The sequence below is a fragment of the Diplotaxodon limnothrissa genome, linkage group LG20 (genome assembly GCF_057381915.1).
Source record: "Diplotaxodon limnothrissa isolate DT_005_m linkage group LG20, D_limnothrissa_male_GT1.1, whole genome shotgun sequence".
In the NCBI taxonomy this organism is placed as follows: domain Eukaryota; kingdom Metazoa; phylum Chordata; class Actinopteri; order Cichliformes; family Cichlidae; genus Diplotaxodon; species Diplotaxodon limnothrissa.
Genome location: NC_140615.1, coordinates 31669291 through 31813469, shown reverse-complemented (window position 1 = coordinate 31813469; position 144179 = coordinate 31669291). Strand labels below are relative to the sequence as shown.

Genomic DNA, 144179 nt, shown 5'->3' with positions numbered 1-144179 from the left:
TACTTTTATATTACTTTTTTTTTTACAGTGTACAACGAAATAAATGTTACATCCACTCCAAGTGTCACGATCTAAATCTAAGACTACCTTAAATATTAATTTTGTTTAGCATTATTTGAGCATCGGTATCATGAATATACCATAATTTCAATAAATTTAATCTCTGTGATGAAGACATGACATGTGGGATAGGTGGCTGGCAAAATTAGAGCATGTCGAAAGTTTTTTTTTTCTTAAATTTAACCACATTCACTGAACACTGAAATGACACTAATGTTCACATGTTCTATATAATAGTTTAGACAGATCACACAGCTTTATGTCCAGAAGGAGTTTTTCTAAATCCCTGACGGGCCTGGATCGCAGAGGGTCTCGGGGTCAGTGGACACCCTCTTTTCAATTTGTTGCTTCGCTGCCCATTTAGCCTGTAGCAATTTTCTTTATGGCTCTAATTCCCCTTTTTCTCACCTAACTAAACTTAACAGTGCACACCCACTCGCTGTGACCCTTGTGGTCACACAGAGTCCTCATCTCCTGGCTCATCTGTCGATCCTGAGATCAGCTGTGATCAGACGGCCAAGATGTCCCGAATCTGCTGAGAACAAATCAAACCTCTACAAGCACTTGCATAAGCAAGATGCTGCCATCTTTTATACACAGTCTATGATGCTGGCACAAAGCTAGCCATGAACGAGTGTTTGAAAACCTCAGAAAGACTTCCTATATGTTTGTCATGGTCGTTGTAATATTTGTTGTTTTTCTTATGTTACTTTTGCATTTTTCCATGTCATCCTGCACTCTGGGTTCACCGATCAGTGTTAGTCATTTTATTCTGGTTACTTCCTGTTGTAGGTTTTCTTTCTTTCGTCTTCCTTGTTTCTCTGCCCCTTAATTGTTCCAGTCTGTGTTTTGTTCTACTATCAGCTCTTTGTGTAAGTATATGTAGCCTTTCTTCTTTGTGAGACCATCTGTTTACCTCTCAGGTCCATCTTTCCCTGCACCTGTGCTTCCTATCTCATGCATCGACCTTCTTAGTTTGTGTTGTCGTTTTTTTGTTTTGTTTTATTTTTACTTTTTGCTTCCTAAGTCATCATTTGGGTCCTCCCATGCTCTAATCTTGACAATGTCCTTTTTAAGAGGGATTCAAGCAGTTATGTGTGCAGATTAAAATGTTGGTGTTTTATTCTTTTCTGGCAATCACACAGCTGCTGTGAAGTAACGAAAATTGATATAACGAGTAAAATAATGCATTGCATTTAAAAAAAGTAAAGAATATGTGTAATGCATGACTTTTTTGAGTAATGACCCGATTTCTTTGGTGTCATGTGTGCAGCCTCCTGCAGCTTCTTCACCTAAATAATTTCCAGTAGTGCAAACACATCTGAAGCTGACTATTTCCTGCTGTGTGCTACATGACAGAACAACTATATCACGTCCCAAACGTTCACTTATGAAAGCATCTTATGTTTGTGTGTCAGTCTTGTGTCTCTTTGTCTTTTTACCTATGCAGACGATATCCATGAAACCGTACATGCCGTAGCAGATTTGGAAGAGCAGGTCCTGACGTTGCCACTTGGCTGAGGGGCTGAGGGAGGACCAGATGAGCCAGGAAATACTGGCGATGAGGAACAGGGAACCCAGAATAATGGCTGCTATCTGCACCTTCTCAATGACGGTCAGAGAGATGGCCTGCCACTGAGGGAGAAAACACTTTAAATCAGTGGTGGGGGAAAAAAATCAGGTCATTTACAGGAACAAAAGTACCAGAGGAACAGTGTAAACATACTCCTGCACTCAGAATAAAGGCTATGGCTTTTATAACTATATGATTAACTAAATGTCAAACCTAGGTGTGAACAAAAATGATGTGAAAACATAAAAAAACCCCGATTAAAACCCACACAGAAAGTAAACTAAAACTAGCCAAAGCTAAACCCAATACAGAGACTAACTGAAGTTAGATGGCCGCTCCTCCCTGAGCCTGGTTCTGCAGGAGGTTTCTTCCTGTTAAAACAGAGTTTTTCCTTCCCACTGTCGCTAAAGCAGGTCTGTTGGGGTTTTCTTTGTATTATTGTAGAGTCTTTACATGACGATATAAAGTTCCTTGTTTTGATTTGGTGCTATATAAATAAAAGTGAATTGAACTGAATTTATATCTCTGACTCTAATAGAATAGATTTACATGATTCAAAGATCAAAATAATCCCTGTTAATCCCCCCAAATCACATTGTGTCCGAAACAGAATATGATTTATTCCCTTCCTTTCCCGTTAAGCAAACCTGCCTGTGATTGGCTGCCCCTCACAAACAAAAGGTTTGAACATTAGATGGGTGTCATGTGTGTGCTCGCAGCAGAACTGTGGAAATATGCCAACAGACCCCATTATCTGAAAAACTAATATTCACCATAGTAACAGTATATATATATTTATACAGGAATAAGGAAAAACTAAGTCAACAGGTTTTAATTAGATGTAAAACTAAATAAATAAATGAATAAAAACTATAAGGACTCGTTTAAGTTCGTCATCTATGAATTTATAAGCATTTATTTTTGTCTTCACTCCCTCTAAGTTTTACTTCACGTGTTTGCTGTCATTTTTTCACAAGTTCGGCTTTTTCTACAATCCAGAATTCTCCTTTTTCTCTTTCTGTGGTTCATCGTGTTTGTCTTCCCCTATGGCTTTTTTACTCATTTTATCGACCTTTGCTTTTCCTTTCCAAGTCTTATTTGCCCTTTTTTGCGACCGCTGCTAAGTTATTAAAGAGTTTAACTATTTTAATTTTGCCTCCTGTGTCCTGCGTTTAGGTCCTTTTCTTCGTGTGCACTTTAAATTCACGGGTTATAAGATTAACAGATTCAATAGATAGTAGAGGTTAATAAATTTAATAAAGATCACCCTCACACTAATTTAGAGTCTTGACTGGTGTGTTTATATTCCTTCTGTGGCTATACACTTTTAATAAAATAATAGTTTGCCTCCTTTTTGAAATTATATGTCCCATGGCTCCTGCAGAAGTACTTACTGCTGTTATAAGGGCTCAAAAGCGAAGAAATTATAGCTTTAAAGCTTATCTGTTAAATGGGTTGCTGGATATAAGACCTAAATGGAGGACACCAAGTATTAGGTCACAAAAAGGAAATAAAATAATAAAAGAGGAAGAAGAAGAAGAAGAAAGAACCCAGAAGACTAAACTCAACTGAGATGCAAAGAAACAAAGAAAGGACAACTCAACAGGAAGAGAGGGGAAACCAGGACCACCCACACACACACACACACACACACACACACACACACACACACACACACACACACACACACACACACACACACACACACACACACGACAAAACACAAGTGGAAACAATAAAGACAGGGCAGACCATCACAAAGGAGAAAAGCCACAGACACAGGAAGTAAATGCACAGGAGACACCCGAGGAAAAGCAATTACCAAAGCATAACAAAACAGGAAGCGGAAACAATAAAGACAAGGGAAGAAGATCAGAGGAAGACAAAAACAAGGAAACACTGGGGAAACCAAGAAAGCACGAACATGAAAAGAACGAGCAGAGGGACCAAAACAAAAAAACACAGAGCCTTAGCGTTATCACACGATTTCCCCTGTAATCTGTTTACAAAGCAGTTTAAGTCTATTAAGTCTTGTGAAGCTGAAAGTGCGACATTCCTAACATCGGAGTGTCAGAGTAAAGCAGCACAGCGTGGACATGCAAGAGTACCTGCAAGTTGTGCATACTTAGTCACACTGCACCAATCTTCTACATTACATCTCACCAGAGAGAGAAAAATCCTCACATTTGACAAGTTAACACACACACCAACACACACATGGCATCTTTTCAATAGGTTTTAGAGCGATTGGCTGCCTCTGAAAAGGAGGGCAGACGGACAGTGACGCAGAGGGAAAATGTGTCAGCACAATATGGCAAACAGTCCTCACACCACAGCGACGGCTGAGAGATTTGTTCAGGCAAAAGAGTGTTGGGTCTGCTGCAGCAGCGTTTGTATATTTTATTATGAAAGGTTAGCTGACAGCAGCAGCTCCTCTTTCCACGTCAGTAAATCTTCCTGCCTCCATCGCCCATGTGTTTTAGGAGCTAGCACCTCAGAGAGGAGAGAGCATTTTGTCATCATTTCCATATTCACACGCCATCATCGTCTTGTTTATGTGGCTGTTTATCCAATACTTTGAATCTTAGTCAAAAAGCACGTTGGACAGAGCCACGCTGTGCTGGTTTGTTTGTGCAGTCACTGTGAGTCATCTGGACAGACTCACTATCAGTGTTTTAGATCAAATTGTGCAACAGTAATAATCACAGCAAGAGGTGTGAGGCTTTGTTTTTTTCCCCAGACTTCACCGTGTTTGTGCTGCAGACTCCCCTCGTGTTTACCTGCAGTGGGTTCTTGGTGCTGATGGCAAGGACCTGGTACTTGAAGTAGCAGAGCTCGCAGCTCCAGGAGCCTCTCTCGCTGATCCAGCGGATGAGGCAGGGTTGATGGGTGCAGCGCACAGAGCCGTCACAGCGGCAGGGGCTCAACAGCTCGCCCTGCAGGACACGAAGAAATAAATACATCAAAATGTTTTCTCATCTTATTCAGCACAGCTGTGTACCTATTAAAGCTATTTGAGATTATATAGAGCAAAGACGTGGAGGTGAAGCTTGGGGGAGGAGTTAAAAACAAGAAAAAAATACATTTAAAGCCAAACAAACTGCAGTGCAGCTTTGGTGCAATGAAGATTATCCAAAACTGCAAAGTGAAGAGACTTCCTTTGCCAATAACCGTAACTTTCCTCATTAATTTGCAACATTCTGCTCCTTTCTGGCTCCATACTTAAATTCTGGACTAGTGTAGCTTTGCATGATTCACTGTTCAAAGTAATCCTTATTTGTCTTACACTGGGCTTCAGCGCAGGCCCTCAGTTCACCTCGCCTCTGTCAGTGCGCCCCAGGGCAGCTGTGGCTACAATGTAGCTTGCCAGGGACTAAGTAAAGCGCTATACAAATACAGGCCATTTACCATTTACCATCTGTTTAAAACAAGCTGTGTTAGCTCCTCCTTTAAGCCAGCTTTCTTCTGACTGGCTGATCCTGCTAAACAAAAGCTTTAAACACAAAGTGGGCGGGGCTTCCATGTCTGTGATGACTCTCTTTGACATCATAGAGAGCCAAGAGTAGAAAAAACAGTCTAAAGTCTGATCTGTTTAATATGAGGATCCACCATCAAAACTATATATGCTTATAATACAGAAAAAGGACAACCATTAGAGTTCCACTTGGAATTGTTTTCCTTATAAATGCACAAGTTACACTCAAATAAATAAATAAATAAATAAATAAATAAAATTGTCTCTTAACTTCCTTACTTTAATCTCAGGGTTGCCCAGTTTTTATGAATTCATAAATTCATGACTTCAAAGTTGGAAACCTTCACAGTGAGTTGTTTGGATAATATGCTTTGAATATTTTTATTTTTATCTACAACAGATAAACTATAAATAAATGTAAATTTTCTACACTTAAAACATTTAAGCACATTAATATTAACAGTGCTCTCTAGAATACATGTATGCCACAAACACTGTATAAAGTATTTCTTATCGTTTATTTTAGAAACGTGCACGTTAGAAGTGAAACTGAAAAACAAATAGCAAACAATTACTCATCCTTTCAATCAAATATTCAAATATTCCGGTCACACAGCGAGCGCTACAGATTGCTGGAGCCCACACAAAACAGTCTGGACTTTAAAAAAATAATAATTCTAATGTTTGTGGTTATTGTTTGGACGGAGGAGGATTTCGCACATTGACTCATATGTTGTGGTGCAGAAGAGATGATTGGTATGTCGTCAACAATATTAAATATAAAAGTTCAAACAAAGAAAATGGCAACAAAGAAACACTTTTTTCAAACTTGCTTTGCTGTGATTTTGGAAAAGCTGAGTGACATTTCAACTCAAGTTGAAGTTTTTATATAGTTATAAATAGATAAACATTTAAATTACATAAAGAGACTGTATTTGAACAGGTCCACAGTATAATTAAGGAAAAAATGTACCATTCTCTCTGAATTGTTGATCGTCACTCCTAAAGTTGTACATTACCTGTTTTAGCTTTGTGTTTATGAATGAATTAATACATTTCAATGAATATATATATATATATATATATATATATATACACATATATAACATTTAAAGTGCCAACAAGGTTTTATGTGTGTGTAGTTGGATGAACTGTTCATGTGTAAGTTAAAAACACCAAACCATCAGTTTGTGATTATTATTCATCCCATCAGCTAATTTTTAGTTTGTTTGAAGGGAAAATTAAAATCTTGATAGAGTGACATGAATCATCTCCGTATAAAATGAAAACGTGTCTTTATGACTCATGTCACACATGAAAGCCGAGGACGGTTTTAGCTTTCTATATCAGGGTGGGCTTTTAGGAATAACAGTCAGGAAACAAAGAAGCCCAGAGCTACGTAGGCCACATGCTAGAAACCCCCCCTCCACACACAAACACTTCACTGAACTAATCTATTCAACACAAATTAACCGTTTGTCCCAATCGATACACAAGTCGGATGAGGTTACATGGTTGTGTGATGTTTTTATAAGGATTTGGAGTGATTGTGTCCAGTCTGAACCATCTGTGCGGTGGAGGGTCTGCCACCTTCAAACAAGCCAACAAGAACAAGACTGTGGATGCAAGTGGTGGAAATGAGTTTCCTCTGAAGGGTGTCTGGGCTAAGCCTTAGAGACAGAGTGAGGATCTCGGCCATTTGGGAGGGACTCATTGTTGAGCTGCTACTCCTTCACATCAAAAGGAGCCAGCTGAGATGGTTTGGGCATCTGATTAGGATGCCTCTTGGGCACCTCCCAGGCGAGGTGTTTTGTGCCTCGGGGCAGACCCAGGACATGATGGAGAGATTATATCTCTCGGCTGGTTTGGGAATGCCTGACTGTCCTCTTGGAAGAGCTGGAGGTGGTGGTTGCAGGGGGGGAGGTCGGGGCATCTCTGCTCAGACAGCTGCCCTGCAACTCAGAACCGTATAAGCAGCAGAAAATGGATGAATGAATGATTTTTCTATGTAAGGAACTCATTAGCAATGCAAAGTCCAAAGAACATAAACAGTACAGAAGATCTGAAAAGTGATGCAACCAGAGAATGTAAACAGCACTCTTTGACATTGGTGCAACATATTAAATTCACATAAATTGTCTTTTCAAACAGGTCAGGATAACTCACTCCTCTTAAGCTGAGGTTACATAATTTATTTTTTTATTTTTTTTTGACGATGACTTTGCCTGAAGTCTGACCAGCCACCACAAGCGACAGTGACGCCAGTTCAAGGTCTAAACATGTACTCACTGCTATTATTCCACCAGAACCATTTCTCATGTTTTAACAGCATGACCCAACATTTAACTGCCAGTTTGGTCAACAGTGATGCAAAAAATAAACGTTATCTGTTTAGATAAACAAATTTCATTATTAAGAGGAGCAAAGTACAGTCATTTATTTTCTTCTTTTTAAATATAGTAAATATAAAATAAATGAAAAAGGTGAATCATGCAAAGCTCCCTTACTGGAGATCAAGAATGAAAATATGAATTTGGAAATGTGCAAAATAGTTTCTCTTTTATAAATAAGAGCAAGCAGTTCCTTGGCTTCTGTAGTTCAGGAGTGTTAATAGTCATTCTTAAGATTAAGTTGTTATTTTCTGAAACTGTAGATTATTTCGTTGAAAAAACTCAAACTGTGTGTTGGTCTCAGGTGTAGGCAGGATGTGAAACAACCAGTAGAAACGTTAAGTGAAACTAAAATGAAAAAATGTGATCTTGTTAAGCGAACAGAAATTTTCTGGAGTGATTATGCTGATATTTAAAATATCTGCTGAAAATGCTGAAAATTCTGGGGTGTGAGGTTCTTTTTGGGAGAGAAAAGTTTAAGGATGTCCTAGATTGATATCAAACACCCCTAGTGAGACATTACCACAGTTTCTAAATAGTTCTGACACATTGATGAGATCTTGAGAGGATACATCTTTCTAGCCTTTAAGCTTTGCACTTAAGGCCACATATGGGGAACTACTTCTCCACAAGGTCTCAGTTAAAATTGTTATTTCAACACGTTTTCATTACAGGCGTTCTTCGGCACCAATGCCTCAGGTTTAGGCACTAAAATGTACTTGTTAGATTTATGGAAAATTGTGTTATTTAGATATAAATGTTCCTCTACACAGCTTTAACCCTGCACATGAACTGTCGAAAGGCATTTGTCAGGTTAACTAGTACATGCCCAAGCTACAGTTTGTTACGCCTGTTTGTGCAGTTGGTTGTGAAATTAAGATCTTAACATGGTTGCATGAGGGGGTGTAGGTTCATAAAGGCAAAAAACAGGTCATTCTAGCCTGCAGCTAGGCAGCTGGCTGGCTGATTGCATCATAATTTATCATGTATGCTGTAACTGAAGGTTTTTGAAAATAAAATATACGTTACTGTAATGGAATGAAACTATTCTTTTATAAAGTGCTAAATAAATGCTCAAAACAGATCATTTTAGCCTGTGGATAGGTGGTTGCCAGGCAACCTCATGGTGTCAAAATCAAGATCAGGAGAAGTTTTAGGGACATAAGCTGGATGCCCAAATCCTGGTTTTGTGGGAGGAGCAACCAACTAACCAACCAACTAACCAAGAAAATACACAGACGACCAGTCCCCGCCTCTTACTCACTGACGGCTACGATAGGCTCCACCCTAACCTGAATTTTAGATGGGTGTTTTGCGCAACCAGCAGTCCAAACCTCAACATATTTTTAAAAAATTGTTGAAAGAGAACTCACGTTTTTTTTTTTTTTTTGATTTTTTCAAATCTGGAATCTGTTAGATTTTTTTCCAAACACATTTCCTTAAAATATGTTAGCACCATCTTCCTGGAAAACAAGGTGATCAAAAAGGTTTGGCGACTTTTTTGTAGGGGATGTTTGTCTAACCAGAAGTCAGTCCTTACAGTTATTTCTTTTCAGCTGTGCGTTATTTGTTGTTGCATTTATTGAATTGAGTTTGTCTCTGTTTGTCCTTTTTTCCCTTTTTGAGAATGCATATCGCTGTTTGTTGAACATAAGGAGCAGTATGTTGCTTTTCTTTTCATCCCAGTGTTTTTATTTTTGGTTTTGTAGCCATTGTGTAAAATAAAAAAATATGTGATTTAAAAATGGACTTAGTTACACCATACCATTTCTTTTCTCTCTGCTGTGCACATTTTCATTTATGCCCACCACAAAAGCAAGATTTCAGCGTGTAATGAAACAACTTACTTATGAAGCAAGAAATTCACTGAGCGCTCAGCTTTTTCTCTTTTTCCTCTAAATTAAAAGGGGACCTTAATAAACTCTCCTTCCCTTTCATGCAAATTAAATGTTGTGTTTCAGCAGGGGGATTTGAAATAAAGCCTCCTGGTGAGTGAAAGCAGACTTCCTCCAAAGCCACAGTTTATTTCAAACCATTGGAAGGCTGAAATAAAATAAAATAATAATAATAATAATTCCCCCCAAAAGTCACACTCTTCTCCTGTCAGCAAAAATAAAACTGACACTTTTCTGCCCATCCCTTCACCTCCTAATGATATTCATAGAGTCCATAAGATGCAGGCTTGAGTGGCTTATGGACCAACTGTCTCTTCAGCACCGCAGCAGCACCTGAAGCCTGTTGGCATGCTCACCACATTAAGGATGAGCGCGTTCAGGCTGTCACCACCGTTCATCATCAAACATCCATTTTGTCAGGCAACTCAGCATTCAATGGCACGTTTTCATGTAGCCCGTGTGCCTCGACTGAAGGAAAGGCAGCAGAGATGGAGATGGTGAGGGGGGAGTATCACTGTGAATCATTAGTAAATCAATGAATGGGCACAGCTTGATCCGGGGCCCAGTTGGTGAAGGGCCATGTTAGCACTCTGCAACAGCAGCGGGGAGCGGTGAGGCTTCAAGGGCAGCCAGGTGAAGGAGAGAGGAGCCACTGAAGCCTGATGCCGATTCACAAAATCTCTGAGTTTAACCTCACAACAAACTACACCTCAGAGTGAACACAAACAAAGCCGGAAAACACCAAACACACCAACAGTCAGATCGATGGACCGAAATATAAGACATGGGCTCATCTACTCTTGGCTCTGTATGACAGAATATCAGAGCGCAGATAGTTCTAAAGGTAAACAACAAAAAACACCTAAGCTAAAAAAGCGCTAAAACCTTTCAAAATTAACTGAAACTCTCGATGGCATGTGAAGAAACATCAACTGTGGCGCTTTGGCCAAGAATGGAGCGATATCAACTGAAGCTGAGGTAATGCTGGGCTGTACTCTAACTTAATACCACCTTGTACCACTAGATGGTGGAGTGTCCAATCTGTTGCAAGTCCAACATGACACACCCCAACATTACCATCGCATTCAGATGGCTCATTATCACAGCCCGAAGATCAGAGTAGCTACTTTTAGGCCCTCTCAGAAAGACTGGCCAGAGTGGGAAGTGATATTCCCAGTTGGGAAGTGGAAAAGTGTTGGCTCACTTCCGAAGAAGTCAAAACAAGATGTTTTTTTCAACAAAGTTTTCTGTACGGTAGTAAAAACCAGCACAATCACGCACTTATGCCTTCAACCCAGCTGTGGCAACAGCAGTACAACACTTGAGGTCACACAAATCAAGACATGCAAGACCAACACAAATGGCAGCTTGCAACAGTGGATGTGGCTTCAATTTGCTGTCAGTAGTGTCATACGGTGCTGTTTGCGAGGTATAATATGGCCTTTTAACAGGAACTGAACCAACAATCTTTAAATTGCCAAGGAAATATATAAACCACTACTCTAAGAAGCCATCAACCACCAGAATTTCAGACAAGACAAAAGCTGTCTGGTGTAAAACAATGATACTGAAACTTGCTGGTAAATTGCTGCCACCTTGTGGAGAAAGTTTGCATTGAATCCTAAAGAGGGTTTTTGCAAAAATAGCCTTTATTGCAGTCAAAATTCTGGCTATTTATACAGAAGCTGTTCAAATCTTCTGTTAACGAACCAATCAAAAGAAAGCTGGCCTAAAGAGGGAGGAGCTAAAACTGATTGTATAAGACAGAGGATTAACTGAGTCACCAAGACCCAACATAAGATAAACAAGGATTATTTTCAACTGTGAATCATGCACAAGCTACTTTAGCCTAATACGGAGCTGGAAATTAATATAATAAGCATCCTTCAAGCTAACAGTTTTATCTCCTGATTAAATACGACTACATTCAGAGGGTGGGTGGGGCTCCACATTTTGTTAAGGAACATCAATAACTCCTATTAAAACCAAAGTGAGAGATATCAAATGGAATTTAATGTGTTAACTAGTACAGTTTTGACTTATATGTAAATTTTGTCTTTCTCTTACTTCAAAGCTTAGTGCGTCACTAAGCTAAGCTAAAGCAAGCTAATCATTCATGGTAGGCTATCACTGATTTTACTGAGTGCAACTATCTCCTAATTTTTTATTTGATGAGTTGTTTGGACAGGATTGTGTATCTGTATCAAGTTAAAACTGAAATCAATTAATATTTTCATTTAAAAAATTGAATTACAATTAAACGTTTTGAGCTGAAATGTGCCCTTGGCTGAAGGTTCAAACACTTAACACAGGTCGAAAACATGACCTGAGACCCAAGAGAACACAAACAAGATAGATGATATTTCAGCCACATGTACAAACACTACGAGTGAGACGCTACACTGCAAAACAGAGCCTCATAACATTTTGAATTATGAGATCACAACTAAGTGAGAATCCATCTTTCTTGGCTTCAGGCTTTACACTTACAGACAAACTACAACAGGTTTGGCCCAGTGAGTACTGGTCAGTAAGGCCCAGTAGAAATGTCTTTTCAATGTATTCTCATCCCAGGTATCCTTTGGCATCAGTGCCTGAAAGTTTAGACAGTGAAATTTACCTGGATTGATTTTTTTCCCCCTAAAAATCAAACTCAAACTTTAAACCCTACAAACTGAAAAAAAGAAGTTAGATCATGTTGATATAAAATCCTTGGATTTAAAACTGGAGGCAAAGCTGTAACACCCTATGAGACACCACAGTGGTAACATTTGATGTCTTGCAACATACTTCTGCATTTTCAGCTCTTTCATGTTAACGACTGTTCACGGGAACTGGTAGGAAGCACAAAAAACAAAAAACAGTCGGGTATTGATGAGGAATTTGAATTTCTGGCACCTAGATGACAGAATTTGTGTTTTTTTTCTCTGGAAAAAATTATTTTTTCTAAAATAATTTCACTCACTAACCTAATAAAGTAGTATTTAGTCATTTTTTCTTTCTTTTTTGTGCTGCCCATAAAGAAGGTTCATTTTTGTGTGTAAACTTAATAAAAATCTTTCATTTCCAAACGGTGACTCAGAAACATGAATCTGTTCACAGACTTGGCAGAGTACTACCTGTTTCATCACTACAGGTTTTATGCACCAGAGAGCTGCGCTTATACAAATAACACTTCATTTTTTTTTATTTCTGTTCGTCTGCACTCTGTCGTTTCCCCATCTGGCTCGTTTGACCTTCCCACTTATAATAAAAGTGTCCCGCTGCATAAAGATTGAGTTCGGCAGATGAGCCACATGCCACTCATAAACTTTAAAATAACTTGGCTGCTGACATTATAAAGATAACACAGAGAAGGTCAGAAATATACAAGGAGCTAAATAAAAGAAAAACAATATGAAAGCAAACATTTGTAAAATGTCAAAGCCGTCGTTGAGTCTCTGTGTGTCTGCGCTACGAGGCCGGACGGAGAAAGTTAATGTCATGATCAACTAGAGCAAACTAAAAACAAAGACCTTTAAAAGCTCTGATTATCATTTCAGACCTTTCCCTCAGGGATGTTTTAGCAGAAACTGTGATACAGGTAATGATCGCAACTTTTGCCTAAAGGAGAAAGTGACTCATTTTATGAGGCCCCTCAAACACTGAAGAATCAGAAACCATACTTTTTAATCAAAGGCTGGTGTTGTTTGCATTCACCTGAAGTGTCACCTGAATTCAGCCCAAAATCAGGTTCAACACTCAAACTCGCTTGATGTTCGCAAATATTGCCAAGGCTCAGAGGACATAGATGAGTGAATTTAGTTTGGAGAAACCAAAGTGAGTCTAATAATGAATGAACACATAACTGATTTTAAGGGGAATAAACAACTGCATGTAAAAACAAAAACATCCAAATAAAATCACTATAATTGGTTCCAGGGTCATCACAGATAATGTCACTAATAATAGGCTGTTAAGGTTGTTTAATGAGATATGTTTTTACATTAATAGTTTTGTACTGAACACCCTGTTTTATTTGGAAAAGCCTGCTTTCTATTTGAAGGATATTTTTGCTTTTGTGAGTCAGCCCCCTGCACCTGAAGGCAGCACACAGTGTAAAAAACACCGAACGAGACATAAAAGGTCACATCTGGACCAGCAGGATGAACTCGCACCAAAATAAATAAACAGAACATGTAGTGATAGACTATGCTTGAGCACACAAAGACGCCGACTCTAAAGCACTGCCATGTGCTGTCATAGTCAAAAGAACCAAGGCACTAACACCTGTCTGTGGCACTGAATCCGTGACATAAATAATTAGAAATGGATCCCAAAATATGTTGTTTCTTTTTAAAAATACAAAGCTCGGTATTATTTCAAACACGTAGGCGCTGCAGTTTTACGTAAAACTTACGTCAACAGTAAGAAATAATCAGTTTCTTAGGGACTATTTCAGTAGTGGATTAATACAAATTAGGTGCTCTAGCGAGTATTTAGGACAGGAGGTGTGTGTGGCACTGATTCAGAATAAACTGTGTGTTCATGGTAATAAGGGAACATGTCACCCACTATAACAGTGTGGCTCATGAACTCCTTCACTGAAAATTTGCCAGATTTATGTTTTTAAAGGATCAAACGTGACAACCTGTCCACACCTGATATGAAAAGCGCCATATCTCACGATTCAAACAGCTTAAACCGCTTTAAGATGACGACACCAGAGCAGCTATCGCTTCTTATTTTGTTGCGAGAATGTGCACCCAATAAAACGGCACTTTATTGCGTTTTCTGTCATCTGTAAAAGAAAAAGACACGCTGAATCGTATCGTGCTGCGCAACAGCCTCCAACAAATAAATAGTTTAAGAAAAATTCATTTTAAGGGGTAAAAAGGTCATTTACCACCAAAATTTTACATTTAAATGTTTCCCCTCTGTTAGTGCTGTTTGTGCATCTCTTTTATTTTGGTGGGACTTGCTCAGTTTTGCAGATGCTGGTGTAGATGTCTATTCTTTTTTATTGTAATGAAGCTACTGGCTCTTGGCTTGTGGTGCTCAAAGTGCTGCTACTATTACTAATAATGCTACTACAACTAATAATAATAAAAACGGGAAAACGCAGCACTAATGTCTTTTTCCAGAAAGCACAACCCCGTTACTCAAAACAGTCCACAAACCTACTATTTTCCGTCTGCTGAACTAGATACCTGTCTTTTTTCAATATAATGGAACTAAATGGCACTCGCATTGTGCTGCTCAAAGCATGGAAAATGAAAAAATTACAAAATAAAAATGAAAAACTCAGCTGTAATGTCTCTAAGGTTCCCGGTATTAAAAAACAAAAATCCACAAACCTCGTTCTGTTCGGTTTTATGTATGTTTCTACAGATCTACACCCACCAAGCAGACTGAATCTTCCATCTACCTGCGACGAGAGGGTCGTGCATGTGCGGGACAGGATATAAATATTAATGGCGGCCCCCCTCACCTTAGCCAGCTGTCCACTTCCTCTGGTATGTAGAAAATAGTTCAGACGAGCAGTGACAGCAAATAAAATGCCCATAAATGTAAATAAATGACAGCAAAGAACTGAATTAAATGGCAAGACTACAAATTATTGCCAAAAAGAGGTGTAAGCTTAAGCTTTAGCATATTACACCTCCCTGTTTTTACACAGCATATTCTAAACTACACTTAACTAGGATGTTTTTTTAAAAGAGGCACAGAAGCACAGATTTTCAAATACATGTTTTTAGCCCTTGAGCATCACAAGGCCAGTGCCATTTAATACATTTATAATAAAGACTAAGGCAGATATCTCTACAGCTGATATCTCCAAAACTGGGCAACCTACACCAAAATAAATGAGATGGATAAACATCACTGAAGGCCAGAGGGGACATGTGTACATTTAATTTGGGGCATGAACTGTTCTTTTAAAGTGCAACCTAGATTTAGATTAATGTGGCAATCCATCCATCCATCCATTCATCCATCCACCCAGAACATCCATCCATCCATTCATCCATCCACCCAGAACATCCATCCATCCATCCATCCATCCATCCATCCATCCACCCAGAACTAAGACATTAATCTGTCATTGACTTTAAGGTGGATAATGCTCAATTATAGCTCCATAAGCATTACGTTTAGGGTAGCTTTGCATGATTCACAGTTCAGAATAATCCTTATTTATCTCATACTGGACCTCAGTACAGCCTCTTCCCTCGTAGCCCACAGTGGGCAGGCCACAGAAGACCCATGCTGTGGGCCCTGTGTGGGTACACCCACTCTGGGTCTGTGTGGGGTAAGTGTGGGTTTAACTCTGCCTGCACAACCACCCAGTTCACCCACTGTGGGCCCCACACAAGCATGTTTCCTGGGACGTGATGTCTTTAAGGTCCTCTTCCTTTAAGCCAGCCTTCTTCTGATTGACTGCCCAAGTTCAGGTTCATATTAGCAATATTGCTCACATCACAGAGAGTGAAAAGTAGAAACAAACTGTGTGAATTGAGTATAAGCAGCCGCATACGCCTGATGGAAAATGAGGAAATGTGTGATAGTTTATTTATAATATTAACCTCGACCACAGCCTTTCTCTTCCAAAAACCAGGTCATCTTTGTGCCTAAACGTAACCGAACCACAACAGCGGACAGATTACCTCCTGCCAAAGTAGGAGTCAGATGAGACGTGTGTCTGGAGAGCATTTTTGGACTTCATTTGTCATTAACTTTGAACATTTATGATTTTAATGAGCAACAGCGGCGCTCTAGAGTGCAAAACATTTAAGAAAAACAGACAATGATTTTAATTCAGATGAGCTGATTGTTTTTGTTTTCATGGGATTTGTTAACACTAATACTTAGCTAGATTTACCCTCATAACAACAAGAGGGCCAACAAACATAAAGGCAGCCTGCTACACACACAAATACACCCACACAAACACACACTCCTCCTGCTCGGATGAGCTGTCATGCATTTGTACCTCGAGGCCACTTCACAGAGCACGAAGGTGTTAATTTGGTGTGTCACTTCATGACTAAGAAAATGGTCTTCCTCCTCAGCTGCAACCTTTAGACAAAAAAATTTAGGTGTGGAAGTACCCCCTCACCCCCACCACGAGCTCCTGACTGAGTGTGCCTGTGGAAACACGCCGCCGAGCACTACCAGAGTAAAGGGCAGGCCGGGGTGATTACCAACACCCATCTCCACCACCTCCTCTTACACCAACAAGCCAGTAACTCCCTGCAAGCCCTTTTGCGACGACTTTTGTGAATCCAGACTGCGTTAAGTGGAATCAGTGGCTGAGCGACTGTACCGCGGCGCCCGCTGACGCCTTTGACAGACAGTTAATAAGGATTCGTGCTCAATGCAACCCACAGAGGAAGGTGATTATGTCTGTAGGTAATTGGCCCGCTGACAGCGACATGATCCCCGGCCCCTGTTGTGACCTGCTTGAATAATGAAATAACAATGAAATGGCAAACGTGAGCTTCCCCCCCACACACGCCTTGGACCCATGGAGGTATGAGGCACTTTCCCTTTGAGTAGAAAGCTGAGTGCTGTGGAGGCAAAATAAAAGCAAATATGAGCATGAGGAGCTGATGTAGTAGTGTAGTTCAGGGTTTTCCCTCAGTGCTTTGTTTGCTTGCTCTTTGTCTGGAGCTAAAAGAGGCAGCTCAGAGCCATGCTGCACGATGAGTCACCTTGCCGGAGAGCCCAGAGCCCAAAACATGAACCTTTTATTAAAGGAAGATGTTTGAGTGGGCAAGACAACAACCTGGGGTCGATCCCTGTCTGTAACATCAAATTGCCTTGTATCCAAAACAAGGCTGAAGTGATTTATACTCAGTCCTGTGGCTCTCACAATACAAACTCTCAGGCAGATGTCATAAATTAGCACATGGGCTGTAATAACACTATACGCCTATCTTAGGGAAGTGACTAAATGGTAATATCCATCTGTGCTCCTAAAGGATTTACAGGGTTTCTAATTATCTCAGGCTTCGGGACTACCTGCTGATCCAGCCGGCACAGGTTTCCACACATCTGGTGAGACCAACAATTGGCCACAGACCAAAGCTACGCACTACTTATTGTTTTGTTTGGGCTCAAGAACTGGAAAGTAGGAGGAGAAAAATAGAAGCAATAATAGAAAACGTGTGACAAATTCATCACAGCCGACATCATTGTCTGACCAGGAACTGTGATCATCACACGATCAATAGTTGATCATCGTGTTCTGTGACACATGCGGACGGGGGACAGTTGATTTACATTTACAAAATGATTGTGACTCATGCATATTCAGTGCCTCTCACTCTGTTTGTCATCCTGCAGGCCTAACTGGCTAACTTTCTTTGTTGCTATGCTGGCCGGATTTCAGATGTGTGGGAACTGCTGCCTTTCTGATTAGCTTACTTATGAAAACAGTGTTATTTAGATAACCAGATCACTGAGCAATCATCTTCCCCCCCCCCCCCTTGTTTTGGGGGGGGGGGGGGGGGGGGGGGGGGAAGATGATTGCATGCCCACAGGTGAGAAGAAGGACAATAGTCGCCTCTAATTTGAAGCTGGGAGGACTGACAGCGTGCTTGGATGCACAGACTGTAAAAATGTCTTGAGGCGAATTTGGGATTTTTAGGCTATAAAAATAAAACTTAAAAAAAAAAAAGATTTGGCCTCATCTTAGATTATCTTTTTCCAAAGGATGTATCGGAGGGGAAGGTGGGTGGGAGAGATACAAATGTAGGACAGGATGGTAATATATATATATATATATATACAAATACCAAAATGGCAGATTACACTTGATAAAAAAGGAGCAACTTCCTAAATCCCCTCCTGATCTGGAACAATTCATGCATGGTGAAATAGCTCTCCACAGCCCCACAAAGGCTCATTCACAGCAGTGTGAAATGTGAAACAAACACGCTGCCTGCCCGCCCGCCGTCCACGTAGGACGTGGCATCAGCATCAGGAACCTCACTCTGTTTTTTTTTTTTTTTTTTTTTTTTGCTACCTGCTCTGGGCCTTGGAAGCAGATCCGGCACTGGGGGGTCCGCAGGCTGCTGGCGGTGCTGGCCAGGGACACGGCGTCCAGGCCCACTTGCAGCTTGGGCTCCTTCTCCTCAAACGCCAGGCTCCGGGGCCGCGGGTCGCTGCCGTAGTACTCCTCCTCGTCGTCCCGGGAATGGCAGTCGACGAAAGGCGGCCAGCCGCAGCCGCCCATCCCCAGACCTCGCATAGTGGTGTTGGTGTTGGTGTTGGTGTTGGACCGTCTATCTGTGTCTGAGCTGGACTGTCTTGAATCGGATCGCATAAACACCAGGACTTTCAGTTCATTAAAAAACATGCGGATTCGATACTTGAACATGTTTGGCCACATAAAGAATCCGAAATAAATAAATTAAGTGTTTTTATCTCCCCTCCTCTCCCTCTGTTATTGTTATTATTATTACTATTATTATTCATACATCCGATATGTTCATGGCTACTGTAGTATGTTCTACGATGCCACAACTGCTAATTGGAAAATCCAGAGAGGAGATAAAGGCTCTCGCCCCACTGATGGCATGTGTGTCTAAGCCAATGCGGATGAAAGATTTTCCCTTTCAGCTGGCCGACACACTCTTTCAATATTCATTACTCAAACAACTCAGCAAACGCCGTCTATCTGCGTCTTCCACCGCACCCCAGAAAACATTACAACTTGCACGGGTTTTGATTTCCACGGTCCATTTTCCTGCGCTCTCAAATACACCGTTTGTTATTGTTGTTGTTGTTTCGCTTTGTTTGGTTTTGTTTTCCACACGCACCGAGGCTCGCGGCAAAGAAAGAAAGAACGAAAGAAAGAAAGAAAGAAAAAAACAGCCTACATGTTTTTTGCTACCCGAAGCAGAAGACCGCGAGAGAGTGGACGAGTGGAGGAGAGAGCAACACAGAGCCAGGAAATAGAAGATGGGATGTAAAATACAACGACATGCCATCCACACAGCCACATCTGAGACTCTTGTCAAGAATCATAATCCAATAAAAATAGAAAAGAAGAAAAATTAGGGTGCGGAAGATGAAATGGAAGTTTGATCTGGATGTGATTATAATGTCTTTTTTTGTCCCTCTCACTGTAGCATCCCAAGCGTCAGATCATGGTCCCCCCTTTTTTCTCCCTTTTCTCTCTATTTCATCTCCTTTTTGTAAAACCCCGGCTTGATCCACGAAGAATCCGTGCCATTCACCCCGACAATCCACGTCGACATCAAAAACACAATCCTGTGCATTTGCATTTCTTCTTTCCGTCTCTCTTTCCCCTCTCTCTCTCAGCAGCCTAGCTGGAAACACGGCAGCACAAAAACACCCGAAAGCCCCGTGCTTCCCATCTTCGCTCGATGTCCATCAGCATTTCATTGCAAGCCGAGAACACGGGAGGCAACGCTGAAATGCCAGAGAGAGGCAGAATAATAAAGGCACCCTGCGATTTTTCTAATTAGAGAGAGACGGGGAAGACGCGTAAAGATGTCTTCGTTTCCGACAGCAATTACACGGCAGTAATGGCATTGATTATTGGATCAGATAGATGGTGGTGATGATACTGCTGGCGCTGATTTTCCTCCTCGAAATGGTCGGCTTGGAGATTGAACCAACGCAGCAGCTACTTCCGGAACAGGGAGAGAGGCGGAAAAAAATAAAAGACTGTCATCCCGTAAACACGTCGCTGCTTTTCCTCCAGCCATCCGTCCGTTTCCCGATGGTTGAAACGCCTATCCCCGTGCTCCCAGCGGCTGGGCAGGGAAGGAGCTCTGGCTGCTTTATTATTGACCAGGCGCCGCTGTCCAGGGTGCTGATCTCCCTCTGCTGACGTGTGCGCTGCGGCCACATGCGCCGGGAGCCCGCGAAGTACAAACCCGCACCAGGACCCCTCTGCTGGGGACACCGGACTAAAACTCTAGCAAAGGTTAACCCTACAAGTTCCGAGGAAGCTTTTTAAATAAGCAGATTGGAAGAAAAACTCAGTTTAAAGGAGGTGCAGGATGTAACGAAGGTGTTTCGTTACTTGTTTAGAGTAATTTGTATCTTTGTTTTAGGTAACCCTAACCCCAGTGGACACTTTTCCGGACATATTTGCACTCTACATTTTTAAGAAAACATTTACACATTAAGAAGCATGTTTTCAAATATTTATTGATTATGTATTGATCTGTGTAATTCCTTCTGTCAGGCACTTGAGCAGCTACAGGTGGACAGATGCTGTAAGATAAATACACAATATTAGCCACACTTGTAACTGTGTTTTAGTGTGGGTGCTGATTTTTAGTGCAACCTGTTTTCTCCTTTGTCTTCTCCAGGGTGTTCGGACCCCTTGGGACACACTTGAGAGTGCTTGGAAACACCAAGGAGGAAGTTGGTGGAGAGCTGCCACCTTAAGCTTTTAAATTTAAACTTGGATAAATAAAAATAAGAAAATGTGGGATGTGTTAAATCCTGTCTCTGCCTGCGGTGACTCTAGCTTTGCTGCTCAGTGGTCATTTGTCACAAGTACATATTACACATAATACAAAGTCACAAAAAAGTAAGCCATACATCTTCATAGACATTGTGCGGTTTTTTTCTTGGAAGCGAGTAGAAGTTTGAAACCCCGGAATCTGAACAGAGACAGAGGCTATTTTTGTATCTGCAGCACTTACTCTGGCCAGTCACACATTCAGATGGATGCAAACTTGGAGTTTAGTATCTTGCCCAAGGATACTTCGACACATGGACTGGAGGAGTCAGGGATCACTCCACTGACCTTCCGATTGGGACACAACCAACTCTACCACCTGAACCACCGGTGCCCCAAGGCAAACAACACAACCAAAGACTGTGTTAATGAGTCCCGATAAACATGGTGCATAAACATCTGTCCTGTATTCATGTCTAAGAATGTTTTATTTCAAAGACAGTAAATATTAGACAAATCCTATCCTTTTTCAGATGAAGTTTTGTAGTAAATTAATAACTAAAGCATGAGTTAGCTGCACAAATGAAAACAGTCTCAAACACTACACAGGCACAACTGCAGAGGTGTGGTAACAATGGTTAGAGCTACAGAGCTACATGGTTATAAACACATTAAGAAAAAGCAGGATGGGGGTTAAAGTGCGTGGACACAAACACCACCCTATGGGACGAAGAAGACACAGAAGACAGACCAAACTACATCTGCATGACGAGACCAAACACTTTAATGCCTCATGAAAGAATCACAATCTAAGCTCTAGTAATTCTGTCATGAGGCATTGAAATGGCAAGGCATTTAGCTCAAACTAGCTAATGAAACACGATTTAGAACTAAATCGTGTTCTTCTGAATAGCTTTGGCCACTCGGGTCTTGTTAAAACCAAGAGGAAAAATCACTGCAGCCTCATCTAATACAGGGTCAATACATCACCATTCAACAAGCAGAAACTGTTGACCACGTACAACAATGTGCTGTCCTTAACAGAAATGTTTTGACTTAAACGATTGATTATGTACCCGATTTGTTTATGCTGACTCCTAGTGGCCCTTCTTTGTAATGACTGGGCCAGTTTTTTAGCTTCTCGTTGGAGTGTTAGCTGGCCACGGAGAATGCAGCTGCACACATGCTGTGCCTTTGAGTTTATTTGCCTGTAATCAGCTCCTTTACTACTTTTGATAGCTGGATAGTGATTGATCTGTCATAGTGTTTCTTATTTCCTCTGACGTTTTAAATCTTATTAATTTGAAGAAGCTAACTGGAAGGTGCCATCTTGAGTAAGCTAGCTCATTACTGGTGTGTTCTGCCTTCTCGGTAAGCTGCGAAGTAGTTTGATTTATTTTGCTGAATCTGCTGCCATTTGCATGGAGTAATATGCTTGTATATTTCTGTGATTTTTCAGTTTTATTCCGCTGATATTTGTTCAGTAAACCTTGCAAAGAATTCAAGGACTTGTCGGTTTATTGGAACATCTACGTGTTAACTTAGCTTAAATCAAACTAGTAGCAAAACTGCTGAATCAAGTACAAGTAATCTAAATTGTACTCAAGTGCAGTCATTTTTCTTGCCTCTGGCCTCATATCTGGGGTCCTTTCCAGCTTTTCTCATTACCTTTTCCAACCCTGACAGCACCACTCCGCCTGAGGGTCATTTCTGCAATACTGAGACCACATTTTCGTTATTCACTCCCAAAATTAAACTCTTAATGCAGTTTATAAGCCTCCTTCTCACATCCAGGAGTGGGTATTGAACCTTAAAAGAACTAGTTTGACATTTAGGCCATGTTCACACCCAGTATAGCCCTGCAGTGAGATTCAGCACAACAACAATGCGGGGGTTGGAAAAAAAAGTTGAACCAAACTGTTGCTGCAGGATCATCTGGCAAGATGTTGTGTTGGTCTGTCAAATACATGCTGCACTTCTACCTCACAGTGTAAACAGGTACCACAGGGTTTCCAGAGTTATAAAATCCTGTCTGACAGTAATGCATGGATTACTGAACGAGCCTAAAGATTCAGTGGGTGTGTCTGCAAAGTGTCCGACAAAGATACATAAAATGACAGTAGAAAGAGGCCAATCATCACAGGAAGAGAGCAAGAAAACTCTGTAGATACACAAAAGGAAACTTAAAATGACCACACAGTGACAAAAAACAGCTGCAGAGACTAAAACATCTACAAAAAACATAAAGTGAGAACAAAAATATATTATTCTTCACAAAAAGGAGGAAAAGACAACAATAAATGAAAACTTAAAATGACATTAAAGTCTCAAAAATTGACATTGTAGGGATGCAAAACAGCTGGTGAGCCTAAAGCATCTAGATAGAGACATGGTGACAATGAAAAAGAGATAATGAAAACTATAAAGAGACACAAAATAACCACATGGACTCAAAACTGCTGCAACAACAGAAACATTTGTAAAGACACACAAAATGACAACACAAAACAATTACACTGACAGAACAATAACAATGATGAAATGCAAAAGGACCACAGAAATTGCAACAAGCACTAATCACAAAGAAAGACCAACAAAATAGAAAAAATGACAACAAAAGCAAATTAATGATCACATTTAGTAGATCACAACAATGATGGACAGCCACGTAACCACAAAAGACTCAAAATGACCACCTAGAGATGCGAAACAGCCACAGAGTCGTTTCTGAGGAGAAACAAAAGGACAAAAAGAGGTAATCTGTCACTTAAACAGACAAAGACAACCACAAAGAGACATGGAAGGAACACAGAGATTTAAAAAGACATTAAAGAGGATGAAGATGGTCAGGCAGAGACTCAAAACAGCTGGAGACAGTAAAACATCTGAAAAATGACACAAAATGACAACAAACCAGGGCAACACGAAGACAAAATACGAAGACAACAATGAAGAGATATGAAAGGACAACAACGAGACTCTGACTGAAATGTCACAAGTCACACAAACGAAATGACCAAAAAAGATGCAAAAAGCAAACAGAGTTACAAGCAGATCACAAAGAGATGAAAAAATGAGGTCGGTCATCGCAACAAGAAAATAAGTCAACCATGAAAAGACATAAAAGGACCAAAAAGAGACTCATAGAGTCACAAAATGACAAGAAACACAAAAGAAGACCACTATGTTAACTCACAGAGTTGTAAAGGCCTTTTTGAGGGTCATGGTTGGATTACCGAATTAGCCCACAGGGCTCAGAGAGTCAAAGAGTCACTGGGACCACATGCAAAGTGTTATACATTACAAAAACAGTGAAGAAAGATAAAGGAGCCAACAAGAGGCTCAAAATATCCCCAGAGTCACAGAATGACCACACAGAGATGCAACATTGCTACAGAGACTGAAACGCAAACAAAAAGACAAACAATGACAAAAAAAAGTGGCCAGGCATCACAGAAAGGGACCAACACAACTCTGATGATCAGTGGTCACATAAAGAGAGCACTGCAATGGTGAAGAGACATGTGATGGCCAAAAAAAGACACAAAATGACCACAGAGACACAAAAAGCAGTAGAGAGTTCAAGATCTACAGGAAGAAACAATATGACAACAAGGAGGCCAACTGCCACACAAAAAGATAAAGACTACTGTGGAAATACATAAAAGGACCACTGAAAGACTTGAAATGTTACACACATAGAAACAAAAAACCAAAAAAAGACACAAATTGTCAACCGAGCTATGAGAAGACTACAACGAGATGGAAAAATGAGGCCGTTCAGCACAAAAGAGAACAAGTCAACCATGAAAAGACATGAAAGGCTCACAAAGAGACTCAAAATGGCTTTAAAGTGTTAGAAAACGAAAATGGACAAACACGAAGACTGTTAACTTTACAGAGTTGTAAAGAGCTCGGAGTCAAAGTCGGTCGGTTGCCACACATTTCAACTACAAAGAGACACACAATGACATTAAAAAAGAGGAAAACCATCACAAAGGCCACCAAAAACAACAACAAAAGAACATCGAAGGACCGCAAAGAGCCGCAACATGAAAAGACTTCAAATGACCACACAGATCTGCAAAAAAAAGCTACTGATAAATGAGATAACGTTGAAAATCATCAGGAGACCAAGGCAACTATAATTAAATAACAAACGATGAAAGAGGTGCTTATAGCAGCCACATTAAATAAATGACCCTATAGAAACACTTATAAAAAGAGAAAATGACAACAAAACTACAAAAAGACCACATAGATACACAAACACAAAACAAGGTGGCAATCAATCGGGGATGAATAACACCACAGAAACAGACAAAAATGAAAATTAAGACATGGAAAATGTCCACAAATGCACAATATGTCAACAGAGAGAAATAAACGGCCACAAATGTGAAAAGATTACCACAAAGATGTCATAAAACAAAATGTCCCATGAAGATCGATACTCAGAGTCACTGTGTGTCTGATGAGCCATTAAATATACCAACTAGATACTTCAACAAAAACCAAAACGTGTGAAAAAGAGAATTTGCGGTTTTATGTGGGGTTATGTTTGAGCAGGACTATTTCTTGGCGGGAGTCCCAGCCAAGCCCTCGCCAAGAAACAGTCCTGAACATAGCTGCTGCTGCTGCTGGCTGTGGCTTCATATCTACTGTATAAACAGTGATATCAGCCTTCTCATCTAACTCTTTTTTTGGGAACATTTTCTGCCCTTTTCCCAAAGTATATTCAAAGGCTTGACGCTCTGGGTCTTGCTCAAGGGCAGCCCAACATGGTAGGTGGATGAGCACAGGTTCTCAGCAAAAATAAGACCAGGTATGGGCCAGATTTGTCAGAACCACTAAAAATACAGTTTCTTATTCAGTGTTTTTGCTGCAGGTTATTTTTAGAGGGCCACAGCAAAAGTTGGCTTCAAATAACTACCACCAATACTAGAACGAATAATTGAGTCTCAGGAAATAAAGCAGCTTATTGTATCTTTTGCCTTGAGGCAATGGTGTTAACCTCTGAACCACAATTCTCCAAATACACAAAACATGTACAAACTGAAACGTGTTGAAGTGGATTAAATGTTTTCTATTCAACACAAATAAACAGTAAAAGCTAAACTCTGTGTAACCCTGGAGAGTTACTAAGGGGTTTTAGTGTGTTATGAGTGATGTTAGTATTTTGAGTTCACTGTTAAGTTTTATTAAGTTAAATTATTTTGTTGAGAATTAATAAAATAGAAGATGTCTATAATGTCCTGATGGTCCTTGAAGTATACAGGGGGAAGTACCGCCTCCTGCCGTTCACTGCATAGCAGCTACGGATATCAGGAGAGAGGGAGAGGAAGAAAAGTCCGTTTTTCCAAGTGGAAAGCGTGGTTGTTTTTATCCTGTACGGTGGAAATAAGCTATCTAGGAATTGTTGTTACCCAGAAAGGAGTTTGTTACTGCTCGGATTCTTCTGGGTGAGTTAATTTGTTGTGAACAAGAATATTGTGAGTTTAAGCCACTAACGATGACATGCTAGCGGCTATCGCGGCTATTGCTATTAGCCATGTGGCTGTACATGTGTGATTGTGAGGATTAAACTGTATGTTAGAGTTTGTTAGCTTCCTATGACGATGCATGTAAAGATTGTAAGTCATATGTATGCTGTAGATGTTGATATGTTCCTATATCAATCCTTAATTGCGTTCATTGTGAGGTGAATACAGTTTAAAGAAAATGGGGTTATGTTTCTTTGTAGTTGTGCTACAACGCTTCACCATCGCCATTTTGAAGCTCCAGGAGAGTCCATTTTATTGGTTACTTTGGTAAGAAGTTATCATTGTCTATGTTTTGGAATATTCTGTCGTTCTTTCTGTATACTGGAAAGGTAAAATGCAAATTTGTTAGTATGTATGAACGAAACATAAGAAAGGATATATGTATAAATGACTAAATATAGATTTTTGAATGTTATTCTGACTGTGTTATACAGGTCAGGTTTTTTACTTGGGCGTACAGTTCAGTGATGATCCAGTCCAAAGATGGCGAGCCACCCCTCCAGGACCCTTGAGATGATTGCTCTAGGAAGAGAACTAAATTCTTTGGACGAACTGTGAACTGTACAAACTCTACTTAAGTGGTAGGACAGATTTGCACGTCATTCCTCCTTTGCACATCCTGCAAAGAGAATCCTCATTGCTGGACTCACACTTAAGGGTGTCGGCTGACACGAGAGAGAGAGACTGAGTCAAATCCCCCGGGGTTGTGTGTGTTTTGTTTATTATTTTCCGTGACTTGGGCCCAATTTTTCCTTTCATGTACTGTTATTGTTTTCATTGTATGTATGTAAGATTCTTTAATTGTGAATACAAATTGATCAAACCAAGTTCTCAGAGTGTTTCATTAGTCATCCACTGCTCCAGTAGTCGAACCTCAGCTATTGGCCCAACACACAGGTAACCATTTAAATCTGTATCCCAAGTGTTGAAAGGGGTATACAGAAAATTGGCGAGCCAGCCAGGAGCAGGTGGCAGACTATTGACGCTTTGTTTTCATTTTTTCTCCTTTTTGGGCAAAAATTCTTATCTTCAGTCATTATAACAGTAATTTGCCAAATTGGTGACATGGAGGTAGTGACACGTGAGCTGGTAAAGATCCCTAACTCTGTCATGGTTGAAGGGTTAACCTGGACTGAGGTGGACAATGAAGTACAGAGCTATTTAGAGACTCATGGTTCTATTAACCGTGTCCTGCGTATAGATGAACCAAACTCAGAGTTCCATAACAATGCAATTGTTGAGTTCACTTTTGGTACTGCGTTGCAAACGCTTGCTCCTTTGTTGCCATTTAAATACAAAAGCCCCACTCGGCCTGATGTGACTTTCCACGTGTGTGCGCTTGCTAGTGTCTATACCCCTGTGGTTAGCAATAGTGCTACTGAGAGTTACATGTCTGAGTTGCAAAACATTGCTAAGTTAACAGGGAAGTCATTTCAGCTTCTTTTGCAAGATGAACTAACTAAGTTGAGCTCTACAGTTGCAGCCACAGTAGAAAATGCCCCTGTGGACAGGAGTCAACATGAGGGAAGTCAGGCACCTAATTTCAGCTCGGCCTCATTACCGCAAGGTGCAATGCAATCTAGAATTGCTCCTGATACCACTATTCAGGGTGCTGCACTACGCTCAGCTCCAGAGATACAAAACCTGACCAAAGAGCAACATCCGAGAATACCACCAGTGACGGTGAGTTCATGCCCAGATCTAAGCCCCAGTGATCTCAACCCCCCTGAGATACAAAAGGTCGTTGTGGAGCATATTGTGCGAAATGAGGAGGCACCGCCACACCATTATGCTGCCTCACGCCTTCGAGTCTTTTCAGGCCGATTGCCGCGGCCAAATAATGAAACGGATTATGAGACCTGGCGCTCTAGTGTGGAACTTCTTTTAACAGACCCAGCATTGTCTGATTTAAGTCGCTCCAGGAAGATTGTTGACAGCTTGTTGCCCCCTGCTTCAGATTTCATTAGGCATCTTGATTCACAAGCTTTACCTTCTGCATATTTGCAGCTTCTTGACTCAGCTTATGGTGCTGTGGAGGATGGAGATGAGCTGTTTGCTAAGTTTATGGGTACTCTGCAGAATGCTGGTGAGAAACCATCAAACTACCTTCACAGACTCCAAGTTGTGCTTAACACTGCTACAAGGAGAGGAGGGGCCTCTGCTGATGAGTTTGATAGGCAGTTGTTGAAGCAGTTTTGTAGAGGCTGCTGGGATGACTCCTTAATAGCAGAGCTCCAGCTTGAACAAAAAATTAAAAACCCTCCTAGTTTTGCTGAATTATTGCTCCTGTTGCGTACTGAGGAAGACAAGCATGCTAACAAGGCAGTACGTATGAAAAAGCACCTTGGTACTTCCAGGCAACAGCCAGCCCCACCCAAACAGCATGTTTGGTCTCAACTGCAAACTGCCTGTGTTTGCTCTGAGTCTAAGGCTGTGGCAGAAACCAATCTCCTGAAGAAACAAGTTATTGAGTTACAGGCTCAAATGGCTCAGTTAACCCCCCACAGGAAAAGCAGGGGTAAGAACGCAAACTCAAATGCAAAGGTGACTGTGCAGACCAACCCTGCTCCTGAGCAGCCCTTGGCAGTGCCTGTTCCAGAGCACCAGCCACCTCCCAGGCCACGCCCGTGGTACTGCTTTCGGTGTGGAGAGGATGGCCATGTAGCCTTGAGATGCAGTAATGAGGCTAACCCCGTGCTAGTAGCAGCAAAAAGGAAGCAATTTCAAAGAAAACGGCAGGAGTGGGAGACGCAGAATGGCTCTGTGGATCCACACCATTTAAACTGACAGCAACTCCTGTTGTGGGACAGACAGGAGTTCAGTCTAACACTAGTCCCTCTACCTCCAAGCAAAAAGGCAAAAGACAGCCAAAATGTCAGCCATGTGGGCTGCCACAGAGGTTAGTTGGAAGCAAATGCACTGCTGAAGTGTGTGTTGCAGAGAAAAGGGTAAACTGTCTTTTAGACTCTGGATCTCAAGTTACAACGATCCCCTTGTCCTTCTATGAAAGCAACCTGAGGGACCAAGAAATTAAATCATTAGATGATTTGTTGGAGGTTGAAGGAGCTAATGGACAGCAAGTTCCATATTTTGGCTATGTGGAAATAGATATCACTTTTCCTAAAGAGTTTGTAGGAGAGGAGATTGAGATTTCTACTTTGGCCCTTGTGGTTCCAAACATGAGAGAAAATGCCCAAGAGCAAATTCTCATTGGCACCAATACACTAGACGTGTTGTACTCAAGTGTTGCTACTCACATGAATGAATTTGGCCTACCTGTCCAGTATGGCTACCGAGCAGTCCTCAAAGCCTTGGAGCTTAGGCACAGACAGCAACCCAATGGCAAGCTGGGCCAAGTAAAACTGTCTGGGGGGAAATCTGAGACGATTCCTGCTGGACGGACTGTTGCTTTAGAAGGGGTAGCCCTTGTTGGGAGCTCCTTTAATGAAAAGTGGGCCTTGGTAGAGCAACCAACAACACCCTCCTTGCCTGGTGGCCTACTGGTAGCAAATTGTTTAATCACATTGCCTAAGAAAAGGGCGAGCACATTGGCAGTGATAGTCAAAAATGAAACCGCCCATGATGTAACAATCGCACCAAAAACAGTGATCGCTGAACTCAGTGCTGTTCAACAAATAGTAGCACATAAGTCTGACACAAATGTACCTGACTCTGTCAAAGACAAGAACAATTCTAGTCCAGATTTACAGTTTGACTTTGGAGATTCTCCTTTGTCAGCTGACTGGAAGGAAAGAGTAACACAAACATTGAAGTCAATGCCAGAAGTGTTTGCTCACCATGACCTCGACTTTGGTCATGTAGGTCAGGTCAAGCATCACATCAGACTTCACGACCAGACACCTTTTAAGCAGAGAGCCCGGCCAATACACCCACAGGATGTTGATGCCGTGAGAAAACATTTAAGGGAGCTGTTGGATGCAGGCGTGATTCGCGAATCTGAGTCTCCTTTTGCGTCCCCTATTGTGGTGGTCCGGAAGCGTGATGCCTCCATCCGTCTCTGCATCGATTACCGCAAATTGAACTCACAGACAATCAAGGACGCCTATGCCCTTCCCAATCTTGAAGAGGCTTTTTCAGCTCTCACAGGCTCAAAGTGGTTTTCGGTTTTAGACTTGAAATCCGGCTACTACCAAATTGAAATGGAGGAGGCCGATAAGGAGAAGACCGCGTTCGTGTGTCCCTTGGGATTTTATGAATTTAATAGAATGCCGCAAGGAGTCACAAATGCCCCCAGCACCTTCCAGCGCTGCATGGAGCGTTGCATGGGTGATCTGAACCTGAAAGAGGTGTTAGTTTTTATTGATGACCTTATCATTTTTTCAGACACAGTTGAAGAGCACGAGAGGCGCCTTCTGCATGTTCTGAATCGCCTGAAGGAATATGGTCTCAAACTTTCACCAGAGAAGTGTAAGTTCTTTCAGTCTTCTGTCCGATATCTAGGCCATATTGTTTCCCAGAACGGAGTTGAGACTGATCCAGAGAAAACTAGTGCCCTGAAAACCTGGCCAAAGCCATCTAACCTAAAAGAACTGAGGTCCTTCCTTGGGTTCAGCGGTTACTATCGCAGGTTTATTCAGGATTTCTCCAGAATTGTGAAGCCGCTGAATGAGCTAACAGCTGGATATCCTCCAACCTGCAAGAACAAGGAAAGAAAGGCCAATGTCAAGTACCGCAATCCTAAAGAGCCATTTGGTGAGCGCTGGACTGCTTCTTGTCAACAGGCTTTTGACACCATAATCGAGAGGCTCACTTCAGCACCTGTCTTGGGTTTTGCTAATCCTAAACTTCCCTACCTGCTCCACACAGATGCGAGTACGACTGGGTTAGGTGCAGCCTTATACCAAGAGCAAGATGGTGAGCTTAAGGCTATAGCATTTGCAAGCAGAGGGTTGTCTAGAAGTGAAGCTAAGTATCCAGCACATAAGTTGGAGTTCCTAGCCCTTAAGTGGGCTGTCACAGAAAAGTTTAGTGACTACCTTTATGGGGCTGGTTTCACTGTGGTCACCGATAGCAACCCCCTTACATACATTCTAACCTCTGCCAAGCTTGACGCGACTAGTTATAGATGGCTGTCTGCTCTCTCCACCTACTCGTTCAAGCTGCAGTATAGGGCTGGAAAACAGAATGTGGACGCAGATGCATTATCACGAAGGCCACATGGTGGACTCATAGATGATCATATCTCAGTGAAAGAGAAGGAAAGGATCTGTAAGTTCACTGCCAACCACCTATCAGAAACGGAAACCTCAGAGGTCATTCAACCAGAGGTGATCAAAGCCATCTGTGAGCGGCATGACATCTATTTTGCTGGTGAAGGTTCTGAGTGCTCTGATCACTCAGTTGCTTTGGTTGAGTCCATAGCACTCAGTCCTGAAGCCCTGCCACCTTGCTTCCAAGGGAATGACAGTCATGGGCTGCCAGTTATCCCCTTTTTCTCATTTGCTGAAATCTCAGAGAAACAGCAAGCAGACGCAAGCATCAGGGAAATAATTACTCAATTGGAAAGTGGTGAGACACCTCCACCTCAAGTGAGAAAGGAGCTCCCTGAGTATGGACTCTTGTTAAGAGAATGGAACCGGCTAGAGCTCAAAAATGGAGTCTTGTTTCGCAAGAGACAGGGAGTGATGGGAGTGACTCATCAACTTGTCTTACCAAGAGAACTGAGAGATATGGTACTTGAAAGTCTACACGACGACATGGGCCATCTTGGTGTTGAACGCACCCTTGATCTAGTGAGAGCTAGATTTTATTGGCCTAAAATGTCCTCAGTGGTTGAAGAAAAGATTAAGACTTGTGATCGCTGTGTGAAAAGAAAAACTCCACCAGAGAGAGCAGCCCCAATGGTTTCAATAGCGACCACCAGACCATTGGAATTAGTCTGCATGGACTTTCTGAGTGTGGAACCAGATCAAAGTAATACCAAGGACATATTAGTAATAACGGATCATTTTACTAAGTATGCCCTTGCAATACCAACGCCAAACCAAAAGGCGACTACCGTGGCTAAGTGTCTGTGGGAACATTTTATATCACATTATGGGTTCCCTGAAAAACTCCATAGTGATCAGGGCCCCGATTTTGAGTCCCGTACCATTAAGGAGCTGTGTGAAATGGCAGGAATCCGGAAGACACGGACAACCCCGTACCATCCAAGGGGTAACCCTGTTGAGCGTTTTAACAGAACGCTGCTGCAGATGCTAGGCACTCTAAATAATAAGGACAAGTCCCGTTGGAGGGACTATGTTAAGCCTCTTGTGCATGCATACAACTGCACAAAGCATGAAGCCACAGGGTTTGCACCTTATGAGCTTATGTTCGGGAGACAACCAAGACTCCCTGTGGACTTAGCTTTCGGGCTTCCTGTTGATCCTCTGCCATTGTCTCATTCACAGTATGTGCAAGGCCTGAAGAACCGCCTGAAAGAGAGTTATGAGCTTTCGAGCAGAAATGCTAAGAAATCTGCAGATCGTAACAAAACTAGGTTCGACCAGAGAGTTACAGGGTCTAGCCTTGAACCAGGGGATCGAGTGCTAGTTCGAAATGTGAGACTGAGGGGAAAGCACAAGCTAGCAGACAAATGGGAGGCAGATGTGTATGTAGTTGTGTCACATGCTAATGACCTTCCCGTGTATACAGTGCGTCCTGAGGCTGGAAATGGTCCTTTGCGCACTTTACACAGGGACCTCCTGTTGCCCTGTGGGTTTCTGCCCGTAAGTGCTCCTGAAACCCCAGTACTGCCAACAGTGCGAAGGTCAAGAACCCGTCAAAACCCAGGTTATGTAAACGAATGCTTTGATGATGTCATGTCAGACGAAGAAGAAGTGTATCCTTCAAGGATTGTACTTTTGGATCCAGCTGCCTCCAACCTAATGCCCAAGGTTGATCACGTTTCATCCGACATTCCACCAGAGCAGCATGCTACTGACAATGTGATCCCTCTTAGCAGAGTGGTTGTTCCCGGAGCAGTTTCAGATGAAATTGAGGTGGAAATTCCCATAGAAGCAGGGGAGGAGTCCCCAGCCACAAGCTCACCTCAGGTCAGCTTTCTTGACCGTGAAGAACCAGGAAGAACTGGAGGTGATGAAAGTGAATCTTCTTGGAAGATTGGTGAGATTTCAGTGCCCCTCATTTCACCTGTTGGGCAATCTCAGCTGCTTGACATTGAAGGTACACAAGATGTTCCTGAAACTGATGACATAGCTAATTTAACCCACATAAAAGAGCCATCAGAGGGGTTAGATGAGGCCGTCAGATGTTCAAACAGGCAGCGAAGTCGACCAAAGAGACTCCATTATGCTGAACTTGGAAACCCTTTAATAGAGGTGGTTCAGTCACTTTTTCATGGTCTGGGTGCTGCTATAATAAGGTCAATGGATGCTGCAGAACCGTTGTGGTACAATAAAACCACCATCCCTCCTGTCGATCCAGTAACAACACAGCCGCAGAGAAGGTGCACGGGGACGTGCCACCCTTCAGTGGGGGAGGGTGTAACCCTGGAGAGTTACTAAGGGGTTTTAGTGTGTTATGAGTGATGTTAGTATTTTGAGTTCACTGTTAAGTTTTATTAAGTTAAATTATTTTGTTGAGAATTAATAAAATAGAAGATGTCTATAATGTCCTGATGGTCCTTGAAGTATACAGGGGGAAGTACCGCCTCCTGCCGTTCACTGCATAGCAGCTACGGATATCAGGAGAGAGGGAGAGGAAGAAAAGTCCGTTTTTCCAAGTGGAAAGCGTGGTTGTTTTTATCCTGTACGGTGGAAATAAGCTATCTAGGAATTGTTGTTACCCAGAAAGGAGTTTGTTACTGCTCGGATTCTTCTGGGTGAGTTAATTTGTTGTGAACAAGAATATTGTGAGTTTAAGCCACTAACGATGACATGCTAGCGGCTATCGCGGCTATTGCTATTAGCCATGTGGCTGTACATGTGTGATTGTGAGGATTAAACTGTATGTTAGAGTTTGTTAGCTTCCTATGACGATGCATGTAAAGATTGTAAGTCATATGTATGCTGTAGATGTTGATATGTTCCTATATCAATCCTTAATTGCGTTCATTGTGAGGTGAATACAGTTTAAAGAAAATGGGGTTATGTTTCTTTGTAGTTGTGCTACAACGCTTCACCATCGCCATTTTGAAGCTCCAGGAGAGTCCATTTTATTGGTTACTTTGGTAAGAAGTTATCATTGTCTATGTTTTGGAATATTCTGTCGTTCTTTCTGTATACTGGAAAGGTAAAATGCAAATTTGTTAGTATGTATGAACGAAACATAAGAAAGGATATATGTATAAATGACTAAATATAGATTTTTGAATGTTATTCTGACTGTGTTATACAGGTCAGGTTTTTTACTTGGGCGTACAGTTCAGTGATGATCCAGTCCAAAGATGGCGAGCCACCCCTCCAGGACCCTTGAGATGATTGCTCTAGGAAGAGAACTAAATTCTTTGGACGAACTGTGAACTGTACAAACTCTACTTAAGTGGTAGGACAGATTTGCACGTCATTCCTCCTTTGCACATCCTGCAAAGAGAATCCTCATTGCTGGACTCACACTTAAGGGTGTCGGCTGACACGAGAGAGAGAGACTGAGTCAAATCCCCCGGGGTTGTGTGTGTTTTGTTTATTATTTTCCGTGACTTGGGCCCAATTTTTCCTTTCATGTACTGTTATTGTTTTCATTGTATGTATGTAAGATTCTTTAATTGTGAATACAAATTGATCAAACCAAGTTCTCAGAGTGTTTCATTAGTCATCCACTGCTCCAGTAGTCGAACCTCAGCTATTGGCCCAACACACAGGTAACCATTTAAATCTGTATCCCAAGTGTTGAAAGGGGTGTTACATCTGCTCTTCACATATTTACCTTGAGGTCAAACTATTAAACCAATGGGGCATGTTGATTTAGACTGTACATGAAGGGACAGAAATAGACTTTAACTGCATCCCTTTTTCTTAATGCACCACTAATACTACTGAAGCACTTTTAAAGGTGCTTACTTTAAAGTCTTGTGTGTAAAAATGGATTAAAACATCCCCAATCACCAAATGCTTTGAACACAATGTAAAGACATAATCACTTTGACTCTATGTCTCTCTATTTTGTTGAAGAGATAGCGACTGCAGTAGAAACAGAGCTGGGCTGTACCGTATTTTTCAGACTATAAGGCGCACTTAAAATCCTTTAATTTTCTCAAAAATCGACAGTGCGCCTTATGTATGAATTGTGATTGTGCTTCCTGACCTCGAACCGATTTTATGTGGTACACGGCGCTCGAAAAATCTGTCAAAAAATGTTTTAGTACAACTTTGGAAGACATAGGTGTAACAATTAAGTTTAACATCCAGGCATCCATGAAAACAGAATTTATTAAATTTAACGTAGTTAGCAGGAAGTTAGCTTGCTAGTTTCCACCTAAACATGATATCATGTAGCATGTTCTGACTGAGAGATTTCTGAAAAATTGAAAACGTACAGCTCTGCTATCACTTACAACATAAATGAAGACAGAAAACTAAACAGCAGTGACTTTTGTAGGGTTGCTGAAGTTTGGCTAGCTGGTATATAACGATATAAAATTCTGAATTTCATGTCACTTTTTTACAAAGTATTCAGTGTGTAAATCCTCCGAGCCCTGTTCCATGACAAAAATATACTTTTGTCATATTTTGAGTTTAAAATGACCAGTTTGTAAGTGCTTGTCTTAATAAGAATAACTTCCTGTCTGAATGTATGAATCCTGCAAACTCCAACAACAAGCAGAAGAATGTGCAAGTTGCTGTAAGTAAACTTATATGTTCTAAAGGCTGGAGTCCTGACTGTAACTCTACAAAATAATATTATTATTATTTGTTTGTTCAATTAATTTTGCTAAGGAACTGATGTGTGAGAATGTAAAAAACCAAAATATTAAACAAGCTTTTATCGTCAAATTGCCTGTCTTGGACAAAAACGCTGTTCTTTCAATGAAACTGAGCGATACTCAAATGTTTTACTTTACTTCAAAATTAATTCTATATGATTGGGTTCATGTTTGTTTTGGCCTTTTTGCCAGTATCTATGATCTCTCTTTGCTTCTGTCTCTTTTCTCATTCCCCTCACATTCCAACCAGTCATGGCAGATTACTGCTGGTTCTTTCAGCCGGTCTCTTCCTGTTAAAAAGCAGTTCTTCCTCCCCACCATTCCCAAGTGCTTGATCATAGAGAATCGTCAGATTGTTGGCATTCTCTCTCTTCCTTACTTTACAATATTAAGAGCTTTAAGATGCTTGATGCTGTGAATTGGAGATATATAAATAAACGATTGTGCATAATAACAGCTACAGTTTAACCAAACACAACAGAAAAATATATATATTTAGTGAGCAGTGCATCAGTTTTCAAACTCCAACAATATAAAATATAAAGTTCTGATCAATATTCCTGTAATTCACTTCTTAAATAAGACTTGCATAGTATGTTATATTTTTAATTTACATGAATAAACCGAGGCTGCTCCTTTATTGATACTTGATACTAACGGACCCTGAGATGAGATTAGAATTCATTACATTTGAGCCAAAACACACCACCCACTACTCTGTAATACAGACTTATCCTCTATAAAGTGGACCTCAGCATGCCTAAAATCTCTATTAATATCTGCACAAAACTCTCAGAGTTGGCCAGTCGCTCCACAGGCGTTGTCCTTGTGTCAGGTTGTGAGGCTGTAAATGATGCTGTAAAGAGGAGAGGAGGAAGCCGCCGCGCTGCTTTTTATCAGGATGGTGCGACAAGGTAATTAGGGAAACATCAGAGACTCGGGTCAAGAGGTCACTTTAATCTGCAGCTTTCAGAGAAGAAGATGCCTCATTGCGTCTCCCTCTCCTGCTCTCGCACACTTTGTATTCATCCATCCAGAACAGTCAAATCCTTCCCAAATCAAAAACCCTGGATTAACGGAGATGTTCGCGCGGCACTGGCGGCACGGAACACCGCCTTTGCCTCCGCGAACACATCGGACTACAAACACGCACATTACCAACTCCGGAAGACGATCAAAGCAGCCAAACGTGAGTACAGGGACAGGGTGGAGCAACAGTTTGACAACCCTCGGAGTATGTGGCAGGGACTAAACACGATCACAGACTTTAGAGGGAAAACCAGCACACCGCAGACCACGGCCTCTCTGTGTGAGGATCTAAACGTATTCTACGCTAGATTCGACACAGCGAACACCATGAGACCGGACAGTGTGCGCACCGCGGATGACGTCAGTGCGCACACTGTGTCTGAGGAGGATGTGCGGAAGTGCTTCAGGAAGGTGAACGCACGCAAAGCTACTGGTCCGGACGGGATTCCCGGCCGCGTCCTCAGGTCATGCGCGGCTCAGCTGGCTGGAGTGTTCACGCACATCTTCAACCTTTCCCTCTCTCTGTCTGTAGTCCCAGCCTGCTTCAAAATGGCCACCATCGTCCCTGTACCCAAATCCTCCACCATCTCCTCATTGAACGACTGGCGACCTGTAGCCCTGACCCCCATCGTAAGCAAATGCTTCGAGAAGCTGGTCAGGGACTTCATCTGCTCTGCACTACCCGACTCACTGGACCCTCTACAGTTTGCATACCGCCACAACAGGTCCACTGATGATGCCATAGCCCTGACACTACACACTGCCCTGTCACACCTGGAGAAGAGAGACACGTATGTGAGGATGCTGTTTGTAGATTACAGCTCAGCATTCAATACCATCGTTCCCTCGAAGCTGGACAGGAAACTGCAGGATCTAGGACTGAGCAGCTCCCTCTGCAGCTGGATCCTTAGCTTCCTGTCTGACAGACGCCAGGTGGTCAGACTGGGCAGCATCACCTCATCCCCCATCACACTGAACACTGGTGCTCCACAGGGGTGTGTACTGAGCCCTCTCCTGTACTCACTCTACACCTACGACTGCACAGCCACTAACAGCTCCAACATCATTGTGAAGTTTGCGGACGACACTACAGTGGTGGGTCTTATCACCAACGGTGATGAGACGGCTTACAGGGAGGAGGTCAGCGCCCTGACCCACTGGTGTCAAGACAACCATCTCACCCTCAACGTCGCAAAGACAAAGGAGTTGATAGTGGACTTCCGGAGGTGCAGAGAAGTACACACCCCCATCACCATCAACGGCGCTGCTGTGGAGAGAGTGAGCAGCTTCCGGTTCCTTGGTGTACATCTGGCTGAGGATCTTACGTGGTCAGTACACACAAACAAAACAGTGAAGAAGGTGCAGCAGCGCCTCTTCTTTCTCAGGAGACTGAAAAGATTCGGCATGAGCCCCCGCATCCTCAGGACCTTCTATCACTGTGCCATTGAGAGCATCCTCACTGGATGCATCACCACCTGGTATGGCAACAGCACCGCCTACAACTGCAAAGCTCTCCAGCGAGTAGTGCGGTGCTCTGAACGGATAATTGGAGGTGAGCTTCCCTCCCTCCAAGACATCTACAGGAAGCGCTGCCTGAGGAAAGCGGGGAGGATCATCAAGGACTCCAGTCACCCCAGCCATAAACTGTTCAGACTACTTCCATCAGGAAGGAGGTTCTGCAGCATCCGGTCCCGTACCAGCAGACTGAGAGACAGCTTTTTCCATCAGGCCATCAGACTGCTGAACACGTCATAGACACCTCAGCTTCACTACTGGAACTTCAACATTATGCACTCCACACTGTATATAAATGCCACTTGTTTTGCACATATTCAACTCTGTATATTTTATATATTTTATTATTATTATTATTATTATTTTTTTTTTTTTTTACTATTTAATTTGTAAAAATGTGTATACACACACACACACACACACACACACACACACACACACACACACACACACACACACGTAGGAAAATATTTAGTATACACATCCAGAAATGCATACACTATTATATATTGTACATATATTTATTAGTTTCAGGTTGGCCATTCTTGTATTTTGCTCGTTTGTGTTGTTGTGTTTGCACATCTCTGTTGCTTGTGGGGCTCGCACACAAGAATTTCACTCGCATGTGCTGTGCCAGTGTGCCTGCACATGTGATGTGACAATAAAAGTGATTTGATTTGATTTGATATGATTTATTCTCCACCGCCGCAGCACTTCCCACAAAATCCCCTGTCACATTGATCTTGATTGATTTTTCACACTCTGCTTGTTACAGTTATGGATTTATTTTAAGCGTAACATTTGTTTTGAGATACGGTGCCAGACTTCAGCTATCACGCCACCGTTTCCTTGTATCTACAGCTATATTTGTATGTGCACTGTTGCAGCGAGGTAATGATTAAACCGGGATGCAAGAGAGCGGCCCAGGTGCTTGTTTATAGATTTTTGACCGTCGCAAAATTGGTCAAATTCAATATGCTCACATTGTTTTCATACAGAGCGCTGGAAAAAGGTTTAACACTCGTGATTTTTCTAACATAAATTAGCATTAGACAGCACAGAAATAAATGCTTTTGCAAATAAACTATTACATTGTGTGGGAGGGCTTGTTATGATGATGCTGTGGGGGGTAAAGTAGGCTACTAACATTTATGTTTAATGGTGTGTAAACTTGATTTCCTCAACTCATCTTCTACCTTTGCCTTCCCCATTCTTTCTCTGCCTCCTGTAACTCATTTTTAAAACTATTTTCTTTATATTGCCCATCAACTGCAGCGCTTTCTCCCAAATGTTTTTTGTTCTTCTGATGTATCAACAGACTACCTAAACTACCTCCTCACCAACACCACCCACTATTTTCCAAATATGTCAGTTAGACTGATATTGTCCCACCATATTCACCACGCCATTTATTAATCATTGCTTGGTTGCTCTCATTAGATGTTTGCATAACTACCTTGGAGTGGGAAAAACCAGACATTTCAACCATCTGTCTGGTAGCCTCAGATATAAAAATATCACAAGACATTACTTTTACCCAAGTCACTACTTGAACAGTTTTCATTATTCTTATGAAAGCATTTGTATGGCTTATCCATTAATTTTAATAATCTGAGACGTTCATCTATTACTTACGTCTTTCACTAAAATAAAAGTTGTAGCTTCAGCAGGCTGTGTGCAAAAACAGGGCCATCCAATAGCAGACTGACAAAAAAAGTTTTAACCATAAATTTGTGTTTTCTGGAGCAGTGATCCAGACTTATTTTGAAGTAACATGTATGCTGAAATTCATGGATTTGAATATATTTCCAATCTATGCTTCCGCTTGGTTGTCAAGTGTGTGTGTCCTGTGTTTCCTTTATTCTTGTCGATCTGTCCCTCCGACAAAAACATTTATCCCTTATATTTGGCAAACTATTTGAATTTTTATTCTTGTAATCTTAGCTAATTGTTTGAGCTGTTTAGCTGTTACATTTAAATATTTAACGTTTTTAGCAATTATTTTTATTATAATCACTCAGTTTAATACACAGTAATACGCATATATTATTCTTAGCTATTTCAACAGTTTATCTAACTTACTAAATCTGTTACTTTTAGCTAACTTACTCTTACTTATAGCTAATATTACTAAATTGATTTATTTGTTATTTAACGCTAACTCACTAAATGCGTTACTTTTAGAGAGCTTACTAACTCTTGAAACTTTGAGCTAATTTTGTTAGTTGTAGCTATTTCACTAAAATGGTTTATTTGTTACTTTTAGCTAACATACTAAATTCATTTTTTTTTAGCAAACTTACTGAAATTTTTACTTTTAGTAAATATTAACATATTTATTCATTCAATATTTAATATGTTTTGCTAACTGCTGAAAAATGGTTGATTTATTAACTTCACACATTTAAAAGTGTCTACACATTTCTAAATATTTTAAACTATATCTTAAAATTTTGTGATAGCTTTTGGTTACAATTTGGTTTATTCTTCACTCTTAGCTAACTTGAATGCTTGAATTACTTTTACCTTAGCGAAAACTAGTTGTAAATGTTTCTAAAAAGATAGCTAAAGATTAATAACAGTTTAAGGAATAGATAATTCTCCCAGTGGTTAGTAAATGATGTCAATAATTTCTTTGCTATTAGCGAGGCAAAATGAATCAGAAAATCTCCCATAACTAAATAATTTGGGGATTGTTTCTTCACGTGGAGGTGAAGGCATGAAAATGGAATATCTTATGAAAGTGAAATACCAATTCAAGACCTGAATGCTCAGAATAACTTCTTATATCACCTGCACTGCCGTTCCAGCTAAGATCTAACAACATGCATCCCTGCTCTGTTTCATTATTGATAGGCAATATTGACCTGTTTGTCTCTCTTAACTGATGAGAATGATTTACCTTCCTGTTTGTCCTCGCTGAGCTGTGAGAAGAATCTAGATACAGACCCAATAAAAGCATACAGGTTTATTCTCAGTAACTCCCAGCATCGAGGACAAACTTTCACCATTGATGCAGCAGGTATGTATACAAAAACACATAAAGACAAATTTATTAGACTACCACTGAAAGGTTTATACCACAGCTGTCCTAAATTAACAGTATTGGTAATTGCCAAAATAATGTTTAGTGTTGCTGTAATGATTAATTCACCAGTAGGAACAAACTCTTTTATCAAAATAAAGTTTTTAATGATAGAATATAATTGTTTTTGTCCATGAATTTTAAAATTTACTTGTTTACTAAAAAGCTGAAAAAGGCACATTATTACCTTTTGATTAAGATGCCAAATTACAGTTATTTATTTGGCTCCCTGAACAGAAAAAAATAGTTTTAACAGTTGAATACACTTGATTAATTTTTGACTTCTCAGAGAAGTCCAGCGTCAGCTCAAATTTGGATATAAAAACGTGATATCTTTAAAATATTTGTGTTTTGCTTTAGTTTGTTAGTTTGTTTTATGACAGGCGGTCACATAAATTTCTTAAGCACTGAATTCCATTAAACTAACAGCTTGTTGGGGTCCTTTGGTGGCTCTGTGAGTCTGAGACGTCATAATACAGGGTCAGTGAGGTCAGTTTATATTTTATCATAAGTCATCTGGTATCAGTTTTAGTATGTACATGAACTGGGAAATTATGAATGATAAAGTTTCCAAAATGAACATTTATCTTTACCTTTTTACATTTCAGCATTTATCATATTGTGACCCTCTATTTTTTATAAATGTCCCTTTGAATGGGCTTAAACCCCAGTTTCAGAATCAGTACCTAATTGAACAACTCTTAATACCAAAGAGTATGTTTTATTTGTGCAACCCGACATATTTTTTTTGGATCTCTTCATTAAAAGATTTTTATTTTGTGGCCTAAATCAAATTTGCATCGTTAGTGCTCAAATTTAGCCTTGGGATGGACACAACTATTTCATCCCAGAGCAGAAAAGAACAGCATTCGTGAACCTTTCATTAAAAAAGTAACCGTTTGAGTGCAACTCGCGGTAGTTGAGGTTTATTTTTAACTTTGGTTTGCCAGTTTGTTTTTACCTTAGGGGCTGGTTTGTTTATATTGAATTTGAAAAAAACATATTTTAATATATCTTTGAGCCTTGCACTGTGAACTCCAGTGGATTCTGAATGCAGGGCTTTTAGTTGTAATAGTAGAGTATCCTCTGCTGGAAATACTATATAACAGGGAGCAGTTTGTTGGTCCCTACTGATCTGAATACCATGCCCCATGCTGACAAGCTATACATAATTAGTTCTGCCTAACGGACAAGCCCTTGTAAAATCCATTCACCAGAGCGCTGTGATATAATGGACCAAATGTTTTAAGATCCTGTCTTGATGCGCTTGCAGAGCCCATGCTATATCTGTAAGAGGACAGATGGCCATCCCTGTTGGTGTGATTCTCCACAGCTTCTCCAAACTAATACACCCGGCATATGGACATGCAGCACAGGGTGGGGGACTGGCACCGGGCCCTTGGGACAGCACGCTGACAGGACAGGGGACAGTTTCTAAAATGCTGGTTCCCAGCCACACTCAAGACCCAAAGCCCTTAGCAGGCATATTTCACTTACATAAATGTTCCTGCGTCTCAGGGAAACGAACCCGCAGGTGCTCGCTGGCGGGCTTCATCCAGCACCAGAGATTAGGTCACGGCTTTCATGAAGCAGGGGGCAGTGGTGCTGGTGACAGTCTGGCATGGGCCATTAAGATGAGGGCAGAAGAGCAGTTTATCCTCATTTAGGATAACCTTGGTTGAAAGGTATCAGGATAATTTCCTTGTGTGTTATCTCTATTCTCCTATCAGAGTGTTCTTGAGCTCTCCTTCTGCTCTCGCCACACTACCCCCCTCCCCCCAACCCACCCAACCACCCACCCACCACCACATTTCTGGACCGATCCCAGCTAAAGGGATTAATGGCCTTCTGAAGGAATATCACAGGATATAACAAAACCTACTACCAGAATGAATTCATTTCACAGCTGCCACATCGATGCAGTCCACCTTCAGCTGGGAGGAAATCAATCTGTATGATGCCAGTCACAGGGAAAAGGCACCTCTGTGTAGAGATTCTTTGCTTGTCTCGAGGTATTTACACATGTCAGAGCAGGGATGAAATAGCAGTGAGTGGCGGAAAAAGAAATGGCAGCTGCACAGACTCTATACTGCCATCATGTGGCGCAAGGTGGCACATTGAAAGTCTCAACTGCAAGCTGGCTCCACAGTTTAAATCAGCTTTAAAGGAAAAATTCACATTACCATTACGAAGGTGCAAACGTGTTGTTTCCACCACCGGGTTGCTTTACACAGTGACAGCATAAATAAACTAAGAAGAAGCTAAAATGAACGCGTTCTGTACCCAGTAAAAATGTTTACTTTGTCACAATCTTTAAATCTATCAGCTGATGAAGGCTGCGAGGGTCTGGGCTTTCCTCAACTATAGAGTGGAGCCTCCTTTCATAAAAGAGCCATTTGAGGTCATTCAGCCATCTGACCAGGTTGGCTCCTGAGCAGCATCAGAACAGAGAGATTACATCTCTTGGCTGGCTAAGGAACTCCTCAGTGTCTCCCCAGAAGAGCTGAGGAGGTGGCTGGGGTGAGGGAGGTCTGGGCATCTTTGCTCAAACTGCTGCCAAGACCAGGATAACTGACAGAAAATGGATAGATGCAGCTGTCAGCAAGTCACTCTGGTATTTGTAGGAGTGATACCTGCAGGGCCGTGCCTAATGTGGAGCACAGAATTTAATCCACTGCCTTTTTTTACTACTAACATCCATCCTCCACTTTCTTCCACTTATACAATTCAGGACACCCTTGATAGGCAGGGCTAACACAGAAAGACAATCCCTCTGAGTTTGAACCCAAAACCTTCTTACTGTGAGGCAGTGGTCTTAAACCACTGTGCCGTCCTGTGGCAGAGCTAGAAAATTTTACATGGGTGGGCAAAGGAGGGGCAAGAGGTCTAGGTAGGGTAGCGCATACCCCTTCAGTGAAGTATGTGAAAATCCCCTATATGCAAATTAAGTCAACAAAATATCCACAAAACTGTTTATTGTATCTTTTCTTCAAAGAAAACAGACAATTTTTTAGGTTTAGACAACTGGTATTTTAAAGCATTTTAAGGACATAAAAGTTGGGGTGCAGCTGGGGGGGAAGAGAGGCTCTACAGCAGTTACCCCTTGCCCCCCCGTGTAGATCCGCCCCTGGTGTATTGAATATTATCTTGAAGTCTGGGTTGCATGTGATTCACGCTGATCCTACTTAAAGTGCTTTCACATAGGGTCTGATGAGATGTTTCTCACTGTAACAATATCGCCTGGTCAGCAATGTTCCGGGGAAAATATACCTCGGGATGTTAATCACAAGTGAACAATGGCTGCAGATTGATTTACTTGAACAAAGCTCTGATGAGTCAGTGAAATCCACCCGACTATCAGCTGAGCACCGCTACAACGGGAAGGTACAACTCACGGAAATCTGACCTTTTGCACATAGTTAACAAGCTCAGTGTTGCTAACCTGCTTCAGCTTGATTGACGGCCTTGAAACAGGATCCGAAACATTTCTTCAATTTACACGTGGACCCTAACAAATGCCTGTTGTCCGTAATTCTATTAATGATTATTCATCAGCCGACTCCCTTATCACCCACCAGGTCACTGGCAACCCACGATAACGGTTGAGTTTTATTTTGCAATGTTCAGAAACTGAGATAAACATTCAAAACAAGTTTTTTCTTTAGCGTTAGTTTTTCTGTTTAATGCTTTTCCATTTGGTTGCTACATTCAAAACAAAATTTAACCCTAATTGTAGAAGGGCTGCCAAGAACTTAGTTTAAACATCATGCATTTATTAAACTTTAAAAATGCGCATTTTGACAGGGGATTCCTTTGAACTTACAAAATAACTGGAGAAAAATATTTTAAATAAGATTTTTTAGTTGTATGAAGTTGTCCGATAGGTTGGCTCAGAATAGCCGCTGTTTTTGACTGAAAAGTTCATTTCACAAGGTACAGTCCTTATCAACTAACACTTTGGTCACATCCCACCCAAAGTGGATCACCTGAGACTCTGATATCTACAGACAGGCAGATGAAGGCAACCATTAATAATCCTCCTACAGAATTATCTACGGAAACCTTTTACGTCTCATAAATACCTTTAGTTTCCCCCTCCAGTATGAACCAGTGGACTGAGTGCTTCGTTGTCACAAGAACAGGAAATCTTTCCTAACAATCTTTGATTTTAACAGTTAATTGGCCTTTTAAAATGGTCATTTGATCTTACTTATTTTAAAATGCTATAACAAACGGAACCACAAATACGCAATAAAAAAATAAATAAAAAAAAATTGAATGTTAAATATACCTTTACAAAGCAGTGAGTGTCTTAGGTGTTTTTTTACAACACCACTGTAAAACAGGTGTGTTGATTATTGGCAAGATGAAACCATCTTTTGTTTTTATTTATTTTGACTGTCTTGTTTTAATAACTGCAGAAATATATTGGCTTTGGGTGCGTGACATTACATTAGTGATTCAGATCACACTAGTACCATTTTAGGAATGAATTTAGATAGGGTTCCTATTTTGAAAATTGACCACTCCATTTCTATCTTTGACTTCCTGCTGCCCTCATTTGCTACATGTTACAGTCCGTGGGGCGTCTGGTGGAATTGCAAGCATCACGTTGGCTGGCTTTATCAGAGCTAACATGGCCAGTGTGGACCCAGTCCTTCAAACAATGACTCAAAGAAAAACAGCTTCCAATTTGAGATTTTTATTATTTGGAAAAATTAAGTCTCAAAAATTCAACTTACATTTGAATAACAACTGCACGCAAATTCAAACTGAGGTGTAATATATGGCATAATAATGCTTAACATCTGTCATAATGTTTTGCTTACGACGAGAACTCCAAAGCAGCAGCGAGGAATCCGTAATCATTAAAGTCGACAGGTTCAAGTAAGACATGTAATTACAGCTCGTTAGTCCTTTAAGTTAAAAGCAATTCAAAAGAGGGGAAAATAAAAAAAAGTTTAAAGAGAGGCTGAGCAATTATTTATCAACAGGAAACGTTCCATATCGAGCAAAGCGATATCAAAACTACAACAAACCGGCTGTGCATCGTTAAACTTAAATAGATACGGAAAATATTTAACAAGCACATTTTACAAAGCATTTTAACACTGATGAAAAAAAGAAGCTGATGGCAAACAAAAAAGAAAAAAAGAAAAAAAAAACTGCACCAAAGAATCACAAGTTTTAAAATATTTAAGAAAAAGAAAAGGATGGCAACAAAAAGCACATTCTCACAATTAACACTATAAAAACCAAACTGGATTTTCAATAAACAGATTTGGCCAAATTCACTCGATTACTTCAAATTAAAAAAAAAAGCACGTATTCAAGTTGTGTGTTTTTGAGATTTCTTCCAGTTATACAGAAGGTAACAAGATGTACCTTAATCCACTTGTCTACAACCAGAATCTACGCTAAGCGACGTCACTGTGCGACACTGAAGAAAATGTTAAATATAGGAAGAGGTGAGGATAATTCAGGCTTTCAGAGACTCTGAAACTGCAGGCAAACCTCATAGCAAGAGGTGGGAAACTACACAGCAAACCCATCAAGTACACTTTCTGTGAACTACAGTATGCAAAGACTATGTACAACATCGAGGCTGCAGCCCGTCGGCATTTAAAAGTTAGTTGGCTCAGTTACAGTTCATAAATATTTGAACTTCAAAGACTAGCAACTACATTTCCTAAAATAAACTACCTAATCCAAATTCCTGTTTTTTTGTGGAAAGAAAAAAAAATTACATACATTTTTAACCCTTTCAAAAACTACTTTACACCACATGTCCAGTGTGTGCCTTCTCACCCACCTTGCTGACTTTCTCATCATGCTGGGACATGTTTGGATACACATCACATTACCAGGAGTATATTTGTCGTTAAGAGGTGGCACTACATTAGAGGAAAAGTCAAGGTGCATACAAGTTTATCTGTTGGACACCGCACAGTCGTTGGGTTGGATTGTGGAACAAGATCAACAAAGAGGCTGTTGGTCTGTGCACGCCTGAGAGGACGCATGCAGAGAAATCTTGGTGCAATCGAGAAATCTGATACTCAAATCAAGGCTGGGTTGTGATACCGACAAGTACCACTTCTCATCCTTTCACACATAAGTATCCAGGTCTTCCAGCTTGCATTTCTGGAGTTTGTTGGAGTTTCTCAGTCTCTGGTGTATGTGTGTGCGTTTTGCTTTTCTCAGTGTTTTTTTCAGGTGCTGCGTGCGCTTGTCCATTTGGTGTTGTGATGGTTGTGGCTCTGTATTTATATGCCCGAGTGTCTGCCTCTAGATGTGCGTTATTCTGTGTGTACCAGTGTATCTGAAACTGCACCTACTGCGCCGTGATGTGAGACAGACTATAGGAAAGCACTTGGGTTTGCTCGTGGATCCTTCTGGTTTCTGTAGCGCACAGCAAGCCACACTCCCAGGATCTGTTAACAGAGGATTTACATGTAAGAGAACAGCATTAAAAAGGCCCTTAGAAGTTATTTTTCTCACCAAAGCTAGACCACAACTCACCACAAATGTGCTCATCATGTAACACAAAAAGGAAGGACAACAGTGCAGTGAAAATACTGGACAAACTTGAACAAACTGATAGCGTCATTTGCAACCAGTCTGTGCAGGAGGGAGCAAATGTGTAGCAATCACGAGTCATTTTTATTTAAAAGAAAAAAAAAAAAAAGTGAAGCTGTCTGTGAAACAGTCACAGCTTTTAATCTGTTAGTAGGGCAGCTGTGGCTCAGGTGGTAGAGCAAATAATCAGGAGGTCAGCGGTTCGATCCCCACCCCCCCAAGTCCATCCTTGGGCAGGACACTGACACCTGAATTTCCCCTCATTCATTTACAGAGTACTTAGGCATGCAGGGTGTATGAATGTGTGCTTAGCACCGGCAAATTCTTCCCTTTAGTGTTACTGATACTTTGTGGGTTTTTATTAATGTGTGCCTCTGATCACAGCCAGTAAGGATGCCAAGTATGGAGCAGCCACAGCAGGAGAAAGACAGGTTAGAGAAGATTCATGGATGTAGTGAAGGAGGACACGCACAAGATCGATGAAGAAGATGTGAGGAATAAGGCGAGACGAAGGCAGAAAAAAGTTGAAGTCTGACTCATTATGGTTTAGGCATTAAAATGACTTACGGTTACACAATAAAACTACTCAGTTAACTTTCAAACACAGTGGTTGCTACTTTGTCCAAGGCTGTATTTATTGGTTTGCCACAATGACACGTCTCCCTGAAGAGTCTCATGAACATTCATGCTGCTCACTCTAATTACACTTATTACCACACATTACTTAAAAACAGTCATGAAACACGACTATTTCATGGTTTGGCATGAGAGCCATCTGGTAAACCTTCAGCACAGTCCAATAGAGTGGAGACTGCATAAAATGAATTTCAAAGACTGCATATTTAGATTTGGTCAGGACATTGGTAACAACTCCAACACTGTATAAATCATCTTTATTCCAACAGAGCCCAAAAATGTTCCGTTTTCCTTAGAACACCAACGAAATGAGAAAATAACAGTTCTGAAAGTAGGTCTTTAGAGCAGAATATCAGAATTTTACAATATGAAAATATATATGTGTTATATTATATGTGTGTGTCATCATGAAACAGCACATGGAATATGTGCTTAGACTGTTCATTAGTGAAAAATGAATTACACAGAAAAAAAGCACATTCACCCACTACTTTTAGATACACCTGTTCATTAACCCAATCATCTAATCAGCCAATCACATGACAGTAAGTCAATACATTTAGACACATAGGTGTTGTCAAGCCAACCTGATGAAGTCCATTTAAAGGATCAGATACAAACCTCAGTGAAGCTGAAAAAGAGCCCGACGCCTCCGAGGATCTTCAGAGCCTCTGTGGCATGATCCAGCATCTTCGTTCCACAGGGCACACATCTACCTTCCGTTGTGCATGGCTAGAGTGAAAGAGAAAGGCGTTCTGTCTTTTTGCACTATGACTCAACGGGTTGTCAGCTAAGCCAGTATTAGCTACCAAAATCTATTCTGAGAATAACAGTAAGTGCCCTACTTTTTCCTAAAGGAAATGCTTATGTGATTTTTGCTTGAGGCTCATTGTGTAACTGGAAATACAGAAAAAAAAATCATTGATAGAGTGGGTAAAAAACAGAAATAAAATGGGGTTTATTTAGGCAACAACTGAAGTATGCACCTAAACCTTTCTAGTGGGTTTTTCCATGACTGTGTTTTTCTTTAGTTAATGAAAAAAATGTGATATTTGAGGCTTACAGCACGACAGCTCCCCAAGTCCTGGTTAAACTGCTGCAGTTTGCCAGTGGTGTTGAAGAGCCCACAGCAGTTGAGTTGGGTCTCCAAGTCTTCCTTGGTCTTATTTTCCATGATTCCCCACGCAGAGTTCAGAAGTGTCTCCTGGAAAATGTAAACATGACAAATAAAAGCCAAAGGCATTAAATAATATACATTTCATATGAATTCAGAAATGCAGATTTTGAAATAGACATTATGTTGGCTCACCTGCTGCCCACGGTTCATTGCCAAGCAGGAACATGAAATTCCAAATTGGAAGAGGAAGACAATGAAGAGAATGACCATGTACTGAGAAGCAGGGGTCAAAGAAACAACGGCAGCAACTCCACATTTCAAACAACAAAGAATAATCATCTGTGAACTGGGAGGGATTTCGGCCCTGATTTCTTAAACTGTATGTAAAAGATGGATGTAGCCACTGTGACGTCATCCAGCGGTTTTTAAGATCCTGTTTTTGAAGCGGAGTATTTTTCCCATCTGCATCCTAGCTATGCGAAACCGGATCAGAGCATAGGATGGACATGACTGAGAAACATGGGTACACTGCATGCTCTTATGGCAGTGATTTGTTAATTACACTGTAGCTCTGTTCCAACTTCAGAAATTGTACTTCATGTTGAATCAAACAAGACTTGGAACTGAAGCTCAAAGCCGAGCCCGAAAAAAAGCTGATCAGATTAAAAAGATCAGGGAAGTGTAGGGCCGTTTTCCCATCGAGTTTTATAAAACCATGCTGCCCATTAAGGCACTTCAGCACTGGCTTTACATTCCAGGCTTAGTTCTCCAAACTATCTTGCTGCCCAGATATGAGCTTGTCCACTGTTGGGAAGTTTGAAAGGAAGCTCCTCGACACACAGGTGAGGTAAAGATAAACTGTTACTAACAGGTTGTTTTACCTGAAGGCAGAAGAATTTGGACCAATAATTTGGGGGCTGTAATTCAAAATGATGTTTCTTTATGCACAATCACTCCAGATCTGACACAACGAATAATGGCATTAATGTGCCACTCCAGGCTTAAAAAGACTGCCTTTATAACCCAGTAGCAAATATTTAGTTTTGTTTAACAGAGTCTAAGAGACGATCATTTGCCACTTTCCGTGTGTAGTTTTGTTTTTTAAAATTCTGCTGCTTCTGCTTTATTAATGCCAATACCAACAATTTCTTTTATTCTCTCAACTTCAGGCAGAAGAATGAGTCACAGTAAACCTACATAAAGGCCCACTTATGCAGGAATAATAATTCTGTTGTACACTGTGATGCTGCCAGAAACTTAAACTAACAAACATTTTTGGTGATACAACCCAGCACCTACATAAACTACATCCTGTGTTAGGTCTGACGGGCACCGCAAACCTTGAGACAGTTCAAAAGTATGGAAGAAGACTGGATGGGACTTAGGAAGGACAAACATTTAAACCAAAAGATAAGTAATTTTTCCCAAATAACCCAGATCTACTGCGAACTTGTGCATCAACAAAGCTATAAAGGATACAAAGAAAAGCATGACTTGGTGGTGGTGCATGGCTCCGATCAGTCCTACAACAGCGATGAGCAGCAGGAAGACGCCCACTGCAATGACCCCTCCGATAATGTGGATGCTGGACACCAGGCCGTAGCCCTTCCCCCATGCCGCGACTCCGATCAGCAGCAGCCCAACCAGCTGAAGGGAGCAAAGGGAAAGAGGTTAACCACGGTCAGCTGAGGCAGAGTGCATCAGATGGATCACAGCTTATCACGAGGTAACAGCACTGTGGTTTGATTACTACAAACACAGCTCAGTCTGTAGAGAAGAGTTCAGCTTTGGAGTTCAAGTGTGAGAAAGAGGCCGACTAAAAAACAAGTTTAGTGTTAAATACCTCACACAGCTTGAGGACATGAAGCTGCTGGTCCAGGACAGTGTTTTATGTATTTAAAAATGTATTTTTAAATCATCTGTAACCAATTCCAAACACAGTTATATTTTAGAGCATTTTTTATTATTCTTTCACTTCAAAATTGCTGAAATGAAAAACAAAACCATCTATTTAAATTGAGCACAAGCTGGTCTGGTAAACAAATGTCTTCAAGGTTGAGCTGATATGTTTGCCGACTCTGACCCTATTGACTGATCTCTGCTTGGTCACATCAATTTTGTGACGGCGCATGAACTGCATGTCAAAGAGTTGAAAGACACGAAATCACTACATGACAAAAATCTGACTTCTGTATTTGTGGAACAAACAGGGAAATTAAAACATCAAAAACTGAAGTCAACACTTCAACCTGCTCTTTCAGTTCAAAATACAAAAATATTGACTTACAATCATATGAGCTTTACGAAACTAGCAAAAACTCACCACTAAAATGTTGCATGAGTGATATTTTGGCAAAGAATAAACTACAAATTAAATATCGTTAGCTTCATAGCATAAGTGCCTAAGTCATTGACTTAGTCAAATGACTTAGGCAATTATGCTATGAAGCTAACGATATAAAAAAATAGGGATGCTCAGATCTGATATTTGGATGGGAGGCACGTCCAACGCGAACTCAAAAAGCTGGACTGAACGTCCGTGTTGATCCATTTAGCCACACAACAGTGGGAAATACAAGTAGAGCTAATATAACATGAAGGAAGATAACTGCAGTCTGCAGGCATTTCACATTGTGACACAAACTGATATTCTTCACATGTTGCAAAACTTTATATAACTGAAAACTGTGGTCAAAGGTCGATGCTTTGGCCTTCCCCTCTCACGTTTACTTTTGCTCGTTACATAATGTCTTTCTGGTTTAATGCAAGTTAGCAACACTTGCTGGAAAGCTTTTATTGCACTTACAGTAACAAAACATTGTTGTCAACTCAATATTTCACTGCTGCCTCTATTCAGCTCTAGACATGAAGCGTGTACGTGTGTGTGAGTGAGGAGACTGTAAATAAATGCAGATAATGCCTGAATACACTTTTTTCTACTGTATTCTATAAATAATCAGTTGCTTAAAGTTGTTGAAGGCATCATTTATTCTTCATCTCGACATTTCCCCAGTTGGGAATGGGTCGTTGTCAGGTGACCGAGTATAACCATGATCAAGCTGCATATTTTTTCCCCTCTCCTTCTTGGGTTTCTTGAAAGGCGCTATACAAATCTATATTATTATTATAATAATAATAATAATAATAATAATAATAATAATAATAATAATAATAATAATAATAATCTAGTTAAAGCAATGAGTCACTGTTTAAATCTATAAATTAAACTTTTTTGTACTCCCCCCCCCAATTAATGTGTTAATGTTTACTTCCTCTCTCTACTTACATCCATTTCAGAAGTAAATCATAATCACAGATCCTTTTGAAATTCTACACCATAACCTGACATGCACCTCAATAGAAACCCAAGTTCAAGTCGATCGACGCAGCTTGGGACTATTTTGATTGATCTGTTCAGTTCCATCGAGTCCATCATCTATGCATTTCTGGCTTTTTCCCCCACAGGTATTGAATAATCATCGCCTCGATACAAGGATGTTAGCAAATTCCTGGATGGAGACTGCAGAATACATCGCAACATGGAAATGTACCAAGAATGAAGAAAAACGGACAACCGTATCATTTTGTTTCTACTGTGGCTGCCATCACATATAAAAACGTGATAAATGATACCAATGGCCACTTACATAGGTTATGATATAGGTTCTACAAAGATTCAGTGCAGACGTTTAAATAAGCATCGCAGGTATCAAAGTGTTCGTGTATTCAGCTCGCTGACGCCTGTTCCGATTCGATCCTGATTTAAAAACAAAAAAAAATCTCAAACTCGTGACAGATGCGGTGACTCAGCCATCAACAGGACTGGCGGCATCACGTTCCTTTCTGACTGGGCAGGTCGTGTCACAAGTATTTCACTGGGCACTGAGTCGACAGGGACAGCGAGGTCTCTGTCCTGGTGTGTCAGTAACAGCTATGCAAACACCAGCTTTACTCCTGTTTTCACCAATGGCACACAGCACAGACGTTCGAGAGTTCAAAAGTTTATTTAGCCTTTTTTTCTTTTGCTTGCTTTCTTGACTAGTTTATTGTTAGCTTCATTTATTTTTACACCTGGTAACCTCATTTTTTTTTTTCCATTTTTAAAGTAACCTCTGCTTGCTGTCATTGGGCAAGGGGGAAGGGTACACCACAGGCAGACAAACACATTCACACTTACTACGTATCCTAACCTTAAAAACATGCCTTTGGACGATGGGAGGAGCCAGATTACCAGGCGCAAACCGACACAGCGAGAAGAAACTCCAAAACGACAGGTACCCGCTCGATTCAAACTAGGACCTTCTTACTCTGCAGCAACCATTTCAACCACTGAAACTACCTAAAAATACTTTGGGTTACTTTCACTCATCATATTTGGTCAGAGAGACTTAATAAAAGGCAGAAGCTACTTCAAAGAAGGACAGCATTACGAAGCAGAGCAGGGCTACAGGTATAGATTATTTTAGTAATAAACTATTCTATCAACTACTCCTCCAAGTAATGGGATAACAAATATTTTGGCTTTACTGTAGATTTTCACTGTTTCACATCAAACAGGTGGCCAGATGAAGAACTCATGGCCACCTTTTCTCAGCAGTAGTTTTAATGGTGGTTAAAGGAAGAAGCTGAGTTCTCTGTCTTGGTAATGGCTCCACCTCTTTGCTGTGTGTAGACAGACTCTAGCATCACGTTAAACTATGACTTCATCGGCTTAATTGCTGCTGTTGTGTTATCAGCCCTTTTTGTTAAGAAAACTGAGGGCTGCTTGGGCTTAATGTTGTAATACAATATTATCATGTGTTCTCCTGAACCTGCCCACGCTCAGATGGTGAATTCTAAGAAATCGTGCATTAAACAAAGCATCGAAGCAAAAATTTGCATTTTATTTTTACTCATAGGGAGAGACCCTGCAGCAGGTCTCTCCTTATGAGGCAAAATTAGTCTACTGCAAATACATTTGCTGATCAACTTAATTTTCTTAAAATATTTGATCCATTTTCATTATTTCACTTTACCAATAAATAACAATTCAGTAAATTTATATTTGTTGATGCATATTTTGTCACATGAATTACAAAGTAGGAAATCCATTTAGGCTGAGCTTGATGTTTTCTTGTACATAAAGGATGATTTAAATTCGCCTCCTCACAGTGAGGAAGACAGATTATTAAATTTAACACTGGAATCAGTTCAGTACTCCATATTAGCAGACACCCAAAGCCGAGACATCAAACTGAAACTGGAAACTGCTGGATTGGTACATCCCTATTGATTACACAGAGTGTGACTGGAACAACAGAAACAACATCCTGCTGGCAATTCTAATGGCAAAAGAGCCAAACGGGACAGGCAAAAAAAAGAAAAAAAAGAAAAGAAACAACATCCTGCTTAAACCTACCGAGTTTTTGTACTGTTACAGTACTGTGCAAAAGTCTTGAACCAATTTTGCTAGTAAAATGGGATTTAGGTTCAGAGATTCATTGAAGCATGTGCAAACATACATTTAAAATGAAGCAATAAAACTAACAGTCTGTGCTCTGTCCATATTTGCTATGACCACCTTTATTCTTCAGCACAGATCTTAAGCAAGCTTAATGTAATTTGTTTAAGTAATCTTCAGGAAAGGTTCTCCAGGATTCTTAAAGGGCACTGAAAACTTTTGTTTGGATGTTGGCTGGCTTTCGTCATGTTCTGTGCCAAGATGATCCCACACTGCTTCAGTAATGTTTAGGTCTTGGCTCTGGCGAGACCAATCATTGGCAGCATGTCTGGGACCATTGTTATGATGAAGAAGTTTTTGCCAGACTCTTTCCAGACAGTACTGCATCGTGGATCAAACTTTGTACTTTTAAGAGTGTTGATGAGATCTCCTACACCACACCACTGACTGACATGCAGCTCTTAACCATGACAGACCCTCCATCGTGTTTTCCGCATGGTGTAGGAGCTCACAGTTGTACCCCTTGATGATATTCAGCAAACAGAAGATTTTTTTTGTTTCTAAAGAAAATTGATTTTTAAATACTTATTATATGCTGCAGTGTCCTCCACTTGCCCACTTTCCTCAAGAATTTCCTTAAGGAGACACTGCACACCATACTGAGACATGCCAAGTTTTAGGCTCTCTGGGAATCACGTTATTTTTGTAAAAATACTAAAATGCTTTGTGCCTCTAACACCATGGAACATTTGGCATTTACTAGCAGAATGAGTGCTTAAAGAGGCACTTTTTTTTGTCTGTTATGTGTAGACGACATAGACTCTTCCTTTCAGGTTTATGCTTTAATAAATCATAGGTTTGTGTTAAGTGGCTAAACAGACACCACTGTATAGTAATCAGAAAGGGAATTAACATAGCGTATTATGCAAACAAAGCAAATTTCAGCCTGACAACGACCAGTCAAATCTTATCTTTCTTCACATTTATAGTCTTTGAATGTAAGAAATGTAGCATTTTCTCAGAAGTGGTGATCTGGACTTTGTCAATGAAGGAAGTATGCGTTTGCAGATTTTCTGATAAGAGTTTATGCTAGCTGAACTGAAGACAACATGTTGACCATCACCACTCACATGACTGACACAAAGGACAAAGGCAGACGCGCGAGCTGATTATATTCTCTTAGCACACACCCAGGTGACCGACAGCAGAGCTCATGAAACCATATCAAGCCGAAACGTATTAGTTTCACATTTTAGGTCAGCTGGCCTCGCAGGTAACGGGATCTTTCATACGCATAATGGCGATAGCTAACAAGCTAGCCGCTACTTCTACTCAGCTAACCTACGCTACATTACATTACCACTGTGCTATGGTAATATCAGAATATTTTACATACCAATAACCATCTGTAGAATGAACAAAGAGGCATGCCAAATAAAAAGTTAAAACAGGTCAGTACATTTCTTCGCCAGTGTTTCGCTTCTTCATTCACAAGCTAGTTAGCTACAAGCTAATGTAACCAGCAGAGACTTAGCATCCGTGTTACATACTCACCATGTAAACCACATTCAGGGAGCACAGGGCGTTTTTGGAACAGGTGAACCCGCCGCACACCATCTTCGAAACACTTCCTCCAGCTAAGCGAAAAAATACAAACAACCTGAACTAATATCCCTGCTAGCTCGCTCTGAGAAACAGCTGCGCTGATTACTGGAAGCAAACAGCACCGAGGGCGGATGACGATGGTGCATGACGTCAGGGCAACGACTCACGTCATCGTGTAAAGTTGAATAACCATTTTTTTTGCTTCCTCCTAAACGCCAAATACATGCATGGGGTTAACTGCTGACTCTAAACTGACCACAAGCGTGAGTGTGAATGGTTTCCTGACCAGGGTGACCACTGACCCGGTGATTCCCCCCACCCCACGAACTGAATAAGCAGATTGGACTTTATTTGTAATCCTGTCAGGGAATTTTTTTTTATAATAGTATGCTTCTGTTAAAGGTAAATAAATGAAAACATTTCACAGTATACTGAAGCTCTGACAAGAAAATACAAAAAAAAAAAGAAAAAGAAAGAAAATGTCAACTTTTATGTACCATACTGATAGAAATGTAAATATACATCACCTGCAAAATGTTGCTGGTGATTCATTTTTTTCCCTAGAATGCAGTTACAGTAACTCAGTGTTTTTCAGAGATCAATATCTCTGAAAAATACTTTATCAGGAGTGTCAGGAAAAACATTTGTTACTGCATGTGTATATATATATATATATATATATATATATATATATATATATATATATATATATATATATATATATATATATATACACATATATATATATATATATATATATATATATATATACACAGTGGGGCAAAAAAGTATTTAGTCAGCCACCGATTGTGCAAGTTCCCCCACTTAAAATGATGACAGAGGTCAGTAATTTGCACCAGAGGTACACTTCAACTGTGAGAGACAGAATGTGAAAAAAAAATCCATGAATTCACATGGTAGGATTTGTAAAGAATTTATTCGTAAATTAGGGTGGAAAATAAGTATTTGGTCACCTCAAACAAGGAAAATCTCTGGCTCTCACAGACCTGTAACGTCTTCTGTAAGAAGCTTTTCTGTCCCCCACTCGTTACCTGTATGAATGGCACCTGTTTGAACTCATCATCTGTATAAAAGACACCTGTCCACAGCCTCAAACAGTCAGACTCCAAACTCCGCCATGGCCAAGACCAAAGAGCTTTCGAAGGACACCAGGAAAAGTATTGTAGACCTGCACCAGACTGGGAAGAGTGAATCTACAATAGGCAAGCAGCTTGGTGTGAAAAAATCAACTGTGGGAGCAATCATCAGAAAATGGAAGACATACAAGACCACTGATAATCTCCCTGGATCTGGGGCTCCACGCAAGATCTCATCCCGTGGGGTCAAAATGATCATGAGAACGGTGAGCAAAGATCCCAGAACCACACGGGGGGACCTGGTGAATGACCTGCAGAGAGCTGGGACCAAAGTAACAAAGGTCACCATCAGTAACACACTACAACGGCAGGGAATCAAATCCCGCAGTGCCAGACGTGTTCCGCTGCTGAAGCCAGTGCATGTCCAGGCCCGTCTGAAGTTTGCCAGAGAGCACATGGATGATACAGCAGAGGATTGGGAGAATGTCATGTGGTCAGATGAAACCAAAGTAGAACTTTTTGGTATAAACTCAACTCGTCGTGTTTGGAGGACGAAGAATACTGAGTTGCATCCCAAGAACACCATACCTACTGTGAAGCATGGGGGTGGAAACATCATGCTATGGGGCTGTTTTTCTGCCAAGGGGACAGGACGACTGATCCGTGTTAAGGACAGAATGAATGGGGCCATGTATCGTGAGATTTTGAGCCAAAACCTCCTTCCATCAGTGAGAACTTTGAAGATGAAATGAGGCTGGGTCTTCCAACATGACAATGATCCAAAACACACCGCCCGGGCAACAAAGGAGTGGCTCCGTAAGAAGCATTTGAAAGTCCTGGAGTGGCCTAGCCAGTCTCCAGACCTCAACCCCATAGAAAATCTGTGGCGGGAGTTGAAAGTCCGTGTTGCTCGGCGACAGCCCCAAAACATCACTGCTCTCGAGAAGATCTGCATGGAGGAATGGGCCAAAATACCAGCTACTGTGTGTCCAAACCTGGTATAGACCTATAGTAAACGTTTAACCTCTGTTATTGCCAACAAAGGTTATGTTACAAAGTATTGAGTTGTATTTTTGTTATTGACCAAATACTTATTTTCCACCCTGATTTACGAATAAATTCTTTACAAATCCTACCATGTGGATTCATGGATTTTTTTTTTCACATTCTGTGTCTCACAGTTGAAGTGTACCTCTGGTGCAAATTACTGACCTCTGTCATCATTTTAGGTGGGGGAACTTGCACAATCGGTGGCTGACTAAATACTTTTTTGCCCCACTGTATATATATATATATATATATATATATATATATATATATATATATATATATATATATATACACATGCAGTAACAAATGTAAATATACATCACCTGCAAAATGTTGCTGGTGATTCATTTTTTTCCCCTAGAATGCAGTTACAGTAACTCAGTGTTTTTCAGAGATCAATATCTCTGAAAAATACTTTGTCAGGAGTGTCAGGAAAAACATTTGTTACTGCAAATACATTTGTTACTGCATATATATATATATATATATATATATATATATATATATATATATATATATATATATATATATATATATATATATATATAACACCCAGCACGCCTTGAGTCCATGTGGAGCTTGAGGGTCCTGCGCAGTATCTTAGCTGTTCCCAGGACTGCGCTCTTCTGGACAGAGATCTCCGATGTTGTTCCCGGGATCTGCTGGAGCCACTCGCCTAGCTTGGGAGTCACCGCACCTAGTGCTCCGATTACCACGGGGACCACCGTTACCTTCACCCTCCACATCCTCTCGAGCTCTTCTCTGAGCCCTTGGTATTTCTCCAGCTTCTCGTGTTCCTTCTTCCTGATATTGCTGTCATTCGGAACCGCTACATCGATCACTACGGCCATCTTCTTCTGTTTGTCTACCACCACTATGTCCGGTTGGTTAGCCACCACCATTTTGTCCGTCTGTATCTGGAAGTCCCACAGGATCTTAGCTCGGTCATTCTCCACCACCCTTGGGGGCATCTCCCATTTTGACCTCGGGACTTCCAGGTTATACTCGGCACAGATGTTCCTGTACACTATGCCGGCCACTTGGTTATGACGTTCCATGTATGCCTTGCCTGCTAGCATCTTGCACCCTGCTGTTATGTGCTGGATTGTCTCTGGGGCATCTTTACACAGCCTGCACCTGGGGTCTTGCCTGGTGTGATAGACCCCAGCCTCTATGGATCTTGTGCTCAGAGCTTGTTCTTGTGCTGCCATGATTAGTGCCTCTGTGCTGTCTTTCAGTCCAGCTTTGTCCAGCCACTGGTAGGATTTCTGGATATCAGCCACCTCCTCTATCTGCCGGTGGTACATACCGTGCAGGGGCCTGTCCTTCCATGATGGTTCCTCGTCTCCCTCCTCTTTCTTGGGTTTCTGCTGCCTGAGGTATTCACTGAGCACTCGGTCAGTTGGGGCCATCTTCCCAATGTATTCTTGGATGTTCGTTGTCTCATCCTGGACTGTGGTGCTGACACTCACCAGTCCCCGGCCCCCTTCCTTCCGCTTAGCGTACAGCCTCAGGGTGCTGGATTTGGGGTGAAACCCTCCATGCATGGTAAGGAGCTTTCTTGTCTTTATGTCAGTGGCTTCTATCTCCTCCTTTGGCCAGCCTATTACCCCAGCAGGGTACCTGATCACGGGCAGGGCGTACGTGTTGATGGCCCGGATCTTGTTCTTACCATTCAGCTGACTCCTCAGGACTTGCCTGACCCTCTGCAGGTACTTGGTGGTTGCAGCTTTTCTAGCGGCCTCTTCATGGTTCCCATTCGCCTGTGGGATCCCCAAGTACTTGTAACTGTCCTCTATGTCTGCAATGTTGCCTTCTGGTAGTTCAATCCCCTCAGTTCTGACTACCTTCCCTCTCTTTGTTACCATCCGACTACACTTCTCCAGTCCGAACGACATTCCAATGTCATTGCTGTATAGCCTGGTAGTGTGGATCATATATATATATATATATGTGTATATACTAAAAACACCTAAAAACACCCAGCACGCCCCTGCGGGCGGTTTATCCTTCAAGCTCGGGTCCTCTACCAGAGGCCTGGGAGCTTGAGGGTCCTGCGCAGTATCTTAGCTGTTCCCAGGACTGCGCTCTTCTGGACAGAGATCTCCGATGTTGTTCCTGGGATCTGCTGGAGCCACTCGCCTAGCTTGGGAGTCACTGCACCTAGTGCTCCGATTACCACGGGGACCACTGTTACCTTCACCCTCCACATCCTCTCGAGCTCTTCTCTGAGCCCTTGGTATTTCTCCAGCTTCTCGTGTTCCTTCTTCCTGATATTGCTGTCATTCGGAACCGCTACATCGATCACTACGGCCATCTTCTTCTGTTTGTCTACCACCACTATGTCCGGTTGGTTAGCCACCACCATTTTGTCCGTCTGTATCTGGAAGTCCCACAGGATCTTAGCTCGGTCATTCTCCACCACCCTTGGGGGCATCTCCCATTTTGACCTCGGGACTTCCAGGTTATACTCGGCACAGATGTTCCTGTACACTATGCCGGCCACTTGGTTATGGCGTTCCATGTATGCCTTGCCTGCTAGCATCTTGCACTCTGCTGTTATGTGCTGGATTGTCTCTGGGGCATCTTTACACAGCCTGCACCTGGGGTCTTGCCTGGTGTGATAGACCCCAGCCTCTATGGATCTTGTGCTCAGAGCTTGTTCTTGTGCTGCCATGATTAGTGCCTCTGTGCTGTCTTTCAGTCCAGCTTTGTCCAGCCACTGGTAGGATTTCTGGATATCAGCCACCTCCTCTATCTGCCGGTGGTACATACCGTGCAGGGGCCTGTCCTTCCATGATGGTTCCTCGTCTCCCTCCTCTTTCTTGGGTTTCTGCTGCCTGAGGTATTCACTGAGCACTCGGTCAGTTGGGGCCATCTTCCTAATGTATTCTTGGATGTTCGTTGTCTCATCCTGGACTGTGGTGCTGACACTCACCAGTCCCCGGCCCCCTTCCTTCCGCTTAGCGTACAGCCTCAGGGTGCTGGATTTGGGGTGAAACCCTCCATGCATGGTAAGGAGCTTTCTTGTCTTTATGTCAGTGGCTTCTATCTCCTCCTTTGGCCAGCCTATTACCCCAGCAGGGTACCTGATCACGGGCAGGGCGTACGTGTTGATGGCCCGGATCTTGTTCTTACCATTCAGCTGACTCCTCAGGACTTGCCTGACCCTCTGCAGGTACTTGGTGGTTGCAGCTTTTCTAGCGGCCTCTTCATGGTTCCCATTCGCCTGTGGGATCCCCAAGTACTTGTAACTGTCCTCTATGTCTGCAATGTTGCCTTCTGGTAGTTCAATCCCCTCAGTTCTGACTACCTTCCCTCTCTTTGTTACCATCCGACTACACTTCTCCAGTCCGAACGACATTCCAATGTCATTGCTGTATAGCCTGGTAGTGTGGATCAGTGAATCGATGTCTCATTCACTCTTGGCATACAGCTTGATGTCATCCATGTACAGGAGGTGGCTGACAACTGCTCCGTTCTGTAGTCGGTATCCGTAGCCAGTCTTGTTAATGATCTCACTGAGGGGGTTCAGGCCTATGCAGAACAGCAGTGGGGACAGAGCATCTCCTTGGTAGATCCCGCACTTGATGGTGACTTGTGCTATGGGCTTGGAGTTGGAGTATATATATATATATATATATATATATATATATATATGTATATATATATGTATATATATATATATATGTATGTATATATATATATATATATGTATATGTATATGTATATGTATATATATGTATGTATATATATGTATGTATATATATGTGTATATGTATATATGTATGTATATATATGTATGTGTGTATATATATATGTGTATGTATATATATGTATGTGTATGTATATATGTATGTATATATATGTATGTGTGTATATATATATATGTGTATGTATATATACATATATATATATGTATGTATATATATGTATGTGTGTATATATATATGTGTATGTATATATACATATATATATATATATATACATATATATATGTATATATATGTCTATATGTATATAGTTATTTTTAAAAGGAAACAAAGCAAATACAAAAAGAAAATGTATAGAAAAGGATAGAAAAGGTTTTATCAGCCCCCAGTGTGTGATCTCTGTAGTGATGGCGGGACACTTGTTGTAACAGAGAGATTACAAAACAGGCTTGTTAATACATCAGGGATGTATGTGTGTGATACCATATGACAAAGGGAAACACAGATATGTTCAGTTCCGCTGGATAAGCCTGCCTGACTAAAAAAATAAAAATAAAATCCCCCACAGTGTTTAAAAGCCACAGTTTAAAGCAGTAGGTCACAACCCTTTGGTGCGTGTGATGCTTTTGAATGGAGAAACAGTGCTGTTGTGACCTCACGTCACTGACCTTAATGTAGATGGGTAACTTTTCCCTCAGAGACAGCTTCATTTTTAGGCGCCTCAGGAGGTTGATGCATTCAGCAGATCAAAAACAGTGTGAGAAAAGTCATTAATTATTTTTATTATTAATACACCTTCAACAGCTGACATTAGCTGATGTAAGTACGATCAGACTAATAGGAATCATCAATTAACATCATGACACTGATTTTGAGCTTGTAAACTAAGCTATAGCAATTCTTTTTTCTCCTTGACAACATTATACAGGTACATGTAGGCATATATAGATGAATGGATAACACAGCTATTGGTGTCACAAGCCAGTGTACTCCTAGTGCATCTCTCAAGCTAGGTTAAGTTGGGAGGAGGGGCATTTGGTGTAAAATATTTTCTAATTTTCAAATATGTGAAAAGAGTTCACATCAGATGGGTCAAGCCTGGGTTAACAGCAACCACCACTGCTGGTGTTGACTGGAGCAACTGGAGCGGCCTGCTTCAAATCCACCTCCATCGTCCCAATACCCATCAGTAACTAATTACTGATTACTTCCCCAAAAAGTAATCCTGTTACTTTACTGATTATTTATTTTCAAAAGTAATTAATTACTTAGTTATTTAGTTACTTTTTAAAAACACGATTTACAACCTGAATAGGTGATAAAGCAGTACATCTTTCAGCCCAATTTTACTTTTTCTGCATAATCTATCATACAAAATGTAATCAAATGGAAAAGTCTCTTTTTAAAACTTGTTTTATTAGTTTTAATCTTTTACTTTATGTATCAAGCAAAAATTTAATTATATGCAACATTCTCTGACTGGAAGAAATTTGTTTAACATTTAAACCTATTTTCTGCACATTCCAGCACATAAAATAAAATAGTTTTTGTGTTTACGTCTTTCAAATAAATGTAAGTGAAACACAGCAGAAAATAAACAAAATCAAAGACTCAGCGGTCCTGTTGCTCTGTTTTCACCTGTATAGCAGGCGGATGTTTGCCCTGGTGCAGGTGTGCCGCAGCGGTCAGTGGAAGAATCCGTGAGTTTGTCTGTGAATTTCCCATTCCGTGGTTATTGTACTCGGTGCTTGCTCGGAAGTTAAGGGGTTTTTTTTTCGCTGTAAAAAGAAGTTTTCTTCCCACGCAGTGAACAGCGGACAGTAATGTTTTTGTCACTTTTTACGGAATCAAACTCAAAGTAAGGTCAGTACTGTCACGCTTTAAACGCTGCACGCTCATACTCTCTCCCGCACTCGATATATTATCCATTGTTGATCTGCACACAGCTGTTGCCACGAACGTCGCACTCGCTTACGTCATTGTCATGAGACACTCTCGCAAAAAAATCACGGTTTTAGTAACGCAGTAACGCAGCGTGCTCACAGTAATCCAATTACCGTTTTTGCAATAGTAATCCCTTTACTCGTTAATTGAAAAAAGTAATCGGATTACAGATTACTGCCCATCTCTGGCCCTCACTCCCATCATCACAAAGTGCTTAGAGCACACTTCAAATCCTGTCTCCCCCCCACCCTGGACCCCCACCAATTCGCATACTGTCAGGACAGGAGCGCAGAGGATGCAGTCTCCATCGCACTGCACTCTGTCCTCTCACACCTGGACAACAACAACCCCTCACCAGAGTGCTGTTTATAGACTTCAGTTTAGCGTTCAATGCAATCCACCCCTCACAACTCATCAGGAAACTGACAGACCTGGGCATCAGTTCCCTCATGTGCAAATGGTTACTGGACTTCCTGACCAACTGCCCCGAAACATGTCCGGCTGGATAACCGCTGCTCATCTACAATCACAATGAACACCGGTGTACCACAAGGCTGTGTGATGAGCCCTTTCCTTTACTCCCTCTTCACCCACGACTGCAGACCTGCCAATGGTTCCAACACCATCATTAAGTTTGCAGATGACACCACGGTGATTGGCCTCATCAGTGACAACGATGAGGCCGCCTACAGGGAGGAGGTAGATCGTCTGGCTGAGTGGTGCGACACAAACAACCTGCTGATTAACACTGAGAAGACCAAGGAGCTCATTGTGGACTACAGGAGGAATGCTGACCCACATCCACCCATCTACATTAAAGGGACGGCTGTGGAGCGTGTGAGCAGCTTCAAGTTCCTGGGAGTCCACATCTCCGAGGATCTCATCTGCACGACCAACTGCTCCAAGCGGGTCAAGAAGGCTCACCAGCGCCTCTTCCTCTTGAGGACTCTGAGGAAGAACCACCTGTCCTCAGACATCCTGGTGAACTTCTATTGCTGCACCATCGAGAGCATCCTGACCAACTGTATAACAGTTTGGTACGGGAACTGCTCTGCCTCGGACCGGAAGGCGTTGCAGAGAGTTGTGAAAACTGCCCAGCGCATCGCCGAAGCACCACTTCCTGCCATAAAGGACATCTACAGGAAGCGGTGTCTGAAAAGGGCTGGGAAAATCATCAAAGACCCCAGTCACCCATCACATGGACTCTTCACCCTCCTGCCCTCTGGGAGGCGCTACAGGAGCCTCCAGACTAAGACCACCAGGTACCGGAACAGCTTCTTCCCCACAGCTGTCAGACTCCTGAACTCTGCCTCCTGACATCTGACCCACATTAAACACATGGACAGGACATACACACACCCACAATGGACAAAAACAAATAATGGACAACTGTACCCTCATACACACAATAATAACATGGACTGAACCACCACTCACAACCACTAGCACTTTATATAGCCTCTTTAGAAATTATCCACATATTTCACTTATCTTACCTGCACTACTGTATAATTCTGTATAAATAATCATTCTGTACAATACGATAATTTTAATTCTACAACTGTTTATAACTTGCATAGTTCACATTTCTGTATAGTTTTTCATATTTATATCCTGTTCATGGCCTCTACATAGCTTGTACACCACTACAGCCTGCACATACTTATAGTTATAGCATATAATGTACATGGTACCTTCATACCGTGTACATTATAACATACCCATAATAGACCCATATTTTGTACCCTCATACCTACAACAGACCCATTTCTGTCTATATTATTGCTAATATATATTGTAATATATCTATATCATGGCTAAAGCACTTCTGGATGGATGCAAACTGCATTTCGTTCCCTTGTACCTGTGACATGACAATAAAGTTGAATTCTATTCTATTCTATTCTATTCTATTCTAGCAAGACACAGGTAGAAACTATGCTACTGAAGCCAGAGGAGGGTGAGGAGGAGAGAGGGAAGGTGTATTCAGAAGCAAAGAGAGAAGGAAAGGTAGGCATGTGGGTCTGAGAGTAGGGTTTTAAATGTCCGTACTGCAACAGAAAAGGGAACATATGTATGTGTTGCCTGCACAGGAGATCAGGTGGAAGGGAAATAAGGCCAGAAGCATCGCCAGTGGATCCAAACTGTATTAACATTGTGTAGATAGGAAGTGAAATGAAACAGGGGTAATCTTAAGCATGTGAAGATTTTCATTGGGAGTTACCAAGAGAGACAGGATTAGAAATGAGTACATCAGACAAACTTTCAGTTTGATCAGTTTGGAGACAAAATTTGAAGAAGTAAATGCCAGGCAGGAGAAAAACAGGAAAGCCTCAGAGAAGATTCATGGATGAAGTGAATGAGGATGTGCAGAGGGTTGGTGTGACAAAGGAAAATAGGGGCGGTATAAAGATAATCCATTGTAAACGACAAGCAAAAACAATAAAGAGGAGATGATTTCCAGTTAATACTTATACTACACTTTATTCAGTAAGACTTCAAACCAGCAACTGAACCAGTCGATCAATCAATACGGCGTTTACTCAGGTTACAAGTCAAGTGAGCCAAGAGCCACTTTTCGATGGACTTCTTTTTGGAGCAAGTGTTGCCCCCTGTTGACCATTAGAAAAACTACAGGACTAAGCATTTTGGCACTGGCTTCCTTTCTAAGGAAGCAAGATTCACTTTTTATATAAAAAGCTTGAGAATTTTGTAAACCTGCCACCGGATCATGAGTGAACATCTTCAGTCACATGGGGAGGATGCAAAAGAGCAATGTTCCAACCACTATCAGGCTTCTGAACACATTATGACCTTTTTATTTATTTATTTAAATTAGTTGTCTATTGCCAGACATGCTCCAATATTTTTGTATCTAACGGTGTCTTGGTGTGTTTCTTTTTATTGTGATCTGCTATTCCAGAGTTTTTTCACCCACTTTTTTACTTTTGTTAATCTGTGATGTGACAATAAAACTGAATCTTAATCTGAAATCGATTGAGTAACAGTGTCCCTATACTGAAGGTAAAAAAGTACAGAAAACCTATTCTGTCCTCTGGTTGTGGCCAGAGATTTTCCATAAATGAGACCATTGTTGCTAAAAAGATCACCTGTAAGGATCCAGTACACTTACATAATGTGAGCAAACTCTGTAATAATGATAGGCTCAAAGATATTTTCATATTTAATATCAGTTTAATTTTATTCATGCAGGCACTTTATATTATAAGGTGAAGATGCTGAACATTATAGCTAGAAACTCAAAAATCCATTCATGCCAAATGACCAAACACTTGGTGACAGTGGGGTTAAAAAAAAGCTTTTCTTTTAGCTGGAAGACATCTCCAGAAGGACCAGGCTCTGGGAGGGGAAGCCATCCGTGACAGGCTGGGGGATTAAGAGAAAGAGAAGACAAAAAAGAAGAGCATAAAAACAGACGTACGACAAACAGGACTAAACCTAAACCACAGGAGACGGTAGACAAGCAGTTGACAGACCTTCCTGCTTGCATAAACGGGCAATTAAGAGGTACAACTGCCCCATGATGATATGACCAACGTAGTGAAACACAAGATTCAAAGACTGTGAAGAAGCTAACAGTTTGGTCCTGACTGTAATAATGTTTTAAGGGTAAAAAACACTGTGAGGCCTGTGAGGACGAGTCTGTCTTTAAAAATATATTTTGCACCAATAGATAGCACAAAAGCTTTCTGTGTCTACTAATATATATAGGAATGCATATAATCTGGATATAAGCTGTGAGTAATATGAATTGATATTGACAGTGATGTGCAAGGAGAGCAACACTGTTCCCTTTATTGCCCTGCTAAAGCTAATTTCTGACCCATGAAACCACGATTTTGAAGAGAGGAAACGTTCCAGGATGCCCCGACTTTAGCACAACCCCTAAAGGTAAATCATTGCATTACATGGTCAAGTAGTCTGAGCCGATAGGGATGGTTAAGAATCACCTGTTGGCTGTACACTGGAAATAACTGATCTTAAGTTCAAACACACACCTACCTCTCATAGGCCTCAAAATGTGTACTTGCCCCACCCATTTCTCCCTCCCTCTTTTCCTATTTGTAATCCTCCCTCATAGCAGAATCTCTTGGCCCTGAGGAGCCACTACAGAGCATCACAGATCATTCGTTCTTATTTTGTGGTGATCTTGGCAGTTGTTAGTTCTGTCAAATCAAAGTAAGAATTTCCTGGGTTTGACTCCACCGGCTGGCCGGGGACTTTCTGTGCAGAGTTTGCATGTTCTCCACATGCTTGCAAGTGTTGTCATTAGGTCCACTGGCTTCCTTCCACAGTCCAAAGATATGTATGGGTTAGGTTAACTGGCATTTCTCTAGGTGTGGATGTTTCCAGCCTGTTTACTGTCTCAGCATCCTCCCAGCTTGTACCCTGCCTTTCACACTATGACAGCTGGAATAGGCTCCAGCCTCCTCGCAACCCTGAATTTGATAAATTCAAGAAAATTGATAAATAAAAAGTTTTAAGCCAAAAAGTAGAGAGAGTAGGCCTAAAGTGGGAGCTGGTTGTACAGGAGAGGGGTCTCACAGGTGAAGACGCTGCCTCCCATTCTGCTTTTCAAAGCTTCACAAAATGAAAGTAAGCCTGCACCCTGAGAGCAAAGTGCTCTTTTGTGATAATATAATGTTATGAGACATGAGACACGATGATTCAGGACTTTGTACGTGAGAAGAAGGATTTTAAATTCAATTCCAACCTTAACAAGGAGCCAGTGAAGAGAAGCTAATAAGAGAGAAATATGATCCTTCTTTCTGGTCCCTGTTAGCTCTCTCTCTACAGCATTTTGGATCCGCTGAAGGCTTTTCAGGGAGCTTTTAGGGTGTCCTGTTAATAAAGCCTGTAAGTAACAAATGCATGGTACAGCTTTTCTGTATTGCTCTCTAATTAGAGAACAGTACAAATACTGTATGCACCAAACAACAACATCAGTGCTACAAAGCTGCTGCAAAGATTGGGCAAAAATCTGGTTATGGTGAGATCCTGTGCACGTGACCAGCATGTCTGACAGCAGTGGATATTTGCTCAGATGCCAGCCAGTCTGCAAAACAGTGACATATTTAACTATTAAAACACAGAGTCCTCTAATGTAGGTTCAATATGTGACTAACACAAACTGTGATAACAAACTGTGTCTCAGATTATCATGCTTTATAATATTCTTTCCTTGGTAGTAACAGTTAAGGTGTTATGTGAGTTACATGGACGCTTCAGACGCCTTTTCTGTCGTGTGAAATGACAGCACTCAGAGCCGCCTCACAGTGAAGATTTGAAATAAGGAAGTGAATTCAGTTCAGTTCAAACCTGCAGAGGAAACTGAGACGTGCATTGTCGTGATCCGACTTTGTGGTCTAGAAAGACAGAGCGAGAGAGAGCGAGTGAAAGAGAGACACCCCGAGCCGCCTTTGCTTCTTGTTTCTGCTCCATCTGTGCGTCTGGAGCTCTTCTTGTGGAACAAACAGCCAGGAGTTCAAATGGGCTGAAGCAGCTGTTTGCTTCACTTTACCACCGATCCATGTGTCAGGATGACCAGCAACAGCAAAACGGTGAACTCCGCTGCAATAAAAGCAGAGATCAAGAGGCATGATTCCCTTCAGACTGCAATCAACAGACTGGCCAAGCAGTTTGAAAGGGTGGGGGATCAACAGCTGCGCTCAGGCCTTAAAGTTTACCTCCACAGTATTCAAGGTAAGCTCCTCTTTCTTAAGCTTGGCTGCTCTTTGTGATTGACCTTTACCTGTAAACTGCAAAAGCTGTTGTCACAATAACAGGATATTCATTTTAGTGTTATTCTTGGCGTGTTAACATGGGAAAACAGCTTACAAATGATAAGTTTTAATGCTATGGTGGGTGAGAACAAGACAGTTTAGGTGATTTATATCTTCCCCTTCACTTCCTGTGTCAGTCGGTGTGACTCTTCAGTGGAAGAGAGGCTCATTTCCATTATCGTTTTACTGTGAAGGAAAACATTTACCATGTTGCTGCAGGTGTGTACTGGCATTTATTTATCAGCCAGGCTCTGGACATGGGCAACCAATGGCGACACCACCTCAGCAGCCATCGCCATGGCAGCAGCATAAAACCTGCTGTGCGGCCTACTTCCTTTCTGCCAATCTGCAACTGCCCTCAAAGCCACTTCCTTTCAAATAAACAGGGCCTTACATGTAACGCTGATCAGTTTTACATCATTTCCTCATCCTACTTCCCACCTTTTCTTGTTAATGTGACACGAGTTACTGTTGATCTACCTGTGATTTTGTTTTTAGATTTCTGTGGAAAGGTAGTGCACAGTAAGTGAGATGTAAAAGTAGGGGAAGTACTAAAATTGTATGTTTAAGTTAAAGGAACAAGAGCACAAAAAAGCTTTTGTCACTGCTGCGTGGAAAGGACCCGGCTTCACAATTTGATGTTGCATTGTCAGTTCAGTTCACTTCAGTTTTTATGTGTATAGTGCCAATTCACAACAACAGTTGGCTCAAAGTGCTCAATAAATACTTAAAGCACATTTAAGTATGCCAATTAATTGTACTCACTATATAAGTGGTGCAAAGTAGGGCAAGGTCAATTTAGTGCATGGCAAACACACAGCTCATCTTAATCTCAGCTAGCATAACCACTGCATATTTAAGAAACAGCAATCAGAAACCAAACACGTTCATGTGTTTCCATTTCCTTTCATGTAATGAAGTAAATCCTAAAGAAAAGGTCAAATTTAACTAACCACACATTTATAAAACTGATGATTAGGAGCCTCAGACATCTTAAGCAAAAAGTCTGACTTAATGTGGAAGTTAAGTCAGCCTGCTCTTACTATATGTGACTCTTTAAAGGCACAATACCTTCACACTTTGTTATTAGTTAAGATTCAGAGAACTTGCTGAGATGCTTTCCACTGATTTCCGTTTCTGTTTAACACTAGTGGCGTCACAAACAACAGGAGTAGTAATGCAATTTCCTGAAAACAAATTACTTTTCTGTGATTCCCACACTTTGATGTTACTTTCTGCCCCACCTCGGTGCCTACTACACATAAGACCAGCATTTAGGTTAAAGGTTATTTTTAAATCAGTGTAATTGGCCGATGACCAGTCCACTGTGTACCCTGCTTCTCACTACCTGTGAAGGACGTGATGGACTCTCAAAGCTTTGATCACTGAGTCATTGCTTCTGTGTGACTGAGAAAAACACACACATCAAACACTTTCAGTTAGTCCTCTGTTCAGATGACGGTGGTTTATGTTGCCAATTGAGTAAAACAGGTTTTAAAAGAAAAAGAGGAAACATCTTTAGTTCTAGTTTTGGCCAGTTAATATAATTTTAGAAGTATAACAAACATGAAGAGGCTTGATATATAGTTTGGGTCTCATATTTTCACTGAGCATAGTTTTGATTTTGATACCAATTCTTTTTAGATCTTCCTCTGATGAACCGCAAACTCACACTGAAAAAACTTAAAATCAAACTAAACATCCGTGGACTAAACAGGAGGAACTCAACACTCCTCGGAAACGGACTGAGTCGAAAACAAAAGTGGAAAAATGAACTAATGAGAAATTTACCGTTAACTAGCAGTGTGGTGAACTGTTTAGTCTGCTGTGACAGCTAGAGGAGTTTCAAGATGAAAGGAAACGCTCACATGGTGTCATCCTGTGCAGCTGTGGATGAATGAAATGTGCAGTAGTATGCGAGTAGTATCAGTCTCTCTTTGCTTCCCACAGGCCCACAGACTGACTGTGAGAGGCAATGTTTTAAAGGATATTTTGATATTAAACAACGTACATAGTTTAGTTCACTGACCTCTTTTTATAAGGCCAAGCTGTTAACAGTTCCATCCATAGCTTGTACTTAAAGACGAACAACAGATCACCATTATAATGGGAATGGCTGAGACTATTTTATATATATATATATATATATATATATATATATATATATATATATATATATATATATATATATATATAAAAAAATATATATATATATAAAACACCCAGCACGCCCCTGCGGGCGGTTTATCCTTCAAGCTCGGGTCCTCTACCAGAGGCCTGGGAGCTTGAGGGTCCTGCGCAGTATCTTAGCTGTTCCCAGGACTGCGCTCTTCTGGACAGAGATCTCCGATGTTATTCCCGGGATCTGCTGGAGCCACTCGCCTAGCTTGGGAGTCACCGCACCTAGTGCTCCGATTACCACGGGGACCACCGTTACCTTCACCCTCCACATCCTCTCGAGCTCTTCTCTGAGCCCTTGGTATTTCTCCAGCTTCTCGTGTTCCTTCTTCCTGATATTGCTGTCATTCGGAACCGCTACATCGATCACTACGGCCGTCTGCTTCTGTTTGTCTACCACCACTATGTCCGGTTGGTTAGCCACCATCATTTTGTCCGTCTGTACTGGAAGTCCCACAGGATCTTAGCTCGGTCATTCTCCACCACCCTTGGGGGCATCTCCCATTTTGACCTCGGGACTTCCAGGTTATACTCGGCACAGATGTTCCTGTACACTATGCCGGCCACTTGGTTATGGCGTTCCATGTATGCCTTGCCTGCTAGCATCTTGCACCCTGTTGTTATGTGCCTCAGAGAATGCACTTTGGGATTAACTGACCTAATGAATTCAACCTCTCAAGTCAATCATAGCTATCATTTGCTAACCTTGGTCATCACCTCAGAGTTGAGAGACGTTTAACTTGGGGTTCGCCCATTTTTTCTTGCTCACAGGTCTTTTTCGTGTCGTTGCTTCAAGTTTCAGAATCTTACATTTCTTTGGTCACTGTTCTTATCTTTCTCATATGATTAAAGCTAAACTAAGCAGAAATCTAGAAAAGGCCAAAATACAAACCCAAGCAGATCTCCTCCTCCTTTTTCTTCATGCATCTCCTTCCAGAAAAGCAGAGTCCTGTCCAGGTGTGTCACAATAAATAAAAGATTCGTCTCCTAATTTTGTTTCATGTAGGATTGAAACTCCACCCTATTAGGTGAAAGCCGTTTGCTTAATCCATTGTATCAACACAACACAACCAGATAGATTTTCTGATGCCTGAAAACAGATCCAAGAGGAGGTGCAGTCGGGATCACATTATTATCATTTTTTCCCTCTAATGAAAAAGAAAAAATCACAACCACTGCTTTATTCAGAGCAAATCTCAATTATGCACACTTTTTTATTTTCTGTAAAATAACTCATCTAAAACAATCGGATCTTTGTTCACTTTAAAAGTATGGAAAAACTTGGGGAAAATGCATTTGAGCAACATGGCGTGTCATTTCGCCCATTCAACTAAGTGAAACACAGCTGTTAACGTTTTGTTTGTTTGTCACGTAACAGCTCAACAAGATGTGCAAAAAACAGCAATCCCACAGTTTTTAGGTGGTTTCCATTGTCATTTGGGTCACTGATGATGAGCTAACGGGGTTACATGCTAGCCTGTTGCTCTGCTCGTCTGTGAACTGAAGGTCAGTAGGCTCCCTGATGGATTCTTTTGAGCTTTGAGGTCTTTTTAGGGCCTGGCAGATTTTGACACACTTTCAGAGGCATCCCCTACCTCTAAAAACATTCAGCTGAATTTTCTGTGTAATTAGGCTGCTGGAGTGTTGGCGCTGTAGTGAGCGTATCCTCGGCGGGGGCCTGGATCTGTGAGTGTGAGAGTTCACTGCTGCTAAAAAGAGAGCCACCGCTCGTTTGGACTTAATGAGCGAGTGGGACGTGGTCGACTGACTGTGTGCCAAGGAAAAGGCTGAAAAAAGGCAGAGGCGAGGCGTAAGAAAAAGGTGCTCCTGGGAGCTAAATGAAGACATTTAAATGTGAATCTGACTGGTGTTCACTGCAGCACGGCAGCAGAGCGAGAGGCTGAGGTGGGGGGAAGAGAGTGAGGGCAGCTCATAGTGAAGGAGAAATAAAAAATCACCCAGCATGACCACTGCCCTTGGCCACTGTCCATCTGACAGCACCCGCTGCATGAGTGTCAGTGTGTATGTGTTTGTCTGGGGGTAGCTTTGTCTGCATGCATGCCAGTGACAGTATTTATGTGTGTCTGCCTAATTTGGTTTTACATGTGGGTGTCTTTTTCCCAATAATGAGATTCACCAACTGCAGCACCCCAGCCTGCACTTTCGTGTCGTGTCCCTGCTCGCACTTGTTAAAAATGGATTTTACACTCACATAATGTCACAACTCGGTGTGTGTGTGTGTCATTTAAAAAGCAGCTCAGCTTGATCTTCCTGTCTGAGGTTTTTTATCACGACTCCTCTTCGGCGTTTGATTCATCGGCCGCTGCTCCTCTCAGGTCGTGTGTTTTCCCCTTGAGCCAAAGGCTGGTTGTCAGAGGTCCTTTGTATTCAGCGCGAGTAGTTATTGCCCTCTCGCTGACTGTGGAAGGGAGGGGGAGCGGGCTGAGCAGGTGGACAGTCACATCCTGTATTATGGGATGATGGTGGGAGGTTGAGAGTGGTGCAACCGTGCCGGGAGACATCCTCTGATTTCACTTTTTTTTTTTTTTTAAGTCAGAGAGTAATTAACACAAAATTACACCCGGTAATAACTCACGAGATGGATGTGTAATCATGTTTGCTGCAGTGCTTCTGGTGTTGCACACAGCATAATTGCAGCAGTTCCTCTTGCGCTTTTGTCTTAGCCGGCGAGATTAAGATCAATCAGCCACTATTTTAATATTAAATTCCAGTTTTGAAGGAGAACAATGACAAAAATCTATCTTTCAATCTCCTCAAATGTGTGAATTTTCTGTCATTAGAGTGAATGTTTGAAAGTTTTAAAAACCAATTATTTTATTATATATGGCATTTCATTCAGATGTTCTTGCATTTTTGCACTAGTTTCCGAACAGTGAAGGTGTAATTATGAAAACAGCAGACAAGTCTTTTTTCCACGTGCTGTTTGTGCACAAGTTTCACTCACAGGCGATTTCCTGTATCTTAAAACACAAAGAAAATCTTTTCATCACATGAAAAAAATGCGAATAAAACATGTGTGATTAATTATTCTGGTCATATTTTCCACTCTGCGGTTCAAAAATTGATGTCCAATACCCTCTTATCCTCTCATGCTGTGAGCCCACCCACTTCTGCTAATGAACACACGCCGTAAAAGGCAATACACTGCAGATCAATACACTCACAGGAAATCTCTTTCACCCACACACACACACATGGACACACACATGTTCACAAAGACTGTTTTTTATATCCAGGGAGCAATTGTGATAAAGGATGTACAGAGGGAAAGAAGGAGGAGGAGGAGGAGGAAGGACATGGAGGAGATGATTGTGCCACCAGAGCCAGGAAGATTGTAACACCTTAGCAACAAACAAGCCAAGCCTCCTACTGAGGAGGAGCTACACGAAGCCCCACACCCACACACACACACACACACACACACACACACACACACACACACACACACACACGCACACGCACATTCACATAAATAGACAGCTGAATGATCTTGATGAAGATTTTCTGGCACTTGGAAAACACACCCAGCCCACAAACACACATCCTTTTCCCACTCTTTGTCATTCTTGGCTGAACCCTGCACACTTGCCTCTCCTTACCACTGATCTCTTCTCCTGCAGCCTCCCCTCATTTAGCAGGTCCAGTTTGTGTGTGTGTGCATTGATGATTTACCACCAGTCCCTGCCTCTCACCCCCTCCTCATCCTCTCTGGCATACAGGGAGAAAGATGGAAGGGAGGGGATGGGGATGAGCCGTAAAAAAGCAGGGACCCTGCACTGTCTGAGAGGAGCAGCAGGAAAAGCAGAGGGAGAGAAAATAGAGGAGGGAAAAGCAAGGAAGGAGAAGCAGGATCGCTCTGCATTGTATGGATCGCCTATTGGAACAAGGAGGGGCATGTAGAGGGAGGGACATCAGAGATTCCTATCAGTGAGCGGAAAGGAGAGAGAAACGCAGAGTGCGAGAGAGAAGAGCTGTGCATGTGTGTGTGTGTGTGTACGTGATGCGATTTGGACTCGCTGAACCTGTGCGACGGTGTCTCTGTCAGAAGGCTTCACAGGCAGTCGAGGAGCTGTGACTCGCCTCAGCGTCTCCACTTGTGCTTGGCGCCTGATGCGCTCACAGGACACTGGCTGCCCAGGAGACAGAGAGAGGGGCGTGATGGCCGGACGCGCCCTCGCTCGGTCATGCATTTCCCCAGAATTCCATCCATCTTCTCCTGGCTTCTGCTCCCGATCCCCTCCAGCCCTCATCGGTGTCCTTCCTGTGCGTCTCCGTGAGGCTGCTTGCTTTTTTGCCGCCGCGCTCTCTGAATGGATGCTGCTGTCAACACGCATGTGAGGTGTGCAATGAGAGCCCATGATTTGGACTGGACTGCATTCAGCTCTGGAGGTTACTGTGCCATGCTGCTTTAGGGTGACGCTAATGAATCTTTAAAGACTTCACCTTTTCACTTTACAGCTGCTCTCCAGCACATCCTTGATGACGTATGATGCAGGGCAGCTGTTATTCCGAATGAATCAAGATTTTTGAAGCGGTTGGACAGAGCAACATGTAAGCTGAGGGAGTGCTGCACATAAAATAAGGTCATGTAAATGATTACCATAAAGAATGAGGCATCAGACACCATAATGAAGATATTTTTGTCTCAGTGGCTGCATGCATGTGTTGTGGATACATTTTAATTGGGTGTTTTCTAGGAACAAAAGAGCTGCTTCCACTGTACTGACAGTGGTCCTGAAGGTTGTCAGGAAGGGTGGGTTTTGTTTTTGAATCACAGAGAAATGACAATTAGAGTGAGAGAAGAAATCCGTGACGGAAATTAAAATCCGAAACAAAGAAAGAGGGATTTGGGGGATGGATGAGCCCAAGAGTCTCTCTGCTGTTGTGTCTTCCGAGGAGAAACTTAATCTTCCTCCGTGTAAGTTTTTCGTCCTTGTCGTGTCGTCAGATTGTTTCACATCCGAACACGCTGGAAAAGCGTCAGTTGCTCATGTTGCTCTGTCTGGTTTCATTCATCTACTGTGTGTCTACTGAAGCCTGACCACATGAGCGGAGGCGGCGCCCTGCAGCAACGCACCACCTACCTCATTTCCCTCACCCTGGTCAAGGTAGAGGCTGTGGAAGAGAATGGAGATGAGGCCAAGAACAGCAACCAGGGGAAGGAGGTGGAGGCCAGACCAGGAGATGAGAGAGTGGAAGCTGAAGGTGGAGCTTCCACACGGACTGAAAATGGAGCTGGAGTGGTTTTAGGGGAACCACAAAGAGCTGAAGATGCTGTCATTGTGAAAGGGGGCACTGATGAACTCAAGGAAGGAGAGAGGAGATCCCTCAGCCCTCTGACAGATAAACTACCCTCAAATGTCCCCAGTAAAGTGGCTGAAAAGCCACCATGCAACCTCTCTATCCCCTTACCTGCTGAGAGAGTCACGATTCAGAAGACAAAGTCAGCAGACGTAGTCGAGAAGCCGTTTTCCAGCCCAGAGGCAAAGCAATGCAGGTCTCCATCTCTAACCACAACACCCCCTATGGAGGTGGCCGAGCCCAGCCGCACCCCAACCAGGACCAGCCTCCCTATCCGCCCTGCAGGACAGCGGCCCGTGAGCCTGCTCAAGTCTCACAGCAGCGTGGCCACCCGCGGCCGCGACTCCCGGGAGGGTAGAGAACGCAGCCCTACCTCAGCCCAGAGCCTCGATCGCAAGGACTGCCGCGTGACGACGCGCTCGCCAGGCCCCTGCAGGGCCTCCTGGGCCGAGGCGAGCAGGACCGAAGGATGGCGGGACCTGCAGGATGAGGCTCAAACTGGAATACAGCTGGAGATTGGAGGTGGCATGGCTGCAGTGATGAGAGACATCCCCAGAAAGGACAGGCTAAAGAGCGGCTCAACCTCCCTACCTGCACCTCCTACCCAGGCCCCCAAACCGGCTCGCAAAGGCAAAAGCCGCACGCTGGATAACAGTGACCTGAACAGCCTCTCTGAAGACCTGGGCCTGGCAAGAGAAGCTCAGCAAGGACAGCAGGGCCAAAGAGGCTCTGCTAAAGACAGAAAGATGCTCAAGTTCATCAGTGGCATTTTCACAAAGAGCAGCTCGGGGGCAGCGGGGTCATCCTCCACAGCGCCTCCCGTCTATATACAGAGAGACTCCAGTGAGGAGGAAGGTAGGAGGTCACAAACACATCATCACTGTCACCTCTTCAACTTCAAATCCATCCTTCAGACAGGGACTCCTGTATGCAGCCAAACATTTATCAGCCTAGCCCCTTCATCCGTGCACGGGCATCCATTAGAAATGATTTGGGTGGGGTGGGGTTGATCTTTTTAAAGAAGCCTGCACAGAATCTATCTGCAGGCTTTAACACTGTCACGTTTCCCCAAAGCCATGTGCGTCTGCAAATTGATGATAGATGAAGTTCTTTGATCTGAGGATTGACAATAGAATCATCTTGGACAGTTTTAACCTAATTCCCCTCAGAGCGCGGGGCCAATTTCACATCGCTAGAGGGGTAATCTGCACGCACAAACACTGACACTAACACCCCCAACACACACACAGTTAAGCAGTGTTCCCAGCATGGCTTTAAGTCTCCTAATGAAGCCAAAAGGGAGAGGAGCTGGTGGTCGGATTGCGTCGCTCCATAAAGCTGGAATGATTAGAAAAGAGGAAAGACATAAGATGATATTCGTTCACCCACGTCAAAAAAGGGAAGTGAGGATTCACAGCGAATCAAGAACATCTCTAATCCTGTCTTTGATAGTCCACCCACTGCATGATCTGCCACTATAAGGAGCTTGATTTTTTTTATTTTTGCACCTTCTTTCTCACCCTCTTTGTCTCCGTCAGGTTGAATTTAAATTCATGTGTGAACCTCGCGTGTGCCTTTTCTAAGCTTCAGGATTGTTGGGTTGTGAGTTGAGTGGCTGCAGCGTACAACAGTGCATCTCTTTCACCAACATGTTTGCTCAAAGACGAAGCGAGTGTCGGCCTGTGGGAGCCAGCGAGCGAGGGAGTGTGTGTGTGTGTGTGTGTGTTTATGCATTCATTCACTCATTGTGTATTCACACTGTTACACATGCACACTGTGGATTCACTCAAACAGTCAGACCAGCCTCGCCGACCGTGCACACACACACACACACATTCACACACATACTCAAGGCAGGAGGAAGTGTTGCCATGGCAACCGGCAGGACTGCTGCTTCTGCTGCTGCTGCTATAGAGCCTGATGAAACATAGGGTGGAGGAGGTGTGTGTGTGTGTGCGTGTGTGTGCATGTATGTGTCTGTGTGCAGTGACACATGCTTGAGAGACAAAATTTCCTAAAAACAGAATTAAGTTTTGGATGTCAGCTACAGGCTGCACACAAGGGATGTGAGGGATCACTCGTGATTGGTTTGGAGAGGGTACTGAGGATAATTGGCTTTACGTAGGCATGTGTGTGTCGAAGCAGCAGAAGGATCACATTGTCTGATCGTTTTTGGCACCAGCAGCAGGCCATAAAGAGAGCTTTGAGTCAGAAAGACAGACAAAGACATGCAAAGTCTGTGTGTGTGTGGTAGGAGTTGGCCTTTTTCTGAGGGAGCTGGCAGCTCGTGTGTAAGTGCCTTTTTTAATCATGTGAAACACATCATCGCTGTGTGTAGTGTTAGACTTAGAACCAGGCCTGAGTTTAATCATCATCTGTTTTTGAAGGACACATCACACATTCACACTGAGGATAATGGGCAGTGTATCTATCAGGGTAGTCTGCCAAAACCTCCCGTTCTCCCGTTGTCTTCCTCTAGTTCCTTTCCTGCTTTGTATTTTCTGATAAATGCTTTTTCTTTATCAGAAAAACAAAAAACAAAAAAGGAGAACACAGGCAGCATGGCTCCTGAATCAAGACTAATGCCTACCGTTATAAAACCTGAAAAACCTTGTAGAGGCATTAGTGGTCCTTGAAGCTGAAGATTCAATGTTGTTTGAGAGGAAAGCCACTCTGCAGCAATCTTGGTTGCGAACCAAGATATTCTACAATCAACCCACAGCAAGAAGAAGTGTAAAACTTTTTTTAACCATGGAGATGGAGCCCTGTGCAGACAGCTTTGCAGCTGTGTGTACTGATCTCCATCAGCCACCACAGTCATCACTGTTTCAGCCTCCAGATCTTCATCTTCAATCTTATCGGACTATTTGAGGCTAACAAGACAAAGCTCATATCTATAAAAGAATAGCCTAAGACTATGTACCTCCACCAAGGCTGAAAATGTCCTCCACACTGTGCATCAAGACAATATTTCCCAGTTGTTTTTCAATTTGTTGCATATATGTGTCCATAAAGTCCAAAAGTTAATAATTTCCAAGTTGGGCAAGACCCCGCCTCTAAAACTGTCGTCCAAAGGACTCCATAACTTTTCTCCTGCTAACAAAGAAAGAGTCATAACCACCTTGATGAGATGGAGATGTTAAACTTCTACAAAGCGTGTGCAGGATTAATGGCATCACGGCTTCAGTCCAGAGTGCTACCTGTCAACTAAGCCTGCTTGACACCTGCTAAACATCAGAATTAATGCTGCTACCGTGAGCATGTTTATCCTGGCTTTAGCATTACAGTGCACTCAATCTGAGCTGCTACCATGTCAGCAGACTCTATTGTACACCTAACAAAAATATGAATCCAGTCTAACACGACAGTCGTTCAGTAAATCCTTTTTTATGAGGTGTTACTGCAGGACTGTCGTGTTTCACTCCTCTAATCTTTGTAAACACACTCTGTATCTGCATGTGAGTTTGCAGATATCTGTGAGCAATGTTTGGTCTTTTTTGGTTACTGTTTGTTGTCTGAGCCGTATAAACCAAACATGTTTGACTGGGTTTGGCTGCATGCAGGTAAACAATCCATGAGGAGAGTGGAGAGAAAAAAGAGCATTTTGAGCCAAGTACAATGCTGAAACCAGCATTTGACCTGTCTGCAGCCTGAAACAAACCCTTAGCTCTCTTCCCTTCCCTATAACCTCTGTGATCTCTGATAGGCTAAAAGTGAGATGACCATAAAAGGGCCACACTGATGTAATTATCTGAAACTTGGCCATGTTTAATACAAATCCACCATCGTAACAGTATGACAAAAAAAAAAAAATACAGGAAAGCCTAGTAGGTTCCCTTTGATGTCTGCATTCATAGTAAAATTGTGAAATCACACGCAGTCTGTGAAACGGGAACTTTAGGGCAAACTATCAGATTTCGAAACATCTGCTGGTTACACCGGAAGCTGTGAAACATCAGCCGCTGCCCCCAGAGGATAGGTCATTAGGCAAGCACTGATGGGTTCCCAGACAGAGCACCTAAACTGGCCACTGATGCTTTTTATGTCTATGAATCAATTTTTCTGTCTGTCTTTCCCTCCAATGGCTCTGGAGCTGCAGCTGGGTTTCTGGGTGTTGGCATCGCATCATATCGGGTGTATGCCACCTCTTTTGCCCAATAGGAACGCTGGCACAGCTGTCTGCGACCGAACCACTGCAGACGACTGTGTGCCACAATCACAGACACAATTTCAAGCCAAGTTTGCAGCTAAAATTGGCCCCTGATGATTTTAGAATTAGTCGATTAGGTAAGTCGCTGAAGAGGAAAGGAACCCCAAATAACTTTTCATATTTATTTTATTTATCCAGTAATTCCTGCCATTTTATTTTATTTATATAAAGTGAAAACTGGATTTTTGGAATTTTGGGCTGTTGACCAAACAAACCAGACATTTATATGATCTTGGTCTCTTGACTCTCTATGACTTAGACAGATACATGCATAGATTATGAGTTTTAGTTTTAATGATAACCTTCCTTTAAATTTGAGAACTTTAAAACAAACTATTTAATATATGAATGTAGTCACTGTATCGTGTCCCACTGAACTTGGACTCAAAGCCTCGAAGATGGACAGACTTATAAAATATACACAAACTTTGCGCAGCAGGTCACATTATCTCTCAGTTAATACCATTAAAAATGCTCCATAAGGCAGAAGTTTGGTGTAGATTTCCAGTTCAGTGGCTTCACTTAGCAGACAGGTAGCAACTGCACACCGGTCATTTAAGATAGCCAGACCCCTAAGTTTAATCCAAACTGGTGATATACTAGAATTTAGGTATATCATGTTAAAACAAAAAGGCAGTTTTATTGCCTATAATAAGTCCAGATAATAACATTAGGTTAAAAAAAAACCCCCAAACAAGCCCTTTAAGGCACAAGGGGTTGAAGATAAGGAACACAGAAATCCACAAAAGACAAGCAGACAATCCAACAGTGACAGAGGGAGAGCGGAGATTATGTATAGACAGAAGGCTGATTGTAAAACGAGAGGCATGAGGGCATAAGGCACAAACAAACAATCACAAAGCAGATGAAAGGAACAAAAAGCAGGTAGTAAAACCAAAACAGGGCATAGGAGAGCACTGAAACACAAGGGCTGACACTAAACAAGGAAGACGGGGGAAAACAAGACAAAGACCTCTAAAAACTGAAACAGAAATCAGCTAAACAGACCAAAATGTTTTATTTATTTGTTTATTTTCATATCTGGCTGTAAACATGATTTTCTTCATGACCGTACAGTTAATACTGGTGGGGGCTCTGTGGGAACTAATTGGTTTTGCAGGCAGTTCATTAGAGGAATCACTGTTTTTTGGCACTCTTGTTTGTTTGTTGTTTACCTCTGGATGCTGCTGCTTGGTAGAAACTGTGCCAGCTGTCAGGCAGAAAAGCAGTTGAGTCACTGAAGTTATTCTATTTTGGTGATCATACTTTACTTTCTCTCATACGCCATTTATAGCTGTTTCACCTCCACATGTGTCCAGGTTATAATTTCATCACGAGTCAAGTATAAATATATTTAGCTGTAATTTCTTTTAGTTCAAACCTAAAAAGGTGCCTGACATCTTTGAGCAGCAGCAAGTTGAACACTAAAGGTTTCCATCGCTCAGCGCACAGCTGCCCGTCATTTCCAGCACGGGGAGAGCAAAGTGGATAAAGAGCGGTGTGGCTCCACCTTGTTGGATCCCCCATCGTGACTGAAAGGTTATATTCATTAAGGCGACCTGCCAGGCCGCACGTGAGGCCAGTCACGCAGCAGCTGTGTGATTTATTGCCCTCCTGCAGGCTGTTAAGATGGCTGCCCTTTTTACTGTATGTAATCTAAATGATGTGTCACCGCCTCGCTGACTGTTTGTCCCTGTCTGTCTCTCTCTCTAGTAAATATTGCCAACAGCCAGGAGTGGACGCTGAGCAGATCCATCCCTGAGCTGAGACTGGTGAGAAAACCCCCTTCACTGCCAGAGCATTAGAAAAAGAGGAATCTATTACAGTAATTTATAGTTAATTATCTGTATTGGAGATGAGGCTAATGCAAAAAGATATATGTGTATATGTATATATATTTAATGAAAAATGAAACAATCATCAGTGAACCACTTTGAAGAGAAGACTTTTAGAAACAAAATATGTCACATCTTGTGTTCTGCTGTAAGATTCTTCTTCTGGTGTGTTAAACAGATACTAAAATTACACAGTTTTTGGTACAACATACCTCTAACCTAAATCTGAGATTTTAATTTGAGATGAGAGAGGATCCTCGGGATCCAGGACAAAGAGGGAAACAAAATAACAAAAAAGCTGCAAATTAAAATCCAAAAATTAGCAAAGACCAAAGGAAACAAAGCAGGAATCCAAAACAAGCACCAGGTAAACTGGAGGGATGGGTTAGCCAGCTAAAAGAGCTTAAAGTCCGATTTTTCAGTGTCATAAAAGTGGCTCTCTCTTTACCTGTTAGATCACCACGGTAACTGATGCTGAAGACATCACCTGATGTGCAACAGGTTCAGAGTTTTTGGTTAAAATCAGATGAAAAAAGTGTGAAATCGTTTCTCTGCTGCAGGAATCTCATTTATATATGTGACTTATTGAGCCGTACCATGCCAGCATCACCAAATGAATCCATACTCAGTGTACTCAATGTACAGGTAATAAAAAAATGTTTCTTTGACACTGTTAGAATGAAAAGAAAAGCAGAGGCAGCACAGAACAAAAAGCAGTTACCAAAATAAAACAGGAAGTGGAAAACGCTTCGCTTGTCTCTGAAAAAAAAGACAAGTCAGGGGGAGGTAAGGGTAACAGATAACAGGAAGTTCAGAAACATAAGAAAGGAGAATAGATATCAAAGAAACCAAAACAGGAACCAAAAATACTGTACAAGAGTCAAGGACCGTGAAAAGCAGGTCAGCAGAGATCTGTTGGATATTACGAGCTTAAAAAGGTAAAGATGATTTTTTTTAAGTCCCGAGTTCTGTCTGCAGGAATGAATTTCCAAACTAGGCAGGACGTTTGTGCAGAGTAGAGGAAGTATTCAAATTCTTAAACTAAGTCAGGGGCGAGCGTAGGGTCAAACCTCAGTTTCCACTCATAATGTCATGCATGCAGTGCACTGTAATTAATATTAATGGAACATGTTGTTTCCACATTTGCAAACCTCAGTTCAATTGGATAAACATTACAATGTTACCTTCAGAAGCAGCCTAGTTAAGTGGATGACCTTTTGTAGTGTCTAAGAGTGAAACTAGTACTACTTTTTAGAGTGAAAAGTCAGAGAGTTCAATCTAATCGACCCGTTTAAGGGTGGAGCCTTTAGGCAAAGATACAGTCATTTAGGAAGTTAAAGAACCATTTGTGAAAAAGCAGATAAGATAAGAAACATTATTTCAGTCTGTTAATCACATAGAGGCAGTCCACCCAATCATCAAGCACTTAAAATATCATTATTCAGTACAGACACTGGGGAATCACCCTGCCAGTCTGCAGACCTGTACACAAAGCAAACTGGTAATAGAGTTGTTTTATATTAAAGTGTTTTAATTCAAACTGTACAAGCCCTCCTTTTAGTATGCAGACTTGTGTGCTACTGGAAAACACACAAAGCCTCCACGACTTGCATGAAAAACTACTTTTGTTTTTCCAGCTAACTTCACTTTTTGGTCTCGCGTTCTTCAACCTCTCTGTCCCCCCCCCCCCCCCTCTCTCCATCCTCCTCACTCAACTAGACACTAGAAAATGACAAAAATATAAGAGCAAGAGGGAGATGCACAATCGACAACAGTACAGCAGACTGTTTAGTTATGTGAAATCATCATCGATGAATGTGTGTAAAACAGAAGCTGCAGCGTTATAATTCTTGGTGAATTTAAATGTTGCAGTGAAAAAATGAGAGAAACTGTAACCTTAAACATAAACCATATCAGCTGTACTGTAAACAAACACTGAAGCCCAATTTGATCAGAATAGGAATAGAAACTTTTAACAAACTAAAATAATAATACACATCAGCTCCTTGGCTGGCAACTCGCAATATACCAGCCTGATTAGTGGATCAGAAGGTTAAAATGAGCTAATAATCTCTGGTAATTTAAGCTATATTAGTGAACGTGTTTGACACTCTTTAGAGAACTAATAAAAATAAGCAGACACAGTAATGTCCCCACATTATCAGAACAATTTGTACTTTGCTATATTTTAGTTAAAGTCTGTTTTAAATCTGCATCACTGAAATTAGCACTTGAGGACCTCTAAAAAGGGTCTAAATGTACCTGTGAATTAAGTAGAGGTACTCATATTGCACTGCAGTGATGCTAAATAACAATTAAAAAGCCTGGATTAAAATGTTCTGTGAGCATGGCAAATATTAAAAGTAGAAACACTCAAATAGCCAAACAAGCCCTCTGACTAACATCATGTTAATTTATTTTGTAACCGTTTTTGCTGATGAGTTCATTTAAACGGCATTTTACTGTTTTGGTCGGTATTTTTAACTGTAACTAATCATGTTTTTCATAATGGATGCTGATGCTCATTAGCTTCTCATTTGAGTTGCAAATTTTCAGACAATGGTGTGAAAATCTTCTCGCAGTTTCCCACAGTCCAAAGTGAACAATGCCCTTTTTTGTTTAAACAAAGGAAACTATTAAAGTAATGAAAAGGGAAGAGAACAAGTCCTCACAGCAGAAAAGCCGGAATCTTTAACAACGGGCATTTTAGCAAGAAAATAAGTATCAGAATAGCTGCTAATTGATTTTTCTGGTGGAAAATACTTGCTCATGTATATATTGGTAGTACTTTGGCTTTAATGGAAAATCTTAATTTTGTTCACCCCCTTTGAGTGTTAGTAGAAATGACATGACATGAAGTGTGTAACCTGAGCGGTGACAGAAGCATGTCTTGCAACTCAGCAACCATCTGGGCAACAGCTCAGGGCCGTGATTTTGAACCTCCCAAATAAATGAATGGGTAAAAATCCAAAACCTTTATTTCATTGGTCACTAAGGCCATAAACCCTGTACAGGATCACAAATCACAACAGAAAAAGACAGTCCAAAAAGCTCTGAAAATTTGTCCCAAAACTAGATTTACCCAAGAAAACAATGAGTACATTTACCTACATTCTCAGAGAGATACTAAGGTTGCCACCGCACACCTGTCTTCACTCTAGGCAGTAGAACACAAAGTGGTTTTAACGATATTTTATTATATAATTATGACCACTGATTCATAGTCCTGCACCTAAAAATTCCCACCTTTATTTTCATATCCCTAAACATTTTGTCTGTCCGCTCTCATATAAACTGACTCAGGTCCATGTAAACAAAATTCCTGTTTTCCAATTTAAAAAAAATTCCCAGTTGAAGGCCAAAGGGGCTGTGATAGCGATTCATTTCCCTGCCGACACCAGACTCACAAGTTTGAGTCGTATGCTACATATTTTTCACACTTTAGCCAAAATTATCTGGTCACGTTTAATCATAAAAACTACTGGGTTTAGTTTAGAAAAAGATTAAATTAAATTGTATTTAAATAGTGCCAAATCACAGTACCAGTTGCCTCAAGTTGCTTTAGTTTTCCTAAAAAATGAGCAAGTACTCTGTGACAGTGGGAAGGAAAAACTCAGGAAGAAACCTCCGGCAAAATAAAACACTCAACACTTTTTGCATTGTTGGTTTTTTTGGTCGCCATGTTAAAAAAGTAGCTCTATTTTCTGACTAAAAAACAACTTGACTTGAGACTTTGCCAGTGAGCCCAGAAGCTCCGCCCACCTGCCATCCAGACCTTCGGTTTATGAGAGGCAGCCAATCAGAAGGAAGTTGGCTTGAAGCAGTTAAGGATTTAAAAAAAGGGAAAAATATAAAGTGAAACACGGTTAAATGAATAAATGCTGATCTCAAATTAACTAATGTTCAGTTATAGCCATTTTTATTTTTATTTTTATTGTTATTGTTATTGATTGTTCTCTTTATCTATATTTACTAGGTATGTGTGTTTTTAAAGGGATGTCAAATGCTGTCATTTTTCTGTAAAGCAAATTTACCTTGCCTTTAGGTATAAATAAAGTTACCTTACCTTACCTTACCTTACCTTGTGTGTGTCTGGCTAAAAAAATGGAGCACATGAAATGTTATGTGCCACAAAGAGCTTTAGAACCATGTACAGAGCGGTTCCCAAGCTCTTTGAGTGCCAATACAGGTTGTTTCAGACACCAGATGAACTGAGGTGCTGCACCAAGCCCTCGTACTGAGCAGTGAATCGTACAAAGCCTCTCTAGTGAAATCCAAAAATAAAAATATGGAGCTAAAAATGGGCATCATACTTTCCCCGTATATTTTTGAACACGGGACTTTTACCAGATTGTATTACAATGAAGCACTTTTATAGCACTTTCAGAATTATCTTCACCTACTCACTGCTGCACATTTCTATATGTGGATGACAAAGCAGTCTACAGGTGGAAAATACAGATTAAATAACAGACAGTGTAAACTGCCTAAAAGGAACCAAAGCTTATCCGATGGAGGAACTGAAAGTCTGTGTCTGATGCGTTTTAATTTAGTCTGAGAGTTATATTTGCTGCATGGTGCTGTAAATGTGCATGCAGGCTGAACCTGAATCAACTTGTGTGTGCTGCATTTCCTTCCTCCTTCTCTCAGGGTGTTTTGGGAAGTCTGAAAAGTGGCAAATCGGCGCTGGTAAACAAATACATCACAGGCAGTTACTCCGCAGTCGAGAAACCTGATGGTAAGACACAAGCACATCCTATCTAAAAAGTGGCTTCTTGTGTGCGTGAGTTTTGTATCCCTAACCTCAGAAACCTGGTGCGTGATATGGCTTCATCCTCGGGGTGTCACTCTGCTGAATAACCTGTCTGTCACTGTCACTGTTCCTGACAGGTGGACGGTACAAAAAGGAAGTGCTGGTGGATGGTCAGAGTCATTTATTATTGATCAGAGAGGAGGCTGGACCACCTGATGCACAGGTGCTTCTTTGTGATGATGTGTATGTGTGTGTTTGTGTGTGTGAGTGTGACAGACCTGTAACACTGCACATTTCATCATCCATCAGTGCACAGTAAGATAACATCTGTCCATCTATCCTTTTCCTCCTGCAGTTCAGCAGCTGGGCTGATGCAGTCATTCTGGTCTTCAGCTTGGAGAATGAGGCCAGTTTCCAGGAGCTCTACCAGCTCTACAGCCAGCTCAGCGCCTTCCGCTCAGACATCCCAGTCATAGTGGTCGGCACACAAGGTAAACGCACAAATCAGTCATGTACCCTCAAATATTCAGAGCCCAAACCTTTATTAACTTAAGTTAAGTTAATCAGTCGGTCACATGACAGGAACTCAGTGCATTTAAGCTTAACTAATGAGAGACTGTAATATTCAGTGAGCAGCAGTTCAATTCAATTTAATTCAATTTTATTTATGCAGCGCCAAATCACAACAACAGTCGCCTCATGGGACTTTATATTCTAAGGTAGACCCCACAGTAATAAAGAGAAAAACCCAACAAACATGACCCCCTATGAGTAAGCAACAGTGGGAAGGAAAAACTCCCTTTTAACAGGAAGAAACCTCCGGCAGAACCAGGCTCAGGCAGGGGCGGGGCCATCTGCTGCAACTGGTTAGGGTGAGAGAGGGAAGACAGGATAGAAGACATGCTGTGGAAGAGAGCCAGAGATTAATAACAAGTACTATTCAATGCAGAGAGGTCTATTAACACATAGTGAATGAGTAACTGAAGGGATGCATCATGGGAATCCCCCAGCAGCCTACACCTATTGCAGCCTAACTAAGGGAGGATTCAGGGTCTCCTCCCTTAGCAGCTCTCTGGGTGTAAATGCCATGTTTTGCCAGAGTTCAGAGGAAAATTGTCACTGCTGCAAGCTGATAGGAACGCTGCAATAATTCAAATAACCACCCGATACAATCAAAATGTCCAAAAGAAGCTCGATAAATGCACAATCCGTCAAACCTTGAAGCAGCAGAGACCCCATTGGTTGCCAGTCCTGTTAGTTAGGAACAGGAAATTGATGCTATAATGTACACGAGCTCACCAAAACTGGACAACAGACAGTCGTCACATGCTCTAATGAGACTGAAATTCTGCTTCAGCATTAAGATGGCACAGTAAGAATCTAGCACCTAGTTGAATCTATGCCATGAAGAATTAAGGATTACTGCCAAGATGTGCAACGTGTCCAGCGAGTTGCATTCATAGGAATGGGTTCCTAACATCCACAACAAAAGAAGATGCTTATGGGACAAGCAGGTGTTACAATGTTGATATTGTTTCTTTCTTTAGATAAAATCAGCAGCACCAACCCTCGCGTGATTGAAGATCAGAGAGCCAGACAGCTGTGTATTGACGTGCGTCACTCCCTCTTTTACGAGACCTGCGCCACCTACGGGTTCAACGTTGACCGAGTGTTTTCAGAGGGTGAGCTGACTCACATTTTATAAGTGATATCAGCATCAACAAAAGAACAGGCTTAAGGATGTGATTCACAAGGAAAATAAAATTTAAAAAATATCCACCCATTACTATTTACACACTGACATTTGAAACAGACTCAACTGTTTGAGTGTTTGTTTTTCAGCTGCTCAGAAGATTGTAGCTCAGAAGAAGCAGGCGGCACTGCAGGCCTGCAAGTCTCTGCCTAACTCACCCAGTCACTCGGGAGGCTCCACACCTGGATCAGCATCGTTCCCTGGACAGGTAACACGTCCTTTTTCGGTTTTACTGCTGGGTCACTCCCATAGGAGATACCCCATATTGCATTTGCAAATTTAATGGTTAATGAAACACAAACCACACTGATAGCCTTATCTTGATAATCCTGACATTTTCAAGCCTTTTTCTAAGTAACTACCTAACTTTTTGCATGTGATCGGTGGACTTTGTGTTACACATTTTGAAGAAACTGTGGCAGAAAAGTGGTAAATAAAATGAAACAGTTTTTTGTTTGGTAAGCAGAACAGATCCGTTTTCAAAACTTAGTGGTAGAAGATCTTATCTCACCACATAGAGCTTTTCACAAAAATGCTCAGCAGGTGTTGGGGGTAACTTCCTTTTGAAATAAATTTTTACTTGTTCACTTGTTTATATCGCTCAGTTATGTGATGATTTTTCTTCCTGACTAAAGAAACCATTCTTTAATGGGGTCGTTTTAGACTGAGCGCTAGTTTCTCCTTAATATCCAACGATGGTCTACCCGGTTTGGAGAATTTAATGTTCACCATCACCATCACAGGGTAGCAACATGTCAATCACTGTGGCTAGGCCTGAAGGTATATCATGCATCTTCTGCAAAATTACGTTTTGCACAAACGAAGGTTTATTTATCTATTTATTTATAATAAGATTGGCATTAATGCACCAGCCAGGAGTCGTGTATAATAAAAGCTTTCTGTTGTGGGACCAAAACTAACTAAACACACTTCCTAATTTTGTTGGTTTGTGAAACAGCCACAAACCAACCAACTAATGAAGTGGCACCTTTTCCCCCCCACCTTCAGATATCCTGTTGGTCAGGCACCATGTCTTAACAATACCAGTTTCTATAATGATGACCTTTATTATTACACATTAAAAGGACCTAGTACTATATTCCTACTTTATTATACTTTAAGGTTTAGAGCATGATGTCAAATGTCTTTGGACTGACAATAATCTAATTTATGTTTTTACTCTAAAATATGAAAAAGCTCGCTTCATAACTGAGGCATCTTGTGCTTTTGACTTCACATAGACGCGGAAGAAACTATAATGTAAAAGTGTATAAATATATATTTAACTGAAAACTTACATCTATTAGATATTATTATTTGATCATTAATAATATTGATATTAATGCCATAATGTGTAAATTATTGTGTGCACTGTAACAGGTATGTCTCACAGCACAGTGTTTAAAACCAGGCTGGCTAAACTGTGAGATCCTTAAATTTATGTGGATAAAACAGAGCGCTGTAACGTGCTGTAACCATTTCCTGGTAAGAAATAAGTGAAAATGAAAGTATTCAAACAAATACACATAAAACCTAAACTCAAGTTAAGAACAATATGTAAACATATACCGTACAAAATATTCTGTGTACTGTGGAGGCTTGACTTTGCCATTTAAAAAAATATTTTCTGTCAGAATTTGCTGTTATTGCATAAAAATTTCTAGTTAGTTTCTCAGAAGTATGATTTTTTTTTCATTGTTGGAAAAAAGCACAACACAGTTTGCTGTGAGATATACATTTATATATTCTACATTCTTCTTCTGCATGAGTTTTTTCACCAACTACAGATGTTTCAGATGAAAATGTGGATATTAAGTAAACCCAGTGAGTTAATAGTGCAATATATCCCTCTGAAAAGCAGACGTAAATTAAATTGCAATACCTGAAATAACGGTAGTGATTGCTTGCCACCACACACTCAAAAAATATTTATCCCAAATTGTGGATTTTAAATAATTTGATTACATATAAAATGTTCAAAGTAAAATATCAAATTTAACAGAATCTGGTCAAATGAAATTTACGTGATTGTTTTACATTCATATCATCTAAGCTTATTTTCTACAATGATTAATTATCTGAATGAATAAACCTTTGATTTTTTTATATTTAGTTGAAATTTAATCACATTATTTTGCTTCATGTTTATCAGGGACAAAACATGTTTTTGAGTGGATATTCTATCATGTATTTTCTACTTCAGATAATTATTTGTCCGGATTCAATTATTGATTCAAGTATTTCTTGGCCCTCGTTGCTGATTACATCTTCTTTAAATTCACAAAACAAAAAGCTCAGCATGTTGAGCACATTTAAAGAACTGTAGAAAGAGAGCAGCGACTATGACTGTCAGGTGTGACGCCTTCTCGGTAGTTATTAGTCGACTGTTTGAGTAAACACAATCTTCTTTCGGTCTAGACAGATATTACATAAGACATGATAAATATAGGACACTGATGAAAGTGTTCTGCTGTTGCTATGCTGATGCTGTCTTCAAAATTAAAGCACTCTTTCACCGTTCTTCTAATGCCAGCTGATCATGTTTTAAGCTGTGCTAGCAGAAAGACTCTGGGGATGTAAGTCAGCAGCACACCAAATGCATTGCAAGGAAATTTGGCACACATATTTATTTACTTACTTACCGTCAGACTGGATCAAAATAACTTTAGTGATTACTTAATCAGCAAATATTCTTTATGTTAAAGGACGTCCATTGAATACATCACATTTTGCTCAAAGACAAATCCAAAATTTATTTTTCATGAGTAATAACAAAATGTTGCTTATACTGCTGTTGGACTGGTGCCATTTTGTTTTCTGTAGCCAGAAGTGACCATATTTAGATAAAAGGGTGACGTACGCATGTTGCATAGATAAAATGTACAGGTGCAATGCACAGAAAAGACACCAATTAGAGCTAAAAGGCAAATAAAGCATACATGCTCCAAAAGGCACCGGTATTACAGGTGGAGAGGTTAGTCAAAGCAGCCACGCCCCTAACTCCAGAATCCAAGACCAGACCCCAAACTGTCCTTTGTCAGACTGTAAGTACGTTACACAATGATACAAATATGGACACTTTAACATGAGAGTCAATGGAGGTTGACTCTCATCCAGAGTCACCTTCTAGTGGCCATTAGGGGAACTGCAGTTTTTGTACACTGGGGTCATTTTTCCTCTTAGAGCAGGTTTGCGGGAAAATAGTCACCTCTGGCGAGCAACATACAGTAATAAATCATGTTGCTGTTTTTTGGAATCATAACTCCTTTTTCTCATTTTTGAATATGTTGTTTCATGATGACCTGCAGCAGTAGTGACACTTGAGCAGTTTCAGGTTATGTGACATGTAAGTGAACTTTCACTGATCGTGTGAGCAGGTGGAAGTGAGCATTAACCTCAAGGCTTCGTATATTTGTAGCGCAAATATAATCAAAAGAGGATTAAATATATTGTATATTTAAAAAATACATTTTGAAAACTTATGTAGCTTTAAGCAGTGGTGTGAAGCGATACATTTACTCAGGTACATAAGTCTAAATGTTAGATATTTGTTTTGTTTTTTGTGATATTCAGAGGGAAATATTGGATTACTTTGAAAACAATCATGAATCAGGGGGAGACAGAGACAGGAAGTACATGTGAACTTCAAAGTAAAATAGAAAATAATCATAAAACAGACATGAATGCTAACATTTAACAAATTGTTGCTGGTGGACCAAAGCATTATCCCTGGAAATATCCCAGTGACTATAAAAATAAAACCTAAACTCCAAATATTATGCGTTTATATTTATCTCAGAAATATAATCTTCATCTATTACTGGCATCAAGGCACTGATGTTAAAAATGAGCCCACCCTGTAGAGTACAGTACATCGGACACGACTTCCAACTGTTACTATTTTCCTGTTTTTATTTAGAACATATGATTTAATCGTGATATTTAAAATGTAAATGACATTCAAAGGATCATCTAAGGTTGTGTACACCAACGCTTGTGTCGTGTTTGATTACTTTAGCTTAGTCAATGAAAACACAGCCCGCCCTGTTCTTCATCCATCAGTTTCCATCAATCACACCGATCGACTGAAGACTTCACGTTGTCACTCATCATCACCTTTTTGTGACTCTGTTTCATCTTTCACCCCATCCTCACTCTCTCCATCTCTTCTCATTCCCATTCCCATCCTGCATCCTGACCTCCTGACCTCCTCCACCTCCTCCTCCAATTCCTCCTCCTCTCAGGCCAGTAATGGCCCCAGTATCGGCTACGCCTACTCCCTCCCCTCCACCCCTGTGGTGAGCCACAGAGAGCTGCGAGTTGCACAGGGAGACGGGGGAGGCAGCGTCAACGCTCGCTCGCTGAAGAGCATCCCCAGACGCCCCTCGCTCTTCAAGGTCAGTCACCTCCAACTGCTCGTGTCTCACACCTTTTAGTCTCCTTCATCTCATTCTCATTTCACTCCATTCGCCCCCCTCTGACTCTCCTCGCTTAAATCGTCTCCTCTTCTTTTTTAACACTTTAAATTCTGTTGGATTCGTTGCAGAACCGGGACACAGACAAAAAAGGTGGCGACGCTAAAGGCGACCTGAGCAGCCTGCGGGGCGTTCCGATCAAACAGGTTTGGTTTCCGTTACAAGCAAAAATAAGCCGAATATCCAGTGATGGGGGTATTTACACGCTGCAGTTATAACAATAACACGAGCCAATTCCCTTGTCGGAAATAAGATGGGAACAGAAATACATTTGTCTATTTATTTTGTCTTACATAAGCAGCACAGAAGTCTGTTGTTTCATCCTTTTCAACCTTTCTCAAGGGTGTTCTATTAATACAAGAGCTCTCAGCTATTGCTGTCGAACTCTTTCTGGTACACTTTGAAGGGGCGGCTCTAAATTTAGGCAGATTCAGACTGTGGTTTGCTGTGACTGATGCGACCCCCGGTTGATGCTTTTGACAGGGCATCCTGTGGAAGAGGAGTGGGAGCTCTCTGAATAAGGAGTGGAAGAAGAAATATGTCACCCTGTCCAACAATGGCACGCTGTCTTATCACTCCAGCTCCAGTGTAAGAAAACACCACAACACCGATCAATGCGACAGTAAACGAGCAGGGGGGAGAGAAGATCTGCAGCTTTTCACATTTAAAGGGACCGGTTATGCTTTTAGATTGTTTTTGTTATTGGTTTTTGAAAGAAAGACCCATTCTTATTTGTTACATCTACAGAAATTTAGGTATTCTAGCAGAATTCATGAGATGTGATGCTATTTGCATCATATTTTAATTCAGTTGTTTAAATCAGGGCCTTTTGAGAAAAAAAAACCCCCATGACTGACTTAAAGACTGTTTTGGAAAACATTACAGATCACTAAGATGATTAAAAACATGCAACATCTTGTCCTCTTCAGGACTACATGCAGAATACCCATGGAAAGGAAATCGATCTGCTGCGTGTGACTGTTAAAGTTCCCGGGAAACGTCCTCCAAGAGCAGTCGCACCGACAGGCCCCTCGCCCGCCCCCCCTGGAGCTGTACCTGGAGTCAACGGGCTGAGTAAAGAGCTGCCAGCCGCTGATAGCACCAGTACAGGTACGTCTTCTTTAGGAGGATAAATAGACCATACTTTGAAGACTGTATATAAAAGATGGACATGTCTTCTTATCTTTTTGATAAATCCACTTATTTAGAGTAGATCTGACCAAGAAATCGAGGATTGTTGTGTTTACTTTCTCCTGAAACACACCCTCCTTTATCATGCGTTTTAACTCTTAACTGTTACCATAATATTATAAAATGCTAGTTTTGTCATGGCCTTTGATACAATCTGCTTTTTGCACCTAGAGGAGTCGCCCTCTGCTGGCTATTAAAAAGATTGCAGGTTCTAGTTTTATCTTCCTTCCATATGTTTGTTCCTGGAATTTTATACTTGAAAATAAAGCTTTAGATAACAATAAATTTACATTTCTTAGCCTGAAAGATCATAAAAACATGGCCTATTGTACATAAACACTTCACTTTCTCTCTCTTCATCAGTTCCTCAGTTGTGTCCAGCTACCCTCTCTGTCGTTGCCGATGACCGGTCTGGCGGTTTGTCCCCTCAAGGAGGTGAGCGAGGACTTCAGCGCTGCCCCTCCTCATTGTCCACCAAAGCACAAAGTGTCGGTACGTACCGCAGGGAATGAAACCTTTCAGCCACCATCGCCGGCTCAGACACTCTGGGTGCAGCCTCAGCTCCGCTGCGACTGAAAACAATTCTGTCATGTATGTTTTGTTATGTTTGCGCTAAATGTCAGATGCCCTGGAAGCGACAGCCGGTTCGTTTGGTGGAAAAGATCCCAGCCAATCATCTCCCATGAGCGACAGGAAGAAGAACAGGAGGAAGAAGAGCATGAATCAGAAAGGGGATGCAGCCGTCGGGCAAGCCGAAGGTAACATCATCATTCCACAAGGCGCAACTACTGATGCTAACAGTTTAAGTTAAATAAGAAATTGGGTTTTCTATTTGCTTTATATATACAGAAACAATTTTACTCAAAATAATAACTAAATAAAATCTTTATTCTTTAGTTCTGAGAGATTTTTATATTCTTTACTTTCTACTAAGACACACTTGCTTATATTCTGACTTTTCTTGTTTTCCCGTTCTTTCTCTTCTGTGTGGATAAAGATTAATAAACGTGCTTGTCTTTCTCTGAATATTTCGTATCTGCCTTTTTTTCCTAACACTTGCACTCCTCTTTCTCTTCTCTTGCTTATCTCTCGCTCTGCAGCCAAACGCAAAATGTGGAAATTAAAGAGCTTTGGTAGCTTGAGAAACATTAATAAGACAGGTAACAAGTGAGGGTGATGGTGCTGACACAGCTTGTGCTCTCTGACTGTTTTCCTTCCCTGTGTGCCTGACATCCATAATCTACACCCCATTGTTTGTTTGAATTACCCTCAGCGTGAATAACCCAAAGATTTTTCTGTCCTCATGTCTCAATCTAAACCACTTTTTTGTTTTGTTTTGCTTTTCATTCATTTTTCCTCCACCGACTGAAAGTTCAATGGATTCATTCTCTCGGTTTGTCGAATGCAGCAAATCTCATGTCATGTTTCTCCGGCTTCACCCTCTCTTCGCAGAGGAAGAGAATGCCGACTTCATCATAGTGTCGTTTACTGGGCAGACGTGGCACTTTGAGGCTCCGAGCATGGACGAGAGGGACTCGTGGGTCACAGCTATAGAGAGCCAAATCCTGGCAAGTCTTGGTTCCTGTGAGAGTGGCAGAAACAAGGTAAACATGTACAGAAAACACATTTCAGAAATGGATTCTGTACTTATTCTCACCATTTTTCCACCTAAACTAAAATGATTTTGCTGTCTAAAAACATCATTTCTTGGAGGCTTAAAGAGAAGAATATTGCGGCAAAAATAGAATCCACAAGCTGTTCCCTGCTCTTGAACTTTTCCTTTGGATATCTGCGTGAAGGTTTGATTGACTGATCACAGCAAGACAGAATGAAAGTGCAGTGTGGGGGCAGAGAGCAGAGCAGGAAAAGAAAGCTATGCCAGGAAGAATACAGGTCAAATTTTAAAAACACTTGAGTCAAAATCTGATGGTGCTTGAGTCTCTGCTGTCACCGATCCCAGTCATATCCGATCAAATCACACCCGCACAGTCTCACACCTCTTTTCCAATAAAGAAGACACATTTTTTAGAGGCGCTATATATTTGCAACCTAAAAGAAATTCACCAGAAATCCAGCCCACGAGTTATGTGCACGGTGATTTCCCTGGAAATTAACCAAACTTCCCTGAACTATAGCCTTATGAATCTTTTGGTTCTCAAATCTGTTAAAATTTAGGTTGGTTCTTAAAAGGCAGGTGGGTGGGAAACGAGCATTTACCGCGCAGATTACTTAAAGGTTTTGAAAGATAAGGTTCGTGGATGAATTTTTGCAGGTAAATTACTTCAAATGGAAGCGCTCTTAAGTGAAGAACATGCAAACCTACAGTAGTCTATATGCATCACAATCTTAATTTAATTGTTGGAGTGAAACCTTAATGGGAAAAGTATGTCTAAAAGATTTATTTGTTTTTGTTTTTGTTTTTTAAATAAATTACATATTACAATGTTTCTAAAATCATCCACTCTTTCTGTGACACCACAGAATACGTCTCGTACAACTGCTCTCCTGTTTTGTTTAAAATATAATCATAACATTTTAATACTGCAAGTAGGGAAGAGAAGCAGGGAACTATATAAACCCAGGAGAATGATGCACTAAACAGGAGGGGGAAAATAGCACTGATTTAAACAGATGTCCTTAACTCTTACCCTCATAAAGACAAACTCTGACAGCCTCCTCTGTGCCCTTAATTACTACATATATGACACCTAAGTATATATCAATAAAGATTCACTTTACAATTAGTTGTAAAATCCTGCAGTTGCAAAAAAAGAAGAAGAAGCTGTATAGTTTGATCTTTGACCTCAGTAAAACTTTCCTGATGACTTCATGGGCTCAGCTGATAGCTTCAAGTTGTGGTAAATTATGGTCTTCATTAGGGGAAATTAGCAGAGTATATTTAATGTTGGCGTCTAAGTGACATGACTGATTATTCTGTAAACTACAAGAACGTCTGTTTGGTCCATGTGGCTATCTCTATCTTTAAAACATCCTCATGTTGTGCTGCAGTTATTTTGGCATCTTTACAAAGCCTTGCATGATTGGACGGTTAGCTATGAGTTGTTTGTGCCAAAGCAGAATTTCTAAGTGAAAACATTTACTCACTCCAAATTAAGGCTCTCAAATAAAATGTCAGAAAGTAAATGTTATTAACTTTAAAAAATAGTTCAATTTAAAATGTCTTTGTTTTGCAGTTTTAATGCCACGTGGTGTCATAATCTGCTCTAATCAATGCGTGTTACTATTCATTGTGTTTACTGAGGTAGCGGTTGGATTTTAAGCACCACTTGTTTATGAAACAGAAACACTTGTGTGGATATGAATAAATGATGCAAATGGGTGTTTGTGCAGGCGCGGAGGAGCAGTCAGAGCGAGGCCGTAGCGCTCCAGGCCATCCGAAATGCCAAAGGCAACAGTCAGTGTGTGGACTGCGAAGCACCGAGTGAGTTCCTAAACGTTGGCACGTTTCCCGCCAGCTGCACATTTACTCTGGAGCATAATTCACACCATGCACAGACTGTGGTGGTGCAGCCATTGGCTCATGGTTTTTTCTTGCTAAGCAGTCTCTCTTCTCCCATCCTGTAGATCCCACTTGGGCCAGTCTCAATCTGGGTGCGCTGATCTGCATCGAGTGCTCAGGGATCCACCGAAACCTGGGGACTCACCTGTCCCGTGTGCGCTCGCTGGACCTGGACGACTGGCCGGGAGAGCTCACACAGGTGCTGGCTGCCATCGGAAACCACATGGCCAACAGCATCTGGGAGAGCTGCACCCAAGGACGGACCAAACCCACACCGAGTGCGACACGGTGGGTGGAGCCAGATCACAGCACACGTCAAAAACTGCTGTAAACTCCTGTACACCCTATACAAGTTTTAAGCAGATAAAATAATAACGGATTGGATTTATATAGCGCTTTTCAAGGCACCCAAAGCGCTTTACAATGCCACTATTCATTCACTCTCACATTATCACAAGCTACGGTTGTAGCCACAGCTGCCCTGGGGCAGACTGACAGAAGCGAGGCTGCCATATCGCGCCATCGGCCCCTCTGGCCAACACCAGTAGGCAGTAGGGTAAAGTGTCTTGCCCAAGGACACAACGACCAGGACAGAGAGCCCGGGGATCAAACCGGCGACCTTCTGGTTACAGATACGCTTCCCAACCCCCTGAGCCACGGTCGCACATTAAAAATGTACAGAATCATTTTAATAAATTAGAATAATAACGAAGTCTGAAATAATATTAAATATGTTATTTAAGCAGATTTGTACACAAATGATTACATTTGTGTTTAGAGCTACTAAATGAGATTTAAATTATGAATAAAACTCATTGATGTCCATTATTAGGTTTATTAGTAGGTTTAAAAAAAAGGTTCATCAGTCAAAATCAAAATTGATTCATTGTCACAGAAGGGCTAAAAGTAAATACATTAATGAGTAATATTATTTAATTTACCCTAGTTACAGCCATTTAATTATATTGTTGTATGTTATATTATAATGTTGTCAGGTTTCCATCACAGTGTGATCAAAAAGATTTCATTTGGACAACGATCCAACGATCTTCTTCAGGCCCTTTCACTGAAAGCTAAAAGCCAGCCTCTCCCTTAAAACTTGCAAGCGCAAATTTACGGGCCACAAAAAGTCTACAAATGGACACGAGTAGTTAGAGCAGGACTTCTAACAGGAGTACTGGAAGTGCACCAGGAGACAGCTTTGAAGGGGAGATCAGACAAATTTTAATCCTTTTTTTTTGCATTTTATTTTTTGTTTGTTTTTATGGCCGGAGTTGCAGAACTTTTTTGCACTCGTGATTAAACATATATGAAATGCTTAAACTGCATCTGCTCATATCTAATGTACATTTATTTAAATAGTTAAATATGGAGTCAAAAGTGATGCAGAGAAGTTGTCGGTGGTTTCGTGTGCTTGTGGGAAAAATCAAATCCCAGACCCAAGAAATAAACTAACAGAAAGCAGGTAAAAATCTGATCGCTCAATATCCAATGTGTACAAACGTGAACAAATAACACCCATGGTGGAATTTCTAAAAACCTGCAGATATGTCAAGTTTTAAATGTAAGCAAAGTTCTGATTTGCTTACACTGCAGTGCTTCTAAGAGTGTCTAATCTTACATGTGTGTGTCTCCTTTGTATTGTTTCTGTTTTTCTAGAGAGGAGCGAGAGTCATGGATCCGTGCCAAGTATGAACAGCGAGCCTTTGTGGCGCCTCTTGTGCCGGCCTCAGGGGCGCAGCTTCCAGAGGATGGTGTGCCGGTGTGGCTGCTATCTGCAGTGACCGACAGAGATCTGCCCAGGCTGCTGCTCCTTCTGGCCCACAGCACTAAAGAACAAATCAACGCTCCGCCGGCCGGCTCGCCTTCGCTGCCGCGCACGGCTCTGCACGCTGCCTGCCAGCTGGGAGATGTGGTCATGACACAGCTGCTCATCTGGGTGCGTATCTTCTTTGTGTTCACACTCATTCATATCGGTTTCATATTTCCTCAGGCCCAATGACGAGTGTAGAACAACACGACTAGTTCATTAGTCCTGTAAATCACAGTAAAAGAAATAAGGGTGGAATAAACTACTTCAAAAACTGACCGGTAGAAGTGTGCATGCATGCACACCATGATCGTGTAAATGCTTAGTGATGGACTCTTCTGTGCTTTCGAAACTGTGAATGCCTCTGCAGACACGTACCCTTGCCATTCTGTGATGAGTGTTACTCTCTGTGGAGTCATATTGGCAGCTGCCTCTTTTTTCTCTGAGGGAAACAGGAACTTTCAGTCAGCATCTGCACCAGTTTATACCCTTATCAGATGTGCCTTTGGAGTTTTTCTCAGGTGCTTACAACATTTCAAAAACATGCTGCCCTCTTAATATTAAATTGTTTGTTCTTGTTTGTCATTATTAGCTTTTATAACGACATTAAAAAGCTGCTGTACTTTGCACAGTGTGGTTAGAAGCCTGCACTCCTGCAGACTCCGTGTTTGAGGGCTTTATAATAAGCACTCAGTGTGCCAGACTCTCCACAAAACCCACAGAGTCGACGTCTATAGTGAAGGGTGTAGGAGCTGTAACTAGGCCAATAGATATCTGTCATCAAATATCTGACCAGACATGTGGCATAGATAAGATTACAATCAAATGCAGGAGATATTCATCACTTTACAATAGTGTTTGGTAATGAAATCACATCCTGTGTGAACAGCTGACCCAAAAACTTCAATCAAAAAGAAAAAACTATGTGCGTGTAATTTCAGCCAAGCATTAGTGATGTTAAAACTGCAATTCTATCCAATTTAATGTAAAAGAACTGAAGCTGAAGAACACTGTCTCATTGCTAATCGCAGTATTGCCAGCTGGCCTCTTCACTGAATGTGCTGACTTCAGTAACCTTCAAAAGAAATGATGACAGGCTGTTTTTAGTGCACCTGGACTCTGTGCTGGGATCTCCACAGTGTTCAGGTGGTATTTAATAAATGTGCTCTACCCCTGGAGTTCTTCTGTAATGGAATAATTTTCCCTTACTAGACTGAGTCTGAGTTAACAGACACTCAGCGCACGTTAAAACGAGTAAAGCAGTTTGAATAACAAATTAGTTTAAGAAAAACTAAATGTTGGTCCTGAGATCTGATGACCTGTCATCATAGACAACACTGAACGTCAGGGAAGCAAGTTCTGAAAAATCAGTAATAAATCAAATTATGATTATGCTGGTTAGACTTATTTATTACCTTAACTCTATATACTGTCTATGCAAATCAAAGAAAATCTGTCCAACAGTAATAGAAGAGGAGCAGCACATAATTTTTCAGCTGTATGCTCCACTTCACTTCAAACTGTTCAATCATCTAATCAATATCTAATCAATAAACAGGCTTAAATATCATGTTCTGTCCTTTGCCTCTTCCCTGCAGTATGGAATCGATGTGAAAGCGAAAGATAACCAAGGCCAGACGGCCATGATGCTGGCCACGAAAAAAGGGAGCAAAAGCTGCATCGATATTTTGCTCCAGCACGGCTGCCCCAACGAGACGTCGCCCACCGCTGCCACGCCCATCCTCAGTCGCCGCTCCAGCACCGCCAGCCTGGGTCGGACCAGCTCCAGGAAACGGTAGCGTGGACTGAAAACGCTGCCACAGAAAACATTTTTAATGTGTGGAAACGGGCAGAGCTGATCGTGGAGAGGGGTGTAGTATAAAGAAATGACAGCACTGGATATCATTAGTATAACGGATGAAAAACATTGTTTCTGAAGACTGAACAACATATCAAACCACTTAAAAAGCAATATTCATTCAATTTGTTGATTGCAGGCATATTGCTGAGTTATTGTGCCGTTGACCTCATTTCAAAATGACTCAAGTAGACCTGTAGCGGACTGCTTCTGTTTCACTTCCTCTGCAAGAAGTGCAATAATTCAGCTACGATGATGAAAAGCAACAAATTTTAGCGCAGATGACTCAACTCAGTGCATCCAGAGGGTGATGCTTTTATTCAGACCTGCTGTGACTGGACCAAAACTGCTACTTTTTTTTCTTCCTTGGCTTAAACCAACAATATGTCATGGTGTTAGTTATGTGAGCCTGTCAGTTCGATTGTATAAACTGTTTTCCAGCAACGAATCAGCTGAGATTATTCTACTTAGACTAGAAAAATGAATGGTTTGGAGTATGACCTATGTCAGTGTTAGGACCACAGGTCCGAGATATGACGTTTTATTCTACTATAAATGTATCTAGACTACATGCTTAATGTTAAACTCTGTAACGAAGACACAACTGAAAAAACCAGACTGCATTTTGTAGTGATTTCTTACTGGTAGTTCTAAAAGCTTGTTTTGTTTTGTTTTCCATTGTCTTTTATAATTTCTTATTCTCTCACATAAAGCAGTAAGCGGATGGTTTTACAAGTATGTAAACATGTGGATAAAGTTTTATTTGGGATATCGAGAGCGAATACGTGAAGACTGCGACATAATTCACATTCATCTTACTGTTGTGTAGGTCGATCCCATGAGTTTACAGTGAAGCGGCCGAAGGTGAGTCATGTGAGTCCCTCATGAGCTAAAACAAATGGTTACCAGAATAAAGTAATAAACTTTTTTTTAAATAAGCATTAAAAAAAATGTTGTTTTTATTGTCTTTGTGTGTGGGCCTATCTGCTGCACAGATTTATTTGACTGTTTTTAGCAACGTTTGGGTCAGAGTGGTATGTTCACCATATAGACTGTATATAAAGTCAAGCAGAGTTTTATTGTCAACCCAACAATATACAATCAAGTATACATTGGGACGAAATTTCTTCCTCCTGGATCAAAGGTGCAAATGGAAGAAATAATTTTGGGAGCCTCACCAACAAGTGACCATACTAGAAAGAGATATAAAGCTATCAAGCTTGGCTAGTAAAACGCATCTATTAATTGTTCCAGTGCTATACACTGAATAGATGCCTGCTAAAGAAGTGAATTATAAGGTATTTTGGACATTTTGATGCTTCCAACTTCGTGGGAACAGTTTGGCTGTTCCACTATGACCAAGGCCACGTGCACAAAGCATGGTCCATAAAGATATGGTTGGATGAGTATGGTGTGGAAGAACTCGATTGGACCACCCACATCAAGAACCTTTGGGATAAGCTAGAATAGAAATTGCAATTTAGGCTCTCTAGTTCAATATCAGTGTCTGACCTCACAAATACTCTTTTAGAAAGACTGGGAAATTATCCACACTCCCCTCCTGCAGTCAACAGCAGGAGTTCTATGTTTTGTGGACTAGACAGTGGTCGGGGGCATAGGCCCTGGTAGTCTAAGCCTTGGTTGACAAATCTGGCTTAAGGAAAGTCCTCGGTCATTTAGAGCAGGTCTGGGGAACTCCAGACCTCAAGAGCCGGTGTCCTGCAGATTTTAGATATCACCCTGGGCCAGCACACCTGAATCAAATGATTAGTTCATTACCAGGGCTCCGGAGAACTGCAAGACATGTTGAGGAGGTGATTTAGCCATTTAAATGAGCTGTTGGATCAAGGACATATCTAAAACCTGCAGGACACCTCCTGAATCTCCGTTGTTCCACTGAAGGAAAAAGCACCCCAGACCATTATGGTTACATCTCAGGTGGGATCTGCTTGTCGTGGCAGTAACTTTGGAAACCATCAGGACCATCAAGGTTCAATTTTTTCTCATCAGAGAATAAAACTTTCTTCGATCAATGTCCTATGTTTGGTGTTCTCTTGCAAAGTCCAAACAGTCAGTTCTGTGGCGTTCAAGGAGATGAGGTTTTTGGGGGGTTTTTTTTAAGCCCTTCTGTCTCAGATTATATCTGATTGTTGTGGGGCTGCAGTCAGCACCAGTAAGGGTCTTAATTTGGGTCGGGGATCGCCCAGATGGACAGCCAATTGGATCCTCCGGCTCCGTGCTGGTGAAATTGTCTTGGGTCTTCCACTTAACTTTTTGTTCCATAAACCTCAGGATCATTTAGGAAATTCCAAATGACTGCCTTGCTGCGTCCCACCTCAGCAGCAATGGCGCACTTATGCAGTTTAACAACCTGACCATGTTCAAAAAGGGAAAGGTTTTTTTTGCTTTTGCCATCAGACTGCCATGGCAGTGTGACTGCCTGACAGAAAATGACAATGAATCCATATTTTTGCACAGATTGGCCTTTTAAAGGCATATGGTCTTAAACTTTTGATCAGCTGTCAAAACAGCCTGTTTCAGTTTAAGTGTTGTTTTCAATAAATTGCATGATCAAAAAATGTTTTGTCTCACTCCCATTTCTTCTTGTTGCATGTTGAAGCTCAACTTGGAACCTTGTTAACATCCAACCATGCAAAATATGATTTATTTATTTATTTTTTGCCATTTTTCAAGTGGTCTTGAAACTTGATGAATTCTCCTCCCTGCAGTGACGCCTCCGGCCTGCAGGGGGCAACGCCGCTCAGCTTTGTTGACATGCGTCACCAAACTGCGACGGATGGATGGACCATAAGAGCAAAGGCTTCTAAAATGTAGAATGAGTGCCTGAGCGGTGCAGACCGAATGAAAACAAAAAGGAAAAGGGGATTTCTGAGCGCCGGCGGACACGTCTCAATGGGTGAGTGATGGTAACAGCAACGAGCGGGCCTGCGCTCACAGTAGGAGGATTATTTTTTAATAAAACCTCTGGTTTGGGTGAGTAGAGTTACCATAATGTGTCTGGATTGTCTGCGATAGAGAAAAAACTGTCTGGGATCCTCTAGCTTCTTTTTAAACTGCGGAAAATTAAGAGTAATTGTGCTTTAAACACAAAGAGCAGCAAAAACAACGCGTTAACACCGTTTAAAAAAGAAAAAAAGAAAATTTAATTTACAACATCTGTTACTGCAGAACAGTTAGATCCTGCTTCTTTATACAAAAACATAAATGCTTAAAAAATAGAATCTAAAGGAGTAAACTGTCATTTTTATAATACCTCTGTTATTTATAAAAGTGAACCTATACTGCTTTTCTTTATTTTCTGCCATGCATAAATAAAGAACATACATAAATGCTCCTGTTAAACACGGCCAAAGTTTCAAGCAATGAGAGTAATCCGTATAAGCTAAGAGCTCAGACTGCTATAAACAGTTCGTTTAAAATAACTTTTTTTTTTCTATTTTTGACTCTCTGTAATGTCAGGGAAAGGGTATCCTTAATAGCCCCCCCCCCCCCCCTTTTCAGTTCAAACCTTCTGTTTGTAGTGAGGGGCCAATCAGAATAAGGTTTCTGTAACGGGGGAGGAGCTAAAATTCCTTCTTTCCGACAGAGAGTCCAAGATAAAAGTCAGAATGGGAGATGCATACATGTTGACTATCATGTTGAAATGTACTATGAATCATCCAACTAACTTCAGGTTTAACTTGATATGATGGTGGTTCACGTCTTATGTCACCATGGTAACTTGTGCTGCTCTGGAGCAGGTTGTGTTTAAGATAAGAGATCAACAGTAATAAAATCACAGCCTGTTGACAAACCAGTTCTCCAGAAACCATTGCTGAAAGATCCCTCAGACCTTGCATTCATAACCCCCGGTTTGTTCGATCACAATGGGGGCTTTATTTACCTGTTCCCATGGCGAATCATGGTATCAGAGTGCAATTAATGGATTTCTTTCATTACTTCCTCATACAGCTTACCTCAGAGTGGATCGGAGAAGACTGAACCGATTCTAAATCTGAAAACTCAGAATTTAGATTTAAACTGTTGTTAAACCTGTTTTATAAAAACTGGAGTGAAAAACTGGTTGCCACATACTGGACTGCTTTTTGACAGCCACTTTACATATTTTATCATGCAGTAACACATTTTATCTATATATTTAACAACTGGATTATCACGCTGTTTTTGTTGTTTGTTTGTTTGTGTCTTTTCACTGCATCAGCGTATGAATACATTTTCATTAGTGATCCATCTACCACCAAAAGATGGATGACTAATCACCGAATATTTGTCCCCTGTACTGCTCTGATGATTCTGCATTTCCTTCCCTGCAGTTGGATTGTAGTGCATTAGGAGCTGCGGCAGGGATGAGGATCCGGCTGCAGTGTCCCGGCCACGCTGCCAGCCTTCTCTCTGAGCTTAACCGTTGCCGCCAATCACGTCAGTACTGTGATGTGTTCCTGCAAGTTGGCAACCGGACATTCGCAGCCCACCGTGCAGTGCTGGCCTGCGCCGGGACGTACTTTCGCAACTTGTTCACCAGAACTCCCACCGCGTCCAGCGCCGCCTTCTCTTTGGAGTTTATCTCCCCAGCTAACTTTGAGAAAGTGCTGACATTTGTCTACACCGGGGAGATAGTGACTGATCTCATAGATGTCGGGGTCCTGTACGAGCTGGCCGAGCGGCTCGGGGTCAGTGAACTGGTGAAGGCTTGTCACGCTACCTTCCCTGACCTGCAGGCTTCTGTGTCTGCAAACTGCAATGTCAGCAGTCCCGGTGATGTCACCCTGGACTCCAGCATGGTGGCCGCTCCACCCACAGTGGTTGCAGTTAGTGCAGCTTTTGTGCCGTCTGTGTGCTCCTCCGCCGCCTCCTGCTCCTCTCTGTCTTCATCGGCTGGCCCGTCTGCTGCCCCGACTCCTGCTGCTGCTCCCTCCCCTCTTTTCCAAATCAGGATGGGCAGGTCAGGCCGCGAAGTTCAAGCCGGGCCTCTGTCTCTGGACCTAAAGGCAGAAGATGTCCAGTCACATATCGGCTACGGGCAGATGGGAGCAGATCATCAGTTACCAGGAGGACCGCCTTTAACCACCAGCAGCAGCAGCCTTTGCCTTCAGGCTGACGGCTTGCAGCCTGTGGGACCTGTGCTCCAGCTGAAGACCGAACACGGGCTGAACGATGGGGAGGCGGGAGGCTGCTGTGAGGACGGTGACACAGATGGTCAAATGGTTTCTGAGAGCGCGGGCGACTCTTTGTCCCGGAGCAGCAACCCTGTTACGTCTGAGTCTTGCTCCCTCCCTGACTCTTCAGCTCAGCTTGGCGCTGAAGCCTGCGCCCCGACATCATCCTCAGGAGAGTCTCCAGGCAGCCTTCAGGTGGCAGCGGTGGAAGGTGGCGTCGTCGACGTGCAGCAGGACAGCAGGCTGATGTTTGGGGAAGTGGAGGAAGGAGACACTGAGGAGGAGAGGGAGGCTCTGCAAGGTAATGGAGCAGTGGAGGGAACAGAGGAAGAGCAGTGGAGACAGTTGGCAGGAGAGATCATCGAGCTGAGCGATGATGAGAACTTCATGGAGGAGGGAGAGGAGGAGGACGAGGATGAAGATGACCTTGTGTGTGTGGAGAATGGAGATGGAGGGAATGCGAGTAGCCAGGTAATGTTTCTGTTTGTGAGCAGTAGAGTAGTTCATGTAAAAAGTCATTCTGTATAAAATCAAATCAGCTGAAGTTCTGTAATGTTTGTATTTCTAATGAAGCGACCAAGATTTGACATCGTGCTCTGAACGTTTTCTGAGCTACAGACCTTCAGAGGACACAGGGATGGGTCCTATTTTTTTTCCACATAGGAAATAATGGTCTTTGCTCCTCCAGGTGACAGGAAGCACGGTGACATGTAAAGCTTGCACAGTGGCACTCCCAGCAGATCCAGCTGCCATCAGAAGACACGGTGAGACGCACCTGACGGAGCTGGGGCTCTGCAGGGTGTGCGGAGCCTCTTTTCCAGACCGTGCTGCGGGCATCGCCCACTCCTTCACCCATGTGGGAGTGCAGCTCTTCACCTGTGACATGTGCCACTTGCAGTTCTGCAGTCAAAAGAAACTGCTGCGGCACCACCGCCAGACAGCATCCAGTTACACCATCCCACAGGGGGCGCTGACCAACAGCAGCCACAGCCAAGAGCTGCAGTGTGCTGTATGCACCAAATCCCTCAGCAAGGACTTCCAGGTTAGTGGATATTTATGGAGTGTTTTTGACATAAGTCAGACACTTTAAACGATTGCTTGATACATAAATGGCTCCATATGTAAACAGACACTATTTAGTTATGATAAATGCGGACTTGATTTTTACATTAATCGTTAAGAAATTACAGCCATTTCTATCTCCATGAACTGAAATGAAGTCGGGCAGTTCATTAAAAAGCGGTTCTTTTGTTTTATTCACAAATTATTAAGATAAAAAGCCCCAAATGTTGCGTTGGCCTTTGTAGGCTCTTTCTGTGAGCCACAACATGCTGTCGAGCTCTCGTTCATTAAACTGTGTCATGAATGAGCTCACTGTGGTTCACTTTAAGGTTAACTGAAGCGTTTACTTTGTAAATAACGCAAGGACCAGGTGTGTCTAAGAAGCACAAAAGTGAGACTTGAGTTCACAGTGAAACCCACAGGAAGTCTGATGTTTGTATGAACAATGCCTGACAACCGGTTTGGTGGCAAACATGAGCAGGAAATAAGAATGAGGAGTCCCCCTGCTACACACCTGCTTCCTCAGTGAGGCTCCTCAACTTTTAGTTTTGTGTTTCTCTCCTCCTCAGACTCTCAAAGACCACCTGCTGAGCCACGTGTGCCCCCAGAGCCTGAGCTGTGGCGTGTGTCACCTCCCCCAGCTGTCCCTGTGCTCCCTACTGTGGCACGCCCTCGCCCACCTCTCCCTGCCCGTCTTCACCTGCCCGCACTGCGCCCGCTGCTTTGTAGAGCGCGCCCTGCTGGACAGACACATGGCTGTGCACGCTGAGGAGGCGGCAGCTAAGGAGAGAGAGCAGTCGGCGCTGAGGGCTTACGGAGTCAAAGCAGATGGAGGTGGCAGTGGAGGAGGAGCGGAGGAGCTGCATTGCTTCCTGTGCCCGCAGACGTTTCGCTCGTCCTCTGCGTTTCAGTACCACCTCAGTCTGCACACCAGCGACTCCACGGGGAGCGGAGGAACCGCTGGCGGCCAGGGGTGGTTAGGGAAACGTAAAGCGGATCAGTCTCTGGAGTGCCCGCCGTCTTCCTGCTCCTCCTCCTCGTCACGGGACGTCAGCGGGCTCGTTAAAATGAGCAACTTCGGTTTGGGTTTGGGAATGGGCATCAGCGTGTCAGACAAGTTTTTTCAAGGGCCGATGCACGGCGTGTCCTCTGGAGTCCTGACGAACGGAAGCTCCAGTCAGGACAGCGGTGTCGGACCTGCAGGGGTGCGTGGGAAGTGGTACCGGTGTCGCTACTGTGGTAAACGTTTCGCTCACTCGGGGGAGTTCACCTACCACCTCCGTATCCACACCGGGGAGAAACCCTACCAGTGTAAAGTGTGTCTGCGCTTCTTCAGGGGGCGCTCCACCATGATCTGCCACCTGAAGACGCACGCCGGCGCCCTGATGTACCGCTGCACCGTCTGCGGCCTTTACTTCTCCACGCTGAAGCTGGTGTCGTCACACATGGAGCTCCACAAGGACCACTTACCGCCGGACTTCAACATCGAGCAGACCTTCATGTACAATGATCACTCTAAAGAACCGCTGCCCACTGTGGACACCTGATCAGCTCCTCGTTTCCTCCCTGATGCCTCCTCTGTGTCTGGTTGTCGTGGACCACAAGCTGCTGATAGTAGACTAGAGCTTTAGCTAACTGATGCACCAACATCAGTTAGCACCTATCAACAGATAGGACATTTACTGATGACTCATGCACATCTGTCTTGTTACATCAATTTAATGCCGGCTAACTGTTTAAAAAAAAGTCAGAAGCGCTAGAAGTTTCCATTCTTGTTTTTATTTGGAGGATTTTTTTCATTTCCTGGCACAAGATGCTTTGGCTGAAATATTATTATAAACACTGTTATTAGCCCAGTGCAGTGATTTTTCTAATGTTTTTAGTTAATCACGTAGTCTCTAAATTATTGTAAAAGATCTCAGTATTGCTTATTTTGTCCAGCTAACTTTCTCAAACACACAAATGGAACCAGAACTACATAAGAACAAAACCTAAAAACTCTAAAACTAGCCATTACTATGGATTAAAGATGGACGATTCTCCTACTAAAGACCATTTGCACTGGTCAGATTCTTGACTGAGTCTGTTTAAAAAAAAAAAAAAAAAAGTAGCATCATCAAAATGATTGTCTTAATATGTGATTGTAATTACAGTGTAATTACACTGCAATTACCTCAATGTAGAAAAGTAGACAAACACGAAATATTTTCATAAATGTATTATTTTCTTTCCACAGTGTTTTAAAGCATTGATTCCCAAACAGAGAGCGGTACGAGTCACACTGAGGGGCACGTAGCAGGTTTTTGAGGGGCTCTGGGGTTTCACGTAATAATGACATCGCGATTTGAGCGGTGTCTTCTTTGTGTAAGTCCAAATTTTACTTAAATGAATTTAGAAAAAAAATTAGAAATTACAAATCGATAATAGAAAAGCTGTCTGCACTAACACAACAACAACTAGTTAATTCAAAACAGTTCACTTAAGATGTATTTATGTAGCAGTAAGTGCCTTTTATTGTAAGGTAAAGCCTTTTAAAATCTTAGTTAAAATAGCTGAACATAGTGCATGAAAAGGCTAAAATATGGTTGTATTACATTAATAAATTATCAGTATATACGACTACGATTATTTGAGCTAAAATGATGACAATAGTTTTAATAAAAATGCTACGGGTAAATGTAAAAAGCGCAAAACTGGCCTCAAAAACTGTCAACTCTTGCTGGAAGTGCACACTAACTGACTGATAACTGTATAAAATGAATTTTTAACACTATTTAAACTTGACTAAAACAAAATGAACAGTTTTTGGAGTATTATGGGTGTGTGTGTAAGTTAGCACCCAGTACAGGAGTCCAGTCAGCACATAAATGAGTCTCCCCAACAACTTTAACAGAGAAGGATGCTACTTTGGGAGTAAAACAGCTGGAAGAATCATTTCCCTAGACTTTTAATTAACAAAGTCTTCCCAGCTACCTCACCCCCACTGGCCAACTCCATCCCCCCTTTCTCATTTCTTAGTTTCTACATCCTTGCATCCTCTCCTTCCGTCTGGTCCCTTCCACCAGAGATCCAAGCAGAGGAGAGAGGAGTCAAGGCAACAAGGATAAAGTCAGCTGCAGTATCTATTGGTTGTGTTCGTGATGTGTGTTGTAAATGGCGACTGATTCCCTAAAATCCAATACATGTGAAGAATTTTTTTTGAGTTTTAGTAAATATGTAAAAAAAAAAAAAAAGTGGGGACACTTTTAATCATTCACAATATAAGTATGAGAAGATATACCCTTTTTGAGCCGTAAAGGGCAGAAATTCCATCCCTCAGTGGCTTGGTCCAGGTTGCAGGTGCAGCACTCTAAGCAGATATACTCAGATTTCCCTGTTCTCAGCCGTCTCCTCCAGCTCATCCTGGGAGACACTGACGTGGAGGAGTCGTCCCTCCCTAATGACCAAGCTCCTCACCCAGACACCTGTTAGAAGCAGCCTATTTCAGTCATTAGCCAGAGGTTCTGGCCATAGATGTGGTTAGTAATGTAAAACTGTATGGTTGAAACCATCCCTGTGCAAACTGGAGGTTCATTGCTTGAAGCGAGTCATCGCAGTGATGCTCCTATGCTGACAGGCACATTTCTGCAGGAGGATGCAACCCTGCTGCTTACAGCTGGTTTTTGAGGAGATCTTCCCCCCCCTTAAAAAGGCCTCCGAGAACTCTAGCATCAACCTCTCTTTTTTTTCTCTTTTCTTTTTTTGATATAGGCCAGAAAATAAATTTTTAAAGCTGGGAATCACTGTTTTAAAACACAAAATTAGTATTTTTATAGAATAGAAGTAAAGAAATAGATTATTTTTCACTTACATCTGATTATTTCTGTATCTGTTGATCGACTGAGTGTTTACCTGGATTTTTATAATGCGGTCGCCATATTTTTTTCTGTTAGATGCCGTTCAAACTGCAGGTTTGGTGTGTTTGAACTAAGATAAGAAGAAGCCACTTGGTGGCAGTGTATCCTGATGTTAGCAGGTGAAAGAAGGCAGCTGTATTATGCAGCAGATTTTATCTACTGTAATATCAGGATAGGTTTTTGATGTCAGTGATTGTAATTACAGAGTAATTACACTGATTGCATATTGAAGTAGCATGCCGTTTGTAGCATACTAATTCTATTTGCAGTCACGGTTTTAAAACCCTACAATTTTATTTAGTCTGTTCTTATGGTGCATGTTTCACTCAGATAAAACAAATCCACAGTAGAGAATATTTTTGTCTTTGAAACATAATGGTGTGCGTTTGAACTTACACAGACTAATTCCATTTTAAACACAAGCTATACTGACTTGTTTAGAGCGTGTGACGTATGTTGTGCTGTAGAAATGTGACATTGAAGTGCCCATTTACACATTTCTGTGCGATTTTTGTGTCTTACCTCATATTTATGACAGCAACTATTTATTATTTTTATGCCTTTCGTTGTCTATTTCTAAAGCTAAATATGTTTATATGTTTTTTTTAATATTGTTTTTGCAATAAATGCCTCTAGGAAGACTGTTATCACCTCTGAATTATTGTTATTTTTTTATCTGTTGGATGAGCTGCTCCATCATCAGAAATTCAGTGATGAATCTGCAGAAATCTGCTTCCCCTGTTTCCAGCAGCTCAGACCTTTGCCCTTGCAAAGCCTGGTCTCTTCCTGTTATTGTGCCGTTTGTGGACACACAGACCCCGCTTCTTTTTTCCCCCCCTGCCTTCTTATTGTTTAACCTGTTGAACATGAAACATTCCAGAAACGGAAGTAAATGTAATAAAGATGAGCAGAAAGGACAAGCCATCTGCAAGAAAGGCAAATTTCCTTGTTAAAATAAACAAGTTTCCAAATGAGTGGCTGTGCTTTGTCATCATCAAATCATCTTACAAAAGCCAACTCAGCTTTTCCAGCTTGGATCGAAACCACCAGCGTTTAAGGGAGTTTTATTGTTTTTTTGTTTTGTTTTGTTTTTTTACAGGTATGACTACATCAGCATCCAGATAAATAAGCATTTAGTAACATTAAGCTTTGATTTTATGCAATTAAACAGTTACATTTTCACATTTGCATTTGTGTATACTGATATGAGGATTTCTCCTGTGGGGCACTGCAGCACATTTTGTTGACACGAATTCCTGGAACATTCACTGTGCCATGAGTTCCAGTGTGAGTTGAGCAGCTTTGCAGGAAGACATCAAACATTTCCTGCCCTCCTGTGTGTGAAACTGATCAGGTACATGCTTAACAAAACAGGAAGTGGACTATGAGAGGAAGGTATGAGCCCGATCGATGCCTGTGATACTTGGAAGCAACAGGGCTGAATTTAGTTCGGTCAAATATACCGCGACTGGAGCTTACTTGATCCTTAGCTCAGCTTCATCTTATGATCCAACATCAGAATGGCTGGTGCTGGCGTTACTCCGCTTTCCCAGGTCTGTACCGCCCTCATTTGCAGTTTTGGCGTTGACTCTGGGTCCCACCTGTTCTGCAGTCCCCTCTCTGGGAATGTAGTTCAACATGGTGTTGATCAGGTTGTTCCGAAAGCTCTTGCTGAGGAAGTTGTAGAGGAAGGGGTTGGCAACACAGTGCAAAAGCGAAATGGTCTGCACCACGCTGAAAGAAAAGTAGAGCACTTCCACCGTGTTGCAGCTGAATACATAGGGCTCAAGGTCGTCTATTATCATCAAGAACATGACCAAGTGGTAGGGGAGCCAGCACATTACAAACACAAGGGAGTATACGTGCACCAGCCAAACATCCCGTCGGTTCTGCACATCCGTCGCCCTGTTGGCTGTACGAGCAATCAGCACATTGCAGGTAATGATGACAGCAGCGGGGACCAGGAACTGGAAAACCAGGCACAAGAAAGACACAGTGACGAACCATTCGGTGTAGTTGTATTCAGGCAGCATGTAACAACCTGGCTCTTCCCACTCCAGAAGATTCACATGGACGTTCTCTAACAGAGCCAGAAACAAGGAGAGCCCCCAGAGGCCCCCACAGACCACCCACCGCTTCCGGCCTCCCGCAGGGAAGAAGCTTGACGATGACGGTCTTGACAGTGAGAAATAGCGTTCGAGGGTCATGAAGGCCAGGAAGAAGGAGCTGCTGTAGAAGTTGATCACGTAGATGAGGTGGGTGACCTTGCAGAGGAAGCGACCCCACAGCCAGACCTGGTCCATGGTCACCTCCATCATGAAGAAAGGAAGGATCACAATCACCATCAGGTCCGACAGGCTCACGTTGATGATGCAGAAGAGGACCGCATTGGAGGAATGCCTTCGGCGCCAGTTGACCCAGACGACCAGCGTGTTCTCCATCAGGCCCACCATGAAGATGAAAAGGTACATCAGGAAGAGGGCGATGCGCCGGGAGTTCGTGTTGAGCTGGAGGGTGCAGTCGAAGACGAACCATGGCGTGCCGTTCAAGTAGTCAAGCGAGTGGTTGAAAATGGTCATGTTCTGGAGTGAAAAAGCAAAGGAAAGCGTTTCATATCCTGACAGGGTTTAAATTTATTTTGAGGTTAATCTGATTATGTTTTAAGACGTTGCATAAGAGGGGCACAGGAGGAGGAGGGGGTGGTTTACTCAAAATGTTTTTGAGAGGTGAATACAAAAAGCCCAGCAGGTTATTAGAAAACTATTTCACAACCTACAGTGTTCAGTTCAGAGCAGGAGTGCCTCGCGTTGAGGTGAATGCAAGCATGGATATGTTTAGAATTCAGATTTATAGCATGTTTTTCATTCACAACGCTCCACATATATAACTCTGCACATCTAAAACACAGACGGTTTCCATTCCAAGCATTCTTCTTTCTCACTAAGCTGAAACGAAGTCAAAAACTCAGAAACACTCATGCTATGTACAATAAAAACCATGAAATAGATCTTTCTGCAAGAAGTGTTGCACAAGTTTTGACACCTTTAGATTTTATCCTCACCTCCATGCATCTTGGAGGAAGGTGAATTTGTCCACAGTGCCTTTACTTTACTATTCTCATCCAAATCAGCCTCCCACATTTCCCCAAATTGCAACCTGAAACTACTGACAAGCTTGCCTTTACACCAACAGAAAATGCCCAATTAATAGCTTATTTTTCCTGGAGATGATTTCAACAGATTCAACTTTGCACGTCTATAACAGTGAAAAAGAAAAAAAAGTGCTTTTCATTTCACACATTCTTCTATCTAAAAAAAATCCAAAGAGGTCAAAACTCCAGAAACTTGCATAAATAAATCAACACAATCTGAAACACGCTGGTAAAGCATTACACAACAGAGTGTTGCTGGATCTCTGACCTCTTCAGACTTGCAAGTGTCAGATTTTGAAGCCTCCAATCTCTTCAAAATCACCTACACCTAAATGCAACCTAACAACTGACGATCTCTATCTATATTTCTGTGTAAAAATATATTTCTATGTAAAAACAATAACATGATTTTCCACACCTGACAACAGATAGATGTATAAAGTGTTTCCCTTTAAGATCTAGACTAAAGGTAAAGTGGGGTTTAACAACCTTGAAAATGACTGAGTTTTCTCGTACCTCAGTGGCGGTGGCAGCGTACACAGGAGCTGAATGGGGAAGGTCGCTCCTGAGACCTTATCGTCTAGTGGAGAATCTTCTGTGTGAAGTCTGCAGATGGGAGATGTGCCTTTTCAGCTCTGCTGCTCAGGACTATGTGGGCAATCGAACAGGAGTTTCTACCCTCCCATTTCCCATAAACAAACACACACACACATACAGCTATGGCATCCTCAGTGAGCACTGAGTAGGACAACTGAAGTACAGAGACAGCCACAAAGCTAGTGATACAATAATTTAAATAAAGAAATAATGTATTGCGCATGAATAGAGAAGTTATATAAGGAGGATTTCCAAAAGTAATTATTGCTAGAAATGTGCAATAATGAAACTCAAGTTTCTCAGTGACCCAAGTTCCCTTTGTAAAGTTCACGCCCTCGACAAATCACAGCTGTCTTCCATTCAAGTAAACCCATATAAGTATATAAAAATGAGAATTCAATGTACAGTTTTAATCTAAAAAAATTCAAATTTGCTGTTGAAAGCTGATTGTTATTAAATTACATTAAAAAAAACAGATTAAGCTGTGAATAATGCAAAGGTTCTACTAGTAGAATAAAAGTGGGTTCTATTAAACCCCTTTTAATTAAAGTTGGATGTCTGCACCTGAATCACATCGTGTCTGTCTGATTTGAGATCCACTGTGGTGGTGTACAGGGGCGAAATTGCAAAACATAATGCATCATTGTTCAAATATTATGGGCTTACCACTGGTAGTTTAAAGGCTGTTCTGTAAGAGAGAATAACTGTAATTCTCCCCCTGAAGGGAGAACGTAATCGGTTCTGGTTGCTTGTCTGTCTGTCCAGCATCCATAGTTTCTTTTTAGATATGTTTTTATGTTGTGTGATAGTAGATTGGATTAAAGTCGCACCAAATGTGAAAAAAATCAATTAAAACATTTTATTACCCACAAATTTTTATGAAAAACTTACTTCATCAGCTTGCAGGTAGCATCTGGGTTACCTCGAATTTGATAAGCTGTCATAAGATAATAATAAATCATCATATATATGTTGTATTACACATAACAGTACTACAATGTTGCAGTAAAGTCTGGTTATTTTGCTACAGTAGACCAATGATGGTGCAATGTCGCAGCTGATAATGTTTCTAACATTTCAACATCTCCTTTATTTTCATGGTCTGAGATTCTTTGGGCTCATTTCAAGTTTTCCGTTTATTTTTGAGTTTTTAAGTCTGGTTTTCTTTGTTAACTCTTCAAGTTTGGATTATTATTGTATGTTGAGTTTTTGTTGACTTGTTTCTGGAATCATTTTTGTTTTGTTTGAATTGTTTTTGTGTCTAGTCTCTGTGCTTTCTTGTTGTCAAGTCCCTGTGTTTGTATTAGACGTTTGTTTCCCTGTTTGAATCCTTTCTGTTCGGTTTCATTTTGTCAGTTATGTGTCTCATGTACTCCGGCTTCTTGTCTTCTTACCTTGATTAAGTTCAGGTGTGTTTTGCTCCCCATGCGTTTCCACTGCCCCTGATTAGTCCATTTGTGTGTATATGTATACATGGTCTCAATTTCCTTTTATCCTTCGTCTAAGCATTTATTTATCTTGCCTGTGTTTGTTCCTTTGTATGCATCATGCTCCAGTTTCCAAGTTTGGATTTTGTTTCTTTTAGACTTCTTACAAACTTTAGACTCCTAACAAAGAGCTCAGATTTTTATTTACCTGTCTGTCTGCAAGTCCTGCATCGTTTTATGCATTTGGAATAATGTCCTTCAACATAAAATTGTGAAGAATATGTCATTATATAGAATATATAATATAACCAAAAGAAATCGCTATGCACAAGAAACAAGGACAAAAGTTAGTATTGGATGCCTGTTATTTAGAATGGTCACGATTCGTTTTTTACCAGCTGGAAGGGAAGCAAGGACGGAGGACTCAAGGTGGATTCAAGCTGCTCTGCAATGGTGTAGACCAGGAGTGTTAAACTCCAGTCCTCGAGGGCCGGTGTCCTGAAACTTTTCCATGTGTCCCTGCTGCAACACACCTGCATAAATTAGTAGTTCATAGTAGAACCTGACTGTATCCTTAGATGGGAACCCCTAACCCTACTGAGGTAAATGTAAGGATTTAGAAAACCCTTCTAAAAGTAGTTTTATTGCACCATGTTCAATAAATCATGAGCTGCTGTGACATGAATCAAATGGGCAAAATGCCACCTCAGCATTCAGTCAAATTCTAGAGTTTTGCTAATGACCTGCTAATTTTATTCATGTGTGTTGCAGCAGGGACACATGGAAAAGTTTCAGGACACCGGCCCTTGAGGACTGGAGTTTAACACCAGTGGTGTAGACAGAGAAATGGAATAACCCTAACCTTGAAGGAATGGCATGAGAATAGTGTTGTGGAGATGAAGAGGGTGTCAGAAAAGAATGAGTTTAAAGCTAGAAACTGAAGTGTTACGTTAAATGTTGTCAGTCCCTATGCCCCACAGGTTGGATGTCAGAAGTGAAAGACAAACTCTGGAGGAAGTTGGATGAAGTGAGTGTCCAGAGGTAAGACAGCACACTTCAATGTACATGTACATGAAGGGAACGGCGGCGGTGTTGGTTAGGTCTGATGTTAAGGATATAAATGGTTTCGTGAAAATCATGGAAATGGCTGTGGTGAAGACACAGAGTGGAGGCAGGGACACACAGATTGACTGAATGCCTTGTGTATTTCAGCAAGACAATGCTAGACTACATGTAGAGCATACTTTTGTAGTAGAAGACTGCTGAACTGGCCTTCCAGCAATAATCAAAAAATACAACAAAGTCGAGCAGGCAGAATCTTGTTCAACAGCCTTGGCTTAAGTGGTTAAAAGGTTTGCAGTGACTGAGTGATGGAGGGGGAGGATGCATTTGTTAGTTATCTCACATGATCCTGTAAGTATGATGCCAGTAAGAAGAAATAGTATAAAGAGAAATAGTATAAAGAGGGCCCACATAGCAGAGAACAATGCCAGGAAGCCGTACTCTGTGCTGCGATTTGCCGAGTGTAGAGCAAGGTGGGAGCCCTGGGCCACCCCAGCCTCACTGAGGAAGGAGGCTCTTTAATCTAGAGAAGCACACATCCTCATCATCACAACATTTTAACACTCTTAAAAGCGAGCTTGGCTTCATCTCTGTGGTTATGCATCAGGTGATTTAATGACTGAAGTACTGGGACAAAAGAAAGTTAAGATTGGTCTTGAGGGATGGTGGAGGACAGTGCACGTGATGAGTGAGCCCGGATAAGCCATGGCCTCACAGTTGGGGCTAAACCAAGGTCAGCAATATATGGGGAGAATGCAGGAAGGTTTGTTTTGGCCACGATTCACACTGATTAATGGGATCTGTTCTCTGGACTCAACGTTCCTACTGTCTCTGGGGGTGGTCAGCACTTTGTTGCTTACTGACCCTTCAACTGCTCCCTCTTTCTGTCTTTCTGTGCCCATCCTGTTGACTGGGCCCCCCTTCGGTTTTCTGGTGAAACAAGGAGGAACCAGTCAGCAGATTTGATCTCTGCTGATGAAACAGGAAGGAACCAGTCAGCAGAAACACATCTTTTGGAAACAGTGAGACAAAAAGCAGCCCCTGACCTTCATCACATTATCTAAGAACAGCTCTAATGTCAACACCTATGCTTTATCTGATTATTCTGACCTGCAAAATACTAACAAACTACTTCCAGGGTAACCATTTACTCGCACTGCTTGCAACTCTAATCCAAGACATTTTCACTTGCAGATTTATCACTTTATATCTGCAAACGTTTGACTGTATAGCCCATATGCAACCTCATTTTTCTTAGGATGGTTACTGACTGAGTATTGTAAGATTAACAGGTGTCCAAACACAGACGATCACCTCAGCTGATGGGGCTTTTTCAGTGTTTTTCACCATTATTTTGAGCTCCAAATAACTGTGCTTCAGCTTTAGCGAGCGAAATACTAGAATTTTATACACTTCTGGTTTCAACTGCCTACATGGTAGTTACCAAAACACCAACAATGAGCCTGAAAAATGGGCTTTATGTATATCTCTCTCGCTCTGGATAACATCGTGGTAACATTATACACCTTTGGAACATCTTGAAGAGGATGTGGGACCTATGGAATTGTAGCCGGATGGGCTACTCGCCCTTCTTTTTCTCTCTCTCTCGCTCGCTCTACCACCCTCGCTCTCTTTCCGCTGCACTCGCTCCTTGTATCATGTGATTGGGTTAATTAGGAACCCACCTGCATATTGATTACAGGGTGGTGTTTACCTGAAGCCGGTTTTTTGTTGGATCATTCGAGCTTCTGGTGCGATACAGCAGTAAATGCTGGCCTATTGGTTAATTTACCGATACGATCGGATTGTGTGACTGCTACAAGTAGGCCTCCTTTCGACCTCTGATTTCTCTCAAAAGTCGGTAACTAGTAGTCATAATTCTGCGGCCCGCTACAGCGTGGCTGTTTCTCTTTTCTTTACTCCAGCTGTGGTGGAGAGACGCGTGAGTTGCGTCCACTGTACAGTACAGCGCCTCCAGTCTTGGGGTAAGCCGCTTATATTATAGCTGCTAGTATTTGTAAATTAGAGACGATTAAGGTTATCTTTGCCTTTTTTTGTTTGTAGGGTTTGATTGCTGCCGCACCATCTCAGGGACCAACTGCCTGATTTTAAGCAAAGAGTCGAGACGCCTGCCTAGCTGCTGTCTTGTCTTGCCCTGTTTTATCTTGTGTTCCGATCTGTTGGCCGTCCAGTTTTGTTCCTGCTGCTGGCCTCGCCTCGCCCCTGGGGGCTTTGGGTCTCACGCTAAGCCCCTTTTTGGACTATCGTTTTACTCCAGCTTTCGCGGCTGGTCGGGGCGATCTTCAGCTGCATATTGGGCTGGTGTTACAAAAACTGGTACCGCCTCTCCCATTCCCTCTCCCAGTTGTAGAGAGCTGCGCGAGACTGAGTAGGGCTACGGACAATCGGAACCAGCACCAGCTGTGGGCTGGCTCGCAGAGCACGAGTGTTTCCAATCTGTGCTCTGTGGTGTGTATGTGGGTGTGTTTTATTGCAGGTCTCAGTTTTTCTTTTAATTTCTTTTTTTAGTATATAGAGAGCCTTTTTATGTCCCATGTTTTTATCCTTTTTAATGTGTATATCTTGTGCTTTTATTTCAGTGAACTGAGGATCTACCAGCGGCCGTGGGACCTTAGGTGGCGGGTCGTTTTCCACACTTTTGTTGTACAGCACCAGGTGAATAGACTGGGGGGGTTGTGTGGTTTTCTTTTGGTCCACCGCTGCTGGTAAGTCCCAGTTGTATGTTTATTTTGTTGTAATTTGGGACACTATTTTAGACATTTAGTGCGCTGTCTTTGTTGTTTTTGTTTTTTTATTTTTCTAATAAATAAAATGGTGTTAATACATTGAGCCGCCCTCAGTGTGCATCCCTGAACCTGTGCAAACGTTGTTTTTTTTGTTTTTTAAATTACATTTCATTTCTAAAGTTCATATTTCCTGGGGGCTAGAATTCCCCCCAGGTGGCGTTGTCATTTTATTATTTCTTTTATAACCCCGCTGACCACTTGGTCATAGAATCTTCAATATCCAACATCCAAACAATTAGTGGCCCAGCGTTCCAACATTCTGGAAAAAAAGAACTGCTATCACAACTGAAGATTGATGATATATACAACACACATGCTACAGCAAAAGTGAGCCAAGACGTCAAAGTTTGACAGAAGGAGCGTTGAGTCTGACCTGAAAGATCAGGTCACACTTGGTACCTGGACCCTCCGTAGCCAGGTACCAAGACTACCCTCTGAAGGTCTACTAGATGATGTGAATGCAGCGTTACGGACAATCTCTACAGAGACCATCATGGGAACTAACCAGCTGATCTACACCATGGTAGCAGTGGTCACGGAGATGCTTGGCTACAAGATGAACAGCCAGCAGTTCCCTCCATGGAGAAGGAGCCAGGATCACGGTAGCACGGAGGGAAGTCAGCCAATTATCAGAGCTGCAGAAAGATGCAATGAAGAAAGGGGTGCTAAGAAATACAGCAAGCTGCCCATACCTAAGGCCTTGGAAACTGCCAAGCAAGGTATCACAGCTCATCTTGTACCCGGAAGGTTGCCGGTTCAATCCCCAGCTCTGTCTGTCTTGGTCGTTGTGTCCTTCACCTACCGCCTACTGGTGATGACCAAAGGGGCCGACGGTGCGATATGGCAGCCCCGCCTCTGTCAGTCTGCCCCAAGGCAGCTGTGGCTACAACTGTAGCTTGCCTCCACCAGTGTGTGAATGTGAGAGTGAATGAATAGTGGCATTAAAGGTCTCGAAAAGCGCTATATAAATGCAAACCATTACTATACTGGCCAGCCACTTAAAGAATTAGAGATAAAAGGCAGGAGAATAAAACCAGCTGTACTCACTCCATCTCAAGCACTGATGTTAAGATTTTTACTGGGAGTAAAGAGGGCGGGCAAGATTAGAAGGCCAGCTCAGGTTGAGCGGCTTGGAGACAAAGTTAGGAGCCAAGCTGAAGATAATTTGGACATATGTAGGAGGGATAGTGGATACACTGGTCAAAGGATGTTGACGATGGAGCTGCCAGGCAGGAGGAAAAGACGAAGCCCACAGAGAAGATTCATGGATGTAGTGAAGGAGGGTATGCAGAGTGTTGGTGTGACTGAAGAGGATTCTAGAGAGGGGGGCAGATGATCTGCTGTGGCAACTCCTAAAAGGAGCAGCTGAAACCGTAGAACCTCAAATCTCTCCCCCCCCCCCCTCCCTCATTTTATCAAATTTTTTTTACATTTAGAAGTTGAGATAGTGAGCATACAGCTCTCCCCTCACCCACCAACCCCCCCACACACACACACACCAACACGCACGCACACAGAGTTACACAATTACACAAGAATGATGAGTCGAACACTTTCCAGAAATTCTTGGTAAAATATATTTTGGTCCAAAAGCTGATTTGTAAAAATACATGTGCAATCATGGAGTAGATGAGGCATCATACAGAGAGTATCACTGCCCTGTCACTGTTCAGGAATGCTGTTTAATATCCCACTGCTGTAAGGCTGAGCGACTGAAATGTAGTGTTTATATCCAGAATGTTTCACACGGTACTCTGGTCATCACTAAATCTCAAATACCATTACATTACACACATGATACTTCATAATCCTAATGCTACTGTGACTCATATCGGTCATTTTAACACACAAAATACTACACCAGGAGTCAGAATCATGACGGATGGGCTCATTCTCAGAAGCTGTTTTCATATTTATTTTACAACAACAACAACATCAAAAACACATGATTTTTTTTAAAAGGCAGAAATGATCCTTAAATATTTGCACCTTCATAAATCACCTTCAAACTACCGAATATCCTAACAGGCTAAGAGATGTGTGCAGGCCAAATCGTCCCATATGCTTTCTATTTTCTTCTTTCTGGTCGTTTAACTGTGACAACGTTGCTCTACACATTTTAATGATGAGAATAATGGAGGCTTTGGTGGAAATCAGCATTTGATCTGCTCAAACTGCGTTTCATTTACCTGCTCAGCAGCAAAACACTCATTCAAAGTGCAAATCCTGCTTTTATAAAGCTTTGATCCCACACATTTGGCACTGGAAATCAAATGGCGTCCATATATCCATAAATAATAATATTCTTCAAGTGCAGAACCTAGTGTACTACTGCATTTAATACCAATCTTCATTAAGCTCACAGGGTGTAGGGAATATGTTTTGTTGCCGAGAGAACATCTGCCTACTGGCACCTCTAAACCTCATCAATGACAAAAACTGTCTAAGAAAATGAAGTTGTGGTTTTATCATGTATTTAAAAATCTATTTAAAAAAAAGAGATATACATCTTTTGTAGATTTTTTTTAACTAGGTTATTATTTTACTGAGCCATTTAAGATCAGATGGGGTGTATGCAGTCTGTGAGTTGACTGACATGAAAGCATCACTGCAAGTCAAAACTAAACTCTTCTGACTGATTTCTGTCTTTTCATGTGATGAAGTATTTCTCCTGATAGCAGCGCCTCCTTCCACAGAGCACAAGGGTTCGCTGAATTCTCTCGTGAGAATGATGCAAATCTTATGCTACGGCCTTCACAGTCACCAGATTTGAGCCCAGTTCAATAAACCGAGATTTGGGACAATTTTGAATAGCATTTTTGCTTGAAATAAACCTCATTGACATTTTTGGGGGGGGTATCTGTAAAGCAGACTTGATGTGGTGCCTCAAGTCTGCCTCAATCTGAGTCGTTACACTCAGATACTGATGGATCGTTCACACAGAAACCTCTCATCTCCAAATGTATCGTCAATCAGCAGTTATCGTCCAACCCAGAGATGTTAACCACAAGGTTACCTCTGTGGTGCTTTAGAGGTGCATATAAGCAGATTTTTGTTACTTTTGGAAAGAGCTATGAAACCCATTCCCCTCTACTTCCTTTATTCTATTTAAGCCAACATCTCCTATTTATTTAACACATGAAATTAGTGTTCTCATCTAATCCTCTGCAAAAGCAAAAGTTTAATCAATCTAAGTTAAGTTCACAGCTGGAAAACCAAAGTAAAGCAGAGGAAAGAGACATAATATCTGAACTTACACAGATGCAGTTTAACACTTTCAACACTGATCAACAGCAGGTACCCTATTGCTCCAGAGTTAATTCATTAAGTGTTAACATCTACAGAAATACATCTTAAAAATAAATATATGCATCAGAAGTAGTATATTATATTGCTACAACTTAAGTCTTGCCTCAGATCATCAACTCTAAAGAATGACCTGTGTGTGTGCATACTACTTTTAGTCTATAGTAGAAGACTTTTAGCTCTCAATTGGATCGACCTGTGGCAGTGTTACGCAAATATGTTTGAGATGAAATCACGAAACCTTTTGGCGTATTGCTCGGGGTGGACTGTGGAGATTTCAGCACCAGCCTGGAACACAGAGAGAGAGGGGGGGGGGGGGGGGGGAACAAATAAATACATAACATTGTCAGTAAGTAAGTAAAGTAACATTTTATTTATATAGCACCTTTCAAGATAAAAATCACAAAATGCTTCACCGAAGCAGAAAATGGACCCTGAACTTAACAGGGAGACACTGCAGTTGGATCAGCAGGGGAGTGGCATGCGAGTATTTGGGATACTTTGTCAAAAGCCTAGCAGCAGCATTCTGAACACCCTGCAGTCGTTTCAGGGAGGCATTATAAGCAAGTAAACAAGGAATTACAATAATCTAAGCGACCAGCTTCATCTGTAAATTTCTCGACCTCCGTACGGGTACAGCAGAGTGTTTCGAGCGGCTGACAGCAGCCCTCCACCTCTCTTGTGCTACTCACCCCGTGTTTGACAGTTTTTGCTGCATGAGCGGCTTTCTTCTTGGTGTCATACTGCGTGAGCACGTCAATCAGGCCCATGAAGTAGACCTCCCTCTGAGGGGCTCCTGAGATTAAAAGGCAGAGAACAATCTGGGTTATTTTACCAGGCTTGTGGTGACAGCGGTAGTCACAGGTCTCATTTAAAAAGCATCAAACCAAAAGCTCCCTGTTCAGATATTAAAATTAGAACCACTACAGCTATATTATTACATTACAGTCATTTGTAAAAGGCTTTTCTTCTTTTTTTACACTGAATAAAAGAAAATCAACCAAATCTGAAACACCAGGCTCAACTTCCAAAAAGATTTCTTCAGGATCTAAAGTTGTCAGGGTGATATCTCCAGGCTGTTACACAGAACATGTTTCTCCTTTTCACAGCAATAAACAACAATTACAAGGATTAGAATATGACTTTCTTCAAAAATTATTCTCAAACAACAGACAACCTGCCTGGTTGGAGAAAACGGGTAAAAAGGAGACATTTCATATGCCACCTTCTGACATCTTGATATGACCTTTGGTAGTTTTCTCCAGACAGGAATAAGACAGGTAAAAAAAGTCACCGTCCTCTGTGTCATAGCCTTTAAACTGGTGCAGTAGTATTTGAACCATGACACATCCCATAATACTCACGCTCAAAGTTCGCCACACAACAAATCGCAGAATACAAAAACAAGTTAAGGTGCAAGTTTTAAACAGATGTTTATTTTAATCCCTAAATATTACACGACCGTCTCCTGCTCTGGCTCAAAAATGCTGGGAGAAATAAACCAGCTTGAGTGCTAAACCCACCCCCATGTACTTTGGAGCCTGGAGCTCATAAACTATTTATAGCACGACAGCATAATTTTGCATGGCTGAGACAATCGGCTGATTGTGAGGCACTGATTGATTCATCACACAATGACTCAAAACATGTAGAAACAAACGGTTGGTGTTGGTTTAAAAAATAAAATGAAGACAGAAAACAGTCACTGGTACTGGTTTGATCAATGCAGTCAGCTAACTTTCAGGTTTAAGCATCCCCTCCCCACCAGTATTCACCTGGGCAGCTCCTAACTGCATACACGTCCACGTAGGGGTCGAACTCCCCGGGCCCCAGAGGCTTGACGGAGGACATGTAACCAGCGATTCCCTCCGGAGAGTTGCCATAAGAGCCCACCGTAGGACCCGGTGCAAGGCCGTTTTCTGCCTCCGGATCTTCCTCTTTGACCTCTTCCTCACACTCCTCCTCCTCCCGTTCAGCTCGGCCGATGTCGTGGATGCCGAGCAGCAGGCTGTAGTCCATGATCTTCAGCCTCACTAGAAACTGAGCGAGGAGAGGACAGTGTTTTCTAAAAGGCTTTTATAACCAAGCTTAAAAAGGAATACCTACTTCGAATTTCAAACTCTTAAAACACGATAGATCTGCAATTTCCTCATAAAACTGAAACTTCTCCTCCTTCACTAGTAATTTAAGTAAATACATTTAATATTTCCTAAACAGCAACAGAGGAGCAACCTCAGCAGGCTGATACTGCCACTGTGTGGCAGAGGAGAGAAACAACAACAACAACAACAAAACCGCTCACCCACCTCGACATCTCTGTTTAGCTTCTCCATGAACTTTTCCTTCTCCTCCTCAGTCACATAAACCTTCTGCATGTTGTTCCTGAAGTCCATGTCTTTGAAGGTAGGGAGCTCTTTGACCTTCGGGGTAAATTAATAAATTATACATCTCAGGAGGACTCTTGGCTTTGAGATAAGACAGAAAACAACATAATGATATGAAAAGAGGACAAAGGAAGAGGTTTCTTTTACCCTTTCTTTGTCGCTTGCTTCCCGATCCACCAGAGAGCCCTACAAAGAGAAACTGCTTTTAATATTACCACTGACACATCAAACAGAAAGAGTGAGAGACCATCTTAAAGAGCAAAACACTAAATTAAACGGATAATCATTTTGTTTTTCTAATAAAATCATGAATAAATTTGGACCATTTCCAAAATCTCAACTTGTGGAAACTAGCACGACTTCCTCATTAATTTGTGAATCACTGATGAGAAGCAGTGATTAAAAAAAAAAAAGGTCAGACTGCCATGCAGTTCCTCTTCACCTTGAGGTCGTACTTCCTGTGCACCACCAGTCTGTGGCTGAACATGTTCCTCATGACCATCAGGTAGGTCTCCTCGCTGTCCACGGTGACGCGGTACATACCCAGGAACTGTGGCAGCAGCGTGTTCCCGTGACACTTCACTATGTGCTGCAAAGAGGAAATGACTGTGAATTTGCATGACAGGTGGAAAAGGAGGATTAATGTCAACGGCAGAAACAACTTCACAAACACAACGAACAAAAACTGAAGTTAAAGCTTCAAACATTCAAACTCTCTTTTGAAGCAAGAGCGATTAATAACTAGTTTCATGTCTGTGCTGGAGAAATTGAGATCAATGTCTCAATTTCAATTCAACTGAAAATTTAAATTGAGGGTCTTTGCAATGCTTCATATCGTCTCTCGTGGAGAAATGAGATTCATCATAAACTTTAAAGCCCTGACACATCATTATGTGTTGTACACTTGGGTCATGCTTGGTCTGCTCCTGTTTCTTACTGATCCATCCTTTGTTGTACCTACGCTGATTTGCATGCAAACATTATTTGCTTCTCTGGTAAACTTCCAACTATTTTCCGGAATATCGTCTTGGTTTGGCTGCCAAAATGTCTCAGGATAAAGTAAACTTACTCTCTGACCTCCCCCCCCGCTGGTAAGTAGCAACTGAATTTTTAAAACATGAGATGGAAACACATAAAAAACAAGCAAAAATATACTTGGGCAGTCATTAATAAGCCTGGCTGGCTCGCAAGCATGCATGGGAAACGCTGAAACTCGAAGTACTTCTTGTTTTCATCTGGTACTCCATCACCAACAAACTAAAGTTAGACAGACCTTTGCACTAAGACCGGTTGAACAACTTATTTCAGCAGCTGTGCATAACGGCAGCTTTCCTAAGAACAATATACCAAATGTGGTTTACAAAGTGTTTACTTAGGCATCGAGTTTCATTCACACATCAGTAGGTAGAGGACACGCCCACTGTAGTAAGATGACAGTGCCCATCATTTTTACTGAATTAACAATTGCTTTGACTTGAGAATGGGCCAAAAATCTAGCATCGATAACTCAAAAGATTATCAACAAACCCAAATGTTAACTTCACAAGTGATGGAGGCCAATTACTGAGTGTATCAGGGTCAGACTTTTAGCTGTGCTCAGCACTCGCTATAGCAGTCAGTTAAAATAGATGCTTCCCTGAGACTGGCCTCATTCAGTGTCCCATCAGACCAATAGATGCTCACAGTGTTAAAAAGACATCTCTCTTTGTGTCCTAACACCATTTTCTGACCACGAGGCTGTCAGAGGATCTGCAGCTTGCATACATGTGGATGCTTTTCTGTTCAGCTCAGCCATCTGCATGACTTTTATACATAACTCGATAAATGTTGTGTCAAATTCAAGTTCAAATTGAAGCCTTGACTACATGAAGCCTTCATATTTTACACTCACTTGATTCACTGTGGCACACAAGCATTTCAAAATTATGGCTAAGTCAGTAAACCGCTCCCATCTGTGTTAAGAAAAACTTGTAATGTGTACAAATGAAAACAGTTTGGAGGCACACCAAGAAAACATGCACCATAAGCAGTGGGATATAAAACATCTCAATGTGGTGGTGCCTCACCCAACCAGCCCCACCCTGGAGTGTATCTAGAGAACATTCTTAGATAACTGCATGAACAGGCGGGTGTACATGCGTTCCTAATAAAGTGCTCATTGAGTCTACAGTGTGGGAGGTTAAAGTTTTGGAGGTGTTGTTAAAATTACTACACACACAGAAGCTGTGCTGTTAAGATTTACATGCAAAGTGATCACAGGCATCACCTTTGCTTTCTCCATCACCAACCGAAGCCAGTGACACATGTTCAGCCAACTGTTCATTATCACAACATTATCTAGCAACAAAGCTGGTGAAATGACGTGATGATCAGATGCGCACGCTTAAACTATCTTTTTCCCACGCTGTAAATAAACCAATACATGAAACCCCAAACCAAAATGCAAATACCTACCCAACAAACAAATATCATGAGTTTCCAGATTACTTCAAATAAAATGTTAATCTGCATTTCCAAGACTATCTGGTCAACAGATTGACTATAAACAGGCGCCAGGAAACATTTGGAAGCAAGAAAGTTGCCCATTCTCTGGATGCACATCACTGTTGTGCTGATGCTCTTTTTGACAGTTTGTTTTGCACTCTTTTGTTACTACTGGCTGACGAAGACACAGGACTACACTACTATGTGTGCGAGCAAATATAATGTAATTTTATTGCAATGCATTTAAAAATGTTGCTATAAAAATCCTTCTATTTTTGACCGTTTAGCCAATGAAGCCCATCGCATTTGTCGTAGAGCGAGAGGCGAGGTACACTCTAGACAGCTCACCAGTCTATCACAGCATCAACAGACCAGATCCTCAAGACAAAATCCCTACACCTGCCAAAAAACCTCACCCAAAATATTGTCAAAATTAATTTGAGTAATGCTAAAGTAAAGTCAAAGCTCTCATGCCCGGTCCAAGCGAACAAATGTTCTGCAGGCTAAAAATGTAGCACAGAAGTTAAATATCCTCCAGAAAACTCACAATAAACAAACTGATCTACAAAACAAACTAAAATGCAGAACGCACAAACAATGAGTTCATTCAGTGCTGAATGAAGTAAACGTCCTGAAACAGAGCTGCCATTTTCCTCATCTCCCTCGCACTTTTATGTAGGCTGCACAACCACAGGCTACACATTCCACCGAGAGCCCAAAGCAGCCAAAGGTTTGCTCAGTGGACTGTTTAGCCTGAAGTGAGATCTAGTTTTGAATCATCTACATGACTCAGCTCCACCAGGCCGAACGGCAAATGGCAAATAAAACCTGACGTAAACAAACAAAACAGGAAAGAAAGCATGTCACCGCTCTGATCTCCCCTTCAAATGTACTCTGATATTTACATGAACACAGATGTGGCGATATGAACATTTGAATATCTTTAATAAACCAACAATATACCGTGTTTGTTCAGCCCTGTGCGCAAAGGTGTCCTGTGACTGTAACAGAAAAACAAACAAACAAAAAAAAAAAAACAACCTTGGCTAACCTTGATGATGAGAAATGCTTTGGTCTGCAGAAGGATATCGTCTTCCAGTTGGGCTTTCCGCCCACAGGAAGGTTAACGGCCTGGCTGAGTGTCTGAGAAACACCTTAAACCAAATCCAGGATCTCCATCAAGGATGATTCAAGACAATAAGAAATTATTTTCTTACTCACAGCACCAGCCTGCTGCCAAATCTATAAATAGTTGTTTTCATAATCTGCACGAAATGCTTACTTCCAGACCTCCAGGACAAATGCTTTTGTTTTTTTCAGCTGCAAAGGTCCAAATGAAGGAGACAGAAAATACGTGAAGTAGGACACGCGCAGCAGCAGACACACAGCTCAGGAAAGCAGACAGGAGGTGAGATGGACAGACAGACTCCGGGCTGACTGAATGAGCAGCAGGCAGAAAGGACTCAAGATGCTCATGGGGAGGTTTATTTATAGTTGCACTGCAGGATGAAAAAGAAACAACTGGGACAGTCTCCAACTTGCATGTCACCCTAGTATTAATGTCACTCTTCCTGCAGCTTCTCAGCAGATTACTGTTGAAGGAAACGTGATCTTTCAGTAAAGATGTGAGGTTAAAAGTCTCTTGATGTGCCCCTCACCCTATGACACTAGAAAAAGGTTGAAGTCTGACCCTAAACTGGATAATTGAAAGAAAATGGATGGATGGGAAAAAAGATAATATGAAGCAAGTCAGCCTTCGAATTGGTCTAACTTTGTTTTGACATGAATTTGCATAAACTTAACTAAAATTAGTGTTCGCTCAGCTGTCTTCTTATTATTAAAATCCAATACCTGTTCTATCAACGTTCAGAAAGGGCTTCTTCCTGTTTCTTCCTTTCACAATAAAAGGCCCTGACATCTACATTGTCTGTTTGACTCACAAACTAAGTGCTCAGCCAGACTGAAAACAGGAAGTTAGTGTAGAGCTATACAAGCATATTAATAAATACGGGAAGCCAGACAGAAAAGAGGAACTTGTACCATATAAGGAGTTGTTGAAACTGTGTGACATGTAAAGTACCAAAATAACACCTATATGAGACACATTTTATGATTCTAATGTTAGAGATCCTGCAACTGGCGTTGGGCTGTGCAGGGCTCTCTCTTCCGGAAGATGATTGAATAAAGAATTATAAATGTTTTGACCACTATGAGTCGGGTTTTCTCTGTTCTATCATGGGGATCAAAGAATCGGGTTTTAATAACATATATATATATAATTTTTTGTTTGTTTGTTTTTGCTAAGAATGTGTGTCACCAGTTAAATATTAACTGACATTTACAATATCAAATAAACTCTGTTCCTCAGAAAAGAATGTTTATGAATTCAATTTTGTGATCCACAAACAGGATGGGTTTGAAAAAGATTTAAAAAACAAAAAAACAAAAAACAAATCTTAAGCATTAGTTGCATAAAATAACTATATTCTCCACCTGAATGAAAAAAAGCACAAACACTGTCAGCTTAAAAACTCTCAGCTTTCACACAGAGATATCATTCGGCTCTCTCACTATCATGTCATAATCTTGTTTAACTCACCATTTTAATGTTCTTATTTTTTAATGAGAACAAGGCTTATTTAACAGCGCTGTGTTTTCAAAACTAGCTTGATCACAAAAACCAGCCCTCATAGGAGAGTCTGGACTTCTCTGAAGTAAAGGAGATGCAAAATTAACAGGCAAATGGCTGCGTGGGGATAGTACTGGCTGCTGCACGATGAGGAAGACGCAAACAAGAACAACTGAATTCATATCCTCATTTTTTTCAGAGTCAAATCAAAGGTTTATATACTTTTAAATACTTACTAGAGTATTTAAAAGTAGAATGGGAGCGAGAGCATTCAGTTTTCGGGCCCCTCTTCTGTGGAACCAGCTTCCAGGTTGGATTCGGGAGACAGACACTATCTCTACTTTTAAGATTAGGCTTCAAACTTTCCTTTTTGCTAAAGCATATAGTTAGGGCTGGACCAGGTGACCCTGAATCCCCCCTTAGTTAGGCTGCCAGGGGATTCCCATAATGCATTGAGTTTTTCCTTTTCAGTCACCTTTCTCACTCACTATGTGTTAATAGATCTCTCTGCATTGAATCATATCTGCTATTAACCTCTGGCTCTCTTCCACAGCATGTTTTTTGTATCCCTTTTATCCCCTCCCTGAGCCTGGTTCTGTCGGAGGTTTCTTCCTGTTAAAAGGGAGTTTTTCCTTCCCACTGTCGCCAAAGTGCTTGCTCATAGGGGGTCATATGATTGTTGGGTTTTTCTCTGTATCTATTATTGTACGATCTACTGTACAATATTAAACGCCTTGAGGCGACTGTTGTGATTTGACGCTATATAAATAAAATTGAATTGAATTGAATTCAGGTATTTACACTTTCTAACAACCACGCTTGTTTCCGAGAGGCACATGTCGGCCGTAGCTCAGTCTAATGAGAATATGATTTAGAGGCTAATCGGCAGTCTCCTGTCATGGCAGATCAAACCATACAACTAGAGTCACTTATTGATCAGTGACTCTCCCTAGTAATGCTACTTTTCTGCAACAAATTACTCTAACCATGCAACATCATATTAGTCACTGACTTGAGTGTGTGGATAGTGTTATCTCTGATACACCACAGGTATACATTGACTAATCTGCTCATCAGCATTTATAGGGCTGTACGTCACTGACCTTCAGAGTGTATTTTTATTGAAACCATTTAACCAAAACCATAAAACTTGCAACAGACATTGCCATTGTTGTCTTGTTGATATTAGCTGTAGTCAATAGGAATGTAGGACTTCAGGCAAAACCACTTTGATTTCCACTGAACTCTTCACCAACTCTTCAAAGATCGCATCTCATCTCAAATACCTGAAATAGCTGCGCAGAGTTGTCACAGACCTGTGTTGTGTTAACTTTACCTGGCTGGACCTCATTTTCATTTTTGTTTTGAAGGAACTCTACACAGGCTTTCTGACAGACACCTGCAGCCATCTTTGGCTCTGCATGTGTTGGTACAGGAGGATCTAATCTCACAGCACCACACAGGCTTTTGTCTGTTTGTACGCGTGTGTGTCTTAAGAAAGACAAAAATAGTCCCATAAACCACTTGGGTTTTGGTTTTTGGAATTTCGTTTATTGTTAAACTTAGAAACTAACTGCTAGTAAATCTGTTTCTCATTGTTACCTAGATGGTATGTTAACACCTGTAACTAATCACTCGATCGTAGTTGAAGGAATTTACACCCATTTAACTGCCAGTGTTGTGCAAGTATTTATCTAAATATGATCTGAAGAGGCATTTGGACCGGAAATGGCTAAGTGCGTCAGACTTGACTAGAACTCGCGCAATGTAACGTGTAGTTACATTTCAGACAGGCTTTAGCTACTTCAGTTAATGACACTGGGGCGATCGTGGCTCAGGAGTTGGGAGTTCGCCTTGTAATCAGAAGGTCATTGTGTCCTTGGGCGAGACACTGTGAATGTGTGTGTGAATGGGTGGATGACTGAATGTGTAAAGCGCTTTGGGGTCCTTGGGGACTAGTAAAGCGCTATACAAATACCATTTACTGGTTCCACACAACAAGGCAGAGACCCTTTAAAAGTAACCATCAAACAACAAACAAACAAGCCACATGCCACAAACAAATGTGGCGTGTAAACTTATTAACAATAAATAAACTTTTTATCCTGCATATACAATTTTTGTCACCCAAGGCTTAGTTTACCAGACATGCCATAAGCCTAGCCCTAGAATAAAAGCAACTGCAATGTTCAAACCTTTCTTTTAGTGTTAGTCTTAGGTTTAATCCAAGTCTGGGAAACTAGCTGGGAGGATTTAAATACAGTTTTGTTAATAACAGGAAAAGCCAAAGCCTTCTGTAAGGTGAGCCAACACAGACTCTTAAGCCTCAACTATATGCAGACCAGTGCTTCCATGAAATTTAATCTCAAGCCAGGAAAACAAGGTAAATAATCTTTAAAAAAAAAGTTTTAAATGTCATAAAATACTATAAATAATTACACTTGGAAGAGAAAGAACTAAGAAAATAAAGCCATGGGATTTAAAAATGACGTGTGCTGATCAGAGTTGTAATTAAAGGTTTGGGCAGGCCAGAAAAGCTTTCTACACGTCTAAATGGCCTGCAGACATCACTAGTTTGGCTGACCTGACACACACACACACACACACACACACACACACACACACACACACACACACACACAATGCTATAACCATACCTGGTGATACTCTGACAGGATGTTGTGCATGTCTGCCACATCCTCGCTGGAGATCTGCTTAACCACCAGCGTCCGGTCATAAGAGTTAAGGAGCAGGCCTTCTCCCTGATCATCAACGCTGAAAGGTGGGCTGCGAGTCAGTGACACCTGGAAACGTCACACGGGTTAGCACAGGCACTCATCTTTAGTAAAGTACTAAAGACAAGAAGTAATTTCAGTCATTTTTTATGAAAACAAGCTACGATCATCCCTTATGGTGCATTCGCCCCAAACATGCAGTACCACCAATGAAAGCTCCGCCTCTCAAATGGCTTCAGTACAGCCATCCTCCATTTCTGATTGTCGGTGGTGCCAGGAGATTTACAACTAATACTTGCTAATTCAGGTCAATTCTCTTCGCTGCGCAGACTGTTTGTACTCGAGCCAAGCAAAAACTTCATATTTGTTTTGAATGCGCCATTCAACAGTATCATCAGTGATCACCAGCCAACGACTCAACTTTACACACCTGATAGTCCAGATCCTCAATACCAAACCGTTCCCTTAGATTTCGAAAGACCTGAGGGCAGTATTCTTTGAACTTGAAATGTCCTGGGAGGTTTTCCCTGTGAGAGGAAGCAGTTAGGAAACTTAACTCATTCCAAGACAAACATGACTTATTTCTCACTAAATTTCAGCTCCAAAACATTTGTCCAGCTCTACAGTCCAACACAAACATCCAGTCTTATCACTGATTTATACCCCGATGGGTTTTTTTGTAGTTTCTCAAACGCTTCAAGGGGTCAGCAAGTTACATTTTCACTTGACTAGTTATAAATTTCAATCTGTTCCATGTGAAAATGTGCTCATTTCTGAGTCTTACTTGTTGAAGAGGTGGTTGTTGACTTTGATCTTAGTGTTGGCTTTGAAGTCATCGGGCAGCAGCATGACGGGAACAGGCACCTGGTTGAGATCATTAATCTGCAGGAAAAAAAGAGGCAATCATTAAACAGAATTCAGTGTCTGAAATAAACCCACAACTGACAAATATCATTTTGTTTTTACAAGCAATGAAAGACAACTGATCTTAATGTTACAATGGGCTTCACAGAAAGATTAAAAATGCATTAACCATTCAAAAGAAAATGATTAAAAATACTTGAAAATGACAAGAAACAAGCCAAATGAAGAGAAAACAAGTCAGGCAATAAGAAGAGATTTTTAGAAGAGATTTAGAAAACAAACATTTGTAACTCTCAAGCTGTAAGACAGCACTGTGGGGACTTGTCAGTTTTCTGATGTTGCACAACTAAAGCGGCTCATTAATCATTTTAAGAGAATCCAAAATGAGGCCATCAAATGTCTTTCATGTAAGAAGAGAAAAAGCACCAGATTGCTGATATCTTGGATTAAAGCAGCATCAAATGTTTAGTTTAAAATTACTTCATTACTTTTCAAAAATTTCTTTCAATCTGACACTTTTTAAAAAATATTATTTGTAGTTAAGAATGAGCTACTTTTATAAATGAAGTATAGAGTGGAGCAATCCTCTTGTTACTCAAAACCACAGGCAAACTTTGGGGCACAAAGTCTGCATGGATCTCAGCTAATTTGCTCTGTGACCTCAGCAAACACCTTCTTCATGACTTTATGGGCTCATTCACTAGTTTCAGGTCCTACTGAATAAAACATGGAGTGCAGTTTATAAATTAACGCATCCACCAATAGCTCCAAGAAGAAAATGCTCAGCAGCCCATCACGTTCATTGAACAGTAGGACAAGAATAAAAAGAAGAATAAGACATTTGAGCTGTAACGTGTTTCCAATATTTTAGTTGAAATTTAAAGGCTGTTATTGTTAAGATGTGGTCATTATTTGACAGCTGTGTCAGAGTTTCTGCATGATTCAGCACGTTTAACCTTCAAGTGGAGTTTTTTAGAACGTAACAATGCTTTCTACCAGGAATCTGTTCATTTACACAGTTCTATTTTTTTTTTTGTTTCTTTACAGGAACTGACCGATCAGTGTGGCAATACTGAAGGAAACCTGTGAGGTCATGTGCACCCCACCCACAAAGATGCACCTTTTGTATTTGTAAGCATTTTGAGATATGCACAAAAGATTTACAGACTGAGCCACATGCAGACTTTAAGTGAGGATCTTCACCCTATACAAGTCATCATACAGCGATGCTGGGATAGCGTGGAAGGAGAGACAGTGATCTCAGAGAGAGATTACTTTATTTTAGTAGTCAGCTGCTCAAACTTCCAGTTTTCATCTCATCAGTTCCCTATCCTTTATTTCTAGCGCCCCACCCAAACACAACAGACTAGAACCACCCTGATTTCCCCTGCTTGACACATTTAAAGGGGGAATTCAAACAGATCTTGAAATATGAACATTTTAATTTTAGGCTGTCAAAACACAGATGGTTTCTGTGGTCTTATAGCCCCGTATGTGCCAAGTTTGAATGTTCTTGTATTAATGTATACTTGTCTTTTATGTTTGTTTATGCCATTCATTCATCTGTTATGTAGAAATTGTGACAGGTGTTGTGACCCCTTCAAATAATATATACATCTGAAAGTTCATGAATATTAAACTACACCGGGAATTCTTTAGCCAGGATTTTATGTGAATGATTTTCACTCGTGAGAAACTTCAGCAGGATAGAATCACATTTACCTGCTTTGTAAATAAACTGTACGACTATAAAGACCTTTCAGCCCCGTGTGCCGCAAAACAAGTTCCCACCGTTTGTGCAGCTCTGTAAACATCCGTGTTCTTCTCCAGGTGAACGTGTACTGTCACTCAACCAGACGGATTTCGATCTAACACCCTCACCTGTCCGGGGATGTTACCTGTACTCTGGCTAGCTTTCATGCTAACACTGAGTTAGCACCAACATTAGCATTTAGCGATACGTTAGCTAACACCGACTCACCGAGTGATTAACGCCCCACATGAAGACGCTCAGCACGGGGTCGCTAGCCCGGAACACCTTCACCTTCTGCTGCACGAAGTGCTTCTTCTTCGTCTTCGTTTTGGGCGCCAGGATCACCATAGGACTGGAGGTAGCCCCCGTGTTACCGAGGGCAGCCATAGCCGCAGACCGTCTCCCCCTTGTGCCCTGCTCCGACTGGCGCTGGTGCGGGCGGTGACGCCTCTTCCTGACGGCTGCCGTCACCCGGAGCTCTCAAGCTAAAGCGGCTAACCTTCCTCGCGCTGTTCTGTCCAGGCTCGCAACAACTAAAGGTCACCAGACCCGCTCAGCTGGTGTCAGACTGACGCTGTTTCCCCAGAGCACCGCTTAACGTTTAAACCGAGGAGATGAATCATTACTAACTTCACCCAAGCGTGACTTCACAGGTCCATGTAATCACTGACAGACAGTCCACCACCGCCCCCTCGAGCCCACCTGTGTTATTATAGACCACGTGGTCAGTGTACGATTAATTTCTCCGTCAGTTGGATACGGTTTCTTAAAAACTGGATCATATCAAATGTTAATTCATCTCTGTCATAGATCTGAAAATGAGAGTAAATATTATCTTAATACTGATATATAGTAATGTGCAAAAGTCTTGAAACAGCCTTCATTTCTTTATATTTTGCTTCTAGGCAGCCAAACTTTAGAATAAAGTTTTTTCAAGTGGTTTTGAGCAACAGTTCTCCAGTTTTTCAGTCATTTTCAGAAATCTGAAAAAAAATAAGACATCCCCACTTTTTCTCTCCTAGTGGCTCTAATCCTCTTCTGTGCTAAAGAGCAATTATCCAAAAACTTGGCATATTTCAGCTAGGTGTGCAGTGTTTCCTTAAAAAAAATTAAGGAAAATTGAGAAAAATGTATAGGTGGAGAACAAAAGAATAAGTTGAAGATGTAATAATAATAATTATGACAAATAACAAAAAATATTGTGTGTGTGTGTGTGTGTGTGTGTGTGTGTGTGTGTGTGTGTGTGTGTGTGTGTGTGTGTGTGTGTGAATATGAATATGGCACAATAAAGATTAGTATTATAATATAATACAGCTGTTTTAATGCAATAAAGTAGTGTTGCTATTTTTAATGTCTTTAGCTATTTAATAAAAAATAGAGTAAAATAAAAATGACTTTGTAATTACAGTTAACAGACATAAAAAATAAAACAAGCACAGTAAATATATGATGGCTTTTAATTGGTTGATAATGGTGTAAATGTGCAAATTGTAGTAGACAGAGTTGTGGGTGATTGCCATAAAAACACACAGAATAACATACAGATTTTTTTCTGTCATGATTTTTCTTCTTCTCCAGGTTCTGCTGCATAAAGCAGATTCCTCAAAACCAGCTGAAATTCTATTTATTCCACCATTGTGGTGCCAGTGCTGATGCAGAATCAGTTCTTGTGTTGATATCTTCGGAGAACTGGCCCACATTTTGACAGGTTTGAGAACGAATCATTATGTATTGTGGCTGAAAGAAGTTAGTGTAATTTATCACTTGTTTTATAAATGTTGTTTGGACATTTCAAGGGGGTTTATCCAAGCGTAATACAATTTTCAGCTCTTAATTTCTGTGGAAATTTAGAAATGGGCAGACTCCATGGATTGTTTCTGATTATCATTAGAGAATTTCTTTCAGTAGCCTGTCCCATTTGAACCTACTGATGTCATTGGTTCAACTGGTTTTGTGATACCTTACTAACACTGGCATTTTTCAGCATAAATATGTGCTCTTTTCGCCAAACTATGTGGATCCCAATCTGACTGAGCATCTGTAGAATGCTCTGATAAAACAGATCTGATACACTGATTCTCCAGCCGCACAGCCAACAGAACCTAACGGTTTTACCTCCAGCATCCCATCCTCAGAGGTCCTGTGTCCAAGCCCTGAGGGACTGGAGATGTTTTGAAAGCATAAGATGGAACCAATAAGTATTAGGCAGGCATTTGTTACTGTTGTGACGGATCTGTGTATAATGGGGGCCATAGGGGCCCAACAAGAAATTGTATTTATATCATTTGACTTTGGGACTGCTATGTAAAGATATGTAACTCACTTAAATAAATGCAAAACGTTGCCTTTATACCACTATACAGTAATCTTTATAGTTTCCTTTTTTCATATTTAGATGCGTAACCTCTAGGGGGCAGCAAAACCTCAAAATTCTGTGAGGTTACTTTGTGTGGAGGTCACTAAGAGATCTCACAGAAACAGCTGCCTTGCTTTATCTTGTCTTTAAAGGGACACTGCAGCCGATTGATATTGTACTTCTACAAAGCCTCTGGACCTGTTGGACCAAATCTGTGCAGAACAGTCTCTTGAAATGTCCTGATGGGATCCCAGACTGCTGGATCCCATTTTGCACTAAACAGCAGAGATGAAAGATCCATATCTTTCAAACTCTGAGCTAGAATATGCAACACAAATGTGTTTTTAAAAAAGCTAAAAACCTGACATAATCCTGTTTGCATTACGAAAATTCACAAATGAAGTGCTTTGCAAGGTGCTTAAGACCAAGCAAGGTATCTGTTATAAAAACACATGAAAATAATTAACAGTTTCCAACAACTTCAACAAAAATTTATCATTTTATCTCATTTAAAACCAGAGAATTGAGTTGACTTTTGATTCAAATATAGAAATAGGACACACATGTGATTTCTGCAAAGGATCATGTTTGCGTCTTCATTTTCTCCAAGACCTTCAATTCATATTATGCATTTATAAAGAGATATGAGATATTCTATGCTGTTACCTTGGAAACAGGCATGTATCTGGTCCCTGAGCGGAGAAGCAGAAGAAAATTATCCTTTATGTGCCTACTAATGGCTTAAAGGCAGCATGACTCTAATGTGCTCTAATGTGTAATTTCTGTTTCGCTGCTGGCAGCTGGTTAGTGTGACTGCAGAGGGGATTCTCAGAAAATGGATATAAGCACAAAGCCTTAAATCCAAGAACTACACAGTACCATGCTTGCATGCAGGTAATGATTCAAAGAAGTCTTACTTGTTCATGATTAGAAAAATGCGAAAGTTCATAATGTTTGCGTAGCAGTGCCCAAAAAAATGAGACTTTAGTGTTTTTCCCTTTATGAGATCAGATTTGATTTGTCACACTTTATTGTTCCCTTTCAGGCCTAAGTGTTTATAGCCATTAAGTACACACTTGATTTAAGCTTCTCGTGTTTTGTTTTGTTCAGAAAAACCTGTTGTGGAAATTGTTTTTTAATTTTCAAGTGGAGCCTTCATCCCTGAGATCAGGACAGAATATGCAGAGTGTTTAACAACAAATAAGCTGCTGGGGCCCATTCAAGGGCCCTTTCTGCAAAGATTCACTGGGAAGTGTAACTCAACATTATATATGAAAGTATTAATTTTATGCCATTACTGTGTATTCAAATTATATCGATAGAAGCACATATAGTTTTATACAGCATAGTCTTTAATGCTTTGAAGATTTACTATGTTTTACTCATAGGCTGTATATAAAAGATGGGAGTCATTTCCAGGTCTGACAGTGAAGCCATATGTCAGCTTCGAAAGATACTTTAGGCCGTGTCGGGTGTTAGAGGAGGATGCAGAAATGTGGAGGTAGACTGAGTTCAATTTCAAGCAAGCCATTTAATGACTGTTGCAAATGAGAGACAGCTGAACTAAATCACAGAAGCAAAACAAAATAAAGCAGGAAGTGTGATAACTAAACTAGGAAAGCAGACACATGAGTGAGCTTTATACTTGGCTCGACTCAAGACGATTGACTACTGAAAATTCCAAAATGGACCAAGAACAGGACTAACTACAGTAATGCGGGCAAATAGGTAAACAATATAAACACTGAGAAAACCAAGAATTACATAGAGTAGTTAAATAAACAAAACTTGAACGTCTAAAAAACTCAAACAAACACCGGGTAAACTGACCCAGGGTCATGATAAGTGCAGTTTAACTGCCTTGAAACTGTATTCTTTTCAATATCCATCAGAGGGTGACTCGTGTGATGGCTAAAAGACTTCTGGTTGTTTAGAAGTCTAATGAGTTTTCAGCTCCTTCGTTTTGAAGCCTCAGTATAAACTTTCCTGATGACCTCATGGGCTCTTTTGCTAGTTTCAGGTCAAACTGAATGAAACATGATGTTCTTTTGGTAAATTGTTCTCATTATTAGAGTCACGGTGGACGGAAAGTCTGGGTTTTGGCAATGAGGGTGCACTGTCAGCTCAAGGTTTCACAGCAGGTTGTCACTAATGAAGAGCCGGCATCATATCAGCTACGTCCATCGTTTATATACAGTGTGAAACAGGAAGTCGCCAAATGACCTATTTAACACTGACTGAAGAGTTAGAATTTACCCAGTGACTTTTCACAAGCAGTTCAGGACAGTGCAGTTTATTTCATTCCCCAATAAACAACAATGGTGAACTGTTGTTTTGATTCTTAACCTGCACATTAGATGCACATCATTTAAACCACACTAACAAGTGACTGTGCGCTTTGTGGTAAGCACTGCAGTGAAATTTGCAAAGCAGTAAGGTCGAAGTTTCAAATACAACTCAGTTCCCTGTGTTCGTACTAAAGAGCCGTTAAAAAGAATCAAATTGTATTTAATATCCACATTTTAGAATCACGTTCATGATTTTAAGTCTCGAGCAGTTATAGGCAATGACAAGATTAAAACACAGGTTTGGTAGATAAGTCCTGGCATGCAGTTTTGAGATAAATACATATTATATGGACTGTTTTTTGTTTTATAAATTAGTAAATCCAAATACTTTTTGACAGTTTAAGTAGTGACGCTGTGCTCTCTCTCTGTTCAGCC

At 41.5% G+C, this 144179-nt stretch overlaps 6 protein-coding genes and 2 long non-coding RNA genes across 8 annotated transcripts in view; 4 read left to right on the top strand and 4 right to left on the bottom strand.

The window, feature by feature from the left end:
• The window catches only part of marchf9 (membrane-associated ring finger (C3HC4) 9), a 21482-nt gene extending 2713 nt beyond the window's left edge, over positions 1-18769 (bottom strand). Inside the window, exons 1-3 of the mRNA XM_085345048.1 lie at positions 18404-18769; positions 4414-4569; positions 1503-1695 (exon numbers count right to left, since the gene is read on the bottom strand). Of these exons, the coding sequence (XP_085201174.1) occupies positions 1503-1695; positions 4414-4569; positions 18404-18769 (715 nt within the window). The remainder of the gene's footprint in view (positions 1-1502; positions 1696-4413; positions 4570-18403) is intronic.
• A 7383-nt stretch (positions 18770-26152) lies between these two features.
• LOC146611228 (uncharacterized) lies at positions 26153-27117 on the top strand. Its single transcript, XR_014905019.1, has 3 exons — positions 26153-26283; positions 26565-26631; positions 26799-27117. It is a non-coding gene; the product is annotated as an uncharacterized LOC146611228 (long non-coding RNA).
• A 6962-nt stretch (positions 27118-34079) lies between these two features.
• On the top strand, positions 34080-35044 carry LOC146611227 (uncharacterized). The gene is made up of 3 exons (XR_014905020.1): positions 34080-34210; positions 34492-34558; positions 34726-35044. It is a non-coding gene; the product is annotated as an uncharacterized LOC146611227 (long non-coding RNA).
• Positions 35045-46609: 11565 nt separating this feature from the next.
• Positions 46610-57378, bottom strand: tspan31 (tetraspanin 31). The gene is made up of 6 exons (XM_085344296.1): positions 57203-57378; positions 51688-51855; positions 50401-50481; positions 50155-50295; positions 49713-49823; positions 46610-48310 (listed from the first exon to the last, which is right to left on the bottom strand). The coding sequence occupies exons 1-6, from the start codon at positions 57263-57265 to the stop codon at positions 48236-48238; spliced, it is 639 nt and encodes a 212-aa protein (XP_085200422.1). The 5' UTR covers positions 57266-57378; the 3' UTR covers positions 46610-48235.
• A 20540-nt stretch (positions 57379-77918) lies between these two features.
• On the top strand, positions 77919-103793 carry agap2 (ArfGAP with GTPase domain, ankyrin repeat and PH domain 2). The gene is made up of 20 exons (XM_085344040.1): positions 77919-77978; positions 78097-79216; positions 84285-84343; positions 89057-89144; positions 89297-89382; positions 89515-89650; positions 90707-90841; positions 91002-91120; positions 95157-95309; positions 95459-95533; positions 95871-95975; positions 96317-96497; positions 96942-97070; positions 97202-97336; positions 97679-97738; positions 98031-98182; positions 99930-100020; positions 100164-100386; positions 101758-102037; positions 103507-103793. Exons 1-20 carry the CDS (start codon positions 77919-77921, stop codon positions 103705-103707), a joined length of 3588 nt encoding a protein of 1195 aa, XP_085200166.1. The 3' UTR covers positions 103708-103793.
• A 2830-nt stretch (positions 103794-106623) lies between these two features.
• zbtb39 (zinc finger and BTB domain containing 39) lies at positions 106624-111552 on the top strand. Its single transcript, XM_085345374.1, has 4 exons — positions 106624-106683; positions 108101-109414; positions 109632-109985; positions 110575-111552. Exons 2-4 carry the CDS (start codon positions 108134-108136, stop codon positions 111550-111552), a joined length of 2613 nt encoding a protein of 870 aa, XP_085201500.1. The 5' UTR covers positions 106624-106683; positions 108101-108133.
• Positions 111553-115308: 3756 nt separating this feature from the next.
• On the bottom strand, positions 115309-117619 carry ackr5 (atypical chemokine receptor 5). Its single transcript, XM_085345246.1, has 2 exons — positions 117569-117619; positions 115309-116483 (listed from the first exon to the last, which is right to left on the bottom strand). The coding sequence occupies exon 2, from the start codon at positions 116478-116480 to the stop codon at positions 115404-115406; it is 1077 nt and encodes a 358-aa protein (XP_085201372.1). The 5' UTR covers positions 116481-116483; positions 117569-117619; the 3' UTR covers positions 115309-115403.
• Positions 117620-124514: 6895 nt separating this feature from the next.
• On the bottom strand, positions 124515-139747 carry pip4k2ca (phosphatidylinositol-5-phosphate 4-kinase, type II, gamma a). The gene is made up of 10 exons (XM_085343875.1): positions 139329-139747; positions 137268-137365; positions 136914-137010; positions 136406-136552; positions 129078-129224; positions 128783-128821; positions 128558-128671; positions 128027-128291; positions 126944-127047; positions 124515-126539 (listed from the first exon to the last, which is right to left on the bottom strand). Exons 1-10 carry the CDS (start codon positions 139485-139487, stop codon positions 126459-126461), a joined length of 1251 nt encoding a protein of 416 aa, XP_085200001.1. The 5' UTR covers positions 139488-139747; the 3' UTR covers positions 124515-126458.
• Positions 139748-144179: the final 4432 nt, after the last annotated feature.

Bases quoted from the DNA above. Each gene is read 5' to 3' on its own strand.
- tspan31 (XM_085344296.1), bottom strand. From the start codon at position 57,265: ATGGTGTGCGGCGGGTTCACCTGTTCCAAAAACGCCCTGTGCTCCCTG. The intron at 50,482-51,687 runs GTATCCTTTATA...CCTGCTTCTCAG, and splicing joins ACCAAGTCATGCTTTTCTTT to TACATGGTCATTCTCTTCAT. The intron at 48,311-49,712 runs GTTTGTATCTGA...CTCTGTTAACAG, and splicing joins TCTTTTTCAGCTTCACTGAG to ATCCTGGGAGTGTGGCTTGC.
- agap2 (XM_085344040.1), top strand. From the start codon at position 77,919: ATGAGCCCAAGAGTCTCTCTGCTGTTGTGTCTTCCGAGGAGAAACTTA. The intron at 90,842-91,001 runs GTGAGCTGACTC...TTTGTTTTTCAG, and splicing joins TGACCGAGTGTTTTCAGAGG to CTGCTCAGAAGATTGTAGCT. The intron at 91,121-95,156 runs GTAACACGTCCT...TCCTCCTCTCAG, and splicing joins CAGCATCGTTCCCTGGACAG to GCCAGTAATGGCCCCAGTAT.
- zbtb39 (XM_085345374.1), top strand. From the start codon at position 108,134: ATGAGGATCCGGCTGCAGTGTCCCGGCCACGCTGCCAGCCTTCTCTCT. The intron at 109,415-109,631 runs GTAATGTTTCTG...TTGCTCCTCCAG, and splicing joins GAGGGAATGCGAGTAGCCAG to GTGACAGGAAGCACGGTGAC. The intron at 109,986-110,574 runs GTTAGTGGATAT...TCTCCTCCTCAG, and splicing joins CCCTCAGCAAGGACTTCCAG to ACTCTCAAAGACCACCTGCT.
- ackr5 (XM_085345246.1), bottom strand. From the start codon at position 116,480: ATGACCATTTTCAACCACTCGCTTGACTACTTGAACGGCACGCCATGG.
- pip4k2ca (XM_085343875.1), bottom strand. From the start codon at position 139,487: ATGGCTGCCCTCGGTAACACGGGGGCTACCTCCAGTCCTATGGTGATC. The intron at 137,366-139,328 runs GTGAGTCGGTGT...TTTTTCCTGCAG, and splicing joins TGTGGGGCGTTAATCACTCG to ATTAATGATCTCAACCAGGT. The intron at 129,225-136,405 runs GTATGGTTATAG...TCCTCTTTGCAG, and splicing joins TCCTGTCAGAGTATCACCAG to CACATAGTGAAGTGTCACGG.